Source organism: Pseudonaja textilis, chromosome 13, assembly GCF_049901715.1.
Source record: "Pseudonaja textilis isolate UNSWEBS1 chromosome 13, rPseTex1.2, whole genome shotgun sequence".
NCBI classification, from domain to species: Eukaryota; Metazoa; Chordata; class Lepidosauria; order Squamata; family Elapidae; genus Pseudonaja; species Pseudonaja textilis.
The window spans coordinates 9942676-10074761 of NC_142002.1; the positions used below are offsets into that span (position 1 = coordinate 9942676).

General features: G+C 41.2%; 1 protein-coding gene across 2 annotated transcripts; it reads left to right on the forward strand.

The window, feature by feature from the left end:
- Positions 1–307: 307 nt before the first annotated feature.
- Positions 308–64424, forward strand: LOC113442045 (apoptosis-enhancing nuclease-like). 2 transcript variants are annotated; one of them, XM_087941349.1, is made up of 4 exons: positions 308–352; positions 60195–60924; positions 61911–62111; positions 62757–64424. In XM_087941349.1, the coding sequence occupies exons 2-4, from the start codon at positions 60196–60198 to the stop codon at positions 62958–62960; spliced, it is 1134 nt and encodes a 377-aa protein (XP_087797475.1). In that variant the 5' UTR covers positions 308–352; position 60195; the 3' UTR covers positions 62961–64424. The 2 variants fall into 2 exon arrangements, with proteins under 2 accessions (XP_087797475.1, XP_026565139.1); XM_026709354.2 differs by lacking the exon at positions 308–352 and adding an exon at positions 57442–57493.
- The last annotated feature ends 67662 nt before the right edge of the window (positions 64425–132086 follow it).

The following is a 132086-nucleotide window of genomic DNA, read 5'->3' on the forward strand; positions in this document are numbered from 1 at the left end:
TGGATGCAGAGGGAATCTAGTTGTGTGGTCTGTCTCTGTGTGTCTGTGGGGAAAGCTTCCCCCCCTCCCAATTCTACTCCTGTAATTTCTCCCCCTTTCCCATTGCTAACCAAGCTTGATTCTGACAGCTCGGTTCATGCACATGTTGATCCTGGCTGTCAGGGAACAAAGCACTTCTTCCCTGTTCACACACCCGCCGTGCTTGAGGAGAAGCAGCCCAAGAAGCATCCTGAAGGAGGACCCCCCCACCCAAAATCACCCCACTGGAAAGAAATCTCATCCCAGACCAGACCTTGGGAAATGAACATGCAACTCACTCATCCCATTGCAATGCTTTGGGATGAACCCGGAGGTAAGTTTTTTTCTTTTTTCTTTTCTTCTCTCTCACTTTCTCTCATTTCTTTCTGCCTCAGCCTTTCAGTGGATGGGGAAAGACAGGAGGGAGGTTAAAAAAGAGAGACTAAAAAGAGAGAGAACCCACCTCCCTGATGTGAAGATGTGTTAGGAAAGAATTTCTTGTTGCTGGGGACCAGGAACCAATCCATCACTCGGGGCATAGCTCCAGTGGGTTGGTGGGTTGAGTTTCTCCGAAGGCCAATTGTGCACCCCATGTACACCTCTGGAAATTTATTCCAATCGATTGATTCATGTCCCCAGAAAAATACATTTTTTGTTTTATTTCTTGAATTGATGTTTGTGACCATCAAAAGGAGCAGAGGAACATTCTATGTCTTGCCCTCCATGTGGGGCAGACACCAACTCCCATAAACTAGTCAGTGAGTCTGAGTATAGAGTGGCTTGATGGGAGCTGCTGTCTTGAAGCCTTGATTGTGGCTGGGTGTTAGATGAGAGCCGTTATCAATCAGTAGGATCTGTTTGTATCACCGCCAACCTCTTTTGAAGCATCCAGGGCTTGACACAAAATGAACTGGTGGAAAAGTTGTTTTGTCTCCCTTTAATGAGTTACTCAGAAAGGCATCTGGCTGACTGCTGTCAGAAACAGGATACCAATACAGATCATCTAGTCTCTCTCCTTGCTTTCTAAACAGTTCTTGCAATCTATCAAAGCCAGGCAGATAGGAAAGGCTTCTACCACTCCCCTTTTCAGCTACCAAGAAGGACTTCCAAACTTTACCGAAGACAATGCTTGCATTTCCCTCATTCCTGTGTGCTTCCCCTTTAAGAAACAGGACACCATTAAACATCCACCTCCTAACCTGTTCCGAAAAGTTGAAGATGTGAGAAATACTTTGAGCAGATGCTTTCAGGATCGATGGTTTCAGATTGCTCTCGGAATATTAGATTGACTTGTTCACCATACTGTGCTCTCAGCATTGTTGTTGACTTTCTGCTGCTGTTGCTCTACTAGTGTGTTTTCTGTTAGGTTTGGATGGTTTTTTTTTTCATCCTGATGGAAGGATGGAAAGGCAGGGTGTGACTGTAATAAATTATGGAATTTGAGTTTTTCCTTCACATCCTTCTCTGTGGAATCCAATTATTAGAGGTGCCTTTTCATATACTCTTTGTAAATCTTATAGGTATATAAAACCTTGCTCCACACTGTTCCTGTATTGATAACTATTCTTTCTTTCTTCTTGATATTTCTTTAGCCTTCAAGAGTCATCATGGTTTAAGTGTGTATTGGGGAGATTCAGTTGCGATTCCGTCTTCAGCTATTGTATACTTTGGGCCACTCACTCTCAGCCCAGTTCTGTTGCACAGTGTTATTCTTGTGGGTGTAACATGAAGGAACGTAGCCTTGAGCTCCTGGAGAGAAACTGGAATGCTAAAATAATAATCAAATAATCTTCTGAAACTTTAAACATTTGTCCAACTATCTTGCCTTTTGATCATAAAATACCTCTTGTACATTTGATGGTAGCAAAACTGAGTTTTCTTCTCTGCTGTTGGCTTTCATCCTTTCAAAGCCCTTTCCTTCACTTTGTCTCCCTTCCCTGTTCTGAGATCAAAGCTGTTAATGATACTACAAGGTAATCTCTTGCAAAGGGGCACTGATTGCCCCTTTGCAGAACTTACTAAATCTCAATAATTGATTTCATCAAATTTGATGACAGTGTCATGCTTTAATCTAATCTTGGAGTCTTTTTCTTTCTTCATTTCCTAGAGCTTGTCATGATTCCTTCCTTCCTTCTTTCCTTCCATCCTTTTTTTTTTTTTGGTACAAGACAGGAGAAACTGCTTCTTTTGAATTCTCTGTGGTGCAAATTGAACTGGAGAACAATCACACCCTAGGAGCTAACAAAGAGATTGTGCAGGATGTCACTGTCATTCTCAATTATCTGATTGCTGTTTGTCAAATGATTTATGCTGAGGAGAATCTCGGTCTAGGCTTTTGATTCTACATTCAATAGAAATTAAAGGCATCAGATTCTCTTTTCATTCCGCAATGCCAACCAAAAAGCAAAACAGTTTCCCTGTTCACACAAAAAACAGTGGTTCACAAAACAGCAGAACCACAAAACCTTCAGGAAATAATAACTGAAGCATCATTAAATTATACAAATATCAGGGGACTTTCCTATCTATAATACAGGATGCCTAAACAAGTGAATATTTCCAAGATAAATATACACCGAGTATTGGTGTACTAATCTTTAAAATGCTTCATTTTAGTACCACCCGAACAATCCCCTCCCAAAAAATATTTATTTTATTCACTGTCTTATAATGAAGGGGAAAACACTGTTGATAAATTTTACTCTTTTATCAGGTGGAAGATATGTTGATTGAAATGTCATTGGCAAATGATTTTAAAAGTCTATATGGTATGCTTTTGTGTCATAATTGTTTGCATTGATGCATTTTAAAATAAATGGTATGCTTTTGTGACAGGAGAGTTGGCATGATAATTGGTGAAAATTTAATGGGTGAAAACTCCACAGCAGAAAAGGTGGTTAATTTTTCTAAATAAATTGTTTTGCAATTGACTGGAAGTTAGCCGTCTAGGGTAGATTGGGGTGAAATATCAGTACCCTCTCTGGGGACAGCTCTTAGACAACATGTGTCTTCCAGAAACGATGGCTATCATTCAGCACCACGCTATTGGACAGCTCCTTTCTGAGAGGCATTTTTCTGAAATCTTTGCCATTGGTTGCCTTGCAATTATTAAGAATAACCTCTTTAGAAAAATAGTTTAAGATTAGCTATCCCTTGGGTATCCATTCATACAAAACTTAGAAAACTATATGCTGCCTTGCAAAGTTTGTAGTATTGTACTTGTACTGTACAATCTGCCGTGCAAGTTTCATGCAGACTGGCTCACGGTACAGACAGAGGGTTGGAAAGAATGTCACACCAAGTTGATATATTCTTGGCAATGCTTGGTGTTTGGCACCAAGCAGACCAAAGCCTTTGGCACTGAAAAGTCTTTGCAATGTCATGTTTGATGTGGTTGGTCTTTGGGGCTTTCAGCAGACATGGTACTTATTGGTGAGTGTTACAAACATGTTGGCAGGAGGAATAGGACAGGAGGAGGTGAATACAGAATACCATCAGGCACATTGGTGAGTATGTGTCATAAAGACTGATGCTATATATGTTTAAAGATTAACAGAACCACTCTGGAATAAATATTTTGGAAAAGAAGATGTGGCTGGGAAAGCCTCTTTTCTTAGATTCACAGGGCACTGGTTTCATCAAAGGAAGATAACCACTGGGCTCAGCTACAGGTAGGTGGTGGTTTTTGTTTTTTGCTATCTTTCTCTTTGATTTTTTTTCAAAAGGTAGATTCAAGTAAATAGATGTTTTACAAAGAATAGAGGACCATATGGTATTCACTAATGTTATTATTTGTATCAGTACAATATTCTTTGTATATCAAATCCCTCTTGAGTGGGTTTGTATTTTAAATAGTAACTGGGTCAGAGTGCAAGAAGTAAAATGTTTTCATGAGTTCTGGATATTCATTACATCTTTGTCTCCTTCTTTCTACCATGGGATGATGGGATAAAAATGGTCCTGGGGATGTTTGCCCAAAAGGCCTCCTTAGTTTTAGCAGGCTTAATCTAACATCAACATCCAGCCCTTATTTTTATGAACAATCACCTGCTGAGCTAAATCATCATACACTGACAAATCTCCCCTTCTTTAATAATGTAAATTTCAAGAGTTAGGATCCAGCGAAGTAAGCAATGATGTAACCTGTTAGAGTTCATCCTTTGTAATGAACACTCAGCCACTAATCGGGAATGTAACTGCATTGGACTTAAATGTCCCCTTCTAGATTTATGAGTGGGTCCACATAACAGGTTAAACTGATTAAAACTGATGAGTGTAATTTGATTCAATGTGATTTGGGAAGCCAATTATTGTTTCAGCAAACTGTATGAACCAGGCCATCACGTTATGCCAAAGCGAACATGGCAATTGTATTTTGCATGTTCAATGAATTCCGCCTATGATTTTCATTTCCCTCTGTCTTTCTTGGCAAGATAATCATAAGGCCCAGTTTTGTGAAAAATATTCATTCCGTCCATTTTCTGGTGCACTGCTGACATCTGAGCTGTTCTCTAAAATGTCTTTGGGAACATTATGAATTTGTAAAGGATTTGTATTTGTAAGGGATATGAGAAATTCAAGAGAAACTGGGGATTTGTTTTGCTTTTAACCCTCTATGATGTGCATGAAAAAAAGAGCTAGACTTCTCTCCCACATGCTGGTTTCCTGCCAGAAGAATGATGTTTATGTTGGGAGAATTTAGGAATATGACACCTTTGCTCCTTCAATCTGGATGAATCCATGATTAGTCCATCTCCATTCACAGTCTCATTCTTCGTAGTGTGTGCAATACTTCAGAAAATTCAGAAGCAGAAAGGCTGGCAAAAAAATTCAGAAGGGAATTAAGGAAGCCATTTTTTAGCTAAATTGTAGCCTAGTTTACCTGATGGCAAAGTATTTGTATCAATGTTTTCCTTCTCCGTTTAATGCGCTCTATTCAAGCAAATGTATTCTTTATTTGCTATTGTATTCTACCTGATCCTCCTTGTGAATAGAATCCTCTCTTGCCACAGTTGTTGTTGTTGTTGTTGTTGTTGTTGTTATTATTGTTGTTGTTATTATTATTATTATTATTATTGATTTAATCTTCAATTCAATTCACAGTCTGAGACTGGTAAAAACTTAACAGTTCAAGAAGTTAGTTTGGTTTTAAATTTTCCCATCTCTTGAAAGCAATCCATACCAAACAAAGCTAGTTTTTATCCGAAGTGTTAAAACTAATTTATATCTTAGTTCTGCTGGCTGATTTGCATTCACAATCCAAAGGCTGTTATGAAGCAGCATAGCTTCAATCCCAAGTATGATGTATGGTACACCATTCTTTATTCAAGTTTCACAAACATGTGTTTGTAGGTAGGCATATTTTTCCACATATTTTGCCCTTCTTGGTATTTGAAAAAGTTCTACGATATTTTCTGCGTTTGTCCTTGTCCATCATAGCCTTTCTACACAATAGTAGCATATTGCTATTTAATGTCCCTTATTTTCCATATTATTAACATTCTTTCATGTTATTGTGTATCATTCTAGGGCAGCATAATTTCTATTACATTTGTTTCCAGGCTGCATCACAAATGATAAAATTCTCCCTTCCCCTGTCCTGTGAAACCAATTTAATTCAGTAGCCTAATAAATTGTTGTTCATTCCTACTATGTGTGCTGTTCAGAATTCTGTAGGGTTTGGGGCCACTTATCCACCCACAATTGCAAATGTGTGAAGCTTGTTTTGATTTAAATGAAAATGATAGATAATTGAGTCTTCCTAGAATCAGTTGTAAAATGAGGAAGGCAAACAGATCGATGCACAGGAAGAGAAGAGTCAATTCAGCTTATATTTTTTTTCCTTGAGGAAAACAAAAGAAACCTGTTTGAAATCATTTAATAAACTGCTGGGTCAGATAAATTAAAATCAGGATGAGAAAGAGTAGAGAAATAGCAGAAAGATGGCAAGCAAAAGTGTATGAGATTAAATATACAAAATAAAAGAAGGGAAAGAAGGGAAAGAGAAGGAAGGAAGGAAGGAAGGAAGGAAGGAAGGAAGGAAGGAAGGAAGGGAGGGAGGGAGGGAGGGAGGAAGGGAGGAAGGAAGGGAGGAAGGAAGGAAGAAAGAAAGAAAGAAAGAAAGAAAGAAAGAAAGAAAGAAAGAAAGAAAGAAAGAAAGAAAGAGAAATGAAGGAGGGAAGGGAGGAAGGAAGCGTAGCTACCTACCTAGCAAAGAGAAACAAATAGCATCCTAATATCACTTGATTATTTTAAAGGAGACCATTAAGGGAGCGCTTGCTCACTCTTTTACTCTCACTCCAGAAGAACAATAACAGAACTATCAAGGCTGTGAAGGCTTTGACTATGTCAAAACTGGGTAAAACTATCACACTTAAATGGATTGGATTATGTGCTTGGTACAATTTGAAATCAAGACTATTATTCCATCACCATTTTCTTGCTCTAAATGTTATTTAAGGTTTAAAAGAGTCATTTTCACAGTCTTCCAATAGAAGGAGCATTTGGGGGGAACTGAGATTCTTAGCGGTGCCTTTCAAATACATCGAAGGAGGTTGGCGGAGAAGTCTTTAGGAGAACATTGTTCTACTGAAAGCCAACTGGAGCAAAAGGTCTGTCTGATTATTGATTGTACTGCCAGCTGTTTACACTGAGCCAAAGAAAAGGTTTGGGATTTGATAAGCAACACAATGCAGATTACTGAGCTCGAACCTGCCATCCAATTGAAGATAAACATGCTCCAAGGAGAATATTGACAGGATCTCATTTTTCTTCAGCATAAAGAAAAATAGGACTTTACCATAAATTGTGGTTTGTTCCCTCTTCCATAATTTTTCTTTATGGAATCTCTTATGGTCTGATTTAATAGCTATGACTCTAGTGCTATTCTAGCATCAAAGGACAGAAGGACAGAAAGAATAGGGAGCTCAAAAAACATCCTAAAACAAAACAAAGCCAAATATTTGATTAGTTTATTATCCAGAGACTGTCACAAGACAAAGTGGGGTCAACTGCCCTACTCAAGCAGCAAATGTCTAGAGGTATTTAAAAAGCAACAAATGTCATTTTCTCTATCTCTTAAAATGATTGTTACCAAGCATGGAGAGAAGTAAACTGTCCCAGCTGCACTCATGCAGAGATTTAAGGTAAAAAAATTGAACAAACAAATCAGGCATTTGTCCATCTCTGGATCACAACAGTGGATAGGTGGATTGTATATTTAATGCATACTTAAAAGAATTCCTCCACTCCCACCCCCAAATCATTACACAAAGACTCCTGAAACAAACAGGAGGAAAGAATTTATCTTTCATTAAGTTCCTTTAAAAAACACACACAATCCAGTTTCCTATCTGCAGGAAAGAATCCAAAGAATAAACGCAAAATACCATTTCTTTCTGGCCTGATGTAAATCACTTTCCATCCTACAATGTTCATTTTGGTTATTTATTTCCGGCTTCTCTCTCCCTCCCTCCCTCTCTCTCCTATCTATCTATCTATCTATCTATCTATCTATCTATCTATCTATCTATCTATCTATCTATCTATCATCTATCATCTACCTACCTACCTACCTATCTATCTTTCTCATCTATCTATCTATCTTTTCTCTCTTTCTACTATATATCTATGTATCTTTTCTCTCTCTCTCTTCTATCATCTTTCTTTCTCTCTTCTCTCTTCTATCTAATCTATCTATCTATCTATCTATCTATCTATCTATCTCTCTATATCTAATCTATCTATCATCTCTCTCTCTCTCTCTCTCTCTCTCCTCCTTCCAAAGTACCCTCCCCCTAGAGCAGAGTACCCACTGTAGAGGCTGCTAATTACACTAACGATGGGCTGGGCATTCTGCAATGTGTCCCCATTTGTCAGTTTTGTTACAATGGCAGCAGATGGGGAGGGGGAAGGAGGAAGAGGAGGGGGCCGCGATTACAAGATTACGATGTCACAGCAGTAAACATCCGAATTATTGCAGTTCTCGGGGAAACAGCCATTAGGCAAACACTGGTGGAGGAAAAGTGTTGCCCTCACTTCCCCCCCCCCCAAAAAAAACATCTTAAGAAGCAGTGCCAACTTTTAACCACTAGTGTTCCTTGACAACTGTAGGCAAGCAAGCAGTTGTTTTGTTTTAAATGGCTTTTTTCCCCTGTTTTTTTTAACGAAGCCTGGCTGTCAAAGCAGGCTTTCAGACATAATTACTTGCTATCAACAAGGCTAAAACAAAAAAACGAAACAAAAAAATGCTCCTGGGTAGATTTTTTTTAAAAAAAGAAGCTAAACACAGGCAGAATAGCAATTAAAATATTAAGAATCTTTCTTTAAAAAATCAGCAGCTGACTAGAAATATAGCTGTGTATTATTATTATTATTATTATTATTATTATTATTATTATTATTATTATTATTATTATTATTATTATTATTATTATTATTATATTTGAAAGTATTTGGATAGCTTATAGTCGCTTGGGAAGTCCTTGAATCAACTGGGGAGAAATGGACAGGTAAGAATAGAGATCTGTTTAATTATTGGCTGTTTTCATACTTTGTGCTAAATCTTTTTGGGGGTTTGGCTTATCGTGTGAACACAGCCATTGTGGTTTCTAAACCAGGTATAGCATGTTGTGTGCAAACCCAGTCACTTGTATTATAACAAATCATCCTTACGCAAATCAACATGCTGTATGAATCAAGACAATACTATCTGCATAATACTAGCTTCTCATAAAATGGTAAGCCATAAATTATGATTTTTGTATCACAACAGCTGGGTTTATGTAACAAACCATATGCAAACCAAAAATTATTTTTTCTATTTTGGCACATTGTGTGTACCTAGCTACTGGACAGAGGTGGGTCAGGATTATAGAAATGCACCTTTCTTAGGTTAGCCCAAAGGTCCTTTTTCAAGAGGCAACTGGACTTTCTTTGTTTTTCCTTGAAGACATTTTGCTTCTCATTCAAGAAGCTTCTTCACTTCTGACTGGAGCTTCTGGGATGTGAAGCGAAACGTCTTTAAGGAAAAACAAAGAAAATCCAGTTTTCCAGTTTTTTCTTGGACGAGAAGCAAAACATCTTCAAGGAAAAACAAAGAAAGTCCAGTTGCCTCTTGAAAAAGCACTTCTGGGACTTGGATGACTGAATATCTCCATGAACATTTCTCAGGTTATCCCAAAAGTTTGGGAATGGATTTAGAACCATTCATTCTACTACTATTACCAAAGTATAAGTAGAAACCAAGCACTCTGAAAGTGAAGATATTCCAGTAGTTACTATAGGCAGTGCTGATATCTCTGCGAGGCATATTTTACTTTAAAAAGTCTAATGACAACACCTCAGTTGAGGGATAATCAAGTCGTGCTTGGTGAAACAACCAGCTCTCATCCTGCAACAGATAACACTTACAGGATGACCATATATCTCTGATAGAAGCGGGGGCCCTAAATCAACTTTAATGAACGAAATCCTAGCATCTTTAGGCTGAGCTTGAAAAGAACCCTGCTTCAAAATCCTTCAGAGCATTTGCCAGTCAACAATGACAAGACTTAGCTAGATATGCCAACAGGTCCATCTCAATAGAAGGCAGCATCCTGTACCCTTATAGATAAGCTAATGCAGAAGTAGATACATCTTTCTCTCCTGGTCTGGAAGCAATGATAGGAACCATTCAACGCGGCTCACCTCCCTGATTCTGGCTGTGTTTCAGGAAGCCAAGAGGAGTTTTACAATTGGCATGGTGCAGAGACACACAAAAATATCAGACTTATGTCGTTCCCCCCTCACCCCCATTCTCCATCATCAGCTGCGCTAGTTGCCTGGATTCTAACATGAGTTGGCAACCAAGGACAGTTGGAAGTTCAGGATGATTTTGCCGTATTGTATTTAATTTCCAAGGGATGCGATGACTGAGTGGCTAAGACGCTGAGCTTGTCGATCAGAAAGGTCAGCAGTTTGGTGGGTTGAGTCCCTAGCACTGCATAATGGAGTGAGCTCCCGTAACTTGTCCCAGCTTCTGCCAACCTAGCAGTCTGAAAAAAAATGCAAGTAGAAAAATTGGGACCACTTTGGTGGGAAGGTAACAGCGTTCCATGTGCCTTTGGCATTTAGTCATGCCAGCCAGTGGTCGGATTCAAAAATTTTTACTACCAGTTCTATGGCTATGGCTTGATGGGTGTGGCAGGTGAAGGATACCGTAAAATCTCCAGTCAGAGATGGTATTTGCTGGTTCTCTGAACTACTCAAAATTTCCACTACCAATTCTCCAGAACTGGTCAGAACCTGCTGAATACCACCTCTGATGCCAGCCATGACCATGAAGACATCTTTGGACAGCACTGGCTCTTCAGCTTTGTAACAGAGATAAGCACCGCCCTGCTAGAGCCAGAAAGGACTAGCATGCATGTGCAAGGGGAAACTTTACCTTTCATTTAATTTCCAAAAAGCATTACAGTGGGGAAGTGAAGAGGAGAAGGAGATTACACAAAGGTTGCTAGTACAGGGAGTCCTTGACTCACAACAGTTTATTGAATGACCGTTTGAAGTTACACTGGCACAGAAAAAAAGGGGTTTATGAGTATTTTTCACACTTACAACTATTGGACATGTAGTTAAAATTCAGACCCTTGGCAACTGACTCCAATTTATGATGGTTTTGAAGTGTCCCTGGGTCACGTGATCCCCTTTTACAACTTTCTGACAAGCAAAGCCAATGGGGAAGCCAGATTCACAACCATGTTACTAATTTAACAACTGCAGTGATGCACTTAACAACTGTAGCAAAAGGATAATAAAATGGGTCAAAACTCACTTAACAGATGTCTCATTTACCAACATAAATTTTGGGATTGGTTGTGGTTGTAAGCTAAGGACTACCTATAGTGAGAGTGTTTTTCAAACTTGGCAACTTTTAAGATGCATAGCGAAGTCCACATATTTTAAAGTTGCCAAATTTGGGGAAAAAAACCTAACTAGATTGTTGATTTCAAAATATGTTTTATTTTAACTTATTAAATCCTCAAAGCTGTCCCAAAGCTGTTTCAATAGGCAACTGGACTTTCTGGTTTTTCTTTGAAGATGTTTCACTTCTCATCCAAGAAGCTTCTTCAGCTCTTGAAGAAGCTTCTTGGATGAGAAGCGAAACGTCTTCAAAGAAAAAAAAAGGTCAATTGCCTATTGAAAAAAGCACCTTTGGGACAACCATGACCTGGATGGACTGAGAATCTCCATAGATAATCCTAAAAACTGTTCACCTCAGTCACAAGTACCAAAACATCAATACCTGAAAAACAGCTACATTAGCATAGAAGAGAAACACCTAAAATTCAGAATGGGAAATTTCGAATGTTCTTGAAGCTTCTTTTCTCCAGGATTAGAAACTCTCTTCTATGCTAATGTAGCTGTCTCAATAGCGAGCCAGCTATTTCTAGAAGTTCAACTGGTCAGAGGCCAACTTACAGGAATAGTATTCTTATTTTACTCATATTTGAGAAAAGAAAGGCAACCCTGTATAATTGGCTGATCCAAGCTTGCTATTCACAAAGCACTGAAGACCAAAAAATTAATCTGTGCTTGATAAATATTTTCAGTTTCCTGAAGTGAAACACAGAAATGTTTACTTTTCACAAAGATACTTGATCTTTTAATTATCTTGTTCTTTTGGACAGTGAGCATTGGTGATCAGAGTTTACTCAGTACTCTAAGACGGGGGTTCTCAATTTTTTTTTGATCCAGTTATCCCTGTAACCCAATCACAAATTGGTCTATTACCACTAAGATATGCCCAAATTATCCCCTTGGTATGATTACCCCAGTTTAAATTGCATTTATAGGACTTAACTTTGATTGTTAACTGGGAGGACGGAAACTTAGCATTTATATGAACACAGTGGGTTAATTTGGAAACCAAGCTAGGTGTGTTGAATTTATATTTACCGACAAAGGAATAAAGGGAGATTGGTATAGATCTATTTCAAGCTATTTCATTCTCGTCAGCTAGCCATACCCTTCTGGGATTTGAACCTGGGCTACTTTCGAATCCCAGAAGGGTATATCTAGTTGACAAGAGCTAAATAGCTTGAAATATAGTCTCTCTTTATTTCTTTGCCGGTAAATATAAATTCAATACAAAAATAGTTTGTTGCAAAAGCGACTGCCTGTGAAGGCTCCTGAATTGGGGCGGAATGGCGAAAGTGGAAGCAGTATCCTCTGTGCCATATTTGCATATACCAGGTCACCCTGATTAAAAAGAACACTCAAGCTGAGTGTGCTTTGTGAGCACAGCTAAACACGCTTACAATTTAAAATGATGGTACCTGTCCAATTTATTAATTTCATTCTCTTTGTCTATCATTGAACATCAAGTAGGTAGAGAGAAAAACAGGGAGGGGTAAATGAAAGAACGTAAAAGTTAAACGCTTCTTCTTTCTTACACTTTTCCCTCACCTGCCTTCCAGCTTCTCATCCTGTTTCTCTCTCCTCCCTCCCATACTCCCCCAGTCTCACCATCTGCCCTTGCCTTCCAATGTTTAGCAAATGTTTGATTCTGTTATCAGTCTCTGGCTTGCCTTTTCACCTCCTCTCCTTCCCTTCTGAGACAGATGGAATTGAATCTGCTGAAAACCCAGCTTTACTGCATTTACAACAATGAATAGGGGGAAACATTGGATTATTTATGGTCACCTAAATAGAGCCTGCCATTGTCAAGAAGTCCATATAATGGGAAAGAGCTCCATTCTGTGACAAGCACCTGTAGTTTCTGAGTTTGTTTCCAGGCCTTGACTCCCAATTCTCCTTGTCTTCTTGCTCCAGGTGCACACAGGTGCACAACACATACACACACACACACAAACTCCTGAATTTCTTTTTAAAAAATATATTTTTATTATTTTTTAAAAAAATATATACATCCATATTGTGTGTGAACAGAGTTGGTTCTGGGTAACATTCATATTATTCCAATTCACAATAGCAGTATTAGTAATCTTTACCACATTTATCAAATTTAAGTAATACTCATTATATTATTTAAACATTCATAAAAGAAAAATGCCCAAAATCTGTAAACTTCTAATCTTTCTAACTCTTCATCTTTATCTCTATCTTCATCTATCTTTCTTTCACAGTCTAAACATTTCTCTATTGTGTATAGGCAAGGTACTTCTAGGTATCATTCATATTAATCCAACTCACGCTAACACTCCTGAATTTCTGATATTGAGCGCACAAAGTTTTTCCCTATCTTCACTGTGACTTCTTTCTCATTATACTATTTTCTGTCTGGCCTTTGCATCCTGAAGACACAGAGAATGTAGTTTCCTATCTTTGTTTGAATTTATACTTGGTACTCTGAATTCTAATACAAAAATAAAACAGCTATGTATTTCTCTTTTAAGGAGGTTTTAGTTAAAATCTAAGATGTGGTTGGAGCATCTGGTGCTCAGCAAGACCATTCCTTGATGCTTAGTTAACAGTGGGAGAAGTTCTCTCCTCTGATGAAACTAGTCAAAGATAAGGGCTGCTACCTGACTGAAGAAAATGCTTCTTTTTTTTTTGAAAACAATTTTATTGGTTTTTTTAAAAACAAACAAAACAAACAAAGCATAAAAACATCAGCTCTCCTCCATACATATATACAAGCAGTGTGTCGGTTGGTTCATCAGTTTTGTGCATTCATTCCGTAGTCTCAATTATGGTTATGTTACATAATAACTCGTATTATCAATCCAAACTTATATGTCCTCATATCATTATTAAAAAATCATTTGACTATGATTTTATTCATTCATACTTTATGAGATAACTATAACTTAGGTAGTTTATTCTATAACAAATCATATAATCATACCAAATCTATCCTAAAAAACACTTTATAGATATGACGTCAAATAACAAAAGAAAAAGAAAAAACAAAGATATTCCTTATTATCTAACATTCTAAATATTCTATTATTGTATTTTATCATCCAATCATTGATAGAAAAGGTCCCAAATTTTATAAAATTGTTTATCCTCTTGCTCTCTAATTTCAAATGTCAATCTACTCATCTCAGCACATTCCAATATTTTCTTAATAATTTCTTCCTGCAATGGAATTTTCTCATTTTTCCAATGTTTAGCAAATACAATCCTAGCCTCAGTTAATACATTTACAATCAGATATTTCAAGTCTTTACTGTATGCATCTGGTAAGATTCCCAATAAAAAAAACTCCAGTTCAAATCTATGTGTTTCTTTGTCATTTTTTCCAACCACATGCGGATTTTAGTCCAATATTTTCTAGCATCCTCACAGGTCCATCACATATGGTAGTATGAGCCAGGTATCTGATGACATTTCCATCATTTTTCAGATTTATTCTTGAACATTCTTGCTATCCTTGTTGGGAGGAAAGTGCCACCTGTAAAACATCTTATACAGATTTTCTTTATAAGCTGTTGACATTGTCGTTTTATAATTTTGCGACCATAGTTTTTGCCATTTCTCTAAATCAATCCCATATCCAAAATTCCTCCCCCAAGCAATCATAGTTTCTTTAACTTGTTCTTCCTCTAGCTTAATTCCCAGTAAATAACCATATAGTTTTTTAATCACCTTTTCATCAGTACCTGTCAAAATCTTATCTAAATCAGTCTGTTTATCATAAAATCCCTCTGTTTTAGAATCTTCATCATACCTTGAGTGTATTTGCACATATGAAAACCAATTCATCTTTATACCTTGTTCCTCTAGATTTTGTATCGATTTAAGTTCACCCTTTTCATCGAGTATTTCCCCATATCTAACTGTTTGTTCCTTCTTATAAATTATAGGATAGGAAAATGCTTCAATGGTCGATAACCAAACTGGAATTTTCAAATAACATTGTCTTTTGATCTTCTCCCAATTTAACCACAAAGACTCCTGTCTTCTAAAATAGCCCTGCATTTTAGTTCCCTTATACCATAAAAAGGCATGCCAGCCCAACAACAAATCATGACCTTCTAATGCCAACAAACTAGTCTTTCTTAGTGTTATCCATTCCTTGGCCCACATCAAATTTGCAGCTTGATAATACAACTCCCAATCAGGCAAACCAAAACCTCCTCTAATTCTAGCATCTTGCAAAAGTTTTAGCATTTCTTTCACTCCATATATTTTTTAAATTTAATTCATCTGTCATTTTAAAAAAGGATTTAGGGAGAGTCTTTCTGTTTTGCTTTGTTGTTGTTGCTGTATAGTCCAGTTTATTGTCTACAATTCCATTAAAATCTCCCATCATAACTATATTGACATAGTCCAATCCAATTATTTTCATGTGTAATTTTTTGTAGAATTCTTCTTGTTTATCATTCGGAGCATAAATTGCAATCAGGAGTGTTTTCATATTATTATCCATTATTTCCACCATTAATACTCTTCCATCTTCATCGGTATAAATCAATTTTGCTGGAGTGGTCTCTTTAATATATAAAACCACTCCCCTTTTCTTACATTGTGTCAAACAAGTAAATATTTCCCCTAATTTTGGCTGTACCAACAATTGTTCATATTGTTTTTTAATATGTACTTCTTGTAGACAAATTATATCAAATTTTAATTTCTCTAATTTGTGAAAGGTTTTCCTTCTTTTAACAGCTGAGTTAAGTCCATTTATATTAACTGTAATCAATTTTTTCTCTTCCATGGTTATATTTTATAGTTAGGTTTAGCAGCTCTTGTAAATCTTAGTTCACGTTGTTCTTTGGCTTCCACCTTTCCACCTACTGACCTTCTTCTTTTTCAGTTGCCATTTGGCAGTCTTCTTGGAATTCAATTGGTGAGATCTCTTTTTCTGCCTCTTCCTCTTTTCCTCCAAAAAATTCTGTATAAAATAATTCTGCTTTCTCAATTGAGTCAATTCTATGTCTCTGATCTTGCCATGTGAACATTAAACCTTCTGGAAACAGCCATCTATAATTTACCTCTTTTTAAAGTAGCATTTTAGTCAGGAATCGGTATTCTCTTCTCATCTCTCTCATTCTTCTGGGTATTTGTTTCAAGACCACAATCTCCTTGTCTTTATATTTCAATGTTTTCTCTTTGGCCACTTGCAATATTTGCATTTTAATGGCTTTCTTTGTAAATCGAATGTGAACTTCTCTTGGTAAGCTATTTCTCATCGCATATCTTGTGAAAACTCGATAAACCTCATCTATTCCACCCATCATCTTCTCTTGTTATTTCCAAAGCTTCAGCCAGTATTTCTATCATTATCTCAGCTAAGTTTTGTCCTTTTATTTCCTCTATGTTTTAGAATTTAAGATAGAATTCTGATCTATCCATCTCCCATCTCAACATACCACTTTTATCTTGTTCAACCACCATTAATCTATTATCAATATCTTCAATCTTCTTATCGCTTTGTTTATCTTCTTCTTCAGTTTTTTGGAATCTCTCATCATACTTCAACATCATTTGTTGGATGTTCTCCACTTTTTCATCGGTTTTCCCTGTTCTTTGTTCAATATTCTCTGTTCTTTGTTCAATGTTCTCTATTCTTTGTTCAATGTTCTCTGTTCTCTGTTCTTTGTTCAATGTTCTCTATTCTCTTTTCAATATTCTCTGATCTTGCTTGAATATTTTGAATTCCTTGCATAATCATCTGCAGAGTCACTTTTTCTTGTTCTTTTTCTTGTTTTTACATTGTCTGTATTGAACGTTGTCCTCCAGATGGTGGAGAGGAAGAAGTAGAAGTTGAAGAACCAGGAGCTGTAAATTTCCTACTCATTTTAAGCAATTCAAAATCTTCAGGTTCTTCTAAACCTTAATCCAATTGTGAAGTAACCAGTTATAGTTCAAAATAAAAATAGTAGAAAAAAGAAGTCCAGTAATAATGATTAAAAAAAGGGAGGACAAAATTTCTTCAGGTTCTTGTATACCTGAATCCAATCAATAGTTAGATGAAGAAAAAGGCTTAAGGGGAAAAAAAGAAAAAAAAGGAAAGGGAAAAATTCTTCAGGTTCTTCAACACCTTAATCCAATTGAAAGGTCTCAAATAGAAAAGAGTACATGTGAATAAACCAGAAAGGTAGATGAAAAAACAAAAATACCAGGAAAGGAAACAAAAGGCTTTTAAGGCTTTCCCTTTAAAATAAAAAGCAAACGTAGAGATTGGACTTCCAAAGAAAAAAGGAAAAACAAAGACAAGCTCCAACAAAGCCAAAAACCCATATAGTTATTACAAGAAAAAAAGATAAAATGAAATGCAATAAAGCTGGTGAGGAGGGATAGCACAATTTAGAAAAAGTAAAAAGGGCACACTGCACTTTGTTTAATTATCCAAGGCCCTTATTATAGCTCTCTTTTCCAAAAACTTATTACCTTTTTTTCCCCTAGATTTCAACACCAGACTCCATCTGTTGATAGAAACCCAGAAGAGCACCTGCAATAATACTCTCCCATGATCTTCCCTCTATCTTATCAAATAGCAATGTCCTTGAAAAAGAGTCTCAGTTCTTTCTTTCTCAGCTTTGTCTGGTCACAGGGAAATAAAATATTTTCAAGCCTCTAGTTGGCAATGTTACAAAGTTTCTTTGCTCTCACTTTCCCCCTCCTTTTCCAAGCAAGATACAATAAGAATTAATAAAAAAAAGAAAAAATATTTTTTTAAAAAAGAAATAACTAAAGGGAGTCTCTAGCCTAAAATATTACAAAATCAAAAAGGAGAAAAAAGAAAATAGATGTAAACGAAAAAACCAGTCCAGTTTCAAAATACAAGATCGCGTATAGAAAATCCAGCAATGAGAAAGAAAAAAAAAAACATTACTTTGACATTCCTGTTTAAAATTGCCGCTTAATCACTTCTGTCAAAATTTTTACAGGTTCTTTCTTTTCCTTAGGGTGTCCTTTCAGATCTTAGAATTAAAAAAAAGTTCTCACCAAACTGGCACACTCTCTCTTTCTATTTTCTTCTGTTTCGGAGCTGTCCCAACTTCAGCAGCTTTAATGGCTGCCTCTTTGCCGCTGGCAAGAAGAGCTTCTCCTGGATCTACCAGGGACTTTGCGGTATCCCTGGGATCGACAGGATGTGCTCTTCACTTTCACCATCTCTTTGGGATGGTTTAGATCCGATAGGACCGTCCAGGAGCAAAGATATCGGCAGCGATCTCAGACCTCCAAGATCACATGCCGTATCGTCGTGACGCCCTCCCTCTCTAAAGAAAACTTAAAGCTGGAAGGAAGGAAGGATCCTAGGGCAGCTATACTCTTCTTTCATCAAAATCATGGTTGATACCCTGAGCTCTAACAGGTTACCTCTTTGATCATCACAGCACAAGCTTTCTGCTCCACAAAGATCAGAATATCCCAAACTCAAGAGAACAAACCTTGGCCATTCTAGCTACAATAACCCCCAAAGTAAAATAAAATACAATCTAATTGTTTCCATGGTTACAAGAAGTGGCCTTTTGAATGAGACAAGTATCATCATTGCTGCCACAAGGTTAAGGCAGATGGGGGTGGTGGGAGGGGAATAGAGGAGGGGGCACAAATATGTTGTCTTTGGAAAAACCATGGCAACAGATTTTTTTTTCCAAGAGAGAGAGAGCAACTGCAAGTGTCAAGGCTGTGGAGAACACATTTGGGCTTTCCAATGTCATTGCCAAGAGCTCCACAGAAGCGACAGCTGCGTTTCCCTGTTCTTGAGTTTCCCACTGGGGAGACTTAGGAGCTCCATCCAGCAGCCTTGAGAGCTTCCATGCAACTCATCAAGTTGTAATGACTACTATGCCAACTTGAGCCTTGTGAATTCTAGATAGTTTTCAACAAGGATAACTTGTTGAAAGATGGAGCAAGGGATTCCTGCTTTGCATTTTGGCTTGGTGTGAGATCAGTCATTCTGGCTCACAAATGATTTATTTGTGGTTTGATATAAAGTCTGTTCAAATTTATTTAGTTTTCATCCACCTTTATTACTTTATAAGTAACTTATGAGTCATGGTGGTGCAGTGGTTAGCGTTAGCTACTTCTGCTGACTGCCAGCTGCCTGCAATTTGGCAGTTCGAATCTCACCAGGCTCAAGGTTGACTCAGCCTTCCAGCCTTCCAAGGTGGGTAAAATAAGGACCAAAATTGTTGGGGGCAAGAGGCTGACTCTGTAAAACCACTTAGAGTGGGTTGTAAAGCACTGTAAAGTGGTATATAAGTCTACATACTATTGCTAATAAGATGGCAAACATACATAATACTCCTTCTTCCTCCTCCCACAACAACAACCTAATGAGGTGAGTTGGGCTGAGAAAGTGTGACTAGCCCCTAGCTAACCTTCATGCTTAACGAGAGACTAGAACTCACAGTCTCCTGGTTTCTAGGGCAGCACCTTAACCACTACACCAAACTGGTTCTTCCCAAATAGTTTTTTATATCAAATACTTATGTTCTGTTCTCTGGTGATATGCTATCGTTTTTTGCATGTTCAGTTGGTGGGGTGAGCCTTTGGTGGCCAAGGGGAACTCTTAGAGTTTTGTGTGTGTGTGTGTTTAAGGAGACCTACATGCTTGTTTTCAAGCTGTGCTCATGTCTTAGCACTTCAAAGAGGACAGAAACCTCTGGTGTTAATTTTCAGCAGTTATAAGTGGAGCTGAGCTCTTAGGGCTACAAAAAAGAGGGGGAGACAGGAGGTCATCTACTTCTGATTTCTGGCATAGGCATTGGCATGAAAGCCATTGGTGGGGTGGTAGGTTTCCTGCACTGAGCAGGGTTTGGATTAGATAACTTCCAAGACTTGTCCCAACTCCCAACTCCCAATCTTTGACTAGGTGTTATTTGTGGCCAATAGAAGCAGAAATGTTGCCTGGCACTCACCCATGCTCAAGATGTACCATACTTGTTGACTCAGAAGAAAGTCTTATTGAGCTCAGTAGGACTTCATAATAGACTCAGTCAAGCTCACCTGCAGCTTGTTATATAGATGTGTCCATATAGTGTAGAGAGAAGAAATGCTTTTCCATTGCTTTTTCTTTGGGTCATTTATTTCACTTTATCACCCACAGTCTAAAGGTTGGCCTCTCATCCAAACACTAACCACCATTTGTTTGATGTTTTATGAGATCAGTTACACAAACAGGAACAGACATAGTAAGATTTACTCCAAACTTAATAAAGTCAAGCTTATGTTCTTAGCCAATGATGTAGACTCACCTGAACTTTAGTGTGCTTAGAAGATGGACATCATACATTGCCTAGCCAGATGTGCACTTTTCATCTCCTGGAAATCCTAGCCTTCATGTACAGTGCTGAGAATTCTGGGAGTTGGAAGGCAACCTGATTGAGCAAGGCTGTCCTAGTATATCGACTTTGCACCAGTTTGGGTCTTGGTATTGGCACAGAGGAATAACAGAATAACAGAGTTGGAAGGGACCTTTGATGTCTTCTAGTTCTAACCTCTTCATAAGGAGAGTCCCTATACCATTCTGTCCCATATCTTCTTAAAAACCTCCAGTAATGGAGCACCCACAGCTTCTGAAGGCAAGCTCTTTCACTGCTTAATTGTTCTCACCATCAATAAATTTCTCCTTAGTTCTAGGTTGCTTCTCTTCTTGATTAGTTTCCATCCTTTGTTTCTTGTCTTGCCTTCTGGTGCTTTGGAAAATAAGTTGATCCCCTCTTCTTTGTGGCAGTCCCTCAGATATTGGAACACTGCTATCATGTCACTCCTAGTCCTTCTTTTCACTGAATTAGACATACCCAATTCCTGGATTTAAACCTGATCCCTCTGGAGGAACCCAGGTTGAAGAAAGACAACCCAGAAGAATCTATCTGCCTGAAGAAACAGCGAGAAAGCAGTGGTGCTATGGGAAAAAACCAATGAAAACATAATGGTTTGTTAATTTTGCAGATTATAGCCTAGGTTACAAGTGACATCATACATAGCAGGATGCAGCAAGAAACAAGTTCTGGAAGCAATATTGAAGAGCTGCTTGTTTTACTAATCCACAGTACTCTTTTCTGTCCTTCTCCCTCCCCCCTGCTGTCCCCTCCCCATTTCTTTTTAATCATCTGCAGTTTGGAAAGTTAGCTCTGCATTGATGCCAAATAATTGCAGAGATAATTGGATGATAACTGTTTATCTCAGTAAAACAAGTATTGAAAAGAGGGTACTTTGTATTTTTTTTTACCACCACTTACCCCTGTAATTGTTTTCATCAACTGCCTTTTCAGGGTTCTAGAAAAAGATATTTTCTATGATGTAGATCAGAAATACACAAAGTGAGTTCCCAGGCTACGTGCAGTCCCTGATTCTCTATTATGGATTGTTTTTAAAAGATCTGATAAGGAAATTGCAAAATCTTGGCTTGGAAAAAGACTATACAGTAGTATAGAGAAGAGCAACAAAGATGATTAGGGACTAGAAGCTAAAACATAGGAAAAACTGTCATAGGAATTGGGTATATCTTAGTTTAATGAAAAGAAGGACTACTGGTTACATGATAGCAGTGTTCCAATATTTGAGGGGCTGCCAAAAAGAAGAGGGAGTGAACCTATTCTCCAAACCACCTGAAGGTAGGACAAGAAGCAATGGAGGGAAACTAATCAAGGAAAGAAGCAACCTAGAATTAAGGAGAAATGTCCTGATAGTTAGAACAATTCATCAGTAGAACAACTTGCCTCCAGAAGTTGTGGATGCTCCAACATTAGAGGTTTTGAAGAAGAGATTGGATAGGCAATTGTCTGGAATGGTACAGGGTCTCTTTCTTGAGTAGGGGGTTGGACTAGAAGCCTTCCAAAGTCCCTTCCAACTCTGTTATTCTATTATTCCATTCTGTGTTCACTTCAGCTATATGGAAAAGACATGAAACCCAGCTTATTTTTTTTTTTTTAGTCATTCCATCCACTACTTTTTGGAATCCAGTTCCTGACCTATCTATCAAGCCAAAGTGAAATACACTCTCCTCATCCTGTGAAACATTGTCCATTCGTCTTTTAGAATAAACAGTTTGTCCCTTTCCTGATTGGATGGACTGATGTCATTGCACACTGCCAGATGTTTGGTCCTCTGTACAATGATCATTATAGCTTTAATTGGAATATGCTTTACTCTCTGGAATATGACTTATCCCAATTTAATTTTAATTAGGTGAAAACCTTGGAAACCTTCAGAATCGGTTTTCACCAGATACGTGCCAATATGATATATCCAATAAAGTTATTCTTTGAGGAATCTACCTGCCTCAGAGTTTTACTTTCTATGGGTCTATTACTTGGAAGCCTGACACAAGTTAGATTTCAGCTTCAGGGGAAATACTTGCCACTCTGGAAAATGGACAATCAGAAAGATTCCTGCAAGTGGTTGCATAAAACATGGAATGTAAGATCTTATTCATGCCACGATGGAAAGGGAGATAGAAACAAAAAACAGGTTCCCTCATTTGGCTGAATTTGAGAACTATGCATGCCAAAACAGCTGAGTGGAGAAGGGATGGATAAACAGCTCTGCAATGATGCTATGAAATGGTTTCTGATGGTTGTAGTGTCAACTTGTAAAGCATGCCTGTTACTAAGTTGCCATAAGCAAGGGGAGGGGGGACTAGAAGTACATTCCATGCTTATCTTACAAAGATTGTAGCTAGGCTACCGGATCTTCTGCCTGCAAAAATCCTTCATTGGAGAATGTGATTGATGACATCCAGCCTGTGAACATGCTTCGTTGGAGAATCTGATGTATGACACACCCAGGGAAGAGGGGGGGAAAACAGGGTCACAGGTGACCATGAATTATGTGTGTCAGAATTGGCTTCAACTGGGATAATGCCGACATGTTGCTCCTAATAAATCTTTTGGATTCTTTTGAAGCTTGGCTCAAGGCTCATGAGCCAAGGCTAATTAGGGCAATTTCCAGAATCCTGACAGCAAACCAACTCTGACACATGTAATTCATGTATGCCTTATGGGTGTCTCCAAAGCAGTGGTGGGATTCAAAAATTTTTTACTAGCGTTTCTGTGGCTATGGCTTGGTGGGCGTGGCAGGGAAGGATACTTCAAAATGTCCATTTCTACCCCAGGTTACTATGAAATCCCATCCCCCCCATCAGCCCACTAACCTGCTTTCCAGCTCCATTCTCCTGTGCAGGGCAACAAAAGAAGACCTAGCTAATCAGCTGGGACTCAGGAGGCAGAGAATAGATGGGGGTGGGGCCAGTCAGAGGTGGTATTTGCCAATTCTCCAAACTACTCAAAATTTCTACTACTGGTTCTCCAGAACTGCTCAGAACCTGCTGAATACCACCTCTGCTCCAAAGCAACCTTTTGTCTTTAGCAATAGGCTGAAACTGATAAAGAGTATCTGGCTGAACCATGCTAAGTAGCAAATGCTGTCTTCATTGGTCTGAATATTCTGAATTGCAAGCTATAAGTATCACCACTGCAGCACACTCCTAGCACAGAGAAAGTGAGATGTCAGGAGAAAGACTTCTAACAAGAGCTACACCCAAATAATGGCTTTTTGATTTTTCCCAACCAATTTGTTGGCCAAGAAATGAAACAGATGAATTCTCCCCATTTTTCCAGCAGGAGAATTTGTCCAACAATACCAAATGGCATTTTTCTATAGCAAATATAAAATTTGAGAGCCAGTTTGGTTAAGCCACCAGGCTAGAAAGCAGAATATCTGAGTTCAAGTCCCATCTTAGGCATAAAAACCAGACAGGTGACTGTGGGATAGTCACTGTCTCCCAGTTCACCTCACAAGGATGTTATTGTGAAGAAAACAGGAGGAGGAAGGTGTGTTAGATATGTTCACTGCCTTGAATTATTTGTAAAAACAAAGGCAGGAAGTTGTGGGTGCCCTATCACTGGAGATTTTAGAGAAGGAGATTGGACAACCGGTTGTCCAGAATGGTATAGGTCTCCTGCTTGAGCCAGGGGTTAGACTAAAAGACACCCCAAGGTCTCCTTCAACTCTGCTAGTCTGTTATCTTCTTTCCATGATGGCACAGGGAGAGTGGGGTGGGTAAGCCTCTATTCCAGATGCATCACTGCACATGGGAGAAGAGGGGAAGTGCCTGAATGAGTGAGTGTGGTCATCAAAGCATGGGCAGGCTGGAGGGCTTTGATGTGGCCTGAAGCACTTTAAGGATTAGGTGAACATTGATAGATGAAGGTAGGAATTGGCACCTTCCATGTGAACCAATTTCTTGAAGTCTTCATTTTCCTGACATTTTATCTGGGTTGTCATTTGTTTAGCAAATTTATATCCTCCCAAAATCTATAGGGAATCTTGGAGGTTAACAACCATAACACTCAAGACATCAAACATTCATGCTAAACAAAATTTAAAAATCCACGGTGTGTACACACACACACACACACACACATTCTAATTAAACAATTAACTAAAACAGTCACCAGAGTTATCATTCATTCTAAATGCATCATCCTCCCCAGCACCCTTGAGAACTGCAGCTTTGTAAATTGGTCCTTATTTTAAAAAAAGAGGACAGAAGCAGATAACAAAATTTATGTGCGCCAATTGACATGCATAGAGTAGATATAGAAGTCAGTTTTATAATTCAAATACTGTGGAGTCCCTGGTGTATTTGTACAATTCAAACATGAATGCAGGACAGGACACTGATTACCAGCAATTGACTTGGGTGCTTATTGCTTAATCTATTGAGTAAGGTAGGTACAAACCCAGTAAATTACTGCCCAACTGCTAAATATCAATGGACAAATCCATACTTCTTATTCTTCCTTTTTAGAGTTCTTTATCTTTAACTCAAATTGAAACCTAATTGCTCCTCATATGCAAGCCTGCTATCATTAAAGCAGGACACAGGATCACCTTTTCTCCTTACATAGTCACCCGGTAGCGTACTTTATTTATTTTATTTGCTGATACTATAATTGTTGAACCCAAAGGTGCTTTTTCAAGAGGCAATTGGGGCTTTCTGGTTTCTCTTTGAAGATGTTTCGCTTCTCATCCAAGAAGGGGAATCAAAACAGCCGCTTCATAAACACATGGCACAACATAGGAGAACAAACTATCAGGACAAGATTCAGCATCCATCTGTATTTAAAAGACAAAGGCCACTCTTTTGAAGACAGCAAAGTCAAAGTCAAAAGGGACCATCTAATGTCAAAACTGAACAGTCCTCTTTCAACAGAGGCAGAGGGATGCAACATCCTCTTATCTCCAGTCTACCACACAGTCCTTTCAACAGTTCCAAGAAGGCTTCACATCCATTTGCACTACACTGGTGACTCTGACAACACAAATAAACCTCCAGGTGGCTTCAACAACTTTCTGAAAGAATGCAAATGACCAGCTGTCTGCAAGGAGTATAAATCTTTCCATTCCCCACCATCCAGTCAGAGCTAAAGAAGCTTCTTGGATGAGAAGTGAAACATCTTCAAAGAGAAACCAGAAAGCCTCAGTTGCCTCTTGAAAAAGCACCTTTGGGTTCAACAATCACAGTATCAGCAAATAAAATAAATGAAGTATGCTACCAGGGTGACTATGTAAGGAGAAAAAGTGATGCTGTGTCTTGCTTTAATGATAGCAAGCCTGCATACGAGAAGCAATTAGGTTTTGATTTGAGTTAAAGATAAAGAACTCTAAAAAGGAAGAGTAAGAAGTATGAATTTCTCTAATGATATTTAGCAGTTGGGCAGTAATTTACTGGGTTTGCATCTTCCTTATTAAGATCCTTTTCTGGCAGCCATTTCTGGTGCAACAATGTTCACCTAGTCAGCAAGGAATCCGATTAACCCACAGCAGCATCCCTAATTTGTGCAAAGCAATTGTGGTTACTTGGTTATCACTGTTTCATGCCCTGCTCTTAATTATGAGCCAATCACCCCAGTATGCTCCCGATGAGATTTTAATGCCCTTCTCTTGCCTTGCAGTGCTCCCAATTTTGTTGCATTTGCAACAACTACCTCCAGTCAAGCAGAGGACGTTTTGATGTGAATTTATCTGAATGGATGAGTCTTTCTCCCATACAGGATTGAAATATCGCTTGGGCAGGAAAGTAGACTGTCCCCATTCTTGATCTCTACCTCCATTCTCATTTTCAGCCCTTGCAGTTCCCCAACATGACATTGAGACAGCAGATAACCAAACCCAAGAAGGTTTGATCGCTGCCTTTGGACAGTGTTGAAAGAAAAAGGAAAACATTCCTTTCACCCAGTGGTGGGTTGCAAAGTGGTTTAGCACAGGTTCATGGACATGGCTTGGTGGGTGCACTTTGCACATGCGCACACCCTTTGCACATGCGCATGTGCCAAATGCGCACTTTGCGCATGCACAGAGGCTTTCCTACTCACTTCCTGGAATCCTGCACTTCCCTGTCACTTCAATGGCTGACGCGCGCAAAGCTGCTGCACTTCAAAAGCAGGGAATAAAAGTCAGTATGGGAGCCCAGGTAGGGAGGTGGGCCCAACAGCAGCTCGTCAGAGAGAAATGGTTCAGTCTCCACTGATCTTCAGCACTGCCGGTATGCCAGAACTGGGCTGAACCGGTAGAATAGCACCACTGCTTTCACACCAAAATGGATACATTAAGCCCATGTCACTAATGGACTGGAAATAAGAGGAAGACAACTTCACTGAAAATGGCTAAAAACAGGGGTGGGTTTCTACTGATTCTGTCCACCTCTGTAGAACTGGTAGCTCTGAAGAGCATGTTTTTGCCCACCCACCCACCCGGGCTCTTACCTGACCTTTATTTCCTGATTTTTTCAACTTCAGCTGCCCTGCGAGGCACAGCTGCAATTAAAAAAGCAGGAAAAGAGGGCTTTTTGAAAGGCTGCTTCTCTGCACGCAGCGTGCTGATGATGATTTACACGTGTGCCGGAAGCATGCAGGGAAGCACATTGTAAATCACCGAACCTCATAAATGACCAAACTGGTAGTTAACCCTGTCAGATCCCACCCCTGGCTAAAGAGAGAGATTCACCCAGCATGTTTGGGCTGTAGTGAAAAAAACTCCATAGCTGAATATTTCATCTTATGTTTTAGATTGACTATTCTAGTGAATATTTTAAATCAGACCCCATGCTTTTTGTTAAGAATATATCTCTCCTTCCTAGTGTGATCTCAGCTGGTTAAGCATCAGTAGGAGCAAGCAATCAAACATCTTTGATTTTGTACCAATTTTACTTTTGCAGGTTGACAGCACGATGAGGCAGATGTGATGTAGAGAGTTTCCCAGACCATAATCAATAATCATGTAAGATTACAGGAGGCTGAGAGTGTTGCTAATATGGCCCTGGGGTATCATTAAAATGATAAGTGGTTCATCAGTGACTACCTGAGCTAGAAATGTTATGGCTCTCCATCCATGGCTGCTAAGTGATGTATGGAACTGAGAACTCCCAACATCACCCACCCAATTTCCATGCATAGGAGAATGGTACTATCCCTGAAGCTAAGGAATTCAAAGCAAAAATCACAACTTGGCACCTTCCGTATGTTTCTGATAATATTTTCCAGTATTCCTCGGAGGCCCCTGATGCCTGATGGCTAGTGTTAGAATGCAGTTTTGCAGGCTAACTCTGCCCACAGTCTGGAGTTCAATCCTGATGGGGCTTGAGGTTTGACAGCCTTCCATCCTTCTGAGATTGGTAAATGAGGATCCAGATTGTTGAAGGCAATATGCAGCCATTGTAAACTGTCCAGGAAATGCAGTAAAACACTATGGGTTTAATATATAGCTGTTGCTATTGCTATTCCCCAACATTGAAAGCCAATCTTTCAGAAGAAAAGGTTAAGTTAGCAAACAGCACCTGCAGTGCTTGATTAGATGCTTCCATGCAAGTAGGAAACAAAGGTCACCAAAGATTCCCAGTCATCTGTAGAACTAATGGACTTCTCCCTCAGTCTTTTATTCCTTGTGGAGAGGTTATATGGGGAGGGGGAAGACAACCCAATTCACTCTACGTGTAGCGTGAATGAACCAATTTCCACATCTACTCTTCAGCACACAGCATGCTTCACATCTACAGTGGTGACATTTTGTGTCTCCTTGAGCTACCTCTGGCTCCACCTTCTCACCCATCATTTGTCCTTGGTCAGTGGTACCTTCCCGCTTGCAAGATAAACTCCTTCCAATGTCAGCTAGGCTTCCTTGTTAATTTGTTTTGCTGCGCATGTCATAGTCTGATGTGTAATTAGAAGTCCTGAAGCTGTCTCATGCTTTAATTGCCCTGACAGGGGCCATAGCATATCCGCTTGTTAATTAGTAAACCACAATCTCCCAGGGACTCATTGAGAGCTGTCTTAATTGTATTTCAGCTGGAACTAAGGGATAATTACCCTTCAATACTTTGACTGCTTTTTAATCTTTTTTTAAAAGAAAGAAATAGGGTTTTTCTTTCTTTTTTAAAACTATATTTTGTCTCCTCTTCTTGTGTATTCCTTTTCTGTTTCTTTTGTCAACAATGCCACAAGCTGTTTTCCTCATTCTTCCTTTCAAGATTTGCTTTTATATTATAGAAAAGAGAGAAATTGGAATGGACAGTTTGGAGAAATAACATGTATCTACTTGGAGGCAAAGCTGAAGTCTTCACTGCAGGGAAGGAACACCTTGGCTTACAAGAAAAATGAGCCTTGGTCTGGTTACAGCAGGAGCCAGCAAGCTGTGGCCTTCCAACTATTTGGACTTTCTACCCCAGGATTTCTGAAAATTGGCAATGTGGTTTTTCTGCAATGGTGAAGTGAAGACTGCACCAAATTATAGCGTAGGTAGGTAGGTAGGTAGGTAGGAAGGAAGGAAGGAAGGAAGGAAGGAAGGAAGGAAGGAAGGAAGGAAGGAAGGAAAAGAAGCTACCTAGCACCTGTGCTTGGTGAATAGAGCATAGAGCATAGAGCAGCACAGTCTAGGAATCCAGTTTTCCACAACAGATATATTACCTGTATTTCCCCCAAAATAAGAGATCAGGTCTTATGTTATTTTTTGCTCCAAAAGTCACCTTAGGGCTTATTTTCTGGTTAGGTCTTATTTTCATGGAAATACTAAATGCATCCATTTGACTGACAATCTTAACTGGGGCTTATTTGGGGGGGGGGTTAGGGCTTATATTACAAGCATCCTGAAAAATCATGGTAGGGCTTATTTTCCAGGTGGGTCTTATTTTGGGGGAAACAGGTTATATACATGGTAAGAGATACACATGAATTCATTAAGGTTGCTTTTGGGCTACCAAAATAAATATATTATGAAACTGCATTTTATGTGTGTTTGATATATGTGTGTTTCAGAATCCAAACAGTTCTTTGGTGGAAGCTTTCATGCCCAAGCCATGCCAAAATATCACTTTTTTTGTTGAGTTGTGCTTATGACATGGCAACGATATGCTCCTCCACAAGCTTCCCTAGGATATATTAACTAAAAGTTAGTTAAAGACATCAAGGTGTTTACCTTTCTATCTCCCCCTGAACTCTACCCCAGGCATTTACCCTGTAGAAAGGGAAGCTTTGGATTTTAGCAATAGCAGTAGCACTTAGACTTATATACCACTTCATAGTGCTTTATGACACTAAGTAGTTTACGGAATCAGCATATTGCTCCTCAACAATCTGGATCCTCATTTTACTGACCTCAGAAGGATGGAAGGTTCAATCAACCTTGAGCCATCAGAATCAAACTGCTGGCAGTCAGAAGAATTAGTCTGCAATACAGCATTCTAACCTGCGCCAGTCACAGCTCTTTTCCCAGATATGCCTGCCTGGCTAAATCTCAGGGTGTTTTATGGGACATACTTGAATTGGGTCTGCTGAGTCAGAAACTGGGGAGCCCTCTATCAAGAACACTTTAGACGAGATTCCTGCAGGAAGCAAGGTCAGATTTGGTAGCCCTAATAATCTGTTCTACATGGGAGCCCTAATGGCGCAGTGGTTAGAATGCGGTATTGCAGGGTAACTACCCACAGCCAGGAGTTTGATCCTGACAGAATTAAGATTGATTCAACCTTCCATCCCTTCAAGGTCAGTAAAATGAGGACCCAGACTGTTGGTGGCAATATACTGACTCTGTAAACCACCCAGAGAGTGCTGTAAACTCTGTGATTCCAAACTGGCTTATAGTTTGAAATGTAACTATGTCTGATAAGATTTGTTGTAGTAAATCAGTACTTGAAGAAGATTCCAAAAGCTTGGTAGCAGTTCCTAGAGCAGGAGTCCCCAAACTTGTCAACTTTAAGATTTGTGGACTTCCACCCTAGCTGCCTGGAGAATTCTGGGAGCTGAAGTCCACAAGTCTTAAAGTTCCCAAGTTTGGAGACCTCTGTCCTAGAGAATCTTCTTTCAGACTGAGTTCACACATTGCATGATGTGTACTCATGCATCCATCATATTTTTAGTTTGCTTTTGTCTTTGTGGGTTAGGTGAGCTCCACAATGGATGTGAATAAAACATGATTTACAGCTTAAAGTGGTAAATCAGCATACAGCTTAAATTTCTGATGCTGCTAATCTACAGCCATTGGACAGACAGTGAATACAGCTAGAAGTAGTTGGACAACCTCTGGAGTCTACAACTGGGCTCCCTGCTGGCTTGGGAGAACACGATCCATTGTGGTTTCTTCTGTAAATCTTTGTTAACCTGTGTTTCACTATAATGTGTGGGTTGGTGCTATACCATTGGCCACACTGGAAACTAGTAAACAGGCAGGTGTTTCAAGGGAGATGTTTTTTTGTCCTTGTTTTATCTCTAACTAAATTGTTGAGGAAATATTTCATTTAATTGAACTATTTCCCAACACAGAAGCAGCTCTTTAGCTCCAGCTGAGCATCAACAAATGCAATTTGCAACAGACAAGGAGGGAGCAGCTGCAAGGCTGTTCTAAGTACTTGGCTTCGGAGGCAGCAAAGGGATTGAGCTTTCAGATTTTTCAAGAGGTTTCTGATTCCAAAACTACCAATTATGGATTGTTGTTTTACTTGGTTGCAATTCTGATCCATCAGTAAAATGTCTTGGCTTTTTTTTTATATGTTTCCTGATGAAGGACAGAACCATAACTGGAATTAGTATCTGGAGCATTTATAGCAGGGGTGTCAAACTTGTGGCCCGTGGGCCAGGTGCATCATGTGCTGGCCATACCCACTCCCATTTTAGAAAAGGAGGAAAAAGTTGTGATATGTCATGTGATGACAATGTGTTGTCATGAGTTTGACAGCCCTGATTTATACGGAAACTAGCACTCCTGTTTTTATGGGAGGTGGTGTTCCAAAATCTTTTATCCTTGAGAGATTCTAAGGGATGTGGTGTTCCAATATATTTATTCCTAGAGATTCTAATGTTGTAAATGTTTTGTTAGTCCTAGTTGCTCATTATGGCTTTTCTTTGAGCCATAAAGGAAACTTTTCATCCTGAAGCTGGCTAGATTTCCTCTTCTATTGAGGTTTTTCCTTTCTTCAAAGCTTTAGTGCTGACACAAACTGGAGATGAGGGATAGGAGAGGAGGGTGTAGAGAAAGCTGGGGTACTGTAACCAAAACAACATTTTTTCCCCTGGGAACCAAGGTTGTGTGTGCAGGTGGTTGGGAGGTGGAGACTGAGACCATCCCACATCTGGACTATGTGCTGATTGGACCAAGTTACTGACAACTCTGGGGAAGTGACAAACTTTTGCTTTTAATTGGTGTGGGGGGGGGTGCCCGTGGGAACTTAGATCCGGTTTTCACCAGCATTGTACCAATATGACATGCCCTAATAAAATGTTCTTTGAGGAGACCTCATGACTAGGAGGTCTTACATTTGGGATTGTGTTAGTTGGGACCCTAACAGGATTTTTGCAATGCCAAGGAATTCTGTTGACTCTCTTTCTGAAGATGGAAAGATTTTGGAAGATGGGGTGGTGGAGAGATGCTGCCTAGGGAACAATCAGATAGTAGACAGCATAGCCCTCGGCTGGTTAGTAGGTGGGGCAGGAGGCTCAGAAGGGACACTCTATACTTCCTTCTTGTAAAGAAGTCAGCAAGAGAACTGTACTTTCAGAAAGCACCTGCAAGATTTATGTCAGCCTTACCAAGTAGACAGGACAGGAAACACCATCAGATAAGCAGATTCTACCTTGTTGTAAAGGTATATTAGCAGAATCTTGCAAGTCTGAAAATACAAGCCTTATTAAGACCACACTTAGAAAACTGCATCCAGTTTTGGTCACTATATTATCAAAAAAAGATGTAGAGACTGTGGAAAGAATGCAAAAAAAGAGCAACCAAGATGATTAGGAGGCTGGATGGCTAAAACATATGAAGAATGGTTGCAGGCATTGGGTTTGTCTAGTCCAGTGAAAAGAAGGACTAGGGGGTAAAATGACAAGCAGTGTTCCAATATTTGAAGGGCTACCACAAAGATGAGGGGGTCAACCTATTTCCCAAAGCATCTGAAGGGAAGACAAGAAACAATGGATGGCAACTAAACAAGGAGAGAAGCAACCTAGAACTAAGTTTTTCTAGCAGTGAGAACAATTAACCAGTGGAATGCTTGCCTTCAGAAGTTGTGGATGCTCCACCACTGGAGGCTTTTAAGAAGAGACTGGACAGTCGCTTCTCTGGAATGGCATGGGGACGCCTGTTTGAGCAAGATGTTAGTCTACAAGACCCCCAAGCAGGGATGGGATCCGACTGGTATAACTACTGGTTCTGTCTATTAGCGTCGTGCGAGTCGCGCGAGTGCAATTTACAACCTGCTGAGCTGCCCGGACAGCTGAGCGGCGCTGCGTGCAACTGCGCAGCGGTTGGAAAAGCCCGTTTCCCCTGTTTTTTCAACTGCAGCCATGTTGTGCAAAGCAGCTGTAGTTGAAAAAGCAGGAAATAAAAGTCCGGTAAGAGCCAGGCGGGCGGGTGGGCCACAACAGCAGCAGACATAGAACCGGTTCTATGCCTGCTGCTCTTTGGAGCTACCAGTTCTACAGAAGTGGACAGAACTGGTAGAATCCCACCCCTGTCCCCAAGGTTTCCTCCAACTCTGTTATTCTGTTATCTAAGTATCCTGTCATCATACCTCACCAGGTGTGCAATTTTCAAATCAAGCATGTTGGACTAGAAGGATTTTTGACTGAGTTCATACACTGAGCTCAACTATTAACACAACCAGGCTTCTTGCATAATAATATGACAATACTTTTAACACCTTCAAACAACAATATCTGCCTATCTCTCACCCTTGGAAAAGATTCAAAAGGTGGATAACATCCAGTCTGTACATTTGGCTGACTATGCAACCAACCATAATAATTTATTAATCTTGCATGCCGCCCAATTCTCAGTGGCTCTAGGGACCCCACCATGATCAAAGAAAATTATAATAAAATCAGTAGAACAGAAAAATAAAAACAAAAACAAAAGATGGCAGGTGCAGTGAAGCAAAGAGTTCCCTCTACCTCACCGAAGGCTTGGGAGAAGTGCTACATCTTCAGGATCTTTTAAGCAATGAGAGAGAGAGAGAGTCATCCAGATCTCAGAGGAAACCTTGTTCCGGAGGGTAGGGAAGCTACTAGAAGGGGCCACACTTCCCAGTCCCAACAGGGGACATTGTTTAATCAGAGGGAACCTAGAACATGCCAACCTTGTGAGATTGAATTGGCAAGGCAGATGCTATGGGAGACAGGAAGTCCCTCGAGTCACCAGGCCCTGAGTCACAACTGGCTGGTTTCACTCATTTCACAGCAGGTTCATGCCGCAATTATGCGGCTTAGAAAGATAGCCTTGTCTCCTTTGTTTGGTCCCTGCAGCAGAACCTCCACCTATAGTCTGTGCCACTACAAAGGTTCAGTTTTTCCAATTCAGAATCCTTCCCTTTCTGCTCTTTCTACCAAGACCCAGAGAGCGTTTCAGTCCATCTAGAGGTGAGAGGAAAAAGAGATGCCGTTAAATGTCATATTTGATGGCTGTCACAGAGCATGTGCCTCTAGCCCAGTGTGGCATAAGGCATCAAGTGAAGTATGGAGAGCCCCTGCTGCTGTCAGAACATAGTAATTTTATTTCCCCCTCCTCCCTGCTAACTTCTATGACTCATTCCTCTAATGGATATGCAGGTGAATAACAGCTTTCACCGCTGGGCTGTTAAATTCTAGAGCAGAAATGAATTGGCCCCTTGAAGACATTTCAAAAAATTCTTTGCTGCAGATTCCAATGTGGAATATCTATTGAAGAATCGGTAACTGGTGGCAGGGTTTTTTCTTTAAAAAGTATTTCAAAACCAGTGCTATGTAATTCATGTATTTCAGTATTAACAGCTTGCATTTTATAACTAATGTTAATCTGTCTGCAGAAACGGCCTTTGGACAGTGTAGAAAATGGTTTTATTTTTTTCAAAATGGCACAACAGGAGTGTTGGGGTTTTTTTTTTTGCTGGAAACAGAATAGCAGAGTTGGAAGGAACCTTGCAGGTCCAACCCCATGCTCAAGCAAAGAAAAAAGCAAACCCTATACCATAGAGTATAACACAAGTAGAAGTACTTAGTACCCAAGTACCTAAGTAGAAGTACTTAGGATTATAGCTGTAACCAGACTGGGTACATATACTATTAATTGCATTTAGAAGAAAAAAAACATTCTGTAGTTTTCTTTTCTTCTGCATTATTTCCTTGCAGTTTTATTCTCAGAAAACTCTTGTAAGGTAAATTCAGCTGAGAAATATATATCTGGTACATACAACATGTAAAGCCATTGGGTGATTGGCTTGATTTTAATTCAGTCTGCTGCATGAACACACACACTAGTTTATAAATCAAGATTTATAGCTTAGATGATGGCCAAATAGAGATTAAAACCAAGTTTTCATTGACCCAGACAGGCACTCAAACTTATGTCACATAGTGTTCAAATGATCTAATAACTAATTAGCTAACTTTAACCTTGGCTTATTCCATTATCCTAATTATCAACTTGAAACAGAGAGACCAAGGTTCAACTTACTACTCAGGCATAGAGTTTACTTAATGCCTCTCACAGGGTTATTATTCTTATCTGTGGGAATGACATTAAGATGGATTCCTTCTCTATATTTGCTATTTTGAGTTCCCAGAAAAAAAAGATGTATTATAAATGTCAAATTCTAGTTTAGGTTTAGAGTGGTTTATAAAATCACTGTGTGTGTAGAAAATATACGCACACAGTACAGTATCCATAGAGGACAATAAAGCAAAGAAATGCAGGAATGACAACTAATGGAAATTTTTAATGTTTGTGTGTGTGTGTGTATGTATATCCATACGCATATGTATACACACACATACATACCAGTGGTGGGATTCAATTTTTTTTACTACTGGTTCTGTGGGCATGGCTTGGTGGGCGTGGCAGGGGAAGGATACTGCAAAATCTCCATTCCCTCCCCACCCCACTAACCTACTTTCCAGCTCCATTCTCCTGTGCAGGGCAACAAAAGAAGACCCAGCCGATCAGATGGGACTCAATGGGAGGCAGAGAATAGATGGGGTTGGTGGCCCCAGTCAGAGGTGATATTTGCCAGTTCTCCGAACTACTCAAAATTTGCGCTACCAATTCTCCAGAACTGGTCAGAACCTGCTGAATACCACCTTTGATACATACATACATACATACATCACTAAATTTTTCCATCAGTTGTCACTTCTGCATTCATTTGCTATATTGTTCTCTATGGATTTGAAAATCAAAAAGTTACCTGTTTTATAGTTTAAATATAAATGTGGGAGGGGAAAATAGTGCCTTATAATCATGTATGAATTCGAAATTTTCTGTTTGGTTTCAGATGCTCTTCCTAGGGAGGTCTTTGGAAATTCTCAGTCATCCAGGTCATGGTTGTTCCAAAGGTGCTTTTTCCAAAGCCAACTGGACTTCCTTTGTTTTCCCTGGTTTCGCTTCTCATCCAAGAACCTTCTTCAGTTCTCAGAAGTCTTCAGAACTGAAGAAGTTTCTGGGATGAGAAGTGAAACATCTTCAAGGAAAAAACAAAGAAAGTCTATTTGCCTTTGAAAGAAGCACTTTTGGAATTTGTATAGGGATGTTCCACCCCAACCTTCTGAATCTCAGGATGTTGGTTTAGAAAGCAATTCCAGAGCAAGTGTAGATTGGAGTGAGATCACAGCCATTCCTATTTCCATCTTTCTTCAGCTCTGTTCTATGGTTCCCCACAGTGATTCAATTTAAAGTGAGGTTTATGGGCACACTGCTTATCTTAATTTTATTAAGCTTATCTCCTATTAAACAATAGATGGAATCCTAGTTCACTAGCAAGGCAGTCTGTACTTTGAAAGAGCTTCTTATGGTGTGTACGTGTGTTTATGTGTATAGTTGTGTGTTCAAATCTTCTACTCCGCTTCCAGCAGACATGGATAAAGTTTGTGTGCCTCTGTGTTGCTAAGAAGGAGATGTTTCCTTGCCAACATTACAGGGTTCCACAGTTGTGTGTGTGTCCATGAATACTTGTGCATTAATGCAATTTATTCAACCTGGCCATAATTGAAAGGGAGAGATACATTTGCTGAGACACAACCTTTGTTTTTGTACAGATATGCATTTAAAGCTTTTTTCTTTTTCTTTTTTTCTTTTGGCTTTTACATGGACATTTTCCGCTTCAACAATATAAACGTCCCATTTGCTCAGATGAATTAATCCCCTGTATATCTCCCCACTATGTTCTACTACAGTAACTCTTCCATTGCAAGATAATAAACCTAGAGAATTTTGACTCCTGCAGAGGTAGGTCAGGCAGACTCTTGCATAGTTGGGAAAGTTTTGGTAGGATGAGATATTAAAGGAATCTATTGCAACTTGTTTGAAGCTCAAGTGGAAACTGTCTATAAACTATCCGTAGCATTTTGGGGGTGGTGATCTATCAATAGGGGTTTTATTCCCAGTGCAGAAACAAATAATATTTCTCCTTGTTCTGGGAAATGAATGAAGACCACACATTGGTTGTTTGTGATAGATCCAGAGAGAAAAAAGATGCAATCGTGAGGGATAGAAACCAAAGCGGGATGCCTTCATTTTGTTTGTTGCGATTCAAGGGTATTTCTATCCAGAAGGTAAAGGATACATCTCAACTGTCTGAAAGTTGACCATTAAAACTGCCCTGTGTTTTGAGACACTCTTGCCTGGAACTGAGCAACTCTGAGCTCCATGCACTTTGTGCCAAGGTAAGCAATCTACTGGATTGTGTTCAGCTGGGTCTTAATGATTTTTGACTTGGGCACTATCCTGATGTTTTTTTGGTTTGTGCTGTTATGGTCTGTGCTGTTATGGTTTTTTTGGTCTGTGCTGTTCACATAACTCAACATGTGACATTCCTGCATTTCTTGTCTGGAAGGAAGCAATTGCTGAACAATGTGTGCAGATGTTTCAATTCAGATAACTAGTGAGCTAGCTAGATGGATAGATGAATAGATAGATAGATAGATAGATAGATAGATAGATAGATAGATAGATAGATAGATAGATAGATAGATAGGATTGGATGGATGGATGGATGGATGGATGGATGGATGGATGGATGGATGGGCGGGTAGGCAGGCAGAAAGACAGACAGACAGATGAACAGACAATAGCTAGACAGACAATAATCCTAGAAACAGGAGATTTGAAAGTCAAACTGACTAATTATTTTGCAAGAGTTGGCACTGGATGCAAACTCCATCCATAACCCACTTCTTATGCCAAGTCCTTCCCTTCCCTTCCCTTCCCTTCCCTTCCCTTCCCTTCCCTTCTCTTCCCTTCCCTTCCCTTCCCTACCCTTCCTTTTCATCTTCCCTTCCTCCTTTCCTTTCCTTTCCTTTCCTTCCCTTCCCTTTCCTTCCCTTCCCTTCCCTTCCCTTCCCTACCCTTCCTTTTCATCTTCCCTTCCTCCTTTCCTTTCCTTTCCTTTCCTTTCCTTTCCTTTCCTTTCCTTTCCTTTTCCTTTTCCTTTCCTTTCCTTTCCCCTTTCCCTTTAGGATCATCAGCATTAATCTCATTAACAAAGACAAATTATCCTTCCTTTCTCCTACCCTAGATGGAGACTTTTTTAAAAAAATGTTATTTATTGAACAGCGGGTGCTCCCTAGCTTATCACCACAGAGAGGAAATTGCAGCTTGGAGCTGTACATTTTGTGTATAATAACTTTGGCAATAAAAAGGCCTCCTCAAACAAGGCCAAGTCAGAGTGATAATGAAACTCCTGAAAGGACTGTAATTGCAGTTCATTCTTCCAAGAGTTAAGCTTGTTAAAGGTGCAAGTAGAGGGGAAATCCCATGGAAATTGGTCACTCTAAGTAATGGTTGAGGATTTGGGGAATCTTCCCATCTTCAGTTCAGAGTATGGGTGTTTGGGTCAAAGAAGGAAAAAGAGACACCCACATTCTGTAAAGAGACAACAATTGTCAACAGGGTTGGGTTTGATTCTTCCTGTTAGGACAAGGATTTTCAGTTTCCAATACAGACAGCAGCTGGGGAATTTTTTGGACAGTACTTCTTATAAATACTATTTGGAACCACTCTCCTTCATTTCCAAGACCACGCAAGATTGGCCACAAATGACCAGCTCCTAAAGCTACTTATTAACCCTAATGAATTTCACCAAATTAAAAGTTTGTTATGGTTCCACCAATTTGAAAACTCCCGTTTGCACTCAAAAACCAAGTTAAGTGTAATCCTTCAAAGGCACTTTTTCAAAAGGCAACTGGATTTTGTTTTTCCTTGGAGATGTTTCACTTCTTATTCAAGAGGCTTCTTCAGCTCTGACTAAATGGTGGAGGATGGAAAGATTTAGATTTCATTTCTGTCATCTGGTTATTGATCTTTCTACCCTCCACCATTCAGTCAGAACTGAATAAGCTTCTTGGGTGAGAAGCAAAATGTCTTTAAGGAAAAACGAAGGCGAGTTGCTTTTTGACAAAGCACCTTTGGGACAACCATGACCTGGATGACTGAAAATCTTCATAGACATTTGCAATCCTTGGTCTAAAAAATTGCCTCCCTTTGTCTTGTGGGCTAGGATGAGAGTCTGAAAGAAAGAAATGGATATTTGAAAACAGAGAGTTAAGCAATGGTGGGATTCAAAAAATTTTTACTACCGGTTCTGTGGGCGTGGCTTGGTGGGCGTGGCAGGGTGGGCATGGCAGGGTAAGGATACTGTAAAATCTCCATTCCCTCCCCACTCTAGGGGAAGGTTACTGCAAAACCCCATTCCCACCCCACCCCATTAACCTGCTTTCCAGCTCCATTCCCCTATGCAGAGCAACAAAAGAAGACCCAGCTTCCCCAGCTGGGACTTGGGAGGCAGAGAATAGATGGGGGCAGGGCCAGTCAGAGGTGGTATTTCCTGGTTCTCTGAACTACTCAAAATTTTTGCTACCAGTTCTCCAGAACTGGTCAGAAACTGCTGAATACCACCTCTGGAGTTAAGGAATCCAAAGCACCAGTGAAGGTATCAATACAAGCAGACTGTGTCCTTCGTTCATCTTCATGATAAAATGCAGTTTACTTCATTATGATTTGTTGAGTAAGCCATAATCGATGTTATAAGATGACATGCAAACAAACAGAGGGTTTTCATTTTTGAACAATACATAAAATTCGGTCTGGGATATCTAAACCCAACAATAGTCCATGTAACAGACATTTTATTTATTTATTTTGTCAAACGCTTACAATATAATAGAAATAAGAATAAACATAAGTTTAAATACATGAAATAGGAACTAATAATTGGAGACAATAGGACAGGGACGGTAGGCACGATTGATCGCTTATGCACGCCCCTTACAGACCTCTTAGGAATGGGGTGAGGTCAATAGAGGTTAGTTTGAGGGCAAAGGAGTGAGGGCTTGAGCAGGTGACAATAGAATCAGGTAGTGAGTTCCAGACATTGACATGGACTATTGCATGTAATATGTTTGCAAAGAAGAAAAAGCTGTTGCTGGGTACTCCCGAGGAAGCTTGCAAACCCATGTTCTACAACTGCCTGAAACGGCAAAGGCCTATACCTCTCTTGTAAGGAAATTCCCTTTTTGCATTTCATCTTTTGCCCAAAAGCATCACAAAAGCACAGAGATCACCATATAGCCATCATGGTTTCAAGGAAACAAAAAAACCCACAGAGAAATTCTGCTGAGATGGATGAAAGCCACAAGTTAACAATGCCAGCTTGTGTAATAATCACTTCTCAAGGACACATAACAATACACTCCGAGGCCCAGGATTGAGAAATGAGGCATTTTAGAGTCACGTCAGGAACACGCTGGCATCAGTGGTGCCCTCTGCTCTGCACGTTACTCCCCAAGCAAGGGCAGAGGCATTGTTATTCTGCATTAGGGTGGCTGGAGATTTTACCTGGAATTATTGATCCGCATTCATAAACATGATCATGTTAATTATCTGCCAGAGAAGCAACTTTCATTTTCCAAGCCTCCCTCCCCTGTGCTGGAACATTGCCTGCATTCATCTTCTTTCCTACTCCAAATCTTGAGATGTTATTATTCCACATCTGGCTTTGATTAAGGGAGAAAAGAGTTTTCTGAGAATGGTGGAAGAGAGACACAATGAAAGTCATAAGCTAGGGATTAAAAGGAAAGAAAGAAAGATAACTAGGAAAGAAAATGAACTTAAATTAAGTCTGCAAACCGTAATAGTTCTTCTCACTTCCCGTCTCTTTGCAGAGCCAGTTCTAAATGTCTATTGTCCCTTCTCAGGGTCTGTCTCTGTCTCTGTCTCTCTCTCTGTCTCTCTCTCTCTCTCTCTCTCTCATCAGGCATTCTGATTTATTCTGTGGGCAAACATCCACAGCTAGCTTCAACAAAAGCCAGATGGGAGAATACACACATTGCTATAGTAGCCTTGATGCTTGTCTCTCCATATCCACAAGAATATACATACACAGAACTTGTAGAAAGATCTTCAGAGTGCAGAAAGAAAGGGAACATGATTAAGAAATCAGAGTGCAAAAATGCATCAATAGTTTAAGATTATTAGCGGGTGTATTTTTGCAAAGGTATTGAGAGGCTTGGTCTGAAGACATTTGAATCATCAAATCAGCTTGCTGAATTGTATCACTGGCTTCTGAATCAAACCAATGATTCAATTGTGTTTTACATATGAGCAGAAAGATTTCTTCTTCTCCTTGAATTGATCTTTCAAATGGGACCAACATGATTTGTCTGATTCAGAAATCCAAATCATAAAAGTTGGAAAATCAGAATCAAAATGACAGCTCTGATACATTCAATGCTTTCCAGGACTTTAGTATCTTATTATTTAGCTCCACAAAAAAAAATACCCTATCTCTGCTAAAAGTTTTGCAGAGAAAAAATGAAAGAAAGCCTAATGTTTTGGTTTGTTTGCTTTGCCCTCCTGTTCTCAAACAGTCTTTGATAAATCAGAGCTCTGGCGAAACAGGTGGTTGATGAAAAGTCAAGATATGAACCAAGTGAAGGGATCAAAACCATAAATTTAATTTGTGTGCATGATGCTACCTTTTGTATAATTCAGGTCCAGGTTTGGGGTATGGACAGATGGCTAAGCAGCTGCTCTCCTGCTTTGATATGGAAGAGAAAGAGAAAAAAATAGGCTGAGATGAAACAGAAAACTGAGCACACATATACATGCTTATAGCAAATGATAGCAGGCTGGAAGAGTATCTTGGAGAAATTACTAATAAGTGAATAATATGAGAAACCTGGAATGAAAATGGTGGCTAGTAGTATTAAATGTCAAAAGAGGAAGAATCTGCTCTTTTAAAAGGTTTCCATTTAAAGCCATTTGAATGTATCGATAAAGACATGCAGATATATCTTTGTATAAGAATAAGTGAGTTAGAAAACAAATCTGAGCAGGTGGAGAATAAATCCCTCCAATATTCCTTTTGATTTGAAACAACAGACCCAAGCTTGAGAAGGAAATAAAGGAAAGGATTGGATTTATTTACCGCTCTGCAAGTAGAAAATATGTACTGGAAATACAGCTGTAAGAAAACATTATGATTCATGGAGCAATTCTTAAAGCCAGCCCCATTGCATTCAGTGCCATTAGTATAAAATTTGTGTGTGCCAATTTACTTGAGTAGGTGCCAGGTATAGAAAAGCTGTAATTTAAATATAGTGTATTGTATAAAAAAAAACCCAAAAGACTAAAGTCAAATTGGTATTTATTTATTTTTCTTTACTTATATCCTTCCTTTATTATTTAAAAAAAACATAAATCAAAAGAGCAAAACTTGAGTTACCTAATATTCTTTCCTCTTCTTATCTTCCCCACAACAACCCCATGAGGTTGGTTGGGCTGAAAGAAACAGGGACTAGCCCAAAGTCACCCATCCAGCTTTCATGCCTAAGGTGGGACTAGAACTCACCATCTCTTGGTGATTGGCCCAAAGTCAAGCAACTTGCTTTCATACCTAAGGTGAGATTTCACACCCTTGTATAGGTTTGCACAGCTTATATATATTTAGCAAAAATGTGAAGAGGAAATTTGGAGTTCACTGTGTCTCTGTGTTGTGTGAGTTAGACCATCTCTTTGTCTGTAATATGGGGGATAGGCATAGTATGTTGCATGTTATGTTATCTTAAACCAGATTCAATATGATTTTTATTGTGCAGTACATCATTTGGGGCAGCTGTGCAGGTGCTGAAACCAATCATTTATCTCTAAGCTCTCCTGCTTCTCATTTAATGGTGTTTTATGTTTGAACTTTGATTGGTTGTCCTCTCCTATGCAAGAATTAGTATGTAACCCACCAGAGGCTGATAAAACCTCAAATTCCCTCCCCAAATATTTAAACTCCCAAAACATTTCATTTCATTTAACTTATGAAAAGTTACTTACAATATTCTATCATTAAATAAAAAATAATAAGATGATGGCAATACTTTATTGTTGTAAAATATCATGAATTTGTCTTTTGTGGGGGGCTGTATGGATTAAAGCAGGGCCCCCAGCCTTTTTTGTGCCATGGCCTGGTACTGGCATCAGCACTCATGACAAGGCAAGGCGAGCTGAGCGACCGGCCAGCCAGCCGTCCCCCGCTTCTCCCTGCCACCTTCAACTCCTCCTTTGTACCTTTGTCGATGGGCTTCCCTTCGGGACGGCTTCGGGATGGTTGCTCGGCTCGCCTTGCCTTGAGTGCTGAAAGAATCCTCGCGCCTTAGTTTCGTTCGAAGCCCCCCCCTTCAATAAAACTAAGGCGCGAGGATTCCTTCAGGACCCAAACGCCGCTTTCCAACCGGAAAAGCTCACCCGGAAGCACTTTCTTGTTAAACAAGATGGCAGCACCCAGCAAACCGGCGGCCCAGTAGGAAATGTTCCACGGACCGGTACCGGTCCGCGACCCGGTGGTTGGGGACCCCTGGATTAAAGGAACATTGCTAAAGTTAATCCTTGAGCTCATGTAACTTGCTGAAATCTAACCTCCAGAGAACAAAACACAGGCTTTATATATCAAGTAGTGCCAAACATATTACTGCTAACTATAGGGCCCCAGTTCACATAATATGCTAAAAACAATGGCTATAATTCCCCAAATCTGAAACTACTTAATCATATTTTAACCGAGTTTAACAAGTTGTATGAAATTTGCCAAAAATTGAAATCATATAAAATGCCTATCAGGTTCAATAAAACTAAGTTGTTGCATTCTCATAATAAGCTAAGTGTGATCAGGTTTCCCCTTTATTTGTTTGGTATGTATGTGTGACTTAGCATGTTGTGTGAACATGCTATGCATGTTTGACCACAGCTCCATAAATTTGAATCAGCTTCTACTGCTATAGTAAATTAAAATATAAAAATATAAAAAATAATTTAAAAATCTTAATAGAATAAAAGAAACTAAGAGACACCTAGCTTTATCATTTATGTTATATCATATATTAAGCATTATATAGCAATTTGCCTTACAGTAATATATTATTAGATTAAAGAAAATAAGATAATGATGCTACTTTATTGAAAAACATCATGAAATCTTTTTTTTTTAAGAGAAAGATATCACAAGAGCTAATCTAGTTAAGACTAATCTAGTTAGGAATTTTGAAGATTTCCCCCTTTTAAGGAGATAGCATTGTTTTGTAAAGTACTTAGTTAATTGTGTTAAATCTATCAAAAGCCTCATTTCCATTTTTCTTTGGTTCTTGATATTTTTCTTATGTGATATTGTTCAATGCTCGCCACAATTTTGCAACACAATCTTTTGGGAAGAGGTGTCCAAGAACTGTTGAAAGGGGACTTAAAGGTGCCACATGCAATTCGCAGAATGTCAAGGCCTGCCTATTGGTAACTCTTTGTGTGTCAGAATTGTTCCTGAATGCCTCAGCCAAAATCTCTCCACTGGTTAAATCTTCATGCCATTACCATTAAGAGCAATTCTGACATACATCAAGGCTCACTGTGGACTGCCTGGCTAAGTTCCTTCACCTAAATAGAGTTGATTAGAGGCTTGGCCATTAGGAACCCTTTTTTTTTTAACCTCAGGAATTGTGCAAATGGTTTATATTATAAACAAAACAAAAGTCTTTCTCTTTAAAAGCCTTCCATCTGACTTTTTTGTTTTTGGCTCAGATAAAAACCTTGAAAACTCTAAAAGTGAAAGAAAGAAGAAAATCACACATACACATACGCAACCCAACACCCTACACAAAAGAAGCTAATGGTTGGTCTATTCAATCAGGTAGCATATTAAAACAGGTCACACAACCCAGGTAACATTATGTTTCTCTCGTCACTATGAAGCAGTTCAGAATTCAGTGTAGATTTTTAAAAGTGTTCTTTTTGAAGATTGCTTTTCAGCTGTCTCTTGAATAAAACATCTCACTTGGGTAGGATTCAGACATTTATGAAGACAATTGTTATACAGTGCTGTTACAGGCTTTTTTTAGTAATAAATGTGGTTTGATATAGAAATGTGGATCGAGCATATTATAGTTGTATCTGATCTCCCATTTAAGTGAATGCCAGTGCCCTGAAGGAGACATACAAAATATTAAAAAAGCATTTAGAAATTACTATTACTTTTGAAATAATAGCCACTAACTTATAGGTTAGCTTTATATCTTACACTATGTTTAATGAAATAATCATGTGTCAAAAAAGCCACCAAGTGTTGTGTTCATACCATATACTTAAACCATACCTTACAAACTGAAATTACTGGATTCACACAACATAGTAAGGCAGAATTATGGATTAGTGCAATGTGACAACCAGTATAAACACAACATTGCTTATCATTTAAAAATGATATTGTGTTATTCTCTTCACTATAAAATTAAATCCAGAACAATCAAAGTTGTAAAGGGGAAATTATATTGCCATCCTATGCCTTTCAAATGTTAAGTCTCACATCTGTTTGGTGAGTGGGAAATACTACAACTGTATATTGGTTGGTTAGCTCAGCTCACAAATTATCCTAGGCCATCATTTTTTAAAACTTCGTTAATGGATAATTCATAAATTTCATATATTTTTTCATCATAGTTTGTTAAGCTAGCTATAACAGACTATCTCGCTCATAATACTAAATTATAAATCAAGGTTAATAAACAACCACCTTGAGTAATGTGCTTTGTAAAGAGTGGCTTATGATTCTGTGTAACATATGGCCCAACTGTGACATTCAGAAAATCAGGGTTAAGCAGTCTATGGCTTAATATATGTGAATCTGTCTTTTGTCTTGCAAGTAGTTAAATTCACAGTTCCTACTTTCCACTAAACCATGTTTTTTTTTTTTTTGGTGAGAAAGATTGGAATTAACAGTAAACAAACCCCAAACAAAGGCCATTCTTGCTAAATCCACTTGTTTGTACTTGTTTTGACTGTCAATGATCCATTTCTACACATAGATTATGCCTCCATTGCTTCTGGGTTTTTTGGCATTTTAAATAGACCCTACTTTCCTGCATGACCCAAATGCTGCTTCCCCTATCAGCAGCTTGGCAGCCCATTCCTATTCCTTATTTTCCAAAAAGAACAACACATGGATAATTATCCCCTCCCATACCTTGTGGCTTTTGCCATGCATAATAAAAAGGGAGTTTTGCTATGAATCAGAATGACCTTTGATGGCCTCCTGGGAAGTTATTGTGCAATGTTTAAATCATTTAGTCATTAAGGGAGCATTAATTAGCTGACACCAAGGGCCATGAAAATATTTCAGATTTTTTCTTTTTTTAAAAAAAAATTTTTAGGGCAAAGATTTTTTTTTTATAGCTGTGAAAGATTGAAAAGGGGAAGAGGGTGAGATATTGCTCTTAGGACAATTATTACCTTTCTTTTTTCTTCAGAGAATAAAATGCCCTTTGGTGATGGAAAAGCCATAATGACTAGCCACTAGTTGTGTTTTTAAAGATGGAAAGAATGTAGACTAACACGTGGAAGGGTGTGGGGGGGAAACGTTCAAAACTAGATCAAAAGAAAGACCAGAAATGATGAGTTTGTAAGAAAGGGCAACCGAAAAATCCATTTCTATTTGGAGAGTTCATAACAGAACTCTTCAGGCAGCAAAATTTGGGACCCAAGGCAAGGCAAGGAGTTCTCAACCTATGACCACAATTGTAACCAAAATTTCCTTTGTTACGTGAGACATTTGTTAAGTGAGTTTTGCCTTATTTTATGATGTATCTTGCCACAATTGTTAAGTGAATCAATGCAGTTGATGAGTTAGTTACCTGATTGTTAAGTGAATCTGGCTTCGCCATTGACTTTGCTTGTCAGAAGGCCGCAAAAGGGGATTGCATGACTCCGGGATACAGCAAAGGTCATAAGTATGAACCAGTTGCCAAATGTCTGAATTTTGATCACGTGATCATGGGGATGCTACAAAGATTATAACCATGGGGAAAAAACAGTCATCAGTCACTTTTTTCAGTGCTGTTGCAACTTTGAACGGTCACTAAATGAACTGTTTATTTGAAATATTGTAAGAATTTCAGAAGTTAGTGGTTGATGTTTGGATATGTAGAAACTGCTGAAAACAAGTCCAAAATGTCCTAAGGCAATGGGGCAAGACTGTTTGAGAAACTGAATTAACACATCAGATTCAACCATGGCTAACTGAATAAATCATAGTTGGCTAGGTGGGATTCATGATTCTGAGCCATAAACCATGGTTTACAACAGGGGAGTCAAACTCGCAGCCCGTGAGCTGGATACATCATGTGCTGGCCATGCCCACTCCCGGTTTAGCAAAGAGGGGAAAAGTTGACCTGATGACGCGAATTTGACACCCCTGGTTTACAATCAATCATGCTTGTGTTGTGCTGGAATGCCTGGGGAGACCCCACCTTTTAAGCATACAACATATTAATCCATGATAGGCTTAAGCATCATTTATTAAATGAACCATCATTCATTCATTCATTCAATGCAAACCTTGCACTTCAAACAATAGAGGCTAAAGTCAGAGAATTTACCATATAAGATAATATGTTTGGAAAAGCAATATGCCTTGTCTTAAAATATAAAGAAAGATATTATGATGGTATTCTTGGGAACTAATTAAAGCAAGGGGAAATGGGTTGCGCAATAGATGACAGAACTGTAGAGTTGGAAGCAACCACAGTCCCTAAAAATTCCCTAAAAATGCCATTAGAAATTAATACTTTAAATGGCAAGACTGACAGATTCTCCTTCTCTTCTGTCACTCATTACTCATCTGTCTGCCTTTCTTTACCATAGAAATGAAAATCCAATTCACTATAAAAATTAAAGACAATTTTCAGCCTTCCAGTTGTGCCCAGTTAAACCCAATTTTTACAAAATGGCTAAAGAAATCTTTAGACATTTTTCTCTTGCCCTCTTCTCTGACCCTCATGATTTATACATTCTGCCTAACAGAGTAGAGTAGAGTAGAGTAGAGTAGAGTAGAATAGAATAGAATAGAATAGAATAGAACAACAGAGTTGGAAGGGACCTTGGAGGTCTTCTAGTCCAACCTTCTGCTCAGGCAGGAAACCCTACACCATTTCAGACAAATGGTTGTCCAAACTCTTCTTAAAAACTTCCAGTGTTGGAGCATTCACAACTATTGGAGGCAAGTCATTCCACTGATTAATTGTTCTATACCATCATTCCAGACACTCTTCTAAGTAAATTAAATCAACTAGCGGTACCTGAACACACTTGTAAGTGGATCATAAGCTTCCTAACAGACAGGAAGCAGCAGGTGAAGCTAGGTGGAATCACATCCAATACCTGTACAATCAGCACAGGGGGCCCCCAAGGCTGTGTGCTATCTCCACTTCTCTTCTCTCAATAAACCAATGACTGCATCTGAAACTATCCATTTTTTAAAATACTGAAGTTTGCTGATGACATAACAGTGATTGGTCTCATTCAAGACAATGATGAATCTGCATACAGACAGGAGGTTATACAACTTGCCTCGTGGTGTAACCAGAACAATCTGGAACTGAACACCGTAGAAATGGTGGTAGACTTTAGAAGAAACCCTCCCATACTACCACCTCTTACAATACCAGACAACACAGTATCAACAGTAGAGACTGTCAAATTTCTAGGTTCTACTATATCACATGACCTAAAATGGACACCTAACATCAAAAACATCATCAAAAAAGCACAACAAAGAATGTACTTTCTGCGCCAACTCAGGAAGCTCAAACTGCCCAAGGAACTGCTGATCCAGTTCTACAGAGAAATTATTGAGTCTATCATCTGCACCTCTGGTTTGGTTCTGAAACCCAACAGGACAGACACAGACTTCAGAGGATAATTAGGACTGCAGAAAAAACAATTACTACCCACCTGCCTTCAATTGAGGACCTGTATACTGCACAAGTCAAAAAGAGGGCTGTGAAAATATTTACAGACCCCTCACATCCCGGACATAAACTGTTTCAACTCCTTCCCTCAAAACGACGCTATAGAGCACTGCACACCAGAACAACTAGACACAAGGACAGTTTTTTCCCCGAAAGCCATCACTCTGCTAAACAAATAATTCCCTCAACACTGTTCAACTATTTACAAAGTGTACACCACTATTACTGTTAATCTTCTCATTACTCCTTATCACCCATCCCCTCCCACTTGTGATTGTAGGACTGTAACTTTGTTGCTTGTATCCATATGATTTATATTGACTGTTTCCTAGTATGATTTGATTGCATATTGTACCCTATGACTATCATTAAGTGTTGTATGTTATGATTCTTGATTCTTAAAGAATGTACCTTTTCTTTATGTATACTGAGAGTATTTACACCAAGACAAATTCCTTGTGTGTCCAATCACACTTGGCCAATAAAGTATTCTATTCTAACAATCAAGAAATTCCTCTGTAGTTCTAAGTTGCTTCTCTCCTTGATTAGTTTCCATCCATTGCTTCTTGTCTTACCTTCTGGTGCTTTGGATAATAGCTTGACTCCCTATTCTTTGCAGCAACCCCTGAAATATTGGAACAGTGCTAACACTTTGGGAATATAGATGTCACATGGAATGAATTCCTTGCTGATCCATTGCACATCTCTGCCAGACTCCTTATGGAAGACTAGTGATTTTGTTGTTTCTGTAGCTCATCTCATGACAACAAGTCGCAGTCTGCCTTATGGGGTCTGGCCCTGCCTCAGTGATGAATGGAAAAGGATCGACTCTGGTGGTTCCCTTCGTCCTCGTTTTCCACCCGCAGAGAAGATGGGTGGTGTATTTGAGGGTGCTGAAGAATTTTGCTGTTTCAAATCACCTCCACTGTTGCTTTTGTGGATGTTTGAAAGGAAAGCAATAGGAGGGCAGGTTTGAAATGCCTTCTCTCTGCTGGCTACAGAAGAAATTGGAATATCCTTCCAGCTAACATCAGTATAATATGGTCCCAAAACCACACTGGCCACAAGGAATGCCTGTGCCCTATTTTGCACTGGATCCAAAAAAGAAATTGGAAGTCTGTATAGTGAATGTAAAGGACGTGGTGGCTTGGTGGCTAATATGCTGAGCTTAGCGATCACAAAGATCGGCAGTTTGGTGGTTCGAATCCCTAGCACTGCAAATAGAAAAATAGGGACCACCTTTGATGGGAAGGTAACAGCATTCTGTGCTCCTTCGGCGTTTAGTCATGCCGGCCACATGACCACAGAGACATCTTCAGATGGTGCTGGCTCTTCGGCTTTGTAATAGAGATGAGCACTGCCCCCTAGAGCCGGAAATGACTAGCACATATATGCAAGGGGAATCTTTACCTTTACAGCAGTGGCCCCCAACCTTTGTTGTCCCATGGACCGGTACTGGCATCACAAAATGATCCATGGACCGGTACTGGCATCAGCACGCACGACCAAGGCAAGGCAAGCCGAGCGACTGGCCGGCCAGTTGTCCCCCGCTTCTCCCCACCACCTTCTACTCCTCCTTTGTACCTTTGTCGATGGGCTTTTCGGGCTCTTTCTTAATCTCCTCCTAACGCGAGACTCCACCACCATCAGGACGGCTCTTCGTTCGAAGCTGCCCCCCCCCCAATGAAACTAAGGTGCGAGGATTCCTTCAGCACCCAAACGCCGCTTTCCAACCGACGACCGACAAGCTCACCCAGAAGCACTTTCTCAACCGCCATCGAAACAAGATGGTGGCGCCCACTTCTTTGCGGCCCAGTAAAAAATGATCCACGGACCGGTACCAGTCTGGGGCCCGGTGGTTGGGGACCACTGCTTTACAGTGAATGTAAGACTGAGATGATAAAGGCTGTAAAACACATTATGACTCAATCTGCTTCAGTGTCTACTTGCAGTCTTCAAGGGCAACCTCATAAACTGGACACTGCAGCCTGTATGAGAAATGAGTGATGCCCCCTCATGCAGTTGGAGCACCAGACAAAATTATGCAAATGCTTTTCTAATAAGATTCATCTGGTCTTCCAGGAAGAGCTTTACATTGAGAAACATCTCAAGCTGTGAATACGACTGAATGTAAAAGGTTGCTTAGGCATACGTCAGGAGATATGGCTAAAGCATCTTTGTCTGCAGTGACACAGTGCAGTATTGCAAGTTGACTGCCCACTGCCAGGAGTTTGATCCTGACCAGCTCAAGCTGACTCAGCCTTCCATCCTTCTGAGGTTGATAAAATGAGGACCCAGATAGTTGGGGGTAATATGTTGACTTTGTAAACCGCTCAGCAAAGCACTATGGAGTGGTATATAAGTCTTATTGCTATTGCTGAAGAGGTTTTTCAAACAAGAATAAAATTGGAAGCACACACACACACACAGAGGCTGAGTTTATACAACACTTAACTAGCACAGGTAAGATATAGAGATAAATGCATGCATCTTGATAGCTTTATTAAGATGGGTTTAATTTTCTTTTGGTGTCCTAATTAGATACCTTACTGTTCAATAAATTGGACACCTGGAAGGTGGATTAACTCAAAATGGACTGAGAGTGTCATATGAGGTCTAATTAAGGCATGGTGCACATTAAGGCTAGCTGTGTTTGCAAGGCGTAGTTGATCAAGTTGCTCCCTTCCCTGTTGAAGTCATACATCACTACACACTAGCATCACATAATCTGGGATCACTGGGTCACTTTTAATGTCCTCCCAGCTTCTTGAAAGGAATACGAGAGGTACACACTCTCTTCCTCAGTTTCTCATTTCTTTTCTACCAGAACAAAAAATAAATCCACAAATAAATACACAGCTCACTATTTTCTTTTCATCTGCAGAGGTGACACTTAATAAGAAGGGAGGGAGGAAGAAGGAGGGAGAGATAGATAGATTAGAAAGAGTCCATTTTAGAAAGGCCTTGTAAGGATTTTGTCTCAGATGGAGAGAATTAGGGTTACCCCTTCACTTCAGTAAAGCTTTCTTTTTTAAAAATATATGTTTTATTAATACATTTTTAATACACATAAAAAGTTCCATATCTATCTGAACAGCGTGTTGTCTGGGCACAGTTAGTTTTAAGTAGAGATACAACATTAATCATAATCATAATCAACCTATCAATATTAATTGCAAAGTAATACTACCATTAGTTTATCATCTTACAAAAATTTCAATACAAACATTTTTTATTATCCTTTTTGGTTTTTTTAGATTCTAACCTCTGTTTCTGTTAGTCAACAATTGGTAAAACAAGTCCCGTGTTAAAAAGTATTCTGTTTCTGCTTCAGTAAAGCTTTAAAGGAAAGGGATGTGGTGGCTCAGTAGCTAAGACGCTGAGCTTGTCAATCAGAAAGGTCAGCAGGTCGGTGATTCAAATCCCTAGCGCCGCATAACGGAGTGAGCTCCTGTTACTTGTCCCAGCTTCTGCCAACCTAGCAGTCTGAAACCACGTAAAAATGCAATTAGAAAAAAAAATGCAATTAGAAAAATAGGGACCACTTTGGTGGGAAGGGAACAGCATTCCATGCACCTTCGGCATTTAGACATGCCGGCCACACACCACACAACCACAGAGATGTCTTCAGACAGTGCTGGCTCTTCGGCTTTGTAATGGAGATGAGCACCGGCTCCTAGAGCCGGAAACAACTAGCATGTATGTGTACCTTAAATCTTTCAAGTGTCGCGGCTGGTCAGAATATTAATTTCTAGACTCCTTCTAGACTCCTCTCTAGAGCACAAAAAATCTCCACAGACCGGTCTCATCCTGGTCATTCATATTTCAAATTGTTACCATCAGGGAGACGTTATAGGTATCTTAAAATGAGGACTAATAGACCAAGAAACAGTTTCTTTTTCAAGGCAATAATTGTCTTGAATCAAACAGTGCATTTGTGAGTCCTATGTATAAAGTGGCATTTTTAAACTATCTAACTTAATATATGTTTTAAATAGATTTTAGACTAGGTGGTTATTATTATTATTATTATTATTATTATTATTATTATTATCATTATTATTATTATTATTATTATTATTATCTCTGTAGTGTGATTGTGATGTAGTGTTTGGGGCACTGTGTTGGAGTAGCTTTCAAATTTCATTGTATTTGTAGAATGCAATGACAATAAAGGTATTCTATTCTATTCTATTCTATTCTATTCTATTGATATATTCTAACTTAGGGTTAACAGCCTTGGGGCTGTTTTAAACTAAAACTAACCTCCAGAATTTTTCTGGGGATAGGGAAGTGGACAGGACACCCCATCTGTTACTACATGCCAGGTAAACCCAATGCGTGAAGGTGTCACAAACTTTATCCAAAGCTCTGCTTCCTTGTTCAGTGCTTCAGCAAACTCCTCTCTGCGCAGTATCTGAGGGGAGAGGAGAAGGTCAGGTGGCACCGTTCTCCTCACAGCCCTTTGCAACCACCAGTCTTCCTGTCAGCCCATCACCAATGAAACCAGCAGGAGCCCGTCCTTGTTAGAAATCTTATTTGCACAAGAGGAGAGTGCAAATTACCATCTCTCTCTCTTCAGCCCTGGACTTCCAGGGGGGTTGAAGGACAAGAAGGAAAGAGGCAAGTTAAAAACGCTGCCATGCTGGGATTTCTTCCAAGATTAATGAGACGTGACCAGGAGAAGGAATAGCAAAAGGCCGGCATGAAGAAAGACAAATTCCAGGCGTGCTACCTTTCTTGCATAATCGCAGTAAATGGAGAAATAAAAATGTCATTGAATATGACATTTACAAATGAGTTGCAGTTTTAGGATATCATACGTATTTGGAAGCCGTGTTCCCACCTTTAAGGCTGTAAAAAGTTCTTTTTGGGGAATTTCCCTGAATGCTGTTATTGGTTAATGTCAATGATAAATCTAAAATAAACCCTGATTTGAATCTTTGACTGCACCCTCTAAACCATTTGTTTTCCAGTGGATGGAATTGTGAATTAACAACAACAACAAAAAATAGCCCTCCATCCCAAACCAAGATTTCCACTCACCAAATAATTTCTACAAATTATAGCGATAGCAATAGCACTTAAACTTATATACTGCTTTATAGTGCTTTACAGTCCTCTCTAAATTGTTTACAGAGTCAGCCTCTTGCCCCCAACAATCTGGTCCTCATTTTATCCACCTCAGAAGAGTGGAAGGCTGAGTCAACCTTGAGCTGAGTGAGGTTCGATCTGCCAAATTGCAGGCAGCCGGCAGGCAGCAGAAGGAACCTGCAGTATTGCACTCTAATCACTGTGCCACCATAACTCAATTATCAGACTCAATTAGCATGTTGTGTGAATGTAGACTACAGGTATACACCTCAACTTACAACAGTTCAATTAGTAACGGTTCAAAGGTACAACAGCACTGAATAAAGTGACTTATGACCACTCTTCCCACTGAAGACTGTTGCAAGCTCCCCTTGGTCACATGATCAAAATTCAGAGAGTTGGCCACTAACTCATATTTATGACGGTTGCAATGTCCCGGGATCGTACGATCACCTTTTTGCGATGTTTTTGACAAACAAAGTCAATGGGAGACCCAGATTCACTTTGCAACTGGTTTACTAACCTCTGCAATTCAGATTCACTTAACAATGGTGGCAAGAAAGATGGTAAAAAGGCCATAAAATTCACTCTACCACTGTCTTGGTGTTTCGCAACCAAACCTCTAGGCTCAATTGTGGTCATTAGTCAAGGACTAACTACATACATGATAGCTTGCCATGGTTCTACAAAGGAAATGGAGAAGATGCCTTGTTATTAACCATGGAAATTCTAATGTCTCCTTTCTCATTGCTTCTCCCAGAGAGAATGAGAAGTGACATCAACCAAGATTTTCTGAGCCAGGATCTGAAGACCGTTGTTGCTTAGTTTGATTGGGGAGGGGTGCGGAAATTGGCAGGGAACAAAGCAGACAGACTCCTGTTATCTAAATTGGAAGTTGATCCAGTCAACCTCCTCTGTTGGTCATCAGATCAGTTTCCCTTTTGAAAGGAAGGCCAAAAGCTCTTTCTTTTCCTTTTGTTTGTTGCTTTGTCTTCTGTTGTTGTTTTCCTCCCTCCCCGCTTTTCAGCAGGGCAGTGGCACCCGCAAACCCTTTCTCAAATTGCCTGCTATTCAAACGCTGGCAAGTAGGCGAGGGTTTACATGAGCCACACACGGATGGAAACCTACAAACGGAAAGCTCAGGAACGGGATGAGAAGCCGAGAAGGCAGTTGGGAAGACTTCATACATGCAACTGCAGCCAATTTCCACTCCACAGGAAAGCTGCTAATGAAAGTCGCTCTCGCAAGAGACAAGCCTGTTATGTGCAGTGTCCACACAGGCAGTTGTCTTGGCCAAACACAAAAGAGCTGGGAAGGTAGGGTGACCAGATACCTTGAACAGGCGAGGGGCAGAGGTGGTATTCAGCACGTTCTGATCAGTTCTGGAGAACCAGTAGTGGAAATTTTGAGTGGTTCGGAGAACTGGCAAATACCACCTCTGACTGGCCCCGTCCCCATCTATTCTCTGCCTCCCACTGAGTCCCAGCTAAGCGGCAGGGTCTTCTTTGGTTGCCCTGCACAGGAGAATGGAGCTGGAAAGCAGGTCAGTGGGGTGAGGAGGGAATGGGGATTTTGCAGTGACCTTCCCCTGCTACGCCCACCAAGCCAAGCCACGCCCACAGCTGATCGGCTAGGTCTCCTTTGGTTGCCCTGCACAGGAGAATGGAGCTGGAAAGCAGGTTAGTGGGGTGGGGAGGGAATGGGGGATTTTGCAGTATCCTTCCCCTGCCATGGCCACCAAGCCATGCCCACCAAGCCACGCCCACATAACCGATAGTAAAAAAAATTGAATCCCACCACTGCCAAGGAGGACACAGACAATTTAAAAAGGGAACAAAGGGGAGAGGGGAAGGACACACTATTTACCTTTCTTGGTATTTATCACAAAAATGACAGCAAAAAGCTGCAAGAAAATATAGTTAGACCAGCTTTAAGACTTGTGGACTTTAACTCCCAGAATTCCTCCTCCAGTCATGTTAGCTCAGGAATTCTGGGAGTTGAAGTCCACAAGTCTTAAACTTGCCACGTTTGAAGAGTCTTGAATTAGACCTACATGTACATGAAATTACCCTTTTTTCCAGCACCAGAAAGACTACTTTTTCAATCGCAATATTTTTCCAATGCATCTTTACTTTCAAGAACATACTACAGCAATAATAGAGAATCCACAATGGCACACTTTTCGAATTTCTCCTTAGCAACTTACAGGGAGTGTTGGAATCTAGATTATAGGAATCTGAGATTTGAAAGAGCCAGCTTGAAGCCGATTGATGGAATCAGAAAATAAATTAACTAATCTAAATCTAATTGGACAGCCAGAGGGGAAAAAACGAGGCTGCAATTTACAAGACCACAATACAGGTAGTCCTCAACTTATGACAACTGAGCCCAACATTTTTGTTGCTAAGTGAGGCATGTGTTAAGTGAATTTTGCCCAATTTTACGACCTTTCTTGTCACAACTGAAGTGAATCACTGTGGTTGTTAAATTAGTAACACAGTTGTCAAGTCAATGTGGTATTCCCATGGACTTTGCTTGTCGCAAAAGGGGATCATGTGACCCCAGGGCACCTCAACGGTCATAACTGTGAGTCAGTTGCCAAGTGTCCGAATTTTGATCGCGCGACTGTGGGGATGCTGCAACGGTCAGAAGTGTGAAAAACAGCCATATATCACTTTTCTCTGTGCTGTATTCTAACTTTGAACAGTCGCTAAACGGAAAAATTGTACATTGAGAACTGTAAATCCTTTGATCCTCAGTACCCTTCTATTTAAATGAATATGATTACTTTTGCTTCAATAGTATTACCTGAGGGAAATGTAAAACACATTTTGCCCCATCAATACACATCCTCTTGATTCTTTTCTTAGTACTCTTATGTAGCGTTGACATGCTGTCTGTGAAAAATTGGAGCGATTATTGTTGAGTGAAAACAGCCCATTAAAAAATAAAATACCCCCCCCAAGACACTCAAAAAGCTGGATGCTATTCGAGGCTCTGCTTACTGGCCGGAGAACATAAAAAGGGAAGACACATCCTTTTTTCCCCCTAGGCGCCTGGTCCAGTAATCCTATTAAAGGGTGAGCTTGCGTATGTATGTATGTATGTGTGCATGAATGATGACATGGAGGCATCAATGCTCTCCAATAAACATCTGCTATCCCCCCCATTTCCTTATAGTTTCTTTAGTTAGCACGTCACAAGTTCATGTAGTTAACTGCACGAGATCACCAGATGATGATATTACTATTATTATTATTACTATTATTATCCTTTTGTTCTTACAGTCCTACAGCTCTATCCACCATCACAAGGTTGTGTGTGTCTGTGTGAGTGTGTGTGTGTGAGAGAGAGAGAGAGAGAAAGAGAGAGAGAGACGTTGCAGACAAGCTACAAAAAAAGAAAAAGAAAAGAAAAGTTGTGAGATGAAATAAATGCACAACCGCACTTCAATCCACCGACTTTAGGGACCAGCGAGTCGCGTGTGAGCATGCGCAAGCAAGAGTCCTATGTTTAAAAAAAAAATCCGGGGGGAAGGCCGATTTAGGATGCAAATAAACTCCTCCTCTCTTTGCCAAAGCAGCCAATCAAGTCGGAGGAAGCGTGGCCGGCACGACGGATCGGTCCGGATACGAGTAATTTTTTTTTTCGCTTCCGGGAATTACACGTGCGAAGCTGGCTTCAGCTGGGTAAGGCTAAGTGCGGGGCTGATTTGCGGGAGGTGGGTGGGGAAGCTTCAAGAATCAGAAATTGGGGGGTGGGGGTGGGGGGGGCTGGAGAACGTGGGGAAGTTGTCCTGGGACTGTTGGGTAGGAAAGGGGCAGCCCTGGAATAAAGGAAAAGACTCCGCATGAAAGGCTGAGGCTTTAAATTAGCTCTCTTTAAATATAGCAGGATTTGGGAAAGCCCCTTTGTTCCGTTTCTTAAAGTAAGTCAAATGTGGTTTGGGTTGAACTTGGGCTTAATTTCTGAAAGCCCATCAGTCGTGGCCTGTAAATGCCCCTGTAAATCAGTGGAACGACTTGCCCCCCAGAAGTTGTCAATGCTCCCAACACTGGAAGTTTTTAAGAAGAGATTTGCCTGAAATGGGATATAGGGTTTCCTGCCTAGGCAGAGGGGGTTGGACTAGAAGACCTCCAAGGTCCCTTCCAACTCTGTTACTTTATTCTATTCGTGGGTGGTGGTCCTAGTCATAGGGAAAAGAAAGAAGAGATGAAAGGTGAGATCTGGCTTGTACTTGGATGCCAAAGGCTGAACACTCCTGGAATGTTTCTCCTTTAAGATGTGTGGACTTCAGTTCTCAGAATTCCCAACCCCATTATTATTATTATTATTATTTGAAAAAAGTTCTGTTTATTTTAACAACAAAGACAACAAATAAAGCCATCTTTCAATTTTACAGTGTGTTGGTTGGATACATATATCTTGTGTGCATAATAATATAATTCTACATTTCTTAACCCATTATTGACCTCACCTAGTCCGAAGAGGTCTGTAAGATTGTGCGTAAGTGCACAGTCGTACTTACTGTCCCTTTGGCATTGCCCCCATTTATTCGTACCTATTTCCTGTATCACATTTATACTTATACCTATTATCTTGTAAGCGATTGACAAATCAAATCAAATAAATATCTGAGAATTGAAGCCCACACATCTTAAAAGTTGCCAAGGGTGAGAAATCCTGAGGGATGATTCACACCCTGGACAGCATTTCTTTATTCTATCACAGGGCAGAAGTTATAGAAGCATCGCCAGCTGGACAAATCGGCTGAAAAGTAGCTTTTATCCACAGGCTGTTGTAATGGGCAATACGTATGTATGTATGTTTGTATGTATGTATGTATGTATATGCATGTGGAAATGTGCGCCTAGATCTATTAGTTACTTGGGTTTAGGGATCTTTTTTTATTATGGAGATGAATTCTGTGTTTTGTATGGGCTGCACCAATGGAGGCTCATTCAATTTCATTGTACACATGTTGTGCATTGACAGTAAAGTTTGAACTGAACTTGACTGAAAAGTCCAAAATTTGCAGAAATTGGAAAATAATGCAGACACCTGGTATCAAAGTTGACTTGAGGGCAACTTTATCACATATAAATCTAATCAGTTGTGTTTGTTCAGCAAACCATCATTAACGTTTGGCTTAAATCGTATGAAAGTACGACACGAGTGTGCGGCAGTTCTGGGTGTAAACAGAGGCAACGCAAATGATAATGTTTAGCTTAAATTGTATGATTTAAAACTGAAAATTGTAACATTTTAAATTGAAGCATCAGATATCTACAAGTTATTTCTCCTGTTCCTTAAAAAAAGATAATAGTATAGATAGGAATGTTTCTTTGTTGTTTGCTAAATGCCCCTTGAAGCGGAAAGAGGTCCATAAATATTATGTAAGTTTTGGGTCTTGGGTTGTTTTTGCACTTAGCAAGAACATTTATATATCATTTCATAGTGCTTTTACAGCCCTCTCTAAGCAGTTTACAGAGTCGGCATATTGCCCCCAACAATCTGGGTCCTCATTTTACTGACCTCAGAAGGATGGAAGGCTGAGTCAACTTTGAGCCGGTCAGGATCGAACTCCTGGCAGTGAGCAGAGTCAGCCTGTAGTACTGTATTCTAACCACTGCACCACCATGGCTCTAATTATATTGGTTTGTAGTTTTCTTTGCATGTTGTCGCCACATTCTTGGTGATAAATGTCAAGAAACTTTTGATAGAACTTGTTTTGAATCCATAAGAGATGCAGGTCTTGATTGTTAACAATTGCTTCTTTTTTCCTTTTTAATATTTTAAATGCAGTGTTTATCATGCATTATAAGCCTTAGGAGGTGGCAGTTGGCGGCACCAATAAATTGGACTTTACCTATGGAGTTTTCAGCCTTATAGAGTGTTTCTCTCAGGAGGTGCATTTATGTTCTTTTCTGGTCACTCCGTAAGCTGGAAAATTGTTACTATTCTTGTCACTATGGAGATTTTTACTTATTTAAGGCTACCTAGTATTTGAATAAACCAATTTTCTGGAGTCTTATACTGCAGTGAATTACTGAAGCTAATTAAACAGAGTAGATTTGTTCTGCATAAACCACGCAAAAAAATCCAAATTAGCATTAATAGCTTATGATACTGTGGCTTTTAACAGTGAGGTCATTAATTGAAATAGTTAAATAATTTGTATGAACAGTCATAGCTTCCTAATTTTGATACAATGCTTCATACCTAATAGAAAAGTTGAATGATATCTTCCCATTTGCAAAAAACCCCACCTTTTTAAAAAAAATCTTGACTTTCTTCTTTTCAGAATAATTATTCACAATTATTTTCAATAATGTGAATTTTCTCAAATTCACATTAACTGGATTGCATCTTTTTTTTTTTTTTTGGTAGGATGTCCTCTAGCACCAAGTTTGTGCCAGGGGTGATAAGCCCAATAAAGATCAACCAGGTAAGTACCCTGGAGATGAGTGTTCCGATTGTCAAATGCCCCTCTACTGGAAGGGATCTAAGTCATAATTTCAATCCACTTTGTTGGAATGACAAAGCTGGCACTCAGAACAAAAAGAAAAGCCGGAAGCACCAGCGCTACATGATGCGCAGAGCGCTGGAGCAGAAGGGACACCTGGCAGCCAGAACAAAAGAGAAGAATCTTGTTAGGACCACAGATGTCTCTGAAATGGATGGGATGCAGGACTCGTCGTCCTGGGAAAACGGAAGTCACCAGTTGCTCCAGACAGACGTGATAACAACTCAGGAGACTTCTTCCAGATTTGGTGAAGCTGTCTCCATCTCCTCTGAGGACCTAGCCAGGCAGCCATCATCTTGCCAAGGTCTTCAGAACCTGCTAGCCTCCCCCAGCATCTCAGAAAAAGGGATTAGTCCCTTCCTGCCTCAGAAATCTGTGAAGCGTGTGGCCATTGACTGCGAAATGGTAGGCACGGGTCCTTGTGGAAAGACAAGCGAGTTGGCACGTTGTACGGTGGTGAGCTATGACGGTGATGTGATCTATGACAAATACATTCTTCCAGAATGTCCAATTGTAGATTATAGGACGCGTTGGAGTGGCATCACCTGGAAGCACATGAGAAAAGCAATTCCTTTCCGGATTGCACAGGGCGAGGTAAGCAAAAGAGATTGATTTTGGAGTATCCATACAATGTGAGGGGTTAAGAGATGCCTGATAATAATTCAACCGGAATCTGCAAAAAAATGCAGAATGATAGGCAAGCAACAATACATTTATCCACAGTCATAGCACTGTAGAATTGGAAGGAGCTCCTTAAGTCCTGAATTCCAGTCCTCTGGTTCATACAGGTATCTAAATTAGTACATCCTTGATTGATGCCTGATCAGCTTCACTTGATCATGTGTGAAGGTGATCCCATCATTTCTTCTTGATCAATTCCCCTGTTCTTCACGTCACATCCATCCATCCATCACTTCATTTTCCTTTTGTCCATTTTTAATATATCTCCAGGGAAGCAGTTAGAATTCAGAAGCTAGGGTGTTTTAAGTCCTCATTGACCAGTTTTGTTTAGTTTGTTTTTCATTTTTAACCTTTTAACAGCTGTACTCTTTAAAGACTATGCACCTCTGTATACCTTGAGGGTCCCAATTTATTGATTTCTTGTTCTCACCTGTTCTATTTTTGGTTCCATTTTTGTGGACACTCAGCAGTTGAGTTGCAGGAAATTAGAAAACATGGTTTACAATTTTTCCTTAAGTGTTACTACAAATTGTCTACTCATTTTTGAAAATAAAAATGTCTTCATTAATTGGGGGGAAAAATCAAAGAGTGAACAGATGGATGGATAGATAGAGAGTGATAGGTATTGATAGATAACGAAAGAAGATAGATATGAAGATAGATATTGATAGGTGATAGAGATAGATAATGATTGCTGTTGATAGATATTGACAGATAATGATAGAAGATAGATATGAAAATAGATATTGATAGGTAGTGGAGAATGATAAGATAATATTGATAGAAGATATTGATAAAAAATGCAAGATATGAAGAGAGAGATCTTGATCTGCTTGTTTGAGTGACCTACAACTGTCCTTTCCTGAACACTGGAGAGTTAACCTTTTTTGTCTTTCTAGATCATACAGATCTTGAAGGATAAAATAGTCGTGGGACATGCTCTCCACAATGATTTCCGAGCCTTAAAATACTTTCCCTCCCGAGCCTGGAGGCGTGATACAAGCCAGTGTCCTCTGTTGAAGAAGAAGATTGCATCAACTCTGAAACCAAGCATGTCTCTCAAGAACCTAACTCATCAGCTGCTACACAAAGACATTCAGGTAACTTGCCATCTTTCATTTCCTCAAGAGCACTGAAAAGCAGAATCCTCATGCCAAAAAACCCCAAAAAACCCTAGTATCATTCAGTTGCCTTACGTCTAAAAGTTGTTAAGTGCACCTTGTCTTGGGTTATTTTGATGCGAAGTCGTTTGTGGAGTTCAAGGGATATTTCTTGAGATCCTTGAATATCCTGTAGTGCCTCTTGGTTCCTAATCAACCTAATTACATGCCATGATTGTCCAATCACTTTTCAGGGGTTTAGCAAATTTGTGAGTGTAGATAGATAGAGAGAGAGACAGATAGACAGACATGATGTGTAGATAAATAGATGGAGGGAGGGAGGGAGATATGACATATATAGAGATCGATGGATAGGTAGGTAAGTAGGTAGATCTAGCTAGAGAGATAGAACTAGACAGACAGACAGACAGATAGATAGAACTAGATAGATAGACAGGCAGACAGACATAAAATCACCTCTTATCACCCAACAGTGATGTGTTCAGGCAGATGAATTGTTAAGACTAATTTTGCTCTTATTTTTTTCCAGTGCCATTCTCACTTCGAATGGTCGGTAAACGGATGGTTCTAAATGGAGGATTTACTCGTAACATTTCATGGTTTGTTTGTTTTTCCTCCCCCCAGGTTGGCAAGCACGGGCATTCATCTGTGGAAGATGCTCAAGCTTCTATGGAGCTTTACAGATTGGTAGAGTTTCCATGGGAGGAGCTCCTGACACCCAGTCACCCCATGGGCCCTTCCCACGGCACCCCGGAGGTTGATACCAATCACAGTTGCTACATGGATGATCAATATTGGCCCAAGGACCTTGACATAGACTGCAAATGAAGGTTCGGGTTTTAGGAAGTTTGTAAAGAAGTGATGCTGCTATTCCAAAGAGAAAACGGGGATTCGTGCCTTCCAGCATCAACAAAGCAGCATTTATTTACATTCTTTTCCCTCAGAGTGGTACATGCCAAAGAAAACTTCAAGCCCAGACTAGCTTTTTCAGTTTTGAACCTTGGAAAGTTGCACCTGAAGAACCTCCGGCCTTTAAGCCTTTGAAGTTTGAGCTGAAGAAGTTGGCCACATGACCTGTGTAGAACCCAGACTAGCCAGAAAAGCCATTTCCTTTTTAAAGAAAGCTTTAGAATCCTTCTCCATTCTTCTTGCTGAATGAATGACGTATGAGTACGTTGCTGAATCAGCCTAGACCTGGAGGGGATAGGAGGGAGGGATTTTTTTCCAGCTAATTGAATTTATTTCCTTTTACTCCAGGCCTAATTTTAGATTTCCTTATCTGATTATAATGCTGAGTGAAAACTAAGGTGATGTGTATCCAATCTTAACATTGTGGAGCTGTGTAGGTCTCTCTCTCTCTGTGTACATCTGTGTGTTATGTTCCAGCTGATTTACGTAGTATTTTCTTCTGCGTTAAACCACCTAGGAATGCATTCACATCCTGAAATGTAACCAGAACCAATGGATCCTGGTTACCTTCAATGACACTTCCTGCAGGGATAATAGCTGCAAAAAAGGGTTCTTATCTCTAAGTGTGTTAGCGATTGGCTTATTTGCATATTTGGAGAGTTTCCCTGTTTATCAGTATATCCAAAGGGAGTTTGGGACCACTTAGGGCAAAACATTTGATATCTTTCTGCAGCAAATAAGTACTGCTTGGAATAGTAGAAATGCGCCCAGCTTGAGTTGTTGCAAATTCCAGTTGAAGGATTATGATGCTAAACACACACACACACACACAGGGGTGGAGGGGAACCCCACAGATGTTCAAAGCTAAACTAGGCTGTCCAGAATATTAAACAGAAGAAGGAATTGGCCATCTCCAAAAACAAGTATGAGTTAAGCATCAAATGTGAAAATATGTCTCTCTTGTTCCATCATTCTGTTCTTCCATCTGAAATCTAAAGCTAGAGCAGAGTCCCCTTCACCACTTTGACGGTTGGTCATGACTTGGTGTTCAAACGGAACAGCTTCCCCAGAAGTCTCTGGTGCTATCATCTGATTGGGACAAGGCTCTCTTTGTTACTCAAACAGAAATGGGAAACCGGCTATGCTTTAGAATTAGAAATCACCAGCATCCGACTTGTTTGCCAGATATTGCATGAAAGTTCTGAGGTTGATAGTTTATATGCAGTAGAGAGTGGAGTGGAGTAGTGTGGAATGGAATGGAATGGAGAATGGAATAGAATTAGAATAGAACAGAATAGAATAGAATTCTTTACTGGCCAAGTGTGATTGGACACACAAAGAATTTGTCTTGGTGCAAATGCTTTCAGTGTACATAAAAGAAAAGTACATTCATCAAGAGTCAAGAATCATAAGGTACTACAGTGATAGTCATAGGTTACTAATAAACAATCAAATCATACTAGGAAACAGTCAATAAAAATTGTTAGGATACAATCAAGGTTACAGTCATACAGTCATGTTGGAGGAGATGGGTTAAAGGAAGGATGGGAGGATTAATAGTAATGCAGACTTAATAAATAGTTTGACAGTGTTGAGGGAATTATTTGTTTAACAGTGATGGCATTTGAGGAAAAAACTGTCCTTGTGTCTAGTAGTTCTGGTGTGCAGTGCTCTATAGCGTCATTTTAAGGAGTTGAAACATATTCATGTCTGGGATCTGAGGGGTCTGTAAATATTTTCACAGCCCTCTTTTTGGCTTGATAGTTTACTTGGAGGGCTCTGTATGTGTGTGCTGTCTTAGTGCAGGGGTATCAAAGTAACATCACAGCGACATCACATGACGTATCAAGGACTTTCCCCCCCCATCACTAAATGGCGTGGGCGTGGCCAGCACATGATGTATCTGGTTCACGGACTGGGAGTTTGAGAGTATGATTGTCTTAGTATGATTTCTCTACTTGAAACTCTATTGGTGACTAATAAGTTTCTTCCATGTACCATACGCTTTTAAATTAAATTGCACTACAGTCACTGTTTCCACATAACACTGCACATCAGAAGCTCTCAGAGCTAAACCACTGGCCACTTTGTACATTGGGGTGGGACGAGGAGGATACACAATTTCTTGAAAGAGTACCATTGTTTTACAAAGTATTCCACAGGGAATATTTATTTGCATTCTGTCCCAAATTTCCCTACTCTTCAAATATTGGTATGACGATTAACACAGCTTTAATGCCCTTAAATTTTTTTTAAGCTTCATCTTGATGTGTTGAGTTGAATGTCTTCTTTGGTATCTTTTTATGCATGAAGCATTCACCCATAAGCTTTTCCCAGCTGGAATCTGAAATTTATGGAGTCCATAAAAAAGCTTACTTCCTTTCCTTAAATTTGTGTAAACTAAAGCCAGGTCTTAATTCATGGAGTGAGGGGCTCAGGGGTCTTTGTGAGATATCTAGAACTATAGTTCAAAAATACCAGAAGATCTACAGGTTTTCAATTCCTGACATGAAGAATACTTTACTAATACTAAACATTGCATATTTTATTCATATGTATAATACATATATAATTTTGCTTAATGAATAAATAAAGGCATTTGTGTTTGCACCAAAAGATAAAGACATTCAGCCTGACAATGAAAAAAAGAAATAGAAAAATCTCCAGCAAGTTAGCAACCAAGATGGCAGAAAACTGTTTCCTCTGTCATATCAAGCAGCTCATTTTTTTGGTTGTTTTTTCCCCTTTCCATCTTTTCTCTAGCACTATTTTACAAATATTGATAGCCTGCCTTAGAATAAAATGCTCATTGGGACAAGCCACATAGAGATTTGTTGAAACGTCACCAAGAAGCTTCATTCTAAAGATGTGACTCATTCAATCACTAGCTTTCCAGTTTTGTTTTTAAGCTTTATACAATTCACAAATGCATTCTTTCCCCCTCTGACTTTCTGGGGCTTTGTCTGAGAACCAAGATGTTAAGATTTTTCATAAGTAACTGCAGCAATTTAAGGAATTTAACCATCAGCCAAGTCTATATTGGTCATAATAAAGAGGTACCTCAAGACCATTGTGGGATTCTGTTCTCAAATCTCAAGTACAGTTCCAAGCTGAACTATTTCACCTTCATTATTACCAGCCTCAACACAGAATGGTACTAAGTTTCATAAGTTCTCCCTCCCACTAATCAAAGGAGTGCCCCCAAAATTTAAGACCAGTAATTTCCTGTCCTTCAACTATCTTAATTCAGGATGAGGGGTCATTAATTGAAAAGGTAGTATCCCTGTACATTAATTGAAAAGGTAGTATCCCTGGGAAAATGTGAATGGGAAGTTGACTTAAATTCTGTGCAGAGAAGACACAGTCCAGAAGCAAGGATGAAATAGGGATCTGGAGATTCTCGGTCATCCAGGTCTAGGTTGTACCAAAGATGCTTTGTCAAATGGCAACTGGACTTTCTTTGTTTTTCCTTGAAGACATTTCGCTTCTCATCCCAGAAGCTTCTTCAGATCTGACTGAATTCACCTTCATTCTTCAGAACTGAAGAAGCTTCCTGAATGAGAAGCAAAACATCTTCAAGGAAAAACGAAGAAAGTCCAGTTGCCTTTTGAAAAAACATCTTTGGGACAAAGATGAAACGGGTTTTCAATAAACAGCTTCTCTTCATCTGAACGTTGCAGAACTCAGGCAATTTGAATTACAAATGCGATTCATTGATTCCAGACATCCTATGTCTGAATTGTCAAAAAATGGGCTCAGATCCAGAATAGTGTGACATTATTGAGCTCTTTAATTAAAGGAGTAGTACAAAGACTGAAGGGACACGGCTCAGCGGCTAAGATGCTGAGCTTGTCAATCAGAAAGGTCGGCAGTTTGGCAGTTCAAATCCCTAATTCCGTGTAACCAAGTGAGCTCCCATTACTTGTCCCAGCTTCTGCCAACCAGCAATTCGAAAGCATGTAAAAACGAAATTAGAAAAATAGGGACCACTTTGGTGGGAAGGGAACAGTGTACCATGCACCTTCGGCATTTAGTCATGTTGGCCATATGACCATGGAGACGTCTTCGGACAGTGCTGGCTCTTCGGCTTTGTAACAGAGGTGAGCACTACCCCCTAGAGCTGGAAACAACCAGCATGTATATGAGAGAACCTTTACCTTACAAAGACTGGACATGGAAGTGATCTGTATCTGTCATTGCTGCAAAGTTGCAATCAATATATTTTGAATACTGTAGTGATTTTGAAAGGTGATTTTGATCTTCATGGGTTTTTTTCATCTGTTTAAGGGAAGGTTAATGATGTCTATGAAACGAATGTGGAGAGTCCTGCTGTGTTAGCTTTTGAATATGAGATGGATTTGTGCAATACAGAGCATTCTCGAAGCTGCAAAGAAGCCAGTGCATTTTTGTCACTGTTATTGCATGGCATGGTATCCAACTGGTCCGGTAATGGCTCAAGGAATCAGGCACACACAAAAACTGACTGCCCCACCAGCTTTGTGTCAAAGGATGACTTTGAACATACCAGTAATAAATAATGTTTTACATCTGGTTGTCTGCTGAGTCCTCATTGCTATCAGTATACTGACTGTCAACTCATATTTATCTGGTCTTTTAGAGTTGCTAACAGAAAAGTAGGGAGGAGCAGTGCAGCAGCTTGCAAAACCGCAACCGAAACTGCATTCGAGAAATGTTTTCATAGATAGTTTCCAGGCGACCAAAATTTCTGCCAAGGCAAAATTCTAACTGGAGAGCATGACTGATGACTTGGCTGTGGATGTGTCCCATTGGAGAATGTGAATTATGATACACCCAGGGGGTGGGGGAAAAGCAGGGTCAAGGGTGACAATGAATGATGTGTCTCAAGAGTCCGCTACACCCAGGCAGCACTGGCATGTCTACTAATAAATCTTTAAGCTTTAAAAGTCCGGCTAGAGACTCATGATGTAAAGAGGGTAACTACCAGAATCCTGACAGCAACTGATGGGTGGGTGGAATGGGGGAGAATCCGTGAATGTCAAATGCTGGTGCAGAATAGCAATAGCATTTAACTTATATACTGCTTCATAATGTTTTACAGCTCTAAGTGGTTTACAGATTCAACATATTCCCCCCATCAATCTGGGTCTTCTTTTTATCGACCTCAGAAGGATGGAAGTCGAGACAACCTTGATCAAACTCCTGGCACTGGGCAGAGTCAGCCTGCAATGCTGCATTCCAACCACTGCACCACCCGGAGCGCTAAATACCTGCTAGTTTTAGAGAAAGATTTGCCATGAAAATTTGAAGTTGGGAGGCCTATTCATTCCAGCTGCTGCAGCTTTCTCTTAGGGTATGAAGAAAAAGTTTCCTTTGTTTGGGCCACCTCATCTTTTCCTATTGTTGCACTGTTGTCACATGGAAGGCTGGCTGCCGTGTGGCATAACTGAGCCAAGTCTCAGTCTCTGTTTGCTAAATGAAGCCACCAATTAGTACTGATGCATATTCTCACAACACCATTCTGCAAAATGCAGAAAAGTAAGCCAGAAGGAATCAAGGAATGATACAGAATCAGAAAATGCAGCAAGTCTAATGTACACCAACACCACATCCAGCCCTTGCAAACCATTCTAGCTTCTATTAGATTTTGTTTTCCTTGCTTAAAATGCAAAAAAAAAAAAATGTCTAATAGATATCAACAGCATTCACTCTGCCTTGGTCCCTGGACTACCTTCAAGTCCTTGCAAACCGTTCTTGTTTCTATTCTTTCTCCTTGCTTTATATATTACTTTAAACTTCACCTATTGTTGAAGATCCCATCAGCTCCATCTTGAAAGCCACTTTAGTATAGTACCGGTCATTAAGGTGCTGCCCTACAAACTAGGAGTTGGAGTTCTAGTCCCAGTTTAGGCACGAAAACTGGCTGAGAAACTTTTGGGCTGGTTGCTCTCTTGGCCCAACTCACCTCACAAGGTTGCTTTAGGGAAAATAAGGGGAGGAAGAAATTCAGGTGAACCCCAACTTATGACCTCAATTGAGCCTAGATTTTCTGTTGTTAAATGAGACATTTGTAAACAGGTAACAGATAACATAATCAGAGTCGGAAGGGACCTTATAGCTCATCTAGTCCAACCCCCTGCCCAAGCGGGAGACCCTACACCATTTCTGACAAATGGCAGTCCAATCTCTTCTTGAAAGCCTTCAGTGATGAAGCTCCCACAACTTCTGAAGACAACTGGAGTTTTGCCCCATTTGACTTATATACTGATTCACAGTGCTTTATAGCCCACTCTAAGCAGCTTACAGAGTCAGCATATTGCTCCCAACAATTGGTCCTTATTTTACTGACCTTGAAAGGATGGAAGGCTGAGTCCACCTTGAGCTGGTCAGGATTGAATTGCCAAACTGCTGGCAGTCAGCAGTCAGCAGAATTAGCCTGCAGTACTGCATTCTCACCACTGCTCCACCACAATACCCAAATTCACCTCTGCTCTAATTTTCCTTCATTTGTGTATAACTTGCAATCATTTGTTCCTGTCAAATACAGCTATTCGTATCTTTGATATGTTAATTTGTAGGTCCTTGTTGCATTACAGAATCTAATACTTGCTTCAAAGCATTCTGATTGTCTGTCAACATGACGACAGCAGGGGACTTAGGTGGCACTTGGCAGTCAGGCAGAGCACAATATGTCGCTCTCTTCCAACAGAGGAAAATGGCGGAAGCAGAGAAGCAATATTCAGGAGGCCCATCTGGCATTTGTAGTTTGAAGTGGCCACTTCACTCTGTCTATGTGTGCCAGGAAGAAAATGTCCTTTTTTCATGCAAGGATATTAGTCTGTTCCAGCTGGCCAGGCAGAGAAGGTATGTTGCAGACCCCCATCCTATCTTGACTGATAGGATCTAGGAAGAGAGCCTTCTCTGCCGTTGCCCTTGTCTTATGGAATATTCTCCCCTCCCCGCAGAGGTGAAACCATCCCACACTCTCCTGGCCTTCCCCAAAAGGTTTAAAACATGAGGATCCCCAAGGAACATGCAATCATGCTGTTGGTTGGTGCCATGAAAGCCCTCCCTTCACTTTTGCCAACTAATTTTTAATGGGGCTTAATGATGCTTTTCTCGCTAAATATTTATTTATAGATAGATAGATGGAGAGAGACAGAGAGACAGAGAGACAGAGAGACAGAGACGGAGACAGAGACAGAGATATATATCTCTGTCTCTGTCTCCATCTGTCTCTGTCTCTTGATATTAGAGAGAGAGAGAAAGAGAGATTAGATAGATAGATAGATAGATAGATAGATAGATAGATAGATAGATAGATAGATAGATATAGATAGATAGATAGATAGATAGATAGATAGATAGATAGATAGATAGATAGATAGATAGATAGATAGAAAGATAGATAGATATAAATTCTAAAATGTAACTTTCCCATTTTAATTTTCATTCAAGTAGTCCTTGACTTATGACCACAATCGAGCCCCAGATTTATTTTTGTTAAGTGAGACATTGGTTAACTGATTAAGTGCCCCATTTTATGACCTTTCTTGCCTCAGTTGTAAAGCAAATCACTGCCACTGATAAATTAGTATTTGCTGTTAAGTGATTCTGGCGTCTTTGTTGACTTTGCCTGTCAGAAGGTCACCAAAGGGGGTGTCACATGATTCTGGAACATAGCAATGGTCATAAATATGAACCCAGTTGCCAAACATTTTGAACACATGATCATGGGGATGCTTGGAAAGGCTGTGACTGTGAAAAGCGGTCATAAGCCATGCTTTTCAGTGCCGTGGCAACTTTGAATCAGTGGTGGGATTCAAAAATTTTTTACTACTGGTTCTGTGGGTGTGGCTTGGTGGGTGTGGCTTGGTGGGCATGGCTTGGTGGGTGTGGCAGGGGAAGGATACTGCAAAAGCCCCACTCCCTCCCCACCCCACTAACCTGCTTTCCAGCTCTGTTCTCCTGTGCAGGGCAACCAAAGAAGACCCAGCCAATCAGCTGGGACTCAATGAGAGTCAGAGAAGAGATGGGCTTAGCAGGGCCAGTCAGAGGTGATATTTGCCAGTTCTCCAAACTACTCAAAATTTCCGCTACCGGTTCTCCAGAATGGGTCAGAACCTGCTGAATACCACCTCTGCTTTCAATGGTCATTAAATGAACTGTTGTAGGTGAAGCTCTATCTGTAAATATTTTTATATTCTCATATCTTACTGTACACCACCTGAAGTCCTTCTTTGAGGGAGAAATGTGAAATGTAAGTAAATAAATAATAAGTCTAACTCGGAAGGAAGTATCCTGATCTTCTCCATCACCTCCAGCTTTCCTACCCAATGATATGCAAAAAACCTCTCAACCCTGGAGTTCTTCCAGGAGAAAATCTGCTCCTCAACAACTTAAAGAACCACCCAAATTGTCTTGTAAGACCCTGACTGAGACTGGTGTGCCATCTGCTGTGTCTATACAAATAAAATTGGTATGTCAACTAACTGATTCTTTCATTATGTCTCTCTCTCTCACACACACACTCCTGGTGTTATTTTCTAACAACTCGTATTTTTTTTTATATAGAACCATAGCGAGTTGGCCTCTTTTTTCCTCTCTCTCTTTTAAAGGTTGAGCTAAGCAGATGGAAAACTCTGCTGGTTTTTACTATGTTTTCCCCTAAGTTTGCAAACTCACATTTTAATAAGTATGTTATTGTCGAAGCGCATTCGCTATAGTAATGCCACAGTATCAGGTTTTGAGGAGGTGGTTTAAGTGTGAATTGCCTAACCAAAGATGGGAATCCAAAATAATTACAGTGGTGGGGCTTTGGGGCTATTGGGAGAACTTGCTGCCAAAGCCTATTTTATGGGTAAAGAAATAATCTAGTCAAAGAATATGTAATTCGTAATTGAGCAGCGTGTGAAGTTTGATTAGTTTTAAAATGGGTTTGTTTGTTTGTTTGGAGTTCGGCTTTCTGTATGAACCCAGTCCTTTTGTTTGGTTCATGATTCATTATATTATAAACCCATTAATCCAGTCATCACCTTACATATCTCAGGGAAACCCTGGATCTAGGATTAGTTCAGGATTCAGGCGATCAATTCCCACCCACAAAACTGGATTAATTTAATAAAATCAAAGATAAAAATAACCATGGCAGGGCTATGAATGCAGATTCTAATTAGCACATTCACTGAACATGTGAATGAGTCTCCTGGTAATTTTTGTAAGAATGAAAAGAATTCTCATTGTACAGCACCCATCCTTGATAATTTCAGTAATTTCCTTAAATGAGTTAGTGTTCCTCCAAAGCAGAATTAAAAGTGATTCAACCATCTGAGTATACTCAACTCAGAAAATCAAAGAATTAGGCAACCTGCATAAAGAAAAGAGGCTGGAACTGAGTATTTTTTCATGCCTCCAAGGTTTGAAGCCCAGGATATACTTCCAAGAGTAGGTCAACATATTTTCCTTAAAGGGATTTACATTACGCTGAGCAAACATCATGAAGAGACCATGCTACAGTATATAGATGGAAATACAGTATAAAGATAGAATATACCAGCGATCTTCAAACTTGGCAAGTTTAAGACTTGTGGACTTCAACTCCCAGAATTCCTGAGCTAATATGATTGGAGGAGGAATTCTGGGAGTTGAAGTCCACAAGTCTTAAAGCTGTCAAGTTTGAAGACCCCTGGGTATATTCCATCTTTCGCAGGGGCTCCTGGAGTCAACTAGGACCTGTCCATGGTACTGAAGATTTTTGCTCATTATGCTACATCATGCCCATCAATAAGAGGTCATCAAAGAGACAAGAAGGAGGATCTCAATCCCTGGTGTTTGTACAATCCACAGGGTTCCTGTGCAACCCCCAAGTACAAAATTAGAAATCATTCTAATTTCCCTTTTAAAGCTCCATGTTAGGCTTTGGTAACTGGCACCCCAAGTGAATCAGATTACCAGCCTACTATAAATGTTTTTAAGGATAGCATGAGGAGAACTTATACAAAGCTTTCTGAACATTTCAAAATAGCATCCTTAGAGACAGGATGTCACAATGGCTCAGAAGTGCTCAAATTTGAGATCAGAGCTCCTATTAGCCCTAAGGTTGTCTTGGGTGCAGATTGAGATATTTTTTCTAAGCACAAAATAGATTTGATAAGTAGAAATATAAAAAGCTTTCCCTATTTCCCCAAGCTACTATAATGAAACCTGTCTGACAGTTTTCTCCTCTTAGTAAGAATATCCTTTTCTGAAACTTAGAAATAGGTGTAGGATTGCAGGTAGGATTGGTTACAAATACGGCAATATACTCTGTTAAGCAGGGATGAGATCTGACCGGTGTAACTACTGGTTCAGTGATTTACGTTCTGCGTGCGCGTGTGAAACTTCATCAGCTTGCAACCAGGACAGCTGAGCAGTGCTGCACATAGGTGCACAGCATTTGAAAAAGCACTTTTTTCCTGCTTTTTCAACCACAGCTGTGCCACGCAAAGCAGCTGAAGTTGAAAAAGCAGGAAATAAAGGTCAGATAAGAGCCCGGGCAGGAGGGTGGGCCAAAACAGCAGCAGACATAGAACCTGTTCTATATCTGCTGCTCTTCAGAGCTACCAGTTCTACAGAGCCGGACAGAACCAGTAGAATCTGACCCTGCCATTAAGGTATTAGGATTTAAGAACTGACCAGCAGTGAGTAGCTGCAAGAAGCTATGAAGCTGATGTAATAGGCTAATGTAACAAGAGTGATTCAGCAGAGTATGGTTATTTCCCTTTAAGGCTGGAGAGTAAATTTCCCCTTAAGAGGTGTGTCTATAAAAGGCAGCCATTAGAGGGTGTGGTTTTCTTTTCTTGTGACCAGTATTCAGTGCAGAAGTTCTCTGTGTATTAAGAAGAAGAAAGCTTGCTTGTAAATGAATTTTGCCTGCCATATGTATTGTCTAAATATAACTGTTGTATATTAAACCGCTGTTAATGTCCACGTCTCTGTGTCCTCATCAATGTTATGACTGCTGCTTCAGGATTAAAAAGTAAAGGGGAGGTTTCGCCTGTCAAGATGAGTCCGATTCCGGGTGGCAGTGGTCATCTCTATTTCCTACCCGAGGGAGTCAGCATTATCAAAAGATCCTTCTGTGGTCATGTGGCCTGTATGACTATACACCAAATCACATGGAATACTGGTACTTTCCCACCAAAGTGGTACCTATTTATCTACTCACATTTGCATGCTTTCAAACTCCTAACAGTGTTCGTCTTAGTGTCTGGAGAATTAGAGCCTCACTGATGGTGAATTGTGGGAGACTGACCAAAATAATTTGATTGCCCTTTCATGTTCTTTTTTGATAGCGATAAGCAAAAAAATAATTTTGGGGGGGGGACGGGACTCTGGTCATGTAGACATGGAATTTTGAAGACCATCTAAAAGCATCCAGCCTGGGGAAGCTAGAGTAACAGGATCTAGGTTGCAAAACTTTGGATAATACTATGTAATCATAATCATTGCATAGTAACAAAGAATTTTCTGTCAGGACTTTTTTGGGGAAAAAATCCAGGTTGCCCTAAGGAAGCTTGTCATAGACTTAAAATTCCAAATTTGGTGCCTTGTATTAATACCAGAGTATTCATTGACCTCTTTATCCTATGTATCTTAGAATGTTTTTACATATTCTTTTAATAATGCTATCATTTAATTTAAAAGGAAGGTGTATGCAGTTAGAGATTTGACCTTGTTTTAGCTTCAACATCCAAATGGGTTTTCTGTGGCTGACCATGCCCCAACAAGAGAAACATTTTATAAATGAGTATGCCCACTGCGGCAATCATTTTGTAACTGCAGTCATACGATGTCTGAAATATAGCCATCACCACCCAAAAGATTGATGTAGTCAATCTTAAACCTGACGGAAAGGGTGACTTGGTTTAAGGCAATTTCCTAAGTTGGCACAATTAGTGAATGTTTGGTGAAATTTTACTTTTACTTTCAAAGAAGCCCATCTGAATTATTGAAGGGAACCAACCAGTTCTTTCAACCTTGAAGCTACCCACTTTCCAGTCAGAATTTTGTGTGGGAAAAGGCCTTGGAAATGAAATTAAAAATCTGAGATTATCACTTATTATTTGGAGAGATCTCTTCAAACTCTATAGCTTGACTTGCCTCAAGGTTCTTTGAAAGTATATCTGAAAGAATATTCTTTAAGAGCAAACATCCAGCTTGGCGACCAAATTAAATTGAACATTTCATTCATCATTAGAACTCATTGCTGGGGGGGAGGGCACTGCTATTAAATCAACTTCTGAGTAGCAGCTGTTGAAAAGGAAACAATTGGAATATAACATTTTCCTTTGACACAAGACATCTGCAAAATGTATTTCCTTTAGGTACTACTGTAAGAGTTTCTGCTAAATTATATTGTGTAAGTGGGCTTGGAGGATAATTCCCAAGATTCCTAGAGAACATGCCGGCCAAAATATATGTTCAGAAGTGTCCATCCTGTGGATGTAGAGAAGACCACATTGAAGAAATTGTTTAATTATTTGGAGCTTACTTTTAGTTTCACTCCTTGTTTTAACTCAGCATTTCCTTCTTCCAATGTTTCTCTCTGGAACTTGATTTAAGAAAGTGATCAGGGGCAGCTCTGTCTTTAGGCAAACTGTGGCAGCTGCTAAGCAGAAGATGTTGATGGATTCAGAGCAGGTAAGGTCATTGGAAAGCAAAGGTGTGAATATCTTGTGGCTCACCCTGAACGTTTTAAACTGCTGCCGGTTAAGATTTTGTTCCCCACCATCAATATTAAAATCAGATTCCACTTCCACTCTAGTGACCTTCCTTCTGTGAGAAGACAGTCACCGTGACCTAGGGCAAAGTGAATCAGAGCAAATGGATTGGAATGTAATCTTTGCTTATTGGTGGGTGACTGTTCCTTTCTTCTTTTAATCATAAACTGACTCCAATCCCCATTCTTCTTAATTTTGCAAGATCACTTGACATGGTTGGGCACCATTGAAAAATAGAAGGAACAGGAGCAAAGATTGTTGAGTGACAATGTAGGGCAGGGATAGCACCTTTACAGCCTGTGAGCTTCAACTCCCAGAATTGATTTACATTTGAACCAACTACATGATATAAATTAGTAAGAAACTGTTGTAAAAGGGCCATAGTTACTTACTCCTAATGTAGAGTAATAATCCACTCTGCCAAGTTATCTGTAAATATTAAGTAATCTCAGGGGTGGGATCCAACCAGCATAACAACCGGTTTGGGGAGCGCATGCATGCATGTCAAATGCGCGCTGCGCATGCATGCCCACTGTTGTAAATGTACTGTTACAGACTGGTACGGTAAACGTGGCAACCTTGTAAGAGTGATGGATGGACAATGGAATGTAGCCATGTGATAAGGTGCCGTGTGGAAAAGGTACTAGCCAGAGAAACGGAGAAATGAGAGTAATATGGGAGAAACGAAAGTTATGGAGATAAAAGTACCTAGGGAGGAGCTGAGAAGTAGGAGCATAAGATATCAGCTATGGCATAGGTGTGCATTAGCATAATTATGTAGAAAGTTCTTGCCCTGCTATGACGTATGCATGTAGCCTATAAAAGGAGTACCCCACCATTATTAAAGGGTCTTTCATCCCAAGTAAACACTGTGTGCCGTGTGTTTATTTATCTACCATGAGAGGCCCAGGGCTCTGAGTCCAGACCCTGCCGTCGCCAGGAAGCAGGCGGAGGAAAGCCACACCCACTACCAGTTCTGGCAAGCATTTACCTTCTCCAGCTGACAAGCGGCACTCAGCAGTGCCACACAGAGGAAAATGCAGCCACTAAAGGACAGCCTAGAGCCCGGGTGGGCAAGTGGGCCAAACAACAGACCAAAACCTCATCCCAGTGAACCAGTTTGGTGTCAGCTGCTCTTCGGAGCTACTGGTTCTATAGAACCGTTCCGAACCGGTAGGATCCTATCCCCTGAGTAATCTTCACCCCCACAAAAGTTCACAGTCATCAGTACTTTGGGTCAATCTTGTTAAGACTCTGGTATCTTTAGCAGCTGCAGAGATGTATATTTTAGTGGATGCAAATGTCTTCATTCAAAAGACTCCTGGTACTTTGGAAAATAGGTTGACCCTCTCTTCTTTGTAGTAGTCCCTCAAATATTGGAACACTGCTATCATGTCAACACAAGTCCTTCTTTTCACTAGACTAGTCATACCTAATTCCTGCAACTGTTCTTCATGTGTTTTAGCCTCCAGACCCAGCCAAGTGTTGGCCAACTGAAATACTACATCATCTCAACTCTCTGCAACGTTCTCCAGTTCTAATCCGACCTAGGACATCACTTACATCAAGTCCGGGAGAGTAATTTGCATGTTTGTGCCTTGATTTTATGCAAATATTGATACTCTTTGGTTTTGCATGGGCAAAGTGACTACCTTACTCATAATGAATTGGAACAAAGGGAGAAGGATAGCTTTTTTCATTGAGATATATTATCACAGCTGCTGGAGCTGATAAGTGAAGATGATGTCATGGAAGTGACATCCCTCCATGCCTCCCTACCCCCACAAGCAATAAAAGAAGGCTGGCCTCCTCTGAATTGCTTTTCTGTTTAGCAGTAACCTGATAATCCACCTACCTCCATTCTGAATCCAAACTTCAGCTCTTATCTCGTAGCAGCAATTTCCAGTAAGAGGCAAGGCTCACAAAATGGATTGCAACCTTGAGGCTGATTCCTTGGACTTAGAATCGCTCCATGAAATGTAATTGGATCAGGGGGAAAAAAACCAACCAAACCCAGTTATGGTGGAGGGGTTGTTTGCTAGCATACATTTCTAATCAACACCAACAAAATAATGTTCTTCCTTCCATTTACAGGAACTCCACTATAACCGCAGCAAGTGACTAACTTTGCTTGATGTCAAAAGAGCTAAGTAGAATCAGACTTGATAGGATTTAAATTGGAAACCAACAGGACATTTCAGTGCTTCAGGATAGTCTGGGAAGCTGAAAAACCATTTCAGACTTTTAAATATTAACCAAGAGTTAATTTTTGACTTTAGAATAATTTTACTTAAGGTATAAAGGCAAAGGTAAGATGCACTTCCTGACCTCCACGTGGGGCATGGAAGGGTATCTGGCAGGAGTTGGATTCAATTTTTTTTTACTCTCAGTTCTATGGGCGTGGCTTGGTGGACATGGCAGGGGAAGGATACTGCAAAATCCCCATTCCTTCCCCACTACTGGGGGAAGGTTACTGCAAAATCCTTATTCCCTCCCCACCCCACTAATCTGCTGTCCAGCTCCATTCTCTTGTGAAGAGCAACCAAAAAAGACCCAGCCGATCAGCTGGGACTTGGGAGGCGGAGAAGAGATGGCCAGTCAGAGGTGGGATTTGCCAGTTCTTCAAACTACTCAAAATTTCCGCCACCAGTTCTCCAGAACTGGTCAGAACCTGATGAATACCACCTCTGGTATCTGCCCAATAAATCCAATCCAATGACTCTACCCCAAATTAAGGGATTACAGGGTCTTAAAAAGGGAAGTTTAAAGGAAAAGGTTTACCCTGTCTAGTCATGAGGGCAGTGCTTATCTCCATTTCTTAGCCGAGAGAGCCAGCATCGTCCAAAGATATTTCTATGGTCAGGTGGCCAGCATGACAGTACACCAAAGCAGATGGAACGCCGTTACCTTTCCACTGAAATGGTACCTATTTATCTATTCAGATTTACATGCTTTTGAACTGCTAGGTGGGCACGAACTATGACAGGTAATGGAAGCTCATCCCACCCACCCCCGTTGCATGGTGCTTGAGTCTTTAACCCAGGTTGTCAGCTTCCAAATTGACAAGCTGAGCATTTTTAACCATGGAGCCATCACCCCACACAGTTCGAACTTTATGTATAACGAGTTTCAAGTCAGAGCTCCATCAAGAGGGAAGCGGGACACAATTATGAGCCATGGTGGCGCAGTGGTTAGAATACTTTAACCACAGTGTTAAGAGTACTCTAACACTGTACACAGTACACAGTACATAGTGGTTAGAGTACCTCACCCCATTCCTAAAAGGTCTGCAAGGGGCGTGCATAAGTGCACAGTTGTGCCTACCGTCCCTGTCCTATTGTCCCCATTTATTCATATCTATTTCCTGTATTCTTACTCATGTTTATACTTATACCTATTATCTTGCAAGTGATTGACAAGTAAAATAAATAAAATAAATAAATAAATACAATTGGCTACTTTTGTTCAATTCTCACCAGGCTCAAGGTTGACTCAGCCCTTTGTCCTTCTGAGGTGGATAAAATGAGGACCCAGATTGTTGGGGGAAAGAGGCTGACTCTGTAAACCACTTAGAGAGAACTGTAAAGCACTGTGAATATATGTCTAAGTGTTATTGCTATTAAAAAGATTTTTTTAAAAAAAGAAACAGATGTACTGAAAATTATGTATAAAATGAAAATACTCCAATTTACCTAAAGTAAGGTTTAATTCTGGAGTGTTATTATGCTCTTTTCCTTCTCACTCTTTTTGGCAGTTTGATTATCGTTTTGCAGCCTGACTTATTGAGTAAAACTTGTGAGCCACTCGTTCCAAGCCATTTTAATAAATATCCCCTTACCCATCAAGCTGTTGTCCTAAATTCAAAAGCAGCCAATTGCTTCCACCGTTATGATTCTAATCAAGCCCAGGTATGGAGGTGCCCAGCAGACTTCACTTTTGCTGATTATTTTTCTGATGGGTTGAAAATGGTGGCAGATATTTGCCTAAAGGGAAATACGATGCGTAACTGAAAGGGAAGAAACACTGAATTTAAGATATCTTACCAGCTGTAGAAAAAATACAGGCACATCACTCAAAAGCCTCCTGGCTTCTATTCAGGGATGGGCTGCTACCAGTTCTCCCCGATTCGGGCAAACCCGTAGCTAACTGGCAGCTAATTTTATGGCCCACCCCTGGCTGGCCCCACTCACCCTGTCCCTCCCCTCTCAGGAGTCTCCACCAGGCCTGTTTTGGATCCCAGGGACCATGTGGAGGCTTCGGGAGGGCAAAAAAAGGGCCTCCCAGAGGGCATCCAGAGCCCAGGGAGGTGTTTTCGCCTTCCCGGAGGCTCAAGAAAAGCCTCTGGAGCTCAGGGAGGGCAAAAATGCTCTCCCCCGCTGTGGTGCAGGAGACTGACTAGGCCATTCCCGCCATGGCCACGCCCATCCAGCAACTGGGCAGCGAACTGGTTGCTAAAATTTTTGAAGCATAAGATCACCCACCTACTTTGCAGAGAAATTATTTGGAGGGCGGAAAAAACCCATTAAGCTTGAGTGAGCACATGCTCACCTGTAGCAGATGTTTCTCAGTACAGAGGAGATTGTTGTTGCCTCCAAGTTCCCTTCTTTTGCTTTGAGGCTTCATTCATAAAGAGGGTCGGGTATGTAGCCCAATGTCAAAAACTCTTCAGGCTCCTGGAACTGCTAGCCATGACCCTCAATGTAGTTGACCTCACCCCCTTCCTAAGAGGTCTATAAGGGCCTGCGTAAGTGCACCATCGTGCTTACCGTCCCTGTCCTATTGTCCCCATTTATTCGTACCTATTTCCTGTATTCTTACTCCTGTTTATACTTATGCCTACTGTCTTGTAAGCGATTGACAAATCAAATAATTAAAAGAAAATAAATAAATAATGTAGCCACTTCCTTTTAGAAGTGGGGGTCTCCGCTTGCTCAGCATATCAGCTCCAAGAGTCACTTTGTGGGAACCATCCAAACGGACCATTCTTCCTACATTTTCCAAACCCTCCCCTCCCAAACTTGTCACCTTCCTAGGAATGTAGAACCACTTCCCTCCTCCCTATGTCAGCAGCCTGAATGCACAAACAAGCCTCCTTCACATGCGCCTGTACATGTGGCCGTGTGCCAACCAAATTAGTTTATCCAGTTAAAAATAGAAATAAAAGAAGGGGAATCAGAGGAAGGGAAAGCGGGGAGAGTCATCATCAACACCTTATAAGCTCAAAATGAACCACTATCTTGTTGCTGTGTGCGTAAAAGCCAGCAAGACCGTCTGGCATTTGGTTGGTTTCAAAACATATCCTGGGAACCAATGAGCAGGGCCAGCCTGCGTCCTAGCAACAACATTTCACTAATGAGCACCCAAGGCATGATGAGTCTGCCTGGATCCTCCAAGAAAGGTCCCGATTCTGTAGTAACAAAATCAGAGCATTTATGAAAGAAAGAGAAGGGGGATTTCCTTCTCTTCTCTTCTCTTCTCTTCTCTTCTCTCCTCTCCTCTCCTCTTCTCCTCTCCCCTCCCCTTCTCCTTCCATCTTCCCTCCCTTCTTCCTTTTTCTTTCGTCTTCCCTCCCCTCCCTTCTTCCTTCCTTCGTTCCTCCCTCCCCCTTTCTTTCTTTCTTTCTTTCTTTCTTTCTTTCTTTCTTTCTTTCTTTCTTTCTTTCTTTCTTTCTTTCTTTCTTTCCCTTTTCCTCCCTCCCTCCCTCTTTCTTTCTTTTGTTCTTTCTTTCTTTTTCTTTCTTTCTTCCCTCCTTCTTTCTTTTGTTCTTTTGTTCTTTTCTCCCTCACTTCCTTCCTTCCTCTTTTTTGATTAAGGCAATTTCTTATTACTAAGATTGGTAAGGTTTCTTTTTTCAGAGGAGAGGAGAGGAGAGGAGAGGAGAGGAGAGGAGAGAAGAGAAGAGAAGAGAAGAGAAGAGAAGAGAAGAGAAGAGAAGAGAAGAGAAGAGAAGAGAAGAGAAGAGAAGAGAAGAGAAGGAAATCCCCCTTTCTGGTTCAATCAGATTTCCTATTATCTCCTAGCAAGTAAAAAAAAAAACTGAGGATTTTTGTTATTAATTAATGCCAAAATCTCAGTAGCAGGCACAGGCATAACCACAAGAGGGTAGAGGTGTCCAAAATGCCAAAATGGCAACTGTGATCATGCAGTCAAAGCCTTAACCCTTTCTTATGCCCGTTACATCCTGAAGTTGTGGGCACTCCATCTACAGTTTTTGATCCCTTTCTTTGTAGATGATCTTGCTAGCAGGATTGTGTTACCTTTTCCCATACATTATTTGATAAAATTCTTGAGATTATAGTCTATGTTATTTTTATGCCAATTTTATTCAGAGTTTACTTGGGAGAGTTATGGACTCCCAATATAGGTTTAAACAACCACAACTCAATTAAACAACCACAACTGAGCCCAAATTTTATGTTGCTAAGTGAGACATTTGTTAAGTGAGGTTTGCCTCATTTAACCACTTTGTGTTGTGGTTAGCCGGCAGCAGGTGCGGACAGCTGAGGAGAGCAAGGACTCGGATGAGGGGCCAGGACCATTAGGGAGTAGACTGCTACCTTCAGAGATTGTGGGGGCTGGCAGCAGCGATGAGGAGGTTCCCAAGGAGCCTGTGCCAAATGCGCATGTGTGCAGGATTGCTCACAGGAAAGAACAATTACAGCAGCACAGGCGACTCAGGAATAAGGCTGCAAGGTAATGGCCCCTCCTTCAAGCAGATAAAAGGCAGCTGTGAAGTGAACATTCTTTGCAGGAAGCAAAGACATTTTGAAACTCAGACTCATGGACATTACAATATCTTAAGTTGGTATTTGAAGACTCTTGTGTTGTGAAATATTTCTTATCTGTGATTCTTGGCAGCCTTGTACAGTTTTGGCAAGGTTTGTGCTTATCAAAGTTAGTTAGTTTGCAGCAGCCTTTTAACCAGGGATTCGTAAGAATCATTAAAAGATTTCGGTTCCCTTTGGTTCGTGTTTGTTTTATTGGGAAAGGGTTTGGGTCAGAATACTTTGCTTGTCCCATTTGTTAAGTAAATCACTGCATTGGCAAATGAGTAACATGGTTGTTAAGTGAATCTGGCTTCCCTGTTGAGTTTGCTTGTCAGAAGGTCACAAAAGGGGAATCACATAACCCTGGGACACTGCAACTGTCATAAATATGAGCCAGTTGCCAACATCAGAATTTTGATCACATGACCCCGGGGGCTGCTGCAATGGTCATAAGTACAAAAAATGGTCATAAATCTCTTTTTTCAGTGCAACTGTAACTTTGAACAGCCACTAAATGGACTGTTGTAAGTTGAGAATCACCTGCAAATACTTTGAACCCCAGTCAGTACCTTTCCATTTATGTACTCTTGGAAGCGAATATATGATTACTTTCGTTTTGATAATATTACCTGAGGGAAATATAAAACCCATTTTGCCTCATCAATAAAGTCCTCTTGATTTCTTTCCTAGTACTCTTATGTAGCTTTGGCATTCTTTTCCAAAACCCCAGTCTTCTGTCTTTAAAAACCATTCTAAAGAGTAAATGTTACCGTGGGGGAAGTTTTTATTTTATTTCTAATTCACATACTCCGTTTTTAAGTGTTCTTCAGACTGTATTTCAGAATAAAGTGCATCAAGAGAAAGAAAGAGGAGAAAGAGGAAAAAGCTCTGTCTGTTAAGGTGACAAACACTTCAACATTTGAGTAAATCAGACTGAATTGAACAGAGTTACAAGGTGTCATTTGGAGTTGCAGGAGTAGTTGTGGTCATGTTGCAACTCAAACTTAACTTGCCCGATGTGGAAAATTCTCCTGGCATATTTCCTCCCTACTGTTTTTCATTAGAATTTGATGGAAGAGAAATGACTTTTGGAATTTTAAAACAGGTCTTTAAAGAGTAGAATTTGGCTGACATTCCCATGGCAAAGCATGATGGTTTTGTACCTACTTAGTTGTAAAGTAGCCAACAGTTTAATTTTATTTTAGAACATAAAAGCATAGGACTGGAAGGGACCTCAAGGATCTTCTAGTCCAACCCCTTTCTCAAAGCAGGAGACTAATTTTATTTTAAATTCTAATTTATTTGTATCCTGCCTTTATTATTTTTACAAATAACTCAAGGCAACAATGGAAACCAGCCCAGGCAAATTGGATGGAAACTAATCAAGATATACATAATGGTCTTTTTCACCCCATCTTCATATCTAGTTTGGAGGAAATGCATAAACAAACACAAATTTTACCGATCTACAACAACCTAGAACACGAGAGAGCAAGACTAGAAGCAAGGGATGGAAACGAATCAAGGAGAGAAGCAGCCTGGAATTAAAGGAGCAACTTCCTAACAGTGAGGACCGTTAGCCAGTGGAACAGCTTGCCACAAGAAGTTGTGGGTGCTTCATCATTGGAGGTTTTTACGAAGAGACTGGACAGCCACTTGTCTGGAATGGTATAGGGTCTTTTGCTTGAGCAGGGGGCTGGACTAGAAGACCTCCAAGGTCCCTTCCAGCACTATTCTGAATGAATGAATGGTTCTCCAGTCTGTTTTTTAAAAACCTCCAGTGATGGAGCACCCACAATTCCAGGAGGCAAGCTATTTCATTGATTAATTGTTCTCATTGTCAGAAAACTTCTTACTTCTAACTTCAATCTCTTTTTAAAGATCCTCCACCTGTTACTTTTGGCCTTGCCCTCTGGTACTATAGAGAACAAGACAATCCCCTCTTCTCTGTGACAACTCCTCATGCCCTGGAAGTCTCTTATATAATAAAAAAGATTTTTTGTTGTTGTATGAAATGTATGTACCCCCTCCTCCCATCTTAGCTATGAACCCTGGAACACTCAAAATAATATAATAAATCCAGGTGTGGGCTTCAAAAATGTAAGCAAAGGGTCCTCTGCCCAGTTGCTGGATGGGTGTGGCCATGGTGGCCATTGGCTAGTCAACCTCTGGCACCATGGTGTAGGGGTGTTTATGCCCTCCCTGGACTCCAGAGGCTTTCCTTGAGCCTCTGGGAGGGTGAAAGCAGCCTCCCTCAGCTCCAGAGGCTCTCTAGAAGCCAGAAATGGGCCTGTTTCCAGCCTTCCTAAAGTTCCGTGCACGCCCTGCACTTACCTGCATCCAAAACGGGCTGCGTGGGGATTCCCAGGAGGGGAAGGGTGGGCATGGCCAGCCAGGAGTGGGATTGGGGGGTTCTCCTAACTGTGCAGAATCTTAGCTAGGGGCTCTCCCGAAGCCCCAGCAGCCCACCCCTGAATAAAGCCTCTATAAATCAAGACAAAAGCAGAATTAAAATAATGCCAACACAATAGGCAAGGCACCACCTATACATACTGCCTTGTCTTCCTTTATACAATAATTTCTCCAGTGGTTTGTCTAATAAACCTTCTTGGTTTCCCAACCTTGCGTTCAATCCATGGAAAGCTATCAGGAGGGAACATCTCCCCTTGAGTTTTGCAACATGATGTGGCTGTTTCCACTAAGGAAGTGTCCTGGCTTTGGAAAATTCTTCCTTTTTCTGAAGAAATATGAAAGAAAAAAGCCAACCCTCCGGCTCATGTCCCTGTCCACAATTTTCTTGTAAAATGTCCAAAGGCCATTTATATGCAGCGCTGGTTCTTGGCTAACCTGTTAAATTCTCCTCTCTTTTTTTTTCTTCCAAAAAAGCCACTGGGTGGAACTATTGGGCTGCTTACAGTCTGCTTAATATGTTCTTTATTAAGACTGCTCCAAATTGAAAACCCATTTGGAATATAGGACTGTCCTCCTCTTGAAATATTGTTCATTTTCCAGAAAAAGAGGGGGAAAGATGGTATAAACCTGACACAGAACAACCAAAAGAGAAAGGAAACCATGTCATGGTGCCTGCTCTCTGGAATGTGGTCCCTGCAGCTTGAGATCCAGATGACTTTTATCACATTGGCATTCTCAAGGACCATAAAAACCTGGTTGTTCTCCAGACTTTGTGTTAGGGTGGTTATAGAATACCAGAGTTGGAAGGAACCTTGGAGATCTTCTAGTCCAACCCCCTACTCAAGAAGGAGACAAACAAAGGCAGCTCTGGTGACCTAGAGTGGAGGTCTTGCCTCACAATCAGGAGGCTGTGAGTTCGATCCTAGGCAGAGGCTAATATTTGGAATAGACTCTACTGCTCGAGCAGGGGGTTGGACTAGATGACCTCCAAGGTCCCTACACCATTTCAAACAAATGGCTCTCTGGTTTCTTCTTTAAAATATCCAGGGTTGGAGCATCCACAACTTCTGAAGGAAAGTTGTTCCACCAGCAATTAATTGTTCTCACTTTTAGGGAAATTCTAAAAGTAAAATTCTTAGTTCTAATTTGCTTCTCTCCTTGTTTTGTTGCCATTTGTTGCTTCTTGTCCTGCCTTCAAGTGTTTTGGAAAATATATTGCCTGCCCTCTTCCTTGTGGCAGACCCTCAAATATTGGAACATCACTATCATGTCTCTCCTAGTCCTTCTTTTCACTAGACGAAACATATCCAGTTCTTGCCACTGTTCTTCATATGTTTTAGCTTCCAGACCCCTAATCATCTTTTTTGCTCTTCTCTGCAATTTCTCTGTGGTTGATGCCCATCTTGCTCTATGCTAATTGTTGGTGCAATTTTTGAGGTTTCCCAGATTCACCATCTTTCTTCTTTTTCTTGTCCCAGTCTGGTTTGGTTGTCTTCTCTTGGTTTACTCTCTCTTACTTAGCTTTTTAATTGTCTAGTGTGTTGTGGGCCTCCCAGAGTGGGGACCATCAAAGATGGGCAGCAACAAATGGATTATTCTTCCTCTTCTTCTTCTTCTTCTTCTTCTTCTTCTTCTTCTTCTTCTTCTTCTTCTTCTTCTTCTTCTTCTTCTTCTTCTTCTTCTTCTTCTTCTTCTTCTTCTTCTTCTTCCTCCTCCTCCTCCTCCTCCTCCTCCTCCTCCTCCTCCTCCTCTTCTTCCTTCTCCTCTTCCTCTTCTTCCTTCCTCCTCCCCTCCTCCTCCATTAGTTGGAATGGATTTTATGATCCAGAGTGTTGCTCAAGATTTCCATGTTTTGCAAAGGAAAAATTACTAAAAGAGATTGTTTCTAATGCAAACAGTTTACCTGTTGCTACAGAGAACTAGCTATCATCCAAATTGGTGTTAAATGGGGCAACGCCAAAGTGATCCTTTAAAAGAAATACTTGGCCATGTCACAGAAAAACAATTATGCAAACATTCTAAACTCACATCCTGCCCTCCCAGGTTCTGAATATAATAACTCTTTTAGAGTCCTACCTGCCTATGCCCTATGTGGAAAGACAGATTTAGCTTCTAATGGAGGAGCAGGCCATGGAAATATCCTGAAATGCACTTTCTCATGAACATAAACTATCCCTAATGTAAAAATGAGAAAGAAAAACACTGTATAAATTACTTACATTTACTATAACAACTTAAATTTATAGCTCGCACTGCAGGAATTAGAAATTATCCCTACAGAAATCTCTATAGAATCTTGTAACTTTCTTTCCTCGCATAGACATTTTATTATTAAAGAGGTTTTCAACAGAATAAAAAAATATAGAGCTTGAGCTACAGAGAAAAAAGAATAAGGGAAAGCAATAAGGAAGTAAAAGAAAGAAATTGAAAGAAATAGAGAAGAAAGAAAAAGGAAAAAAAGAGTACAGATGGCTACTAATCTTGTTAACAGCAGTTTTAAGAACATTCATCTTTTAACCTCTCTGATTTAAGGTTACATTATAAATTTCTTCTTTTCATAATCTATCCTTTATAATCTTTACACTCATAAATCACCAATTCATATTCCTTTTTAGCAAAAAAAGTCCATATAAGTGGTTTCCAGTCACTAATACATGTAGTCATTGCGCTTTCTCTAAGCAAACAAATTAATTTTAGCATATCTGCTAGTTCTATCATCTTCACCAGAATCTTGTAAATGTCTAAGGATTATTCTATCAGCTTTTCTTTTTTCTTTTTAGCTTAGACTCTTGTTCTGAATTCTTATATCACTTTAAAGCACTTGCTGCACTATTAAATTGGTGTGGTCGGTATGTTTGAATTGGACAGACAGGCCCTAAGTGGTAGACTAACAACCTTCTTATACTCTTTGAACCCCTTTCAAAGATGTTGCCAAAGTTCCCTGCTATAATGACCCAGAATTGTCAATTTTGAGAAGGAAAGTACATGAAAACTGTGCAGTTACTGTAGGTAAGAAGGAAGGAAGGAAGGAAGGAAGGAAGGAAGGAAGGAAGGAAGGAAGGAAGAAGGAAGGAAGCAGGAAAGAAGGAAGGAAGGAGGAAGGAAGGAAGGAGGAAAGAAGGAAGGAGGGAGGAAGGTAGGAGGAAAGAAGGAAGGAGGAAGGAAGGAAGGAAGGAAGGAAGGAAGGAAGGAAGGAAGGAAGGAAGGAAGGAAGGAAGGAAGGAAGGAAGGAAGGAAGGAAGGGAAGGAAGGAAGGAAAGAAGGAAGGAGGAGGAGGAGGAAACAAGGAAGGAAGGAAGGAAGGAGGAAAGAAGGAAGGAGGGAGGAGGGAGGAAGGAAGGAGGAAAGAAGGAAGGAGGGAGGGAGGGAGGAAGGAAGGAGGAAAGAAGGAAGGAGGGAGGGAGGGAGGAAGGAGGAAAGAAGGAAGGAAGGAAGGAGGAAAGAAGGAAGGAAGGAGGAAAGAAGGAAGGAAGGAGGAAGGAAGGAGGAAAGAAGGAAGGAGGGAGGAAGGAAGGAGGAAAGAAGGAAGGAGGATGGAAGGAAGGAAGGAAGGAAGGAAGGAAGGGAGGGAGGGAGGGAGGAAGGAGGAAACAAGGAAGGAAGGAAGGAGGAAAGAAGAAAGGAGGGAGGGAGGGAGGAAGGAAGGAGGAAACAAGGAAGGAAGGAAGGAGGAAAGAAGGAAGGAGGGAGGGAGGGAGGAAGGAAGGAAGGAAGGAGGAAAGAAGGAAGGAGGAAAGAAGGAAGGAAGGAGGAAGGAAGGAGGAAAGAAGGAAGGAAGGAAGGAGGAAAGAAGGAAGGAGGAAAGAAGGAAGGAGGGAGGAAGGAAGGAGGAAGGAAGGAAGGAAGGAAGGAAGGAAGGAAGGAAGGAAGGAAGGAAGGAAGGAAGGAAGGAAGGAAGCAGGGAGGGAGGAAGAAAGGAAGGAAAGTTATCTACACCAAACAGGTCATTCTTCCTCTTCCAAATAGATTTGGAAGATTCAAAACAAAGCCTGACAATAGAGTCTCTGGCTCAAGCAGGAGCTTGGGCTAGAGAACCCCAAGGTCCCTTAGTTCCAACCAGAGGTGGTATTCAGCAGGTTCTGACCAGATTTGGAGAATCGGTAGTGGAAATTTTGAGTACTTCAGAGAACCGGCAAATACCACTTCTGGCTGGTCCCGCCAACCCCATCTCTTCTCTGCCTCCCATTGAGTCCCAGCTGATCGGCTGGGTCTTCTTTTGTTGCCCTGCACAGGAGAACAGAGCTGGAAAGATTTTGCAGTATCCTTCCCCTGCCACACCCATCAAGCCACGTCCACAGAACTGGTAGTAAAATTTTTTGAATCCCATCACTGGTTCCAACTCTGCTCTTCTGTTAATTCTTCCATTACGTCCACTGACCGGAAATGCACAAAACTTCAGCTGCAGCAATGGTCAAACAACTGGCGACTTCAAAACTCAACCAACAAATGCTCTGTCTTACACATTGGCCAAAAAAAAAAAATCAGAACATAACATACAAGCTGGATGGACACAACCTTGTAGACAACCCCCACTCTGTCAAGGATCTTGGAGTACTCATCTCTAATGATCTAAGTGCCAGAGCCCAGAGTAACAACATTGCCAAAAAAGGCATTAAGAGTTGTTAATTTAATCTTGGTAGCTTCTTCTCTGGTAATATTATATTGCTAACTAGAGCATACAAAACATTTGCTAGACCAATCCTCAAATACAGCTCATCTGTCTGGAACCCGCACTGCATATTGGAGGTTAATACAATTGAGAGAGTCCAGAGATATTTCATGAGAAGAGTCCTCCACTCTTCTGCTCTCAACAGAATACCTTATACCACCGGACTTGAAATTCTGGGCTTAGACAACTGAGAACTATGCCGCCTTCAGTCTGACCTAAGAACATAAAATTATCTGCTACAATGTCCTACCTGTCAATGACTACTTCAGCTTCAACCACAACAATACAGGAGCACACAATAGATACAAACTTAAGGTAAACCGCTCCAAACTCGATTGCAGGAAATACGACTTCATCAACAGAGTGGTCAATGCCTGGAACTTTTTAAAAATATCTGACTCTGTGGTTTCTTCCCCAAACCCCCAAAACTTTAAGAGGTCTGTAAGGGGCATGCATAAGCGCACCAACGTGCCTACTGTCCCTTTCCTAATGTTTCCTTTTTATTCATATCCATTTCATGTATTAATAATCATGTTTATACTTATATCTATTATCTAATACATGCTTGACAAATAAATAAATAAAAATAAAATAAAAAAGGTCCTCTCATCCATTTATGAATGCAGCCTGCATGAAACTTAACAGATTTGTTCTGACTCACAGGGCTGGAGATGTCCTGGAAACCCCAGTATGCTGAGTCAGATTATGGGTTTTTTCTTGTTCAGAGTAAGTCACATCAGCTTCAGAATATATTGCCTCTGTCTTCCTTTCCAACCCTAGACATTCTGACTCCTCTCTTGATGGGTTACCCTGAGAAACAAGGCTGTGCCTGCCAAAACTCACATTTTGCATAACATTTTGTACCTTATAAGGTGTTTTTGCACTGAGATGCAACCTGTGCATACTTCCACATTGGGGGTGAGGGGAGGGGAAACTGCCTTCCTATGTTCCTCTCTGCTTTGATTCTTCCCACCCACTGTGGAGAACTGGCATTTCCCCAGCTTCAACTTGCTGAATGATGTATCCCAAACCTTTATTTCCTACGATTTGCTGAAGAGTGTTGAAAGCATGAATAACCCTACTTTATAAAAGGGAACGTTTACATTTTCCCTCTGATTCAGTTTGACTCCTGGTGATTAAATGAATCCGTCCTTGTAATTTTCATGGTAGCAATTTGGAAATGGTTCACCACTACTGCCTTTTGAGAGTTGCTTAAAACTTCCCAGCCTAGTGGTGGGATTCAATTTTTTTTACTACCAATTCTGTGGGCTTGGCTTGATGGGCATGGCAGGGGAAGATTACTGCAAAATTCCCCTCCCCACCCCACTAACCTGCTTTCCAGCTCCGTTCTCCTGTGCAGGGCAACAAAAGACCCAGCCAATCAGCTGGGACTCAATGGGAGGCAGAAAAGAGAGGGGGCGGGGCCAGGCAGAGGTGGTATTTGTCGGTTCTCTGAACTACTCAAAATTTCCGCTACCAATACTCCAGAACTGCTGAATACCACCTCTGATTACAGCCCTGAGATTTCCTAATTCCAGGTTTTTTAAAAAAAGTAAAATAAAATTTTAATCATGATATATGTAAGCCAAGATATCCTGGAGGAAAGATATCGCAGGATTTCAATGTTATAATCTTATGGTCACCTAGCAAAGTAGATAGCTGATAATCTTTTATGCTGTAAAGAGACTGTACAATAGTATTAATTTAAAACCCATTTTTAAAAACAGAAAATAATGAGAGATTTATTCTGAGGGTAGGAATTAAACAATGGCTCTAATGGGACTAATCTTTTTTTCCCCCAAGATGCTTGATTTATCCCCATTGAAAAACTGTCAAATATAGCAGAAGGGGTTCAGAATAATTTCTATCTCAAATGGGAAATTTAATTTTTAAATAAGGGAATGGGAAAATAATTTCGGGACAGGATTTGCAACCATCAGGTTGAAGCGCTTTATGTACTATGATCAAGTTAAGAGCCTTATTAGCAGTGAAAGGAAATGCTCACATTCGTTCTGAAATACATGATGATGAAGATAATTTACAGTAGATGGGGAAATTAGATTGCAAGGTGACATTATAATTCCGTCCATTTATCTGAACTGATGCACCTGAAGATTCGGTAACTATCCCTTAATCTACTCCCTTTAAAAAAAAAAGTATGTTAAGCTATGAATTTGGATTTGATAAATCTGTCATAAAACCTTAGGTATTGCTTAGGACATTGTATAAAAGATCAAGAAGAAGAAGAAGAAGAAGAAGAAGAAGAAGAAGAAGAAGAAGAAGAAGAAGAAGAAGAAGAAGAAGAAGAAGAAGAAGAAGAAGAAGAAGAAGAAGAAGAAGAAGAAGAAGAAGAAGAAGAAGAAGAAGAAGAAGAGGAGAAGAGGAGGGAGGAGGAGGAGGAGGAGGAGGAGGAGGAGGAGGAGGAGGAGGAGGAGGAGGAGGAGGAGGAGGAGGAGGAGGAGGAGGAGGAGGAGGAAGATCCAAAGCTCCGTGCAATGGAGTGAGTTCCCATTATTTGCCTCAGCTCCTGCACACGTAGCAGTTCAAAAGAATACTAATGAGAGTGGATAAATAGGTTCCACTTCAGTAAGACATTAAGAGCATTCTGTGTGCCTTTGCCAGATATCCATGCTGTCCACATTTATTTTTATTTTATTTTTATTTATTTATTTTATTTTGTCAAGCAATTATAAGATAACAGATATAATATTAATGCATGAAATGGATACATATAAGAAAAATAAAAAGAAACAATAGGACAGGGATTGGTGCGCTTATGCATGCCCCCTACAGACCTCTTAGGAAAGGGGTGAGGTCAATAGTAGACATTCTAAGGTTAAAGTTTTTGGGGTCTGGGGAAGAAATCACAGAGTCAGGTAGAGTATTCCACACATTGACCACTCTGTTGCTGAAGTCGTATTTCCTCAATCAAGTTTGGTGCTATTTACCTTGAGTTTGTATCTATCATGTGCTCTTGTATTGTTATGGCTGAAGCTGAAGTATTCATTGACAGGTAGGACATTGCAGTAGATAGTTTTATGTACTACACTTAGATCAGATTACCATGGAAGTTGTCTTCAGACAATGTTGGTTTCCTCTGCCAAGAAACAGAGCAGAAGACCAAGAGGAGGAGGGGAAGTGGCATAGTAATAATAATATAATAATAATCACAAAGCATCAAGATCTGAAAATTGAAATTGAAAGATGATGGCATAAACCAGCTGTGGTGATCGTAGTGGTTATCGGCACACTGACTACACTACCAAAAAAAGCAACAACAACCTTGGATAGAACTTTAAAAAATCTGTGCTTTAACCAAATTTCCATCTGTCAATTGCAAAAGGGCTTGGATCCATGCTTACGCTAATATATTACAACATCCAAGATTTTTGGGAAGAACTCAATGTGTATGAAGGCCAATACCACTTAATAACTGGCAGCTGTGACCTCACATTATTATAATAATGCTATTTAACTCTCTTAATTTGCACTACATTTTCACGAGTTGAACAACATAATCTAGAATGTAGTTGTGTAAAAGGTAAAAAGTCCCCTCGCACATACAGTACATGTTAGTCATTTCTGGCTCTAGTGGGTGGTGCTCATCTCCATCACAAAGCCGAAGAGCCAGCACTGTCCGAAGACATCTCCATGGTCATGTGGCTGGCATGACTAAATGCCGAAGGCGCACAGAACGCTGTTACTTTCCCACCAAGGTGGTCCCTATTTTTCTACTTGCATTTTTACATGCTTTCAAACTGCTAGGTTGGCAAAAGCTGGGACAAGTAACGGGAGCTCACTCTATTACATGGTGCTAGGGATTCGACCCGCCAAACTGCTGACCTTTCTGATCGACAAGCTCAACGACTTAGCCAGTGAACCACCACGTAATAAAAGTAGTTCTAGTCTTCTTATGAAGTTGATTTCTTGGTTTGGTCTACCTGGTGAAATTGAGTGAGAATTGGTGGCACAAACCTCAGGAGTATTTTTCCCCCATGGTACTGCTATGGAACTTACCCAGAGTTCCACGATGGAAGAAAGATATCATGTTTTAAATAAAATAAAATCCAAAGGAGGTATGTTCCCAGTTGAAAGATACTTTGTGTCCTTGGCTTATCTTCGATATCTGTTGAACAAACTTCTTTTTCTTCTTTCTTTTTTTTCCACCACCTCTTCCTTTCCCAGGTCCCAGATGTGACCATCCATTCATACCTTTGGTAGCCGATACTATACTTCTCACCTCCTGTTTCCAGTTTCTACAGCTCTCAAAGGGACTACAGAAAGAAGCCCTGTGAATTGACCACTGAGTGCATTCCTACAAAGCATCTATTCATAGTTTGGTGTTTTAAAAAAATTATACAAACTCCATGACAGAGCAGTGAAATAGCTCTTTATATACCAGCTTGGGTTTAAAAGGTCAGTATAATTAAGATTCTGCCCCCTAAAGATTACTCCTGCCTGTTCCTTTAAGTTACAATAATTTCCATGGGTTGCTGGAAATATGCAGATGGAAAGGGGAGGCATCATGAATTGTTATGACCTTGTATCAAAACCTGTTTTCCAGATTCCTAAAAAAAGGGGTAATGAAATATCTGCAAAATATCCATGGAGATTTTCAGTCATCCAGCTCATGATTGTCCCAAAGGTGTTTTTCAAGAGGCAACTGGACTTTCATTGTTTTCTATTGAAGACATTTTGCTTCTCACCCAAGTAGCTTCTTTAGTTCTGGCTGAATGGTGGAGAAGCGAAGGGTTTATATTTCTTGCAGTCATCTGGTCCCTCTGCAGAGGGAGTGCTAATGATCTAATGACTGAAAGAAATGTAAATACACCATTCAGTCAGAACTGAAGAACCTTCTTGGATGAGAAATGAAATGTCTTCAAGGAATAACAGCGAAAGTCCAGTTGCCTCTTGAAAGAGCACCTTTGGGAGGAACATCTGCAAGAAAACAATCAAGCTCAGAGAGCTCCAAGGACCCCTCATTTCAACTCTGAGCTACAAATTTCTCCTTTATCGGCAATCATCTATTTCAGAATTCTAGATTTTGTGGACAAGTGACATGCATACAATCCATGGCTAGAAAAATATAGTTTAGCTACAGTCATTTGCACTTCTACCTCTATAACTGTCTGGTCTGGGTCTGCAACCCAACAAGACAGACACAGACTTCAATGGATAATTAGAACTGCAGAAAAAACAATTGTTACCAACCTGCCTTCTATTGAGGACCTATTGAGTCAAAAAGAGGACTGTAAAAATATGTACAGACCCCTCACATCCTGAACATAAACTATGTCAACTCCTACCCTCAAAACAACACTATCGAGCACTGCACATCAGAACCACTAGACACAAGGGAGGTTTTTCCCTGCATGCCATCACTCTGCTAAACAACTAACTCCCACAACATTGTCAATTTACGTAGTAAGACTATATTACTATTCTTCTTCTCATCCTTCCTACTACCTATCTCTTCCCACTTATGACTATAACCATGTTGCTTGTATCTTTACAATTTATATTGTTTTATTTGTTTTCCCAGTATGTTTTGATTGCTTGTTAGTAACCTATGACTAAGCGTTGTATCTTATGATTCTTGATGAATGTATTCTATATTTTCTTATGTACACTGAAAGCATATGCATCAAAGACAAATTCCTTGTGTGTCCAATCAAGAATTCTATTCTATTCTATTCTATTCTATTCTATTCTATTCTATTCTATTCTATTCTATTCTATTCTATTCTACAGTTTCCCATAGTGCCTATAGAATGAATGATGTCAAAAACCATTGTGGGAAGTTAAAGCCGTGTTGAGATTCAACTCCCTGATACGATCTGATGTGTTGGGTGAAGAAAGTGAGGACAAGCAACACTGATGGACTTTGTTAAGGTGACAACAAGTCGTGTTGTTGATTCTGGCAGTGGATGAGCCGAGAAACTTTTCCTTCTCAATGTCTGCTAAAACTTGCTATTATAGACAGGGCTTTTTTAGCCTGCAATGAAAAGCACATCTGTTGCATCCAGTAGCACAGTGAGGATGCCAGGAGAAGGAAATTGTTTCATCAGCCCAGAATAGGTCTGTTAGCAGAAGAAATGGATATTTGAGCAGAGGCATACACAAAATGTATTTTGTGTGTGTGTGTGTGCGTGCGTGCATGTTTCTCTTTTAATTTTTACCAGGAAGGCAAACAGATGCAGAAACTGAACAGAAGGCATGAAAATAGGGAGGGAAAGTAAGCTTGGAAGCATTCGCTGCATCACCTTTGTTCCAGCTGAAGGGAAATACACAAAAAGATGAAGCAAAGGCCCAGGAATTTTTCTAAACATCTTTTTTTTCCTCTCTCAATCTTCATCTGCTGCAGATAACCAGGAGAGCCAGCTTGGTCTAGCAGTTTAGGCACCAGGCTAGAAAGCAAGAGAGAGTGAAATCAAGAATTAAAAGCCAGCAGGGTGATCTTGGGCCAATCATTCTCTCTCTTTCTCAGTCCACAAGTCTGTTGCTGTGGGGAAAATAAAAGGTGGAAGACATGTTGGCTATGATATGTTCACCATCTTACTTAAAAAAACAATAAAAGATGGGATATAAATGAATGAATCAATGGATAGAAAGCAATAGCAATAGCACTTAGACTTATATACTGCTTTACAGTGCCTTGCAGCCCTGTCTAAGCAATTTACAGAATCAGCCTCTTGCCCCCAACAATCTGTATCCTCATTTTATCAACCTCAGAAGGATGGAAGGCTGAGTCAGCCTTAAGCCTGGTGAGATTCGATCTGCCAGATTGCAGTCAGCTGACAGTCAGCAGAAGTAGCCTACAATACTGCACTCTAATCACTGTGCCACTGCAGCTCATGATGATGATGATGAAGAAGATAGATGATAGACAGATGATAGATAGATAGATAGATAGATAGATAGATAGATAGATAGATAGATAGATAGATAGATAATTGATAGATGATAGAGAGATGACAGACAGACAGACAGAAAGACAGATAGATATAACATCCCAGCTGTTACAAGAGGCCAAAGCATTCTCCCATGGATGGTATCACAAATAGATATTTGTTCCATATTATTAGACTGATTGTTAAATAGTTATTTTTTGAAGTTTGGATTTGCAGGCTTTAAAGAGATCTTGGCTTCTCCTGGGGACACTCTTTCTGCTCAAGAAAATGGAGCCTAGGAAGACCATCCTTGATGTACAGAGGCTTACAAAGCAGAAACTTCTTCCTTGGAGAACATAATTGTTTCACCAGCCCAGAACTGAACCCATTTTATCAATATATAAGGTTGTGGTGAAGGCAACTCTTTTTTAGATGATGGGAGGAAGGAAGGGTGCACCTTCTTCAATAAAGGGGCAATTGAGGGATGCAGAGTATTATCAGAAGAACTAGGGTAGGCATTTTTGGTCTTTTATTGGCCTAGGGGATACTATCTAAGGGTTAACATATATGGTTAGCTTCTTATGATAGAGAGAAGTGAAAAAGCTTTGTCAGCCTCAAGATCTCTTCGGGTACCCTAACTGCTATCTATCTCATTTATCTCTCCCATATCCTACCTACTTTATCTTCTCTACTATTAGGCTTAATTCTTTCGGCTGTCATTAGCAACGGGGGAGGGGTAATTGTGGGGGGAAGAGAGCTGGAGGTGTTTTGCATTCCTTTACTGTGGGTAAGCAAAAGGAGGGGGTGTATGATTTCTTCTTTTCAACTTTCCATTTCCTTGCTAGCTTCTATCCCTTTTTGCGCAGCTGCGAAGTCTTATCAAAATATGTCAAGGTCAACGGACAGAGGCCTCATCACCACCTGAAGATGCCCACATGATCATAGTCAGAACTTTTAATTGGAAGAGACTTCTGGACTTTGGGGGGTGGGAACAATTCCATTCCTTTGTATATGTGATCTGCGCGCCAAATTCTCAGTTTTGGAATTCCATCTGTAGCTTCCTCTTCAATTTCCAGTAAAAGAATAACTTTGCTCTGATCCATGGAGTCTGGGTATTTCTTTCTTGGATTTTGAAGGGAGCACACACTGACATTATTCCGAAACTCACCATCAGCCCACCCGGAGAAAACACCAACTTTTCTTCCGAGGGTGTTTCACATCATGTCATCTCCAGCCAGCAATGAAGATGACCAGGGAGCTGCGGGTGGGCAGCCAATGCTGTTACCAGAGATGCCAGCCGCCGACTTACTGGCCGACCTTACTCTGGAAGAAGAAACCCCAGATGAGATGCCCAGATGGTCGTTAGGAGTTGGATGGAGAGATCCGGAAGACCCCCCCCACCTCCTGGAATCACTGTAAGTCGAAGAGGTGCGAGGGAACGGCTGTGGCAAGAGGGGGTGGAGATGGAATGCAGGCTGGATCAAGCCGGGAAAAGCTTTATGGATGCTTCTGAGAAACCTGGCAGGGCTCCAACATATGAGGGGGAAGGGGGAGCGAGTTCAGCCTGGGGAAGTCGGGCTGCCACCACCCCCCTAGCCCAGCCCACGCCAGCGCAACAAGCAACGGGTGTAATGCCTAGAAGACGCCACCTGCCCCCCTTAGATGTGAAGTTTGGAGGAAATCCCAAGGATTTGGGGTTTTTCCTGGTACAGGTCGGAAGCTATATGGCAGAATATGAAAGGGAGTTTACCTCTGAAGTAAGATGTGTTACTAGGACCCTGGAGGGGCTGGCAGCAGACTGGGTGGTAACTTTGTATAATGATAACTCCCCCCAACTGCGAAGCCTTGATGTTTTCATGACTGCTTTGAGGAGGAGGTTTGAAGACCCTCTGGCGGAGAGAAGGGCCAGGATCAGAATGAAAACCATAACTCAAGGGGGAAGATCGGTTGCTGACTACACCCAAGAGTTCAGACAGCTGGCATACTGCATCCGAGGCTGGTCCCAGGAGGCTCTAATAGAAGCCTACAAAGATGGCCTAAATGAAGAGGTATACCACATGTGCATCTCCAGAAGGGATCCACATGACTTGCAGTTGTGGTACCTGCTAGCGGAAGAAGTGGAAATAGATCTAGCCCGAAGCAGACGCAGAGGAGGCCCCGCATGGAGCAACCTGCTCCCCCCACAACTCCGAGAGACCCCTAAACCCTGAAAGGGAGGGACGACGGCAAGGGCCAAATCCACCGCTTGCTTTCGTTGTGGGAAGGAGGGCCACCGGATTGCGGATTGTCGGGTCAAACCAGGGTCAAACCAGATCCAAAGAAAGGACGGGGAGGAAGCCCGAAACCTCCCCAACCAGGCCTCGCGAAACTGGGCTAAAGATAGGGGAGGTTGTAGAGGTCGCTCCCCCAGCAGAAAAAGAGCTGGGGCCTCCGACTCCCCCCGACGAGAGCGAGACCGACTCGGAAGGCGACGTCCCGGTAAGTCCTAACCGGGGCCCCCTAACCATCCCAATTAAGTTAGGGGTGCCCACTTTGGGGACCGAGGGGGAGATGCTGGCCTTATTGGACTCGGGGTGTATGAGGTGCCTAATTAGCATGAAAGTAGTTAAGGGCATGGGCATCGGACTGAGAAATTTGAGAACGCCCATATCCTTTTGCCAACTGGATCGGTCTGAGGCGGGAGGTTACCCTGCACGCATTATAACGGAACCCCTAGAGATGACCATGGGAACCCACAGCGAGACCCTGTGTTTTATTATGGCTCCCGGGATGAAACAGTCCCTAATCTTGGGTTTGCCTTGGCTTCGGAAATGGAATCCCCAAGTGAACTGGAGAGAGGGGTGGATACGGATTCACACTGATCGGCTTCCGGAAGGGGAGGAGCAACCCCCCCCAGGAAGTGAGGAGAAACCCCATCCGAAGTCCCAAACCCCTGCTGAGACAGCTTCCGCAGGGGCCGAGTGCATAGAGGGGGAGGAGAAAATCCCGAAAGAGTACTGGGACCTAAGAGAGGTGTTTAGCGAAGAGGCCTCCGATGAGCTCCCTCCCCATCAGTCAACCGATTGTAGCATTGAATTTCTACCAGGGGTGATGCTCCCGAAACCAAAGATTTATTCGATGAACCCAAGGGAGTTGGAGGAATTGAGATCGTTTATCGACAAGAACTTGAAACGGGGTTTCATCCAACCTGCCAGACCTCGAGTGGCAGCCCCTGTGTTGTTCTGCGAGAAGAAAGATGGCTCCAAACGCTTGGTGGTGGACTATCGAAACCTGAACGCGGTGTCCGTGGAGAACGTGTACCCCCTTCCTCTAATGAAGGACATGCTAGCCCACCTGGCCAAGGGGAAGATTTTCACGAAACTGGACTTGAGGGAGGCTTACTACCGAATCCGAATTAAAGAGGGAGACGAGTGGAAAACTGCATTCAACTGCCCGATGGGTTGCTTCCAGTTCAATGTTCTCCCGTTCGGCCTACAGGGGGCACCAGCCATTTTCATGCAAATGATCAACCAGGTGCTCCATGAACATTTATACAAGGGGGTTTTGGTCTACCTGTACGATATCCTTATCTACATGGAGACTAGAGACGAACATGTGAAACTGGTACGCTCCGTGCTGCACAAACTGTGTGCTGCCAAATTGTACGCCAAATTGTCCAAATGTGAGTTCCATCAAGAAAAAATCGACTACCTGGGATATCATATCTCACCCGAGGGCCTCGAGATGGACCCAGAGAAGGTACGAGCCGTATTGGATTGGGCCCCACCGAGAACCCGTAAACAGCTTCAAAGTTTCCTTGGATTTGCCAACTTCTACCGGCAATTCATCCCGTGTTTTGCTAAAATAGCCATGCCTATCACCAACCTCCTAAAAACAAAGGGAGAAGCGAAGCCAAAGCCCAGCCAGCCGTTGAATTGGTCCATGGAGTGCCAAGCCGCTTTCGAGAAGCTAAAAAGACTATTTGCTGCAGAACCAGTGCTAAAGCACCCAGACATGGACGCCCCTTTCGTGATCCAAGCTGATGTGAGCGATGTGGCCAGAGGAGCGGTCTTACTTCAGTTAAATGAGAAGTGGACACTACAACCGTGTGCCTACACCTCCCGTAAATTAACTGACACTGAACGTAGATGGGCTGTCTGGGAGAAAGAAGCTTTTGCAGTCTGTTGGGCCCTACTGACTTGGAGGCATTTTCTGGAAGGTGCGAGGCACCCATTTGAGGTATGGACTGACCATAAAAATCTGGAGGCCTTAAAAACGCCTCGGAAATTATCTCCTAAGCAAGTTAGGTGGGCCCAGTATTTCAAGCGATTCGATTTCTTTCTGAAATACATCCCGGGAGGAAAGAATTTCATGGCGGATGCATTATCTAGAATGCCACAATACAACAGTGTTTGAAAAGAAGTGATAAGTCCGATTGTGTCCACCACACAGCTGGCTACACCAGTGGTCACCAGAGCGCAAAAGAGGAAACAAGAGGCAGATCTGTCCAATGACTTGATGGAACAATTTAAAGAAGCTCTGAAAACAGATGAGTGGTTCCAGGCAAATGCGAATAACTGCACCGTTAGAGATGGTTTAGCCTGGATGGGTGCGAAGCTGTATGTACCACAAACATTGAGGAGCCAAGTGTTACAACAGACTCATGACTCCAAGGCAGCTGGTCACTTTGGTTTCGTGAAGACCTTACACCTGGTGAAGCAGCAGTTCTGGTGGCCCTCATTGAAAAAAGACATTGAAACTTATATAGCAAGCTGTCCAGTCTGTGCCTCAGCCAAGAGACCTCCTGGTAAGCCGCCAGGTCTGTTGCAGAATGTGGCCAGGCCAACTGCCTCTTGGAAGGAAATCTCCATGGACTTTATAGTAGATTTACCTAAGAGTGCTGGGCACACAGTCATCTGGGTGGTGACCGACTTGTTTTCCAAGCAAGCACACTTCATACCTTGCTCCAAGATTCCCTCGGTGAAGTCGTTAGCCAGACTGTTCATTATACATGTCTACAGACTGCATGGTGTCCCTGAACGCGTAGTTTCTGATCGAGGGGTTCAATTTACCTCGAACTTCTGGAGAGAATTTTTGAAGTTAATAGGCTCCACCCAGGGTTTAAGCTCCACCCACCACCCCCAAACTAATGGGGCCTGTGAGAGAACTAACGCAGTGTTAGAGCAATATCTCCGGTGTTACATAAATTATCAGCAGGACAACTGGGTGGATCTACTGCCTTTTGCGGAGGTAGCATATAACAATTCTGTCCACAGCAGTACTGGTTTTACCCCCTTCAAAGTGGCCACGGGGCAAGATTTTGTACCCATACCTGAACTCCCTTGCGAGAAACCCAATGTCCAGTCATTGGACGACTGGATATCTCAACTTCAACTCAATTGGCCAGTCGCTCGTAAAGCTCTGGACGAGGCGCACCAATCCCATAAGAAATTTGCGGACAGGAAGAGAGCCCCACAAAAGTCGTATCAAGTAGGCGACAAAGTGTTCCTCTCAACCAAATATCTCCAAACCACTCAGAAATCAAAAAAGTTGGGTCCTAAGTATGTGGGGCCTTTCCCTATTGAGCGGATTGTGAATCCTGTGACGGTTCAGTTGACTCTACCAAAAACTCTTCGTCGCATTCATCCGGTTTTCCATGTTAGCCTGCTAAAACCCGAACATACCTGTACATTGAGACCGACCCAGACTGATCCCCCCATGCCATTGTTGATTGAGGGTGAACAACATTTCAAGATTAAAGAGATTTTGGACTCTCGGAAGTGGAGGGGTCGTCTTCAATATCTTGTAGCCTGGAAACATTTTCCCCCATCCCATGCTGAGTGGGTGAATGAAAAAGACATTAGGGCCCCTGAACTGCTAAAGAAATTTTATGCTAAGTATCCCGATAAACCATAAAAATGTATACAATGCTTAACGTATTTTTTGTTCTCTCTTACAGGGACTTATGTCCTTTCTCTAGGGGGGGGTCCGAATGTCAGCCTCAAGATCTCTTTGGGTACCCTAACTGCTATCTATCTCATTTATCTCTCCCATATCCTACCTACTTTAGCTTCTCTACTATTAGGCTTAATTCTTTCGGCTGTCATTAGCAACGGGGGGAGGGGTAATTGTGGGGGGAAGAGAGCTGGAGGTGTTTTGCATTCCTTTACTGTGGGTAAGCAAAAGGAGGGGGTGTATGATTTCTTCTTTTCAACTTTCCATTTCCTTGCTAGCTTCTATCCCTTTTTGCGCAGCTGCGAAGTCTTATCAAAATATGTCAAGGTCAACGGACAGAGGCCTCATCACCACCTGAAGATGTCCACATGATCATAGTCAGAACTTTTAATTGGAAGAGACTTCTGGACTTTGGGGGGTGGGAACAATTCCATTCCTTTGTATATGTGATCTGCGCGCCAAATTCTCAGTTTCGGAATTCCATCTGTAGCTTCCTCTTCAATTTCCAGTAAAAGAATAACTTTGCTCTGATCCATGGAGTCTGGGTATTTCTTTCTTGGATTTTGAAGGGAGCACACACTGACAAGCTTTGTGTTCAAATTTGACATTTTGCTGTGGACATTCAGTAATTTGACCTGGAACAGTTCAAGGATGAGTAGACAGGATGATGAAGAAGTGATCTAACCTTATCTACCTCCATGGTAACTGAGCCACTACAACTTGTTGAGAACTGTTTCTGCTACCCTTAGAAAATTGTGTCTTGGGCTGGACTTACCAGAAATCATTCTGCCCAGGCTCTTTGAAACCTGAATATGACCTTGGGAAGGAAAGAAAATGCCAGGAAAATCTTAATATTAATTTGCGTTGCTTCTCCATAACTGCAACCAAGAAGGTCTAGAAGGGAGAGTAAAAAAAAGGTCAAGATGGCAGCCACAATGGACTCCATTCCTTTTTGAACAAATATCTCATGTCTTTAAAAAGAGATGTGTAGTTGTAGATTCTGTCTTGACCTTTTGTCCTCGTCTCCCACCATGGATGCCCACTGCCTTAAAGCGAGTTTCAGTTGGGGTGGGTGCAGTGCAGTGGTGGGATTCAAATTTTTTTATTACTGGTTCTGTGGACATGACTTGGTGGGCGTGGCTTGGCAGGCGGGGCAGGGGGAGGATACTGAAAAATCTCCATTCCCTCCCTACTCCTGGAGGAAGGTTACTGCAAAATTGTATTCCTTTCCCACCCCACTAACCTGCTTTCCAGCTCTGTTCTCCTGTGCAGAGCAACCAAAGAAGACCCAGCTGATTAGCTGGGACTCGGGAGGCAGAGAATAGATGGGGGTGGGGCCAGTCAGGGGTGGTATTTGCCGGTTTTCTGAACTACTCAAAATTTCCACTACCGGTTCTCCAAAACTAGTCAGAACCTGCTGAATACCACCTCTGGTACAGTGGTTTTAATGAACTATCTCTGTCTAAAGACAATTAGCTCTGAAATGCCAGGGGAGCCAATAAACCAGGTTGGGTTCATAGTGAAAGGGATTAGACTTGCATCCAAGATAAGGTTTCTTGGGTCTTCAACAGAAGAGCAATCAGAGAAGAACCTCTGGAGAACATTCCTCCTGAGTCCTATACAGATGGCAGAGCCTCTGACTACATTCTTTTGGAAGCTAACCAAGGATACCTCATGTGCATCGAGTGCTCCTCCTGCCCTTTTTGGCACTCCAGAAACAGAGTCATGCAGTTTGGATAGTAAGACTCTGTAACTTCTAAGAATCTTCCAAAGACTGTCTTGTTCTGTGGAGAAACGAAACAGTGTTCCTCCAGTGCCAGTCTCTCAGGCTTTTTCCCACAAACATGTGATTATGTCATGGGCTCTGTGAGATGAGGCATGTACCCCTAATGTTAAAGAAGCTTCAGCTGTGCCAGCCTCCTCTTGCAAAGTCAGTGTGAGTAGCATATGATGTTACACTTCCCAAATTGCTGAATGTATGTGTGTGAATCTATCTATTTCTGTCTCTGCTGTCCCCCACTGCCTTGGAAGAAGTTTTCTTCCAGGCTGATCTTGAAGTGTATATACAACCAGAAAAATTAAAAACAATCCACCACCAAATCTATTTCAACAATCATATAACATCTTTTGCTTTTTACAATTTTAGGGGGTATGGGAAGGAGTGGCCCAAGCTTCCTCTTTTCATAGCATTTTCTTTATAAACAGGAAAGGTGTGTGGGTTTGTTTTTTTTTTGTAAACTTCAGAAATTCTTTCAACGTACTAATGCCAATAATCTCTGATGAACAACTTGGTTTATACTACCAAATAAGAAACCGACCTCTCTTGTTCCCTCATACATAATTGCCCTGAGTCAATTGGAGTCAGGTGGGGTCCAAATTAAAATAAGTAAATAAAACATTTGGAGTGTTTTTAACCTCTTGTTCTTCCTGATATTATGAGTCATATTTATGCGATGCCTTCCTATTGGGTGATTGGTGTGCTGATGGCTGGCGATTGGCTGTTCTTGCCTCATGCTACCAAAGCACTTGATTCCTGATTAGCTGGTGGTAAATCAGCACTCCTGTTGACTAGTAAGGGGCCTGTTTCCCAGGCTTCAATCATTTCCCTGGCTTTCTTTGTACCTGCTCAGCCAACAATCTTAGCTACGAAACTGAATATCCTATTGTTTTCAATACATTACAGAACTTCCTTCAAATCCCCACTCTCTTTGAGTCAGTATCAGGAAGAACAAGAGGATAAAAACTTAGAGAGCCCCAAGAACCCCCCATAACTCTCTCCTGCAAGGCTAGGTTAGTCTGCCTGCATAAGCCATCCAGGCTGAGAAACAAAAGGAAGAGAGGGATTATCTGATACATCGGCTCTCTGGGACAAAATCCACCTATCTTGTTACAGGATTTTCTTTGAAGGACCACCATATTTTTTAACTGTTCTTGCTACTATTATTTATTGGATTTTTCTCTTGCCCATTAGGGAGTTTTCCAGGTTGTGTGATGGATGAACACATTGACAGTTTAGTATGGGTAAAACCCAAAAATCTTCTGAGGGGAAACATTAGAACTGCCCTGAAAAATATTGTCTGCTTCATTGAAGCCTCTTCCAGCTTCCATCAGAGTTCTTTTTGTTCTACCCTTCACTGAAAGCAATGTTTTTGCAGCCACTTGGAACAAAAGGGAGCCTATTGCAAGGGGTGGTTGAAGTACAGGGAAAGGTATGCCTTCCATCTCTGCCTGTTTCCACAACTCCTCAGCCTGAGAATATGCTATAATTACTGCCACGTATGAATCAGGAAGCAAACGTTAAGGAGAATAAGCAGCTCTGTCCTGTACAGAGAAGGATGTCCAAACCCCAACCCAACATGATTCATTGCTCGTGTTTCTGTTAGGAAAGGCAGCATAAATCCTGCAATGCAGGCAGAATAAGAAAAGAAGAAGGGGGGGGGTCTTTTATTTCCTCATCTTTCAACAGAAGGTCTGGGCCTACATTTTGAACACGCCAAGCCCAAACTGGAATTCTTTGGCCAGCATCTGAATTCCTGGTTCTGATTTCCCAATTGCAGCACCGCTAAGACTGCAAGAGGTCCAGCTGAAGACAGGAAGCTGGTTCCTTTACACTCTTTGGAGACTGCTGAACAGTCCCTTCTGGGGGTGGTAGGGATGGGGAGGGGCATTGACATTGTTTTTGAAGGCACCAATATCTAGCAAAGCAAATGTTGCTAAACATGCTGAGAAATACTCCATTAATTACTAAGTACCTGCTGTAAGTCATTTAATCAACCCAGCTTGGCAAGGGACTCACTTGGTAAAGGCCAAAGGGATTGAAGCCAAAACAAAGCCATTTGTGGGAAGCATCAACAGGATCAGGAAAAGCACAACATGTGTGTGTGTGTGTGTGTGTGTGTGTGTGAGAGAGAGAGAGAGAGAGAGAGAGAGAGAGAGAGTGAATAGGAGGTATGACATGCTAAGAGTGTGTGTGTGTGTGTGTGTGTGTGTGTGTGTGTGTGTGTATAGGGTGCCAATTCTTCCCAGTGGTAGTTGAACACGTTTCACCCTATGAAGTGACTCTGGGTGGCTTACAAGTTATAAAATAAGTAAAGAATAAAACATTAAAACTACACATATTATGATTTTTTAAAAACTATACAGCAACCAGGAGCAAGGCATACATGGAATGGGGACGAAGTCTTCTTGCCCCATCAGCCTTATCTCTGAAAAGTTTCATGTGAATGGGTACAATGACATACCCCAAAGGTGCTTTTTCAGGAGGCAACTGTTTTTGCTTTTTCTTTTGAAGACGTTTTGCTTCTCATCCAAGAAGCTTCTTCAGCTCTGACTGGATGGTGGGGAATGGAAGGATTTATATTCCTTGCAGACAGCTGATCATTTGCATCCTTTTAGAGGGTCGTTAAGGCCACTTGGAGATTGATCTGTTTCCTCCAAGTGCTCCAACGACCCTCTAACAGGATGCAGATTGCCAGCTGTCTGCAAGGAATATAAATCTTTCCATTCCTCACCATCCTGTCAGAGTTGAAGAAGCTTCTTGGATGAGAAGCAAAACATCTTCAAAAAATAAAACAAGAAAGTCCATTTGCCTCCTGAAAAAGCACCTTTGGGACAACCATGACTTGGATGACTGAGAATTTCTACAGACTTGTACAATGACATGTTTCCTCACCAGATAAGACCCAGTCAGCAGCTTCTGGGCATTTAGAGTTGCATACGTGAATTATCTATGAAGATTTTCAGTCATCTGGTCATGGTTGTCCCAAAAGTGCTTTTTAAAAAAGCAGCTGGACTGTTTTTCCTTGAAAATCCAAGAAGCTTCTTCAGAAGAACAAAGTCCAGTTGCCTTTTGAAAAAAGCATCCTTGGGGTCATACATGAATTATTTCTCAATTGCTCACCAAAACCATCTCTGTCATTATCACCATATCACCCAATGCAGCTCTAGGATATAAATATGAATGGTTAACTTAGCATGGAATATTATAATTTTTTTCAAGGGCAACATATAATAAAGTCAAGAGAATATCTAGTAGCAGAGGTTCTCTTGTATATAATTATTCTAAAAGTTTAAATAAGGCAAAAAAATGTATGTTTTTGAACACTGAGACTGAATTTGAAACAGAATTGCTGTTGCAAATGTTGCTAAAAGGAATAAACTTCTGTTGAAATGGAAGAAAAGGTGAAAGAATGTGTAGGAATTATTGTACCCTATGTAGTGTTGTACCTTATGATTCTTGATGAATGTAACTTTTCTTTTATGTACATTGAGAGCATTTGCACCAAGACAAATTCCTTGTGTGTCCAATCACACTTGGCCAATAAAGAATTCTATTCTATTCTATTCTATTTGAAAATGGGGTATACATTTTGGATACAATATACAATGGGAAACTATGTGATTGAAAGGACTGGAATTTATATTATATTACCACTCAAAAGAATTTTTTAAAAAATAAAATGTATTGTTAGTACATGTCACCAGAAAAATTGTCTTGAATGTATAAAGGCACTTCACATTTCTGTTGAAAATGTGAACAACACGGAGGGACATTTTATCATCTTTGGCAGATACGTAAAAAAGAAAACCAGGAAATTTTGGCTGTCTTCATACATATACTGTTTCAAAAGATTTTAAAGATTGGCATACAATTGAAACCAGGGGCTTTTCATTTGGAAATGGATTGGTGGGGAGAATTGTGGAACTTTGTATTTACACATCACAACTACAGTGAGATTATCATACACACAAAGACTCAACATTACCCGTCATGGAGGAATGGTTGGTGAAGATGAAGGGATTTGCAGAGATGGCTAAATGGATTTCTTTGATGAGAGAAAAAGTCAATATCTACATTCATTGCTAACTGGAAGACATTTATGGACTTTTTGCATGAAATTCAAAAAAGTGAGATTATCAATTATGGTTTTGATGATTATAAAAAATAGATAATATAAAAAACATGGGTTTTTTTGTAGAAGAAACTACATATAGTTGGAGGTAATTTTGCATGCAAAGGAAATTGGAAGCTCCTTCTATTTCTTACTGTTCTTTTTTAAAGTCTTCTAGCTTTTTCTTTGTTCTTTTTCTTCTTTCTTTCCCCTTCTTCAACAGTAGTCCTTGTTAGTTTTTTAATCTTCTTCTTAAACTCCTTAATAAAATAAAAATAATGCATCTCCCAGATTTATACAGTTATCTTGTATGTCTACCAAAAAGAATAACAAAATAATAACATATAATCTTCCTTCCTTCCTTCCTTCCTTCCTTCCTTCCTTCCTTCCTTCCTTCCTTCCTTCCTTCCTTCCCTCTTTTCTTTCTTTGTCCATGCCTGCCAACAGACCATGTCGCATCTGGTTTTAGTAACAAAGGAGAGAATCCGGTGACCACATTTTTATGGTCCAGTTAATTTCAATAAATTTCACTAAACATACTAGTTGTGTGGTTTGAAGACCACAGAATTCATTGTTAGTAGCCTTAAATCTGAGGGCTTTTTAACCGTGGTCTTGTCAGATTTTTTTTTTATGGAACAAGGACCTGGCAACTGGAAGCCAAAGTTATGCATGATCCATAACCCAAAAAGCATAATGATTAAGATTCCATGTTTCTTCTTTCCCCTTGAATCAGCATTCAGTGACTAAAGTTACAGTTTTTTCTTTGGCAACGGATCTAGAAATCCCAAAAGACAGAACAATTCAAATTTGTGCTGAGACTTATCCAAAAAATCAAGGGATTCATGCCTTTCAAAATTAGAGCATCTGCATCTTTAAAAGGATTTTTTTTAAAGAAAAAATTGCAAAAACATTAAGGAGCTGAGCTTTCGTGATTTTCAAAGGCTAATGTAGTTAACCTAATATGCCAATTAAATCAATCTGCTATATATTTAATATCTATATTTAACCAAAATCTCGTTGGTGAAATGCTGAGAATTTGACCAGAGTGGACCAAGTTAGTGGGAAATTTGATTTGCTTTTTAAAAAACAGGCCAACCGCTAATGAAACCTCCTCTTGCAGTCTAAATATAATTGAAATACATGCAACTTTTATGTGATGCTTCCTTATGTTGAAAGGCTGCTTAAAATGCCTTTCTTCTGAGGATTCATTTTCCTGCTGGGAGAGCTCCGGTGCAAGGATACAGACAACTGCTTGGAAGCTGGTTCTTTTTATTTTTCAGGAAGGCGAGAGATAGCAAGAAGTCTGCATTCCTGGGGCTAGCTAGCTTTGTATAATAAACCCCTGATTTTTATACTTTTTTTCTCCTTTTGTGTGTGAGTGCTTGTGTTTGTATTTCTTAATGTTTTAAATCCTGTCAGGGGTTGTCTTCATTTCCACCGGAGGATAAACTCCGTGGGGTGGTTTGATTGGATTATCAGTTTCATCCTAATGTTTTCTTGTTGTAGAGCGGCGGAGGAACGAGGCTGAGCCAGAGTGAAACGTAAAAGGCTTTATTGCAATGAATAAAGGGTTGCCGTGTCTGCCTCCTAACTAGGCAGGTTAGCTGGCGGCAACGGGGCTGGCACTGCTCGACAGCCGCCTTTTATGGCCGGCTGTCAAACGGTGCCAGCCAATGGGAGCGGCTGGTGCTCCCGCTCAAACAGCCGACCTGGCTGGGGACTCCAACCAGTCCCAAAGACATAACACTCCTTTCCCCCAGCTGGGAGCATGCGTAGTCCTTCAGGTAAGTTGGTTGTCTGCGCTGGCGGCAAGAACGTCGCAACCCGGGCAAGCTGCTGGCTGGCGTCAAGTCCTTGCCCCCAGGAATCGTCTCGGAGGTTGCTGGGGAGTGGGCTCGGTCCGGTGTGGTGCTCTGTGAATTAGGTAAGTCCCCCTGTTCGGGCTGACCTTGGCGAGTCGCTTGGTCCGGCCGGCAGACAGGTTCGCTTGGCTGCTGGTTCGGTGTCCCTTGTTGGTAGCTCGGGCCCTCCAGCAAACTCTCTTGGTCGATGGGGTAGATCGGATCCTGCAGGGAGCTTCCGTCTGGGTAGGCTGGTACCGGCAGGGGGTCCTTGGTGCTAGGAGGTTGGGCTGGGTTGGTATCAGTTGTGCTCCTCCATCGCCTTCTGAGCTGGTCCACGTGTCTACGCCACAGGCGTCCATCTTCCAGGAGGACCCTGTAGGATCTAGGACCTGTGACTGACACAACTTGACCTGGTACCTACAGAGGATCCCCTGCATAATTCCTGGCGTACACCAGGTCATGCAGGGCAAAGTCCCTGACCAAACTGTCAGATCCTAAAGGGGTGTCTGGGCAGTAGTGGGGGTGCAACCTGTCCAGGGTGGTCCTAAGGCGTCTCCCCATCAAGAGCTCGGCAGGGGATTTATTTGTAGCGGTGCATGGCGTCGTATGTTGGCTCAGGAGGTAATGTGACAGTTTGGAGTGCCAGTTTTCCTGGCCAAACCTGGCAAGTGCCTCTTTTGCTGACCTGACTGCCCTCTCAGCCATCCCGTTGCTAGTGGGGTGAAAGTGGGCTGTAAGGATGTGTCTGATGCCCAAGTTGGCAACGTACATACTAAACTCACATGACGTGAACTGGGGGCCATTGTCAGACACCAGTGTGTCAGGGAGCCCATGGGTAACGAAGAAGCGGGTCAGAGCCTTAACGATTGCTTGAGTAGATGTCGAGGGTAGTAGGGCCAAGTCTATCCATTTGGAGTAAGAGTCTACTACAACCAAGAAGGTCCTGCCATGTACTGGTCCAGCCAGGTCGATGTGCAGGCGAGACCAAGGACCACTAGCACTCTCCCACTTGGTAGGCGTAGCTGCTGGTGGGGCAGCCCTGGTTTCTTGGCAAGGTTGGCATGAGCTTACCCAGCTGGAGATTTGGGCATCCATGCCGGGCCACCAAACCTAGCTGCGGGCCAGAGCCTTCATCCTTACGATGCCCGGGTGGCCCTCGTGAAGTACCTTCAGGATGGGTACACGAAGAGTGGCTGGGATGACTACCCTTGTCCCCCACAACAGACATCCTTGTAGTTTCGACAATTCCTGCTTACGGGTTTTGAAAGGAGCAAAGTCAGCAGTGTATTGCGTTTCTGGCCACCCCCTTCCCACCCAGTCCATAACTTGGGCAATTATTCTGTCTTTTTTTGAGTGCGCAGCAATGTCCTCGGCTGTGACCGGCAATTTAAGTTCATTAACTTCAAAAATGGCATGAACAGGTGCTGGGTCTTCGACTGGGACTGGTAGGGGGCAGCGACTAAGGGCATCGGCGTGACTCAAGTTTTTTCCAGGGCGATGCACCAACTTGAATGAATAAGCGGCCAGGAACAAAGTTCACCTGGTCATTCTAGGTGATAGTACCTGCGGGGTTTGCTTATCCCCTGATAACAGCCCCAGGAGTGGTTTATGGTCAGTTATAAGTTCAAAATGGTGCCCAAACAAAAATTCATGAAACTTTTTTACTGCAGCTACTGCAGCCAAGGCCTCCTTATCTATTTGGCTGTAGTTCCTTTCTGTAGTAGAGAAGGTCCTAGAGAAGAAAGCAATTGGTGCCTGGGAACCGTTGGGAAGCCTGTGGCTCAGAACAGCCCCAATCCCAAAGGGGGATGCATCCGCAGCTAGGACCAGGGGAAGTCGTTGATCATATTGGATTAAAACTGCATCAGATGTGAGTAAGGATTTGACTGCCTTGAAGGCATGGGCTTCTTTGGGTCCCCAATGCCAGGGGGATTCTTTGTCTAACAGTCTGTGTAAGGGTTCAGCAATAGATGCTTTGTGCGGGAGAAATGAAGCGTAAAAGTTTAGTAGCCCCAGAAAGGCTTGGAGCTCCGTCTTGTTAGTTGGAGTAGGCGCCTCATGGATAGCCTTTACTTTGGATTCGATTGGGTGAATGCCAGAGGCATCTATCCTATATCCCAGAAAGTCCACCTGCCTAGTGGCGATGGCGCACTTCTCCCTTTTAAGTTTGAGGCCATGCTGCCTAAACTTCTCTAGGACTGCTCTGACCCTTTGTATGAGCTGAGGTCTGTCAACTGCTGAGACTAAGATGTCATCGAAATAAGGGACAACCCCTGGGAGACCTTGGAGAATCCTTTCCATGAGGGATTGGAATATACCCGGGGCTACACTCACACCGAATTGGAGGCGTTTGCACTTGAATGCCCCTCTATGTGTGACTATGGTTTGTAATTCAGCTGTCTGATCATCAACAGGGAACTGTTGGTATGCCTGGGACATATCTAATTTGGCAAAGATGGTGCCGGGTTCGAAGGTGTGTAACAGGTGTTGAATAACAGGGACCGGGTAGGCACTGACCTGCAGATAACGGTTGAGGGTGGTTTTATAGTCTGCGCAGATTCTTAAACTGCCATCTTTCTTGAGTGGGGTGACTATGGGGGTCTCCCATTTGGCAAAGTCAGTTGGTTCTAACACCCCTTGCTTTAGTAACTTATCTAATTCTAAATCTAACTTGGGACGGATGGCGAAAGGCACTCTGCGTGGCTTAAGGCGAAGAGGAATTGCCTGGGGGTCCACAGAGAAGGAGATGGGGGTGCCAGAATAACAGCCCAGCTCGCTGCTAAAAACATCAGAGTAATCTGAGAATAGGGCGTCTACGTCAGAAGTTGAGACAGCATGGATCCCAGTTACACTAAGGCCGAGGGAGGGGAACCAATCTAGCCCCAACAGACTGGGGAGGGCACCATTAACAACCACCAAAGGCAAATGGCATTTAAAGGCTTGGAACTGAACTAAAAACTTGCCTTTCCCGAGGACAGGGATGTTCTTGCCCTGGTAGTCCCACAGTGTCAGGTGGCATCTCTGCAGCTTCTTCTTTGCAAATCTGGGATGAATCTTCTTTAGGGTTTCCCAGGAGATGATTGAAAGTGCAGATCCCGTGTCTACTTCCATCCTGCAGGGCTTACCTTCTAAAGAAACAGAAATACTGATTTTATTAGGAGTTTGGGAAGTTTGGGAAGTTTGGTTAGCGTGGTAGCAGGTATAGCAGTCCTCCACTTGCCTTTGAAAATTAGTAGGTGGTGGAGGTCTTTGAGGAAAGGTTCGCCCTGCTTGGCAGATTCTAGCGAGGTGGCCTTTCTTTTGACAATTCAGGCAGATGGCGTTCTTAAACCTGCAGGATGCCCTAGAGTGGGAGCCCCCGCAAGCTAGGCAAATGGGAGGTTGCTTGGGGGCGAAGTTGTTTCTCTGCCCTGCTCCTACCTGTGAAGGCTTTTGTTGCTTAAGGCGGTCTTCTTCAAGGGAAACTTCCTCTGAATGAATAGTGGAACTGCAGGGTTTTAAAGGAGTTCCTTGAATTTCAGCTGCTGATTGGGCAGAGAGCTCAGCAGCTTGGGCTTCCTCCACGGCTAAAGCTAGGTTTAAGTCCTTTTTTGCTAGCAAACGTCTTTGAAGCCTAAGGTCTCTAACCCCACAGACGATCTGGTCTAATAACATGTCTTCTAGGTAGTCTCTGAAACCACACTGTAAGGCAGCTGTCCTCAGAGCTGCCATATACTCATTAATTGACTCTCCCTCAGCCTGCCTTCTAGTTCTGAAAGCATATCTCCTGGCTATCTGGGATGGTTTAGGTGAGTAGTGGTTGGAGAGGATCTCTTGGAGTTCATCCCAAGGTATGCTCCTGATAGTGCGAGGGGCGACTAGTGCTGTAGCGGTGTCAAAAACCGCAGCCCCACAGTAGCTGAGGAAGTAGGATTTTTTTCCTGTGTTCAGCAGCATCTGCTAAACCGATGGCATCGAGGAAGTAGCTGAAACGGTTTTTGTATGAGTCCCACGTTTCCTCGGCTGGCTTGAATGATGGGAATGTCGGATTGGCATTCATTTTTTGAAGCGGCCTCAGAAAGATGGAAGGCTGAGTCAACCTTGAGCTGGTGAGGATCAAACTCCTGGCAGTGAGCTGAATTAACCTGCAATACTGCATTCTAATCACTGCAGCACCATGGTCCATATTTATGGACTCTTTAAAAGTTCCTCTGAACTTTTTCTCTCCCTCCCTCCTTCTTCCTAAGCTCTTCTTCCTAAAAAGCTTTTGAAGGGATTTTTCTTCTCACATGGATATCTATTCCAGCTGAGAAGCATGTTGCCACCACCACAGATGTTCTATGAGGAGGACAGAAGAGAGGCAGACTTTCAACTGCTCACTCATTTGATTCATGAAAAAAAGATATAATTCCTAGTGCTAGACTGACAGTTCAGAAGAAAAATGTCCATATCTCATTGCTATAGGAGGCCTTTCATTGTAATTGAGGCCAAGGGGCCAATGGCCTTCTAAATTACAACGGTATTTACCAACATCTCCTAAAATAAACAGTTCCTATCCAACACTGGTCTCAAAATATCAAATGAAGTTATCTAAGGAGTAAGAATGGCTAATATTGGACTCTAGAAAACAAAATGGAAGACCTATAAATATAATTGAACATGGGCCTCTTTTTAAAAATAAATACAAATGAAATTTTTTGCAAGCGATATAACAGACATATTGACAACTATAAAACATGTATTTTGGCTGCACAAAAATCTAGTTGGAGAGCATGATTGATAATTCTTGGCTATGGATGTGTTTCGTTGGAGATTATGAATTATGATACGCCCAGAGGGGTGGGGGTGGGAAGCAGGATCAAGGGTGACAGTGAATTACGTATCTCAGAGTCGGCTATGCCCAGGTCACGCCAACATGTTGACTTCTAATAAATCTTTTGAAATTTTGGGAGTGTGGCTAGAGACTCATGATTTAATTGGAGTAACTGTCAGAATCCTGACACATATCTCCAAAGAGCCCCAGTCACAATAAAGTCATTGGCACATCCTATGCTGATCATCATCTTCTTTTAACAACCCCCTAATCCCTTGCGGGGTGGAGTCTGGGCAACTGAATGGAGCTAGCAGAGTGTTTACAGGCTGGATGCCCTTCCTGTCACCAATGTGGAGTTTTGTTCAGCAGATATGTTCTCATAGTGCCCAGAGAGAGAAATATCTGTTCTCTACCTAGGATCGAACTCACAGCCTCCTGATTGTGAGGCGAGAACTCCACCTCTAGGCCACTACACCACTCCTTGACACATCCTATGGTGATGTCCATGTAAATTGCTCTGATGGATTTTGTTCCCTACTTATGCTTGAACAATTCCACAGGTAGGGAACTTCAGATAGGATGAGGATAGAGGTTTGTTCTCTGAGCTTATTGGTTGGTTTCTGAATGTTTAGGCTAGCAGACATCTTCAGAGGAGTTTAGGGGATGTCAGTGTCAGTGTTCTTCTGTTTATAAATGGCTTCAGGTGTAGAGCAGAGGTGGTATTTAGCCAGTTCTGACCAGTTCTGGAGAACCGGTAGCAGAAATTTTGAGTAGTTCGGAGAATCGGCCAATACCACCTCTGACTGGCCCTGCCCCCATTGGCTGATTGGCTGGGCCTTCTTTGGTTGCCCTGCACAGGAGAACGGAGCTGGAAATCAGGTTAGTGGGGTGGGGAGGGAATTTTGCAGTATCCTTCCCCTGCCATGCCCACCAAGCCATGCCACTCCCACCAAGCCATACCCCAGAACCGGTAGTAAAACAAATTGAATCCCATCACTGGTGTGGAGACCTCCCACTCTAGCTAAAAAACCTTAACTGCATTTTCCCCATCCAAATCAGGAATGGAAGCAATCCCTGCTTCTGTTAAACATTGATTTAACTGATTTTTCCCATTAAGTCATTCCTTGTAAACCTGACAGTTTATATGAGTCAAACAGCAGGGAGCATCCCCCCTTTCCACTAATGTTTCACTGATAACTTCAGTTATTCAATGTAAGCGCACACATTTTGGGAACAGAATCAGCATTTACAGGTAGTCCTCAATTTATGACCAGAATTGAGCCCAAAGTTTCTGTTCCTAAGCGAGGCACTTGCTAAGTGAATTTTGCCCCATTTTACTACCTTTGTTGCCACAGTTTTTAAGTGAATCCCCAGAGTTGTTAAGTTAGTCACATGGCTGTTAAGTGGATCCAACTTCCCCATTGACTTGGCTTGTCAGTAGGTCGCAAAAGGAGATCACATGACCCCAGGACCCTGCAACCGTCATAAATATGGATCAGTGGCCAACTGCCTGAATTTTGATCACATGACCATGGGGATGTTGCAATGGTTGTAAATGTGAAAAATGGTCATCAGTCCCTTTTTTCAGTGCCATTGTAACTTTGAATGGTAAGTTGTAAGTCAAGGATTAATCTATATTGAAAGGTAAAATAAAAATAAACATAGATATTTGTAATGATTGGGAAGGATGAATAAATAGATATGATTTATTTTGTTCTCCTAAACTTCGATGATGATGATGATGATGATGATGATGATTCATTGCACAGTCCGCCAGATGTTCAGATTACGTTTGGCATTTTTATCTCCCTATCGAGTCCTTACCAAGGACCTGGGATAGGCAAATCTGGATATTTGATGGTGTTATAGTTATCGCGCAGGATGGAAGCTGTTCCAAATAAAGATGCCTTCTGCAATTGACTGATGGAGAATATGTCAATGCCACTGATGGTGTTCAAGTGGTGCTCCAGTTGTTTTGGGACTGCTCCCAAGGCACCTATGACTTTTGGTACTACCCTTGCTTGATGATGATGATGATAATGATGATGATGATGATCATCATCATCATCATCATCATTGCATTTACAAAAGTAAAAGGTAATACCCAATTAATGGGACAACACGTGCTGCAAGATATGTTTACAGCTTTGGAAATCACTGCAGAAAGACCCTTGGTATCTTTACAGTCAGAATCTTAATCCCTCCATAATGATAAATTCTATTCCTACCTTGCTAAATTCCTTCTCTTCTCCACACTCCTGTCTGTGACAGTCCATTTTACTTCTACAAAGAAGGAAAATCACACGTTGATTGCATACCAGAGACTCTCCCTGGTCTGAAGCTGGACATGATAATAAAGTGAAAAGGCAGAACAATGGAGCATGAATGTTAAGCCTGGTCAATGGAGTCAAGCAATGTGCCACAGGGACAACTAATATGCCACACAGGGTTTTGATTTAGCTGAATGTCTTCTACCAACATAGACCCTTGTGCATTCCACAAAGGTGAGGAAGGCAAACACCAGGGCTTATGTGTTTATTTATTACTGTATTTATTAGATTCATTACATTTCTATCCTACTTTTCCTCCACAGTAGTCTCTATTCCAGTTTAATTTTCTGTGACAAAAGCCCAGGTGGTAGGTTGGATTAATGAAGGAGAAATTTTCTAGTGAAAAGAAGGACTAGGAGTGACATGATAGTAGGGTTCCAATATTTGAGAGGATGCCATAAAGAAGAGGGGGTCAACTTATTTTTCAAAACACCAGAAAGCAAGACAAGAAGAAATGGATGGGAACTGAACAAAGAGAGAAGAAACCTAGGAGAAATTTCCTGACAGTAAGAACAATCAACCAGTGGAACAACTTGCCTCCAGGAGTGGTGAATGCTTCAACACTGGAAGCTTTAAAGAACAGACTGGACAGACACTGGTCTGGAATTGAATAGGGTCTCCTGCTTGAACAAGGGGTTGGATTAGAAGACCTCCAAGTTTGAACAAGTAGGCCTCCAATGTCACTTTCAGCTCCCTGCATTCTGAAATGATGCAAAGACTATAATTGCTGAGACTGGATTTTTACCTGGACTTCATTTGTAATCCAACATCTTAACCACATTGTATCTCAACAACATAATTCCTATGTCATGATGGACATGAAAGAAAAGGAAGGTGAGTCCACGTGCAAATTGTTTTAGGACAAAGGTATCAGAATTCCAGCTCTCTAAAAAAAATTGGTCATTGAAATATGTATGTGTGTATATGCATATATATATATACTGTGTGTGTGTGTGTGTGTGTGTGTGTGTGTGCGCGTGCGCATATGTATGTATGTGTGTGTGTGTATATATATATATGGTATTCAGCTTTGTTCAGGTATTTTCCCACATCATTATAGTTGTGCTTTTAAAGTTGTAGCAACGTTTCGGCGGAATCTCATCTGCCATCATCAGGCTTCTGTATTGTGTTCGTCTGTGAGTCAGACTTTTACAGTTGTTTCAGTTTTAAATTTGGGGCTAGCCTACTGCTGTGCCAGAGTGGTTTTTTCTTCATCCTGATTGGTTGGGAGTCTTGGTCTGTGTTTATTGTTCTTGGAGTTTGCTGTGTTCTGCTTGATTGGTGTTTTTAATATCTTCTGTTTGTTTTGTGGCTTTTTTTGTGTCTTGATTGGCTAGCAACATTGTGTTCTTGTATTGGAGGCTTTTAGTGCAGCTTGGCTCCGAGTAAATGGACGGCTATCATTTGTTAGGAAGCTAGGTTTCATCTGGGTGTCTGGTTGGGGTGTGTTTGAGCTGGAGGTATCAGGGGGGATCTGTTTGTGCCCAGGTGTTTGCCTGGCTAGTGGTGTGGAGATTTTTTTTGTTTGTGAATGCAGGCTTCCAAATAATTGAGAGTCTGGTGGTATCATCTCTTCTATTCATGCCTTCATGTCTTTTTTCAATCTCTATGGCTTCTCTGATAATTCTGTGGCTGGGGTTTTCTATAGTGGCTAGGGTTTGGGTGCTATTGAAGTTGATGCTATGACCTGTGGCTTTCATGTGTTGGACTAGCGAGGAAGTGTGTTGCAGCTTTTTTACTGCATTTTTGTGTTCATCCAGGCGGGTACTTATTCTTCTATTGGTCTGTCCAATGTATGTGGCCAGGCATGATGCACAGGGGACTTCGTATATGCCTTGATTTCCCAGGTTAATTTTATCTTTGGGGTTTCTAAGGATGGCTGCTATTTTTCTGTCTGTTTTAAAGGCAGTCTTGATGTGATGCCTGTGTAGTATCTTACTGATTTTGTCTGTAGTACCTCTTATGTAGGGCAGGACAGCTGTTCCATAGGTCTGTTCATCTTTTAGGTCTCCATTATGTCTCAGTGTGTTTTTGTGGATCAAGCCGGTGATTTTGCTTTTGTGGAAGCCGTTGGCTGTCAGTACTTTAGTCAGGGTGCATAGTTCAGTCTTTATGTCCGTCTTGTCTGCCAGGAGTTTAGTTCTAGCAATTAGTGTTTTGGCCACAGAGTTTATCTATGCTGGGTGGTGGTGGGATTGGGCGTTGAGGTAGCAGTTGGTGTGTGTTTTCTTCTGGTATACGGTGTGTCCTAGTGAAATATGTATGTGTGTATATGCATATATATATATACTGTGTGTGTGTGTGTGTGTGTGCGCATGCGCATATGTATGTATGTGTGTGTATGTATGTATGTGTGTGTGTGTGTGTGTGTGTGGGTATATATATATATATATATATATATATATATATATATATATATATATATATATATATGGCATTCAGCTTTGTTTGGGTATTTTCCCACGTCATTATAGTTGTGCTTTTAAAGTTGTAGTGATGTTTCGGCAGAATCTCATCTGCCATCATCAGGCTTGTGTATTGGGTTCGTCTGTGAGTCAGGCTTTCACAGCCATTTCTGTTTTAAATTTGGTGCTAGCCTACTGCTGTGTTAGAATGTTTTTTTCTTCATCCTGATTGGTTAGGAGTCTTGGTTTGTGTTTATTGGTCTTGGTGTTTGCTGTGTTCTGCTTGATTGGTGTTTCTAATATCTTCTGTCTGTTTTGAAGCATTTTTTTTTTTTACTTGATTAGCTGGAAACATTGTGTTTCCTGCATTGGGGACTTTTAGTGCAGCTTGACCGGCTATCATTTATTAGGAAGCTAGGTTTCATCTGGGTGGCTGGCTGGGGTGTATTTGGCTGGAGGTATCAGGGGGGCTGTGTAATACATACATACATACATACATACATACATACATACATACTACATATATATGGATATGTATTTTTAATTTAAATGACTCTATCTAATTGGGAACTAATTTGATAGATAGATATTAATCCTAATCAACCAATGGAATAGCTTTCCTTCAGAAGTTGTTAGTGCTCTATCACTGAAAGCTTTCAAAAAGAGGCTAGAAAATCCTTTGTCTGAAATGGTATAGAGTCTCCTGTTCAAGCAGGGAGTTGGACAAGAAGACTTCCTATTATTCTACACACAGGTGATATTGATCAATCACTACACTAACCATATGTTGGCAGGAAGAAAAATAGAAGAGGCAGAAGATTTTTGTCTCTTTAGCAATAACCCTGCTATTTCATATAGGAAACTCATATGCTTTGGGAAGCTCATCTTTAAGCCTAAATGATTGATTGCAATTGAGGGGGAAAGTATTGGGAAGAAATAGGCGATGAACAAGAAGTGCAGACAGCAATATGCAGAGAACACATTTTAAGGTCCTACAACAAACATTCATTGTGAAATGAGCATGCCAGAACTTCCAGTACTTCTCCAAAATGTTGTCCTAGGGGGTTACTGCTTGCTTGCCAGATTCTTGTGGACACCAACTTCCTGGCTGAAGCACCTAAAACAAGATGTCCCCAAACACTTCTCTCAAAATGAAGAGCTATTGAGCCACAGAAGCCATTTATTGCTTTACTACCTTCAGAAATTGTCTTAATGGAAACACAAGTAGAGTAATGCTTTCTGTGACATGACATGAAGCCTTCTGTGACAGTAGTTTCTTAAGTTTTGGGCTGCAGAAACAGAATTCTTTTTTGGTTTCTTTAAAAACTCATCTATCTTTAATACAATATATAAATTGCTCTGCATCTTAGGATTTCCTTAGAGGCACAGTATGGCAAATGCTCATGTTTGAAAATTCTACCACTTATCTATTTCCCTTAATCCTTAGCATTGCAATGATGGTGGATTTAACATTAATCAAGGTAAGTCTGTCTTCACCTGGTGTAGCTCTAAATTTTCTTTTCTCTCTCTTGGATAGTGTTCTGGAAAATATCAGTTCTGCAAGGTTTTATGGCAAAAGCCATCTGTAGCCAATTATAGTTGACTAACTCCTGTGCCATCACCAACATATGCCCACACAGTAGGAAATTGTCATGGCCAACAGGCTAAGATCTTTCTGCTTCAGGATTTAGCCCATAAGGGCATCCTGCATATGGAAAACTACTTACTGCCAAATAAAGTGAGCTTGGGACTTGAGCCCAGGAGAAAATGCTTAATTTGAAAATAGATGCTACTGTTGTAGTCATGGAAGTAGCAAAGATATATATAAATCCAGAGAGAAATTATTTCATGCAAAAAGTAGCAATAGCACTTAGACTTCACAGTGTTTTACAGCCCTCTCTAAGCAGTTTTCAGAGTCTGCACATTGCCCCCAACAATCTGAGTCCTCATTTTACTGACGTCAGAAAGTTGGAAGACTGTGTTAACCTTGAGTTGGTGAGAATTGAACTGCTGGCAGTGGGTAGAGTTAGCCTGCAATATTGCATTCTAACTACTGCTCAACAAAATTGAACAAAATTAGCCTGAACAAACACAATGAAAAGTTTGCTAGAGGAAGAAAGAGTGTGAAAAAGATTTTCAGAGGCAGCCATAAGTGTCACAAATGATATCATTTGCATGGTAGCCTCACATTGTTCATGATAGCCTTGTGACTTCTAGGGTGCGTCTGTGGATGAATTTCAGTGCAGTCCACTTTTGTGGATCAATAGCACGGTGCTGTCCAAAGACACAAGTATACACAAGATCTCTGAAAGGATCACTCTTATTTTCATTTTCATTACATTTTACATTTCTTTTTTGCTTTCTTTTTTGTCCAGCTGTACCTCAAGATAAAAGTAAATGATGCAATTTAGACACAGAATTGGGTTTGTCAATATTGCAGCCATTTGATTGTCTGACATTCAGACAAGGGACAAAGCACACAGTCTCACTTCCCAACCTAGCTGGGTGGCAAAACATACAGTGTACAAAAGCTGCTGTTTGTTTTGTTTTCGCTTTTTCTTTCTTTCTTTGATTCACCAGAGGTATTAGCAAAATTGTTGTCTACTTGGCAAATTTCAGGAAACTAAACAGAATTGAATATGGTCTGAATTTTGAGGAGAAATCACCAAGAAAATGCCACATCTGTTGATTAGAGAGGAAAGGAAATTTGAACAAATGAAGAAAGCAATGGCAAACTATTTCATTTTATTCCCAACACGGTTGTATAAGGCCTCAGATCAGATTTACCACATCCCATTTGGGCACAATGGCTCAGCAGTTAAAGACACTGAGCTTGTCAACTGGAAAGCTGACTACCTAGGTTCGAGACCTAAGCACTGTGTGATGGGGTGAGCTCCCATTCCTTGCTCCAGTTCTTGCCCACCTAGCAATTTGAAAGCATGCAAATGCGAGTAAATAAATAGGTACCACTTTGGTGTGAATGTGTTCTGTGTGCCTCGGTGTATAGTAATGCTGGCCACATGACCACAAAAAGTGTTTGCAGACAATGCTGGCTCCCTCAAAAAGAAAATGGAAATGAGTACAGCCCCCTACAGTTGTACACAACTGGACAGGGGAAATCTTTACCTTTATTTGTTATAAAGAAACAGATGGAACTATAAGAGAAATCGGAAAGCCTGCATTGGAGGTAATTAAATGCTGAAGGGATAAGGATTTCTGAACATTAAAAAAAATCTTTTTTGCTGTGAGTGGGAAGGGAGAGGGAAAAAAAATTGGAGCAGAATTTGAAAATAAGGAGAAGATTGCCTAGAATTTCAGAGTTATTAAACATTAATATGACTTCTAAAAGATATATTTTAAATGGAACTTTGTGACTAAATACTAACCCCAGAAAGAGAAAGTGAAGAAGGAGAAAGTACTTAAAAGAAACAGTTTATTTGGATTGCTTGGTGATTTTGGAACTTCTGAGAACTATCTTTGATTAAAAGCACTTGGGTGGTTGTTTGGAAAAACTTTTTCTCTCTATAATGGCATCACTTGTGGATGGATTGAAACTTGAATACCAAAAATATAAAAAAGAACAAGAAGGGAAGGATTCTCTTGGCACTCTTTTTCAATTTTTAGAAATGGCGGTTTGTACTTATGAAAAGCTGACTGCGCAACAGGATGACTGGGATAAAGAAGAAGCCATTTTTGATGAACAAGTGACTTTAGTTGGGGGAAGAAAGGAGAAAGAGGAAAAGGAAAAGGGGACTTTAAGATCTGGAAAAACAACCAAAAAAGAGAAGAATAAGGTGAAAAGTGGATACTATGTTAGAAAACAACAGAAAGGAGGAAAGCAGAAGAACAAAAGGGAGGTGGAGAGACAAGGGGGTAAAGAGGGCAAGGAGAAGAATAAGCAAGGGAGAAAGGAAGGGATGAGAAGCCTCAATGGTGGGGAGCAAGATGCAAAGAAACAAAAGTCTTTTAGAGATAATGGGTAAACTTTATTGAAAAAGGGATTCTGGAAAGGTACATAAGATTGTATTTTTATGTTTGTAGTTAGAAATAATCTTAGAAAATTGGAAACAACATGTAATTTAAAATGTGATAAAATATTTAGTGTAACTTAGTGAAATTTTTGTCAAGAAAAAGAAAGCAATGAAATAAATGGGAGAATTGGAGTAGGAGAAGGAGGAACATTTCAACGAAACGATGATTTAAAATATGTGATGTGGGGGGAAAATAACTATGGAAAGCATAGTGTTCCCATAAAGGCATGATATTTAATTGAAATGGGTAAAGTGTTTAAGATATAAATGAATATTAATATTAATGATTAGATTGTGTTATCCCAGTGAAATTTTTTGTGAAGAAAAAGAAGGCAATGAACTAAATGAGAGATTTGAAGTAGGAGAAGGGGGAACATTCTAATGAAATGATGATTTAAAATATGTGATGTGGGGGGGAAATAATTATGGAAAATAGGTGTTCCCATAAAAGTATATTTAACTGAAAAGTAATGTGTTAAGACATAAATGAATATTAATATTAATGAATAGATTTGTATTGGCATTGATAATATTATATAATTTTAGAATGTACCAAACAGAATCCCAATGTAAGCTATGTATTTTATATTAAGTATTATAAATGTAGGGGAAAGAGATAAAGGCGTCATACTCCAATTAGTGTACAGGAGAAGTTTTGTTTAAAGAAGAAAGTTAAATGGATAGCTGGAAACAGAACAGACAAAGAATAATAAATATTATGATTTGAATTGAGATGAGATAAATAAAATAAAACTAAGAAAATTTAAAAGAGATGAGAAGCTATATAGAAAATTGAAAATGGTAATAAGATATGGAATGGTATACAAAATGAATATGAATTTGAATTTGTGTCTGTATGAAGAGTTGTAACCCGGGACTAAGCAACTTTCAGAAAAGATGTTTTTTATGTTTCTGTTTTGTGTTTTTGTGTGTTTATGTTTGATTAAGTTAATAAAACTTTGGAGGAATGTTAGAAGAGGATAATTGAGAATAAAAGATAGAAGAGAATAAAGCAAGTCAGAAGAAAAAATAAGTATAGTGAATAAAAACATATAAAATAGATAAATATAGAAAAGAAATACAATTGAATAAAAGTAAAGGGAGAAATAATGAGAAACTTGAAAGGATATGTATGTGTTTATAAGGAGATGTGTCAATGGTGTATAAAATGTTTTATTCGTTTTGTTAAAATTTACAATTAACTTTCAGAAAAGAGGTTTTATGTTCTTATGTTTTATGTTTTGTATGTCTTTAAAAATTAATAAAATTTGTTTAAAGAAAAAAAGAAACAGATACAGAATTTCCACAAGGCTCAAATTTGTAATTTAGTGTACTGTGAAATTCAGCTACTGTGATGACCCAGAATATATCAGAAATATAACAAAAACCAAAATGTAAACAAAAGTCCTTTAATGCCTTCAACTTGGCTTCACTGTTTAATTGTTCACAGTGAAGGAGTAAACTATTTTCAAAATAACATTTCAAAGAAAAGAAACACAGTTCAAATTCAAAGAACCGATAACAAAGCAAAAAACAAAAACAAACTGCACTGAATAAAGTTCCATGACAGACCAGGATAGATAATTGCTAATTTCAGGAAGATAACCAGGTACAGTCCATTGAAAAAATGCCAACCAAGATAAACTTCTTTAGGATTAAAACACTAATTTGTCTTCAGCATCTGTTAGCACGCAGGTCCAACCTCTTATGCAGATTTCACACCTACAACCCATGAAGAGGATCATGGCCCTCTCCTTCTGAGTAGACCACATTTTACCCTGATCCTCTCCTCCCTGTGTGCCGTAGGATTGATAGGGAATGGGCCTGGGTCCTCCTCTGATTGCTCAGCCAGTCTTTGCCCTTCCCCAGCCTCCTCCACCACCTCTGGAGCCACACTTCCACTCCCTGTTGGCTGTTCCTCCTCTTCCTCAGAGTCAGTCTCCACTAGGGGCATGACACTACCCCCCCCAAAGGGCCCCCTCCCTCGGGACCAGGCAGACAAAGATGTTGAGAAAACCAAGCATGAAAGTCATGGACCAAATGAGGAGCATGAACTTCTGTGGCATCAACCCAGGTGAAGTCCTCTGGTCCATAACCTTTCCATGCCAGCAAATACTGAAATCAGCCCCACAACTGGTGTGAATATCAGATGCTATCCACTTCATACTCTGCCTCTCCTTGAGGGGCTACCGGGCCCAGTGGTGATCTATGTGGGCTGTTGGCCAATACAGGGACTAACAGGGAGCGATGAAAAACAGGATGGATACACATGGTGGAATATCACGATGATGTTGGTCTGCAAAGCATTTGTGGTCCCTTTTGGCTCTCTCTAGTTGGTCTCAGCCCATGTGGTGCATGACTTTTAACTCTTGCAAGAACGTATCCACTGCCAGAACTGAGGAATCAGACAGGGCTAAAGGAAAAAGTCGTGGATGAAAACCATAGTTGGCAAAGAACAGGGATACACGGGTGGATGCATGTTGAGCATTGTTGTAGCAAATTCTGCCACCAGCAGCACTTCCACCCAATTGTCTTGTTGAGTATTGCTGAAACAGTGGAGATACTTCTCCAAAATAGCATTCACTCTCTCTATCCCCCCATCAGTTTCGGGGTGATGGTCGGACAACAGATGCCTGAACCTGCAGTTTCATGAGTAGGGTCTGCCAGAAGCATGCTGTAAATTGTACCCCCTGATCTGATACTATTCGGTCTGGTAACCCATGCAACCAGAATACATGGGAGATAAACAACTGGGCCATTATCCTGGCCATAGGAAGGCCTGCACAGGGAATAAAGTGGGCCATTTTAGTCAACATATCCACCACCACCAAAATGTAGCATCCTTCGATGGTGGCAATTCAGTGATGAAGTCCAATGAAACTGCCCCCCCCCCCCAGGTGTTTCTGGCAAGGGTAATGGCAGCAAAAGACCAGGGGGGTGCACCAGGAGCATACTTGGCTTGTTGACAGATCCCACAGGACACTACATATCCCAACACATCATGCTTAAGTCTCAGCCACCAAAATGTCCTTGAGATGAGGTGCAGTGTTTTGAACACCCCAAAGTGTCCTGCCACTGGACTGTCATGACATTGACATAAGATAAGGCCACGAAGAGGACCTCCAGGCATGTAAATGTGATCACGGAACCACAACAGGTCCCCAATATATGCCCAAGGAGTCTCTTGTTTCCCATTCTCATCCAATTCATGATGCCGAGCTGCCACAAATGGATCCGGCCACTGCGCCTCCTGAATCCTTATTCAAAGGTCCACAGGTTCCTCTGTGGCTGCAAACCATTCCAATGGAATCACTGTCCAGAGCAAGATTTTGTCCTCCCTTCAGGTATACTCAGGCTTCCGGGACAATGCATCAGCGCGTTGATTCCCCCCATTTAGAACATAGCTCACCAACTCACAGGTACATCCAAATCCACGGGTGTAATCACACCCCCTACACAGGAATGCAAGCAATGGTTGGCACACTTCCTATCAAGAAATTGCACAGTTCCAGACCACCAGACAATCTGTGGATCATGGGCCTGTAACCACTCCAAAACCAGCACCACCTGAAAATGAGATACTGTGGCAATGTAGAACACAGCTTCCTCCACTTGCTGTCCAATACACATGCAAAGGGGTTTGGTTGCAGCAACCACAAAGGGGCTGACCATCAATTGTCTCCACTATTACTGGCAGGGGCACCTGTTGCTGGGGAATGAATCACTGCTCAACAAAATGAGCATCCATGAAATTGGCCGTGGCCCCTGAGTCGACCAAGGCTCGGATCTCCACTGCTCCATGACCAGGCACAAACACACTTGCTGTCAGCACAAGATGCTTCACCAATGACGACTGGGGTGGAGATGTCAAAGATGTCAAAGATGGTGAGGATGGCAAGGATGGTGAAGATGGCGGGCCTAGGGACTTTGAAATCTGACCTATAGACCCTCATAGGCTGGGTGATGCCCATTTGCCACCACCACTGACGTCCCTGCTGTGGATGTCTTAACAGGACACTTGGCCACAAAATGGCCTCGATTACCACAATAGAGGTGTAACCAATCATGACGATGCCTATCCTTTTCTACTTGGGTCAGGCGAGGGTGGGCAGCCCCCAACTGCATGGCTCTTCCAAAGACACTTCCACCAGAGGTGCCGCTTTGCTGGGGCAGTCTCCGTCTGTCATCACACCCATCGCTGCTGAAGCCTAGCATTGATATGAAGACACAGATGCATGAGCTCATGAAGGGTGTGAGGGCATTCAGTGCACGCCAACTCGTCCAGGAGCTCCGATGACAAACCCTCCTGGAACTGGTCTAACAGTGCTGCCTCATTCTATTGTATGTCCTGGGTGACCACCCAAAAGCTAGCAACCATGAGCAAGCCATACCCCTGCTTCAACTCTCTCAAACATCTGTTTGCTGCTTGGCTCTGAACAAGGTCCTCAAACATGGCCTGGAACTGACGGCAAAACTTGACATAATTGTCCAACACCTGGTTGGGCTGGGTCAACAGAGGCGTCGCCCAATGTGCTGCAGAGCCTGACAACAAACTAATCAAAAACCCCACCTTATCCCGGTCAGTGGAGAAGTCCTCTGGCTGAAGGCTCATATAAAGCTGGCACAGCCCCCAAAATGCTGGAAATTGGACCACCGATCCATCAAATATATCTGGCACCGCTACTGGGCATTTACAGCGTGGCTGGACAGCTTGCATTTGTGCAACCTGCGCAGTCAAAAGAGCCACTTGCTGGTTTAACTGGGTGATGTCTGCTCTGAGCTGATCTATGGTCACCCACGAAAAGCAGAAAAACGTTGAAGGGTGGCTGGAGACAAAATGTGATGACCCAGAATATATCAGAAATATAACAAAAACCAAAACATAAATAAAAGTCCTTTAATGCCTTCAACTTGGCTTCACTGTTTAATTGTTCATAGTGGGGGAATAAACTATTTTCAAAATAACATTTCAAAGAAAAGAAACACAGTTCAAATTCAAAGAGCCAATAACGAAGCAAAAAACAAAAACAAACCACACTGAATAAAGTTCCATGACAGACCAGGATAGATAATTGCCAACTTCAGGAAGATAATCAGGTACAGTCCATTGGAAGAACGCCAAACCAAGATAAACCTTCTTTAGGAATAAAACACTAATTTGTTTCCATCCTCTGTTAGCATGCAGGTCCAACCTCTTATGCAAATCTCACACCTGCAATCCATGAAGAGGATCATGGCCCTCTCCTTCCAAGTAGACCACGTTTTACCCTGATCCTCTCCTCCCTGTGTGCCCCAGGATGAATAGGGGATGGACCTGGGTCTTTCTCTGACTGCTCAGCTGGCCTCTGCCCTTCCCCAACCTCCTTCACCACCTCTGGAGCCACACTTCCACTCCCTGTTGGTTGTTCCTCCTCTTCCTCAGAGTCAGTCTCCACCAGGGGCATGACAGCTACATTGTCTTAGTGGATTGCATGAATCAGGGTGTCAAGTTGAGCTTTAATTAGATTTTTGCTGGTTTGTCTGTTTGTTTGATACAGCACAGGAATCCAAGAAGTACAGTATGGGCCACCCAATATTCTGGATTTTTGAAATCCAGATGTGGGGTACCTAAGAAATGCATACCTGATGTGTACTTTATCTATGGCGGGGGTGGGCAAACTACGGCCCGCGGGCCGCATCCGGCCCATTGGTCTGTCCAATCCAGCCCGCCCCTGAAAAAAAATCAGTGGGCGTGGCGTATTGCCCTGCGCCACGTGGCCCCCAAAGCTGCAAAACAGTGCGGAGTGCTCTCAGGGTAGGAAAGAAAAGAAGAACTTTGCAAAGGCCTCGGCTGGGAGTTCGAAATCACCTTCGAGTGCGACCTCTCCGAAGGTGAGTCCCCACCGATCCCCTTTTTTTTTCTGGGGCTTTCAGGCTTAAACTTTGCAAAGGCAAAGTTTGCAGGCGGGAGCGTCTTCCTGCCGAGGAGCAGGAAGGGTTCCGCCTGGCGGGCGGGTGGGCTGCTTGGAGCGGGCTGCTTGGAGCCACCTAAAGCTAGGCTGCTGCTGGTGGAGCCTTGCCCTGCCTTGGTGCCCCGTTTCCCAGCTCGGCGGTCCTGCTCAGGCGGCACTTTAAAGCCCTCCTCCTCGCGTATGTGCCCGATGAGCCTCTCACCACGATGGCGGCTCCCAGCAACTTTCGGCGTCCTTTTTCCTCACAGGCACTCGCGCCTGGCCCCGAGCCGCGCAGCAGAGGGGAAACCCGGAGCGCCGTCGGGTTGCCTCCTCCAAGCAGCCCGCCCGCTCTCCGGGCAGAACCCTTCCTGCTCCTCGGCAGGAAGATGCTCCCACCTGCAAACTTTGCCTGTGCAAAGTTTAAGCCTGAAGCCCCGGAAACCCAAGCAACTTCCTGGCAACTTTCGGCTTCCTTTCAACTCGCAGGTGCTCGCGCCTGGCCCCGAGCCGTGCGGTGGAGGGGAAGCCCGGAGTGCCACCGGATCGCCTCCTCCAAGCAGCCTGCCCGCCCTCCGGGCAGAACCCTTCCTGGTCCTCGGCGGGAAGACGCTCCCACCTGCAAACTTTGCCTGTGCAAAGTTTAAGCCTGGAAGCCCCGAGCAACTTCCCAGCAACTTGCGGCTTCCTTTTTCCTTGCAGGCACTCAGGCCTGGCCCCGAGCCACGTGGCAGAGGGGAAGCCCGGCGGGCAGGCGGGCTGCTTGGAGGAGGCGACCCGGCGGCGCTCCGGGTTTCCCCTCCGCCGTGCGGCTCAGGGCCAGGCACAAGCACCTGCGAGTTGAAAGGAAGCCGAAAGTTGCCGGGAAGTTGCTCGGGTTTCTGGGGCTTCCAGGCTTAAACTTTGCACAGGCAAAGTTTGCAGGCGGGAGCATCTTCCCGCTGAGGAGCAGGAAGGGTTCTGCCTGGCGGGCGGGCGGGCTGCTTGGAGGAGGCGACCCGGCGGCGCTCCGGGTTTCCCCTCCGTCACGTGCCTTGGGGCTAGGTGCGAGCACTCGAGAGGAAAAAGCAAGCCACAAGTTGCTGGGAAGTTGCTCAGGTGCTCGGAGCCGCCGTCGTGGTGAGTGGCTCGTCGGGCGCGTATGTGAGGAGGAGGGCTTTTAAAGTGCTGCCCAAGCAGGACTGCTGAGCCGGGAAACGGGCACCAAGGCAGGGCAAGGCTCCACCAGCAGCGGCCTAGCTTTAGGTGGGCTTGGATGCCCCTGAGCGCGGGTTTGCTGTTGGTTGTCTCCTGGGACTCACGTTTGGAAAGCGTGGAAAGTAGTAGCAGGAGCAGCCACGGTGTTATTTTTTCTCTTTATATAATATATATATATATATATATAAAGGTCCCATTATAAAATGCAGCAAATTATATATAAGAATATTATATATATATATATATATATATATATATATATATATATATATATATATATATTACATATATATATACACATATACACATATACATATAATATACATATACATATACATATACATATACATATACATATATATATATATATATATATATATATATATATATATATATATATATATATATATATATAAATAATATTCTTATATATAATTTGCTGCATTTATAATGGGACCTTTATAATGGCCTTTAGTAAAATTGGTTCGGCCCTCGAACGCAGATCTGATTTTCCATGTGGTCCCCGACAGAAATTAATTGCCCACCCCTGATCTATGGTTTGTGAGAGCATATTCTCCTCTTACTTTATCAATGTTCACACTGCATTTTAAATGAATTAAAAAGTACAATGTTATTATTTTTTCTTCCATTGTCAGGCTTCTTTGAGGCTTATTCAAAGCCAGTCTGTGGTTCAAGGAAGTCCTCAAGCAAAGGACTTTGTGAAGGCACTTTGCTTGAAATTAGCCTTGAGCAGGTTTCTAAATTGCTTGACAACAATAACAAAAATTACATATACATTCTGCTGTATTTTAAAGCAAGGTAGAGACTGATCAAAGCCCCAGGGAGGTGGCTGTCTCTTTGTAAAGAATACTGCTCCTCCTCCCCAGCTGTCTACCCAATGGAGCATTTGGGGGATATTTCCTATTATTCCCACTTGTATTGTTATCTATGGAGATAAACAGATAACAGATATTCAGAGTTGGAAGGGACCTTGTTGGTCATCTAGTCCAACCCCCCACCCAAGCGGGAGACCCTATACCATTTCTGACAAATGGCAGTCCAATCTCTTCTTGAAAGTTTCAAGTCGTGAAGATCCCACAACTTCTGAAGGCAACTTCTGTTCCATGGGTTGATTGTTCTCTCTGTCAGGAAATTTCTCCTTATTTCCAGATCGAATCTCTGCTTGATCAGTTTCCACCCATTATTCCTTGTC

What these genes read in the sequence shown, in the direction of transcription:
- LOC113442045 (XM_087941349.1), top strand. Translation starts at nt 60,196, where the DNA reads ATGTCCTCTAGCACCAAGTTTGTGCCAGGGGTGATAAGCCCAATAAAG. An exon ending in TCCGGATTGCACAGGGCGAG is followed by an intron (nt 60,925 to 61,910) that starts GTAAGCAAAAGA and finishes TTGTCTTTCTAG; the next exon opens with ATCATACAGATCTTGAAGGA. An exon ending in TGCTACACAAAGACATTCAG is followed by an intron (nt 62,112 to 62,756) that starts GTAACTTGCCAT and finishes TCCTCCCCCCAG; the next exon opens with GTTGGCAAGCACGGGCATTC.